At 40.5% G+C, this 114,122-nt stretch overlaps 6 protein-coding genes across 10 annotated transcripts; 4 read left to right on the top strand and 2 right to left on the bottom strand.

The window, feature by feature from the left end:
- Nucleotides 1-2,098: 2,098 nt before the first annotated feature.
- On the top strand, nucleotides 2,099-9,265 carry radx (RPA1 related single stranded DNA binding protein). Its single transcript, XM_008293995.1, has 15 exons — nucleotides 2,099-2,962; nucleotides 4,338-4,480; nucleotides 4,596-4,788; nucleotides 5,134-5,242; nucleotides 5,430-5,530; nucleotides 5,641-5,760; nucleotides 5,924-6,019; nucleotides 6,116-6,283; nucleotides 6,636-6,787; nucleotides 6,869-6,993; nucleotides 7,074-7,121; nucleotides 7,200-7,306; nucleotides 7,382-7,618; nucleotides 8,346-8,528; nucleotides 8,617-9,265. The coding sequence occupies exons 1-15, from the start codon at nucleotides 2,365-2,367 to the stop codon at nucleotides 8,751-8,753; spliced, it is 2,517 nt and encodes an 838-aa protein (XP_008292217.1). The 5' UTR covers nucleotides 2,099-2,364; the 3' UTR covers nucleotides 8,754-9,265.
- Nucleotides 9,266-10,898: 1,633 nt separating this feature from the next.
- npas2 (neuronal PAS domain protein 2) lies at nucleotides 10,899-64,871 on the bottom strand. Of its 2 annotated transcripts, none has more exons than XM_008293993.1 (22): nucleotides 64,584-64,871; nucleotides 34,945-35,143; nucleotides 32,570-32,617; nucleotides 30,862-31,016; nucleotides 30,669-30,760; nucleotides 30,298-30,387; nucleotides 28,883-29,003; nucleotides 27,464-27,577; nucleotides 26,281-26,399; nucleotides 23,921-24,003; nucleotides 23,729-23,835; nucleotides 23,458-23,605; nucleotides 23,267-23,351; nucleotides 23,045-23,171; nucleotides 19,973-20,070; nucleotides 19,761-19,847; nucleotides 19,140-19,355; nucleotides 17,433-17,642; nucleotides 16,803-16,987; nucleotides 16,347-16,433; nucleotides 16,034-16,244; nucleotides 10,899-14,326 (listed from the first exon to the last, which is right to left on the bottom strand). In XM_008293993.1, exons 2-22 carry the CDS (start codon nucleotides 34,998-35,000, stop codon nucleotides 14,099-14,101), a joined length of 2,667 nt encoding a protein of 888 aa, XP_008292215.1. In that variant the 5' UTR covers nucleotides 35,001-35,143; nucleotides 64,584-64,871; the 3' UTR covers nucleotides 10,899-14,098. The 2 variants fall into 2 exon arrangements, with proteins under 2 accessions (XP_008292215.1, XP_008292216.1); XM_008293994.1 differs by having other exon boundaries at nucleotides 19,140-19,310; nucleotides 19,973-20,067.
- Nucleotides 64,872-71,911: 7,040 nt separating this feature from the next.
- Nucleotides 71,912-88,877, top strand: brwd3 (bromodomain and WD repeat domain containing 3). Its single transcript, XM_008293990.1, has 40 exons — nucleotides 71,912-72,129; nucleotides 72,309-72,367; nucleotides 72,467-72,496; nucleotides 72,683-72,742; nucleotides 74,527-74,677; nucleotides 74,844-74,942; nucleotides 75,064-75,224; nucleotides 75,661-75,882; nucleotides 76,774-76,874; nucleotides 76,969-77,039; nucleotides 77,475-77,575; nucleotides 77,689-77,729; nucleotides 77,821-77,925; nucleotides 78,018-78,168; nucleotides 78,261-78,395; nucleotides 78,487-78,615; nucleotides 78,855-79,080; nucleotides 79,181-79,321; nucleotides 79,916-80,096; nucleotides 80,211-80,304; nucleotides 80,409-80,579; nucleotides 80,730-80,803; nucleotides 80,885-81,077; nucleotides 81,237-81,347; nucleotides 81,434-81,541; nucleotides 81,956-82,080; nucleotides 82,174-82,256; nucleotides 82,344-82,455; nucleotides 82,631-82,692; nucleotides 83,563-83,718; nucleotides 83,812-83,932; nucleotides 84,041-84,166; nucleotides 84,289-84,364; nucleotides 84,483-84,533; nucleotides 84,623-84,766; nucleotides 84,923-85,075; nucleotides 85,211-85,380; nucleotides 85,575-85,663; nucleotides 87,337-87,471; nucleotides 87,580-88,877. The coding sequence occupies exons 1-40, from the start codon at nucleotides 72,096-72,098 to the stop codon at nucleotides 88,413-88,415; spliced, it is 5,388 nt and encodes a 1,795-aa protein (XP_008292212.1). The 5' UTR covers nucleotides 71,912-72,095; the 3' UTR covers nucleotides 88,416-88,877.
- Nucleotides 88,878-89,693: 816 nt separating this feature from the next.
- Nucleotides 89,694-105,653, top strand: chmp1b (charged multivesicular body protein 1B). 2 transcript variants are annotated; one of them, XM_008293992.1, is made up of 9 exons: nucleotides 89,694-89,705; nucleotides 101,822-101,987; nucleotides 103,544-103,641; nucleotides 103,724-103,870; nucleotides 103,978-104,046; nucleotides 104,151-104,258; nucleotides 104,358-104,401; nucleotides 104,617-104,689; nucleotides 104,901-105,653. In XM_008293992.1, exons 2-9 carry the CDS (start codon nucleotides 101,972-101,974, stop codon nucleotides 104,943-104,945), a joined length of 600 nt encoding a protein of 199 aa, XP_008292214.1. In that variant the 5' UTR covers nucleotides 89,694-89,705; nucleotides 101,822-101,971; the 3' UTR covers nucleotides 104,946-105,653. The 2 variants fall into 2 exon arrangements, with proteins under 2 accessions (XP_008292214.1, XP_008292213.1); XM_008293991.1 differs by lacking the exon at nucleotides 89,694-89,705 and having other exon boundaries at nucleotides 101,800-101,987.
- Nucleotides 95,672-97,987, bottom strand: LOC103366316 (protein FAM46C-like). Its single transcript, XM_008294007.1, has 3 exons — nucleotides 97,426-97,987; nucleotides 96,332-96,370; nucleotides 95,672-96,255 (listed from the first exon to the last, which is right to left on the bottom strand). Exons 1-3 carry the CDS (start codon nucleotides 97,976-97,978, stop codon nucleotides 95,672-95,674), a joined length of 1,176 nt encoding a protein of 391 aa, XP_008292229.1. The 5' UTR covers nucleotides 97,979-97,987.
- A 3,122-nt stretch (nucleotides 105,654-108,775) lies between the features above and the next one.
- rraga (Ras-related GTP binding A) lies at nucleotides 108,776-113,104 on the top strand. 3 transcript variants are annotated; one of them, XM_008293988.1, is made up of 10 exons: nucleotides 108,776-108,903; nucleotides 109,222-109,343; nucleotides 110,309-110,408; nucleotides 110,514-110,580; nucleotides 110,678-110,900; nucleotides 111,432-111,527; nucleotides 111,614-111,736; nucleotides 111,838-111,929; nucleotides 112,355-112,470; nucleotides 112,567-113,104. In XM_008293988.1, the coding sequence occupies exons 2-10, from the start codon at nucleotides 109,317-109,319 to the stop codon at nucleotides 112,668-112,670; spliced, it is 948 nt and encodes a 315-aa protein (XP_008292210.1). In that variant the 5' UTR covers nucleotides 108,776-108,903; nucleotides 109,222-109,316; the 3' UTR covers nucleotides 112,671-113,104. The 3 variants fall into 3 exon arrangements, with proteins under 3 accessions (XP_008292210.1, XP_008292209.1, XP_008292208.1); XM_008293987.1 differs by having other exon boundaries at nucleotides 109,225-109,343; nucleotides 110,309-110,580; XM_008293986.1 differs by having other exon boundaries at nucleotides 110,309-110,580.
- The last annotated feature ends 1,018 nt before the right edge of the window (nucleotides 113,105-114,122 follow it).

Below are 114,122 nucleotides of genomic sequence, written 5' to 3'. Positions count from 1 at the left end.
ACAGTCTATGACCCTCACAGTTTTTCTTTTAGGTACACTAGGAGCAGGGGTGCTGCTGCCTTTGAATTTCAGCTTAGGTAGGAAATGTTTTCTTTTTGTTTCTTTTGCAATTTATGGAGCAATTTGAACAACTATTAGCCCTCTTTTGATTTGATTTCGTTTGTTGATTTAGCAGCACCCACAAGCCCTCTTTTCCTTTGCAGTTATACCTCTTTTATTTGTCAATGATATTACTAAGAATGAAATAACTTCACTGAAAAAAACATGGTTTTTATGTTGCTTCCCTTTACCCTAGCAGAGATGGGATGTAACAGACAGGCTCTGACATTGTAGTTCTCAGTTATACAAATGAACATCCCATTGCCTCAGTGTACATACTGCTGAGCTACGTCTTCATTACTCTAGATTGGGTTGAATAAAACTCATTTTAAAAAGGCCATATCGGCAGCGACTCAGTTTTAGCACAGTACAATACAATGTCAGATATGATCAGTAATAGCCAGGATTTATTCAATTAAATAATCTCAATGTGTGCAGGAAGAAGGAAACAAGGTGTTGACGTCATGGCAGGCCTTATGGGTAGTGGAAGAATGGACAAACTGGGCAAATAAGATGTTGAAAAAGCATACAGAGACACAAATATTAGTCTCTCGAAATCAGACGAAAAGAGCACTGTATGGAAAGAAATCAATTAATAGTTGCAGCAGCACTGGGATGGGCAGATAAGAGGAGGACATTTATATTCCTATCAGAATAGAATTGGTATTATGAGAAGGAGGAGAGGAAGCAGAAAATAGGAGACAATTATAACCAGGATGTAGGACACGGTAATGTGATCAGCACACTTGACAATTTAGGAAAGCATCCAACAAGTTTAGTTGTGGGAAATGTAAAGCAGAGACAGAGGATGTGATTAAAGAAATGGAAAGATTAGTGCAAACAGGAGCAGAAATACAGAGAATACTGCAGACTGAAGCAGAAGAAGCTTCATCAGCTTCCAAAGGAGAACAGGACTAGTGAGATAAATCCGGCACACAGGACATGGTATGAGCAGCACAACGATTTAGATGTAAACTGCGTTTTAAGAAAAAGAAGAGAGAGAAAAGATACACATTTAAAGAGGTAATTAATGTGGTTGAAAAGATTCAAGTTTTCAGTGAAAGAACACAAACAGTAATGTTTACTAGAAAGACAGGTGTTGATGTAGGGATAGTCTGTCAATGCTGCAGAGATAAACAACATTAAACTGGATTGAAGAATTATCATTATTCTATGTTCAGATTTGCATTAATATCAATGCAGTCATTTGATCTCACAGCATGTAGTTAATGAAGTTAAGATTCTATCTATTAATATTTTAATTATGAGGAGGAGGGGATAAGAGATAGAAAAGAGGAGGAGAAGGAGGAGGAAAAAGAATGAGATTAAGGAGGAGAAGGTGGAGAGGAAGAAGAAGGATGAGGAGGGAGAGAAGAAGAGGAAGAACAAAGAAGGATGAGGAGGAGAAGAAGACAGCGGGGAGGAAAACAGATGGACAAAGAATGAGGAGAAGAAGAAGAGGAGAAGAAAAAGAAGAACAAAAAGGAGAATAGCTATATTTAAAAAATAAAGAAATAATTAAAACATCACTGAAGACATAGCCTCTTATACACGTTATACATGTGGCAAACATAACATTTATTTACTGTTTCTCTCCTCTTTTTTTGCCATTTTCTCGTTGTTTTGATCATTCTATTGCATTTCGCTATTCCGATAAGAAAATGTGTATATTTTATCTCTCTTTTTTTTTTATTACACTAATGTTTTGCCACTATTGATATTTTAGAAAGCAGATTCAATGTGAACTGTGAGCAGAAACTCGTCGCCTAGATGACGTCAGCAGGTCTGAGCTCAGTTTAGCGCGGATTTTAAAAACTGAAATTTCCAGACTACATTAGCTGAGTAGTTATGGAGTCAGAATTAATAATAACCTCGCCAACATTAAACATACCGATGTAGTGTGTTAAACTTAGTTTATTTTTCTTTGTGTACGTTTCGGTGTTCGATCATAGACTGTGTAGGAAAGAGGCAAATCGTGACGCAATCAAACGGCGCCGCGGTGTTTGTAACGTCAGCCAGCGGTAACTGTAACTTCTCAGTACGGAAGAGTAGCCAATTCTAAAAATAAATATCTTGTGTAGACAACTGCTTGTACAAAGGCAAGTTCTGTATTAATTCAGACACCTCTGGTTTCTCTGAGTCATTTTGAAAGTGTGTAATTTAGGAAATTATTGCAGATACTTGCAGGACAAAGTTAGCCAACAAGCTAACATTAAAAACACTTTGTAACACCGCGACCGTCCGAGAGGACAGCAGCACAATTAAATGTTAATAATGGAGGATAACTCGTCTTGTTCTTCGGTGGCGACTGGTCTTCCTCAAGCGTCTTTCCTCCAGAGGACGTTGGAGCGGTTATCATCCACACAGTGCCTGAAACTCCGAGCTGAGGAGGCGGCTCCCGTCGCTGTCGTGGCTCTTCAGAGGTACCTGTCTGAGCAGACCGAGGGGCAGCAGCTGGACAGCTACAGCTACGACGTGACGGTTACCGACGGAGTCTGGAGAGCCAAATGCTTCGTTCACCCTGCCTTAAATCACCTGGTGCACAGAAACACCCTGCGGACCGGGACCGACATCAGCATCACGCAGTGCTCTTTTGTTTACAACGAGAGGAGACTGGGCCACGGTTACATCTGCATCGAGAAGCTCACATGTGATGCAGAGAGGTCCGCCGTCCTGCCCCGCGTTCACGATGTCAGCTCACTGCCCATGCTGGTCAAACACGGCATGGAGAGGAGCCTGGTGCTGCACAGTGATGTTCCCCTTCAGGTAAACCGCAAACACTACCTGTCTCTGTGGAACAACGACGACCCGGAGGGAGACATCTGGACCTCAGGGTGCCCTCCATCTGAGACAGTCCTGGACGGTGAGATCCTGAGCTTTCTGTCACACATTTATTATTACATGTCATTTACATCACTCACATGCACTTTACTACTTTGGTTTTATGTAAAGTCAGACATGGAGTAGAGAAGACAGATGTGGTGTGTGGCTGCAGCTAACAATTATTTCAATTATTGCTTTGTTGATAAGTTTTCTATTTTTTCTTCTGGGCAAAAACTTTGCAAAATAGTGAGAAATGCCCATCACAGTTTCTCAGGACCCAGAGTAATGTCTTCCAAATGCTTATGTCTTCAAACCATGAGAAGAAAAACACCAATAGATTTATAGTGATATAAAACAGACCAAGAAAATCCTAAGATTTGCAAAGCTGAAAGTGGAGATTGATTGATTGATTGACTGATTGATTAATTGCCTCTTGATGAGAATTGTCCTCTTTAACTAATGTCAAGAGATATCGTCTCAGAATCAGAAATACTTTATTGATCCCTTAGGGGAAATTGCTTTCAGTTGCAGATGCTACCAATCAAAAGTCTTAAAGAAGTAGACAGTAAAAATATACAGTAAAACATAAAGAATTCATATGAAAATAAAATAAAAATCGAACACAAAATAAATATACATTCTGCTGTTTTAAGTGTATATACAATGTAACAATAATAGTACCACCATTTGGATTATTCACATGACTAGCTTGCATATTTAGATAATAATTCTAACTATCCATCCATTATCTATACACCGCTTAATCCTCACTAGGGTCATGGGGGACTGGAGTCTATCCCAGCTGACTTAGGGTGAAAGTAGGGGACACCCTGGACAGGTCACCAGTCTATCACAGGGCTACACTTAGAGACAGACAACCAAACACACTCACATTCACACCTATGGACAATTTAGAATCACCAATTAACCTCAACATGTTTTTGGAGGAAGCCGGAGAACCCGGAGAGAACCCACACTGCACGGGGAGAACATGCGAACTCCACACAGAAAGATCCCGGGTGTCCTCACCGGGATGCGAACCAGCAACCTTCTAGCTGCAAGGCAACGGTGCTAACCACCGAGCCAGTTTGCTAATTCTAACTAATTCAGGATAATTTATGACATAAAAAGTATCCTCTGAGAGAATATGTCATCTTACATTATAAAACCAAGATGATATTCATGTACTTTATTTCCATATGAATGCTTGAATACTTTACTTAAATGTACATGGTAGGAGCAGCTGTTGACAAAAATATACTCACTGAAATGGAGTCTCTATTCATTCCAGCTAATGCCTCTCAGTCATAAAAAATACATTTATAATAATATTTTTTTGCTCTACTAAATTGCACTGAAAATCCTGGTGATAAGATTAATGCAATGTTGTTTTTTGTTGTTGTTTTTCCCAACAGTGTCCAAGGTTTCTCTTCTGTCTAGTCTGGACTCCTCCTTAAGAAACACATGGAAACCGCTCCCTCTCCTGGTGAAAATAATACACAAATCCAGATTGAGGTATTATGGAAAGTTCGGGCTCAAGATTGACTACCCCTACCAGGTGAGTGAGAACCTAACAGAGATTTTGTGCATTATGATAAATCATGTGCTTTGTTCCTTTTAAATGAATAAATAGACAATAAAGTATAGCTTACATGTTTTTGTCTTCATGTCAGGTATACTTTGAGGTTGCTGACCAGAGCGGCACCATGTCCCTTGTGCTGTGGAACGAACTTTGTCCTGAGTTTTACCAGAGACTGAATGTCGGCACAGTGCTGTACCTCCAAAACTACACCCTGAAGCAGAGTTATTCAAACCGATCACGGCCGCAAATGGACCATCACAGAATGAAGACCTTCACCTCTGTAGGTGTGTACTTAACTACTGATCACAGTCTTGAATTTTAAATTTTAGAATTATCATTTTGTGTGAAACCTGGATGGCATCCTTATCACACACTGCTTCATATTCAAATTAGAAAGAATGTATTCTAGCATTTATTTTTTTATTCTGCAAGATTACACCAACAGGGTATTTAGAGGCTTAAATATAGAACACAAAAGTGAAAATCCTGCTTTGAAAAGTCATTCATAACAGCTTTGTTTACGTTTGTCATCTTTTCCACTGATTTATTTTTGCTATACCCAGAGGGGCTCGTGAACTAACCGCAGAGCTTACACTCTGTCACGCTGTCTGAATATATGTTTTCCCAAGAAATCTGCCTGAACCCTCGTAATCCAGCTTCAGTCATCACTGTGGTCTCACCAAAAAGTGTCTTGCCTCAGTGGGGCCTGCCTGAGGTTTCCTACCAGTTTACCACAAGGTGATAAATCGTTTAAGTCCTCCGCAGTCTTACATTTGTCTGTTTTTTATCTTGTGCCTGAGGCTATGCTATATATTTACTTCACTGTTTTGGTCTATACAAATATGAAATTGTGGTTAATACTTGTGCTTGCTGCTGTCTCATGTATTAGAATAATTTACATTTTGTTGTGCTATGATTCTTCCAGGTCCGAGTTGGAGAAACTGGCCAATAATTCTGCGTGTGATGTAATCTGTTTGGTAACATTTGTCGGCCGTGTTGAAAGAGTCAAGAGTAAAGGAAACAAGGGTAGGATGTGTTCATGTTTATCCCAGAGGAACTTTATTTTTATTTTTAAATGTAAGAAAGGCTACTAAATTTAGATTTTTGTTTGGTGATTGACTATTTTCACCTCTAAGGTCCAGAAAAATACTGGACGTATCGCTGGGTCCACGCAGTGGATGGAACATCTGATCAACCCTTTATTCTGGAGCTTTTTTCCTCTTCTCAAGCAGAAGTCTTCAGTCGTATTTGTCCAAGTAAGTCAGCTGGATCAGCTCGTACCCGATTCTTCTGCTGCCACGCTAGTAAACATGTTAAACATCAATATTCTATTCTATTCTATTCTATTCTATTCTATTCTATTCTATTCTATTCTATGTTACTTTTCTCTATTTTTATTTATGCTCGTCTCTTCCACAGTGACCTACCTGGTTTGCACTCAGATGAGGGTTTGTCAGGTGGAAGGCTCGTTGCCGTACCTTACAAGCAGCTGTGAGACCGAGACGTTTATCACAGGTTAGCGCAGCTGTAACAAGAAGTACCCGATGATACGTGCTGACGGGTTTGGTTACTGCATGTGGAGCTGACTCGCGTATTATGTGTCCACAACAGGATACCACAAAGGTCAACCATATGTGAATGACCCCCGAGTGAAGAGCTTCATCCAGTGGACCAAGACTCTGAAGGACAACGTTGTCCTGCAGAAGACTGCTGTTGGTGGCCATTACTGCTACCCTCGGCCTCCCCAGATATTTACACAGTCGATGGCAGATGCATCAGGTGAAGGGAAAAAACAGAATGATTCAGTATATTTTTACATACTTTGTCTGTCTGGCCCTCTGTGCTACAGTTTCATTTCAGAATGCATTTATTAGATTCAGAAAAAATGTTGAGCTTTGTTTTTTTTGTAATTTAATGGCATGAAATGATCTGCTTCAGTACTGAACTGTAATGAGATGCAGTCGGCTCTGTTGTGGGCAGCAGGAATCAAATAATATCTGTCAGCTGAATTCTGTAGTCATCCCACATGCGTAGAATCAGTGTAGATCATCTGGACTGTACATTGTCTTTGTAATTTTACTTCATTCTCCAGGTAGACCCTCACTTTAAAACCTTTATCGTCTTTTTTCAGCTCAAGTTCCGCTGGTTTCTGCGGCTGACCTGAAGCGGGAGCTGGAGACCCTGCAGTACAGAGAACATAAGAAACTTGCAATTCAAGGACAGATCATAGCCGTTCAGTACATGAAAAACCCAAAGACCACTGAGTCACTAAGGACAGAAGAGGTAAAAGACATTATTTTAAAGAGCCTTTCCAAGAGTGGGCACCATTTAAAACGTAAAATCAAGTCAGGTCGTCCTCTGCAGGTTTCCACTGATGCGTGTGAACAAGCTGTACCTGACCCACACAATCATCCCGTAACGGACAGTTTAACATCGTCCTCTCCTGACAAAAGCTCAGCAAGCAGCAGGAAAAGAAGAATTCAGATGAGGTATGGTTTGTGAGCTGAATATAAAACCAGTAATTGTACTTTGGAGGCAGATAAGTCGATAAAAGTAAGGTGTTTTTCAGGAAAGCCGCACAATCCTCCCTGGATCATGGTGGTGCTCCAACTAAAAGGTAGTTAATATTCATAAGGTAGCGTTCGTTAGTGAAACATTTCAACCTTTCTGAGCTCATTTGTCTCTGCCCCTACAGAAGGGTTCGACATAAAAACACTGAGGAAGAAAAAGAGCAGGAGGAAGATGAGAGCGACTCTGAAGAGGTTCAACATGTGGACCAGGATTTACAGAATCAAAGTCAAGGTGAGTTACTGAAGCTTCACCTGCACTACAGTGTAACACTGTTGTCCTGATACACTCCTGTTTGTCCCCCACCAGACTCTCATGTGTTATCTTGGGAAAGCAGCAGCTGGCCGAAGCAACAAGAAGACGTGTGTGAACATCTGAGTCAAGGTGGTCTGTACCAGGACAGCGTTTCTCAAAGGTTCACGTTTGATGAGAAGAACGTCCTCCTGCGGTGGAGTAACCTGCAGCCAACACGCTGGACACCAGAACAAACCGCTGACACCATCCCTCCTGCACTTTGTCCAGGATACTACCAAGTAACAATATTAGGTAAAGCAGCATTACTCTGAACGGTGATGCACAAGAAAACACTTGACTTAGAAACGTAGTCATTCCAGCCTCCTTTGTTTGTGGACCTTGAGTCAGAATGTCCTATTTTTTCCTGCATAATATCTTATTCAGAGAAATTAGGCCACAACTTTCCATTTCCTATGAGGAGGCGGTTCAGCCAGACAAAAGAATTCTGCCTCATTCATTTAGTCCTGAATAATCGTAGCTAACGGACGTTTGTTTGTGTTACATTACCTTTACGTCATCAATGAGTCATGCTGAGGTGGAGACCTGCTGTCAGAAGACAAAGACACACAGTCAGAAGTCCTAATCCCTGTTAGAAAACACTAGAATTCATATGACGATCATCTGGGTGGATCTGCTCCTTTAAATATTTGTTTTATGACTTCTGTTCCATTTCCAACAAGTCTTGTCATAGACGTCAATACAATTAGACTTCATGTTGCAAACTGTCGCCCCCTGCTGGCCACTAGGAAAAATGCAGGTTGATGTTTGTCTTATTTTTCAGACCTGAGAGTCAGACCTGGTGTCTTTGAACAGCAGCTTTTACCATCACAACACTAGTGATGCCACATGTCTGCCATCAGTTAGGGCTGAAAACCAGCCATTAAAAATAACCTGTTTTTATGCCAGAATGTTGGATATAGAATAGTGATAAGAGCAGTTTTAAAAATTCCCTGCTCTTCATGTTTAACCTCTCTGACAGGCATTAACAAGCAGATGGCCGTTGATGCTGCGTATTTTCCGGTTGTGAGTTCCGATGATCCCCGTGCTGTTGGCCTTCCTCAGGAGGCACACGGCAACACGATGCTGTCCTGCCTCTCCTCGGGTTTCATCTGCCCTCTGAGAAACACAGCCAGTCACAGTGAAGCACCTCTTCCAGAACCAGGTAGCCATTCAGGAAGCAGTCGCTGACGCACGCTGTTCCTGCAGAGTGTCGTATCATTAACACATCACATTTGATGTCTGTGTTGCAGGGGAGATGTTGGTGACTGCCAGTGAGCTGGAGGACACTCATGTTGTGTGCATCTTGGACCTTTGTCATCTGGGAGGAGATGAGGTGGAAATCCTGATCAGCAAGGTGTACAGAGTGACCGAGGTTTCTCTTGACTAGAAGCTCTTAACCAATCACAGTCCATTAAAAACAGGATGCACTGATGATGCTCACTCGAAACACAGACGGGGGAAATGTTTGTGGTGAAACATCTGCCTGTAGCGAGGCGAGCGCTGTCATCAAAATCAATCATATTCCTGAAAAAAAAAAAAAAACAACTAGCAGGGCTGCATCACTGTGAGATCTGAATTCAGAACTTGAACTTTTCAACATGTAGGTTGGCGGAAATTGTTTCCGAACGGAGAGCAAACGGATCTCCACCGAATTTTACAAAAGGTGTATTGGATTAAAATCACATACTCCTCCTTTAATCATATAATTTGTTTATAATTTTTTTTGTTGTTGTTGTTGTTTGTTTGATAGATGGAGCAAAGGAAAGCTAATGCTCCTGTTTTAGAGTAATCCTCATTTGAGACTTGTAAATCCTCTGATCAGCTGTATATATGTACAATAAATATCACATCATTTGTAAAGAGTATATTTTTTATGATTAAAATTCTGAACTACATAAATCTGCCCCCTTTTTATTTATGTCCCACTTCAACTGTATATTTATTAGGAAAATCAGGAGTTGCTCGGGCTACAAATAAAGTCTACGAATTTGTAATTCAGTATTATTTATGTGCTGCTATCAAACCTTTTGTCTCCATGTCCAGTGGCCTGAATTTTTCTCACACAGAAAATGAAAATGTATTTTCTTTTTTGCACTAAAAAAAAAAAAAAGCCAAGAAACATTGCCGTTAATGAATACCTAAGTAAAAAGCTTGCTCAGAATAACCATCCATATGTTTAAAAAGATTTATTTTCAAATATTTCACAATATCCAGGTTGATTTATAAATAATTCAATATATCATAATTAATATCAAGATATTTTAGAATGTAAACTTAATTTGTTAATTTCTTTTAAAACAATGTTAACAATATTTTTAAAGCTTATTTTGATGGTAAATACAGAAAGAAAACAAGCCATACAAGTGACTGTGCAACACCAACTCGAACGCAAAAAAAAAAAAAGCCTCACCTCCTCTAATAAGACACTTCATTATCTGTTACAAAATTACTTTAATTTTAAAATCATGTAACATACATATGTAATCTATTAGACATATAAAATAAACAACTATGTAGCCTAAACTTTTTTTTTTTGTACATTCTATTATACAATATATTCATTGTTTGTTTCTGCACTGAAACTGCAGAAATGGCTGTATACCAGGTTGGTTTTGTTCATGTCCTGGCAAATCTTACACAGAAAGCATTGATCTGACTGCACACGCTCACTCTTAAGGTGTCAGTCATTATTTTACAAATCAGAAGAAAAAAAAAAATACAAGTTAAATGTGATTAAATTCACATACCTTCAAAAAAAACCAAAAAAAACAGTGACACTCAAAATGAAAAAACCCCATGAAGAAGAAAAGCATTCTGAAGGTTGCATAAAAAATAAAATAAAATAATGAAGGTGCGGCAACGACCGTTTGGGAGAACTCAACTACAAAGAAAAAACAGTACCGACTGAGCGGATGGATTATTTACAACAACTGCAGTGAAGCAATACACACCTAAAAAAAAAACTAGAAATCATCTCACATCCGAAGCAAAATAATTTAGGTGGAGCACAGTGGAATTTAATGAGCAGAATTTCCCTCAACTACCTTTGCAAGGCAAACAACATGAGAACAGTTACTGTGTTTACAGACGTGGACACAAATCTTCTCTGAATGATGCGTTTAGACGGAAAATGATCTCAATGAGGAGTTTTACTAGCACTGCCTCTCTTTCACAAATTTCTAAAGGTTTTTGTTTTTATTATTCAGTAGTTGAATATTATGGATTAACGAAAGGAAAACAAATAGAGTTTCTATGGCACCTCTGAGTCACTAGCGGAGATGAACCATTATGGGCAGTCACTTCACTGTCTCTTTGTGGAAGCATAAAGATGAATAAAGGGAGACTGAGACTTGCTTCAGCCGTCTAAAAGAAAATGTTTGGATGATGATGTACAATTGCACTTTTTCTTGTGACTTCTTTCAGTTTTGGCTGAATTACAGTTTAAAGACTCAGCAGCAGTTACGACACAGCTGTTACCGCACCCTGCTCCAAGGATTCTTCATTTACACATCTCTTTTTTTTTTTTTTTTTCTTTAATCACGGTGATCAAATGACCCTTTGCTCCAGAGTTTCCGTGTTTGGTTATCATGTTTCATGTGGCGTTTGGGACACCCTGCACCACGTTCCCATGCAGATAAAATCCTGCGTAATCATAAGTCTTCAGTGGACACATCTTGCACCTTTTTTTTTAAGAAAAAAAAAGAAAAAAGAAAAAAAAAAAGGTACTGCTGATATCAACAGCTGAAGGAATGTTAGGACATTTTCATTAAAAAAATACTTCCATATAATTTACATGGTACAACGGCTTATTATACACCTCTATATACATCGTACATCTGTCCTGAAACATTTAAAACAGTATAAATTAACATTCTTCTCTTCAAATTGACATTGCACATAGAAAAGTGGAAAACGGCACTGAACGTACATGCTGAAAGTGAAACTGACATTTGTGTCTTGTCGTCCAGAATGAACAGCACCAGTCTCAAACTGCCGCATTGAGCACGACGGGCTGCTTTTTTATAAAGTGTAGCAAAAAAGATCCACAGTGACAGTTTCCACAAACGCTGAGCTGTGAGTGTTTTTCGTGGGGAACAAATTTTAAGCCTAAACTGCGACACGGGCAGTTTCTATACAGTGGACTGCTGCCTCATTGTCATCAACAAAAGATGTCCATATGTTCTTTAGGGCGTTTTCTTCCTGCACATTGTTCAACTGCTAAGCTGGCTTCACCAACACACTCCAATCCTCTTTGTGTAACAACCGTCACCACACTATTATCACAGTGTTGCAACACCGTCTTTAAAGACCCCCTCTGAGGGAAATCAAGGTTTGTTTGTTTCCTTTGTTAGCATGTCCATATGGTGCTTTTCTTTTGTGTATGCTAGAAGACACACTGTGAGCGAAATAAGCCGTCAGCACTGTGGCTCATTTCCACCTTGAAACTGTACAGATGACAATCTCATAAACAAGGATTCAGATTTATGCTTTGCAACAAACCAAAGCAACCTGGAAGCCATCCTGCTAACCTCCAACGTGTAATGGCTGGATTGTGTCACAACTTGTGTAGAGTAGTTCACAGTATCTAACCAGAGTTGTGGGTGAGCTGGTGAGCTCAGGCTGCAGCGAGCAGTGGAGGCGATACCAGCTTAGAGTTACATCTAATCCACTGTAAGGCAGGACTTGACTATTTTTATGAAAGAAAACTTTTTTAATCCACAGAGATGAGTCTGAGTACAGTCGAATCAACTGTCTGGTGTTGGAGTGCGGTTGGTGGAGCTGATTAGCAGTTGCACATATGGCAACAAGATTTCCTTGACCAAAGTAACATTAAAATAGTTTCTCCCAAGAACACGATGAACTCCAAAGATTGTCATAGAAAAAAATCAGCACAGCATGAAAACGACTGCAGCATCTTCAAACAGTGACAAGATCCAGATGTGAGAACAATCAATGTCTGATTTTTTTTGCCGCCATCGCTGCAGTTTTATGCAGTAGAGGCTGCTTTATACTCTCAAGGTAAATTAAATATCGACGAGCGACATTTTTGATTTCAGTAAATATATCGGTCACGGATGGAGAAAAACATTTTTTTTTTTGCTTCTCAAATGTTCAAATAAACAGAAAGACTGACCAGACTAAAGAATAATGCTGTTCATGTAGCAGACAGACAGATAATCAAATCACCAAGCGCACACTTCTGCAGCAGTTTTGTTGTATTGTGGTGCAAAACTACAATTAGCCCCATACAGACGAGCGGGCGGCATGCTGAAGACAGTTGAACCGTGATTGGGCAAGACACAAGGACCAGTGTTGACCTTTCAATGTCTAAATGAACACAAACAAATCAATTCTAACTTGTGTGTATAAAACTAGTTTCTTAATCCCACATATTGTTTCAAATATATATGCAATAAATAAAACATGAAATGATTCCATTAGGGTTTAATAGATAAATGAATCTCATGAATCATTACAAAGTCGGGACTTATTTAGTGGAAAGGTTGCAAAAATCATCCAATATATATTTGTAATATATCCAATACAAATCTAGATGTCTTTTATTCAAATCTGATGAGGAATATAATAAATTATGACCTTATGAAAATAGAACTTTGTATTCCAAATGGACCTGAGCTGGATTTTTAAAGCCGTAATCAGACAAAACCATCGAACCGCACCATGGATGAACCGTGGCTGAAGGCACAATTTTTCCCTCCTCTCCCGGTAGCTGTTTGTCACACGAGGACTCACGCTGCAACAGCTGCTCATCTGAAAGCACAACTTCAGAGCTCTGTCGTCGTTCTCCGTGAGAAGCGGTGGGATAGTCGCAGCACCCCTTTCTTCAGGCCCAGATTGAGGCTTTAAAAATCTAGATAGACCTTCCAAGTAACTGGAGATAATCACCCCAAGTTTACCACTGTTCCATCTAAACTCTTACCGAACCTGATTTTTTGATATGATGGTCATCTCACCAGTGCATGTTTCACAATCAAGCCCCTCTCTAGTGACTCGCCGTGAACATACGCGTAAGTAAATCATTGTCGTGGGGATATAAATGGAGTGATCTGATGTCTGCCAACTGAAGCGATGCAGAGTTCTCATGTACACAAATCCCTTTATGAGATGAACCATTTTCACTGGAAATAAAAACCTGACCAGGGGTGATGATGTTGTGTCACTGGGGGAGGGGTGTCGAGCAGTAGATTGGAAAAGTAATCTCAATATTAAACCGTTATTAGTGGACAAAATAGAACATTAATTCATGGGCAAAAAATAAATATTCTACTTTCAGGTAGGGGGTGGTACCAAAGTGCAAAACAGACACTTATAAGGAAACTCTGTTAGACAAAAACTTCCACATGTAAACATGTAAAAGTGTCTTCTTAAGAGCTTGTTGATAATCCACTTGTTCCAGCAGTTTCACTGGTGGACGACTGAGCGCGGCGCGGCCTGCTGATGAAGGCCCAGCAGCTCAGGCTCTCTTCAGATCCCGCAGGTGACGTCAGCTCAGTGCAGCCTCTGCTCGTGGATCCGCTCTTGGCGACCGACAGGCCGGCTCCTTCTGAACTTCACATCAGAAGTAAGGTCACTACAAGCAATTTTTTCACCTGCAAGCATTTCCACTGCCGAACTTATCGTGAAGTTCGACTTTCAAATGCCACAACGTGCTGCCGCCTGCAGGGCCACGCCACAGAGGCAGATCTCGGCGCTCCAACTGAGTCCACAACGCTACCGATTCAGCATGTTTTGGAAGTCTGAAACGCTGCCAGTCTGGTTTTGGGAATGTTGGTATTGCCTTTGTTGCTGTTGCGGCTGCTGCTGCTGCTGCTGCTGTGCTAGCGGCAGTTGTTGCGATTGCGGCTGCTGCTGAATGTATCCCACAGCGCCTTGCTGCGGGACATTAGTGGCGTGTAAGAAAGCTGGAGTAGATCCACCGTGTACGAGTCCTTGAGTCATCTGTGGACACAAACGAGAATATGAATGTACTCTGGCAACCAGACAGAGCTCCCTTCATTAAGCTTTAGGAAGTGTAGTCCTTGACTGAGATGAATAATAAATAGTGTACGTGAGGGCTTCCTCTGAATATTAAGGTAGACTCTGCAGTAAGTAACCAGGGCTGTAAACACATTACTCTGGCATCATTTCAAAATGGGAGTGAAGGCTGGCTGGAACGGCATCAACATACATAAACCATATTTTTATTGTAAACGATGACAGCAGCTCATCATGTTGCTGTGCTTCAAAGGGATCATATCACAGGTTAAGTCTATATAATATTTAACTTTATCCTCGCTCTGTTGTAATGCAGAAAGAAGGTAACTGTGATGACACAATCTACGCTTTCTCAAAACTTTTATGTCGGTCTTACTAGCCACTAGAAAATAAAGCTCTGTTACAAAAGACATGCAAAATTCACATTTTGATGTATGTGTACTCTTTTTTTTCCATATGAGATCTTTAAAAAAAAAGCTATAAAATAGGTTAAATGCCAGCCAAAAAATCACTCCCACCCAAAAAATATTCAAATTATCATGTTGCAGCCAGATTCCTCTGCCAACTAGTCATGTTGCAGTTTCATGTCCGTCCAGATCTAGTCTGTAGCATCCAAAAGTCCAAACCACTATATATAAAAGATGGACGTAGCCTCCACGTCTGAAAAGTGAAGCTGATGTCGAAGTGCCTGAAACCTGCATTCTTTCTAACAGCCAGCAGGAGGCGACTCCTCTGGATGCAAAAAGAAGTCCGACTGTATAGAAGTCTATGAGAAATAACCCACTTCTCACTTGATTTCCTACCTCAGTAAATATTTTCATAATGACTTTATAGTCTCATTTGTTAGACTCCTTCATTTTGAACATTAAGGTCCCATTTAGAATGAAAAAGATAATAAGTTTCCTTTCCTATATCTATAACTTCCCTGTTCATGACGATTCTACAGGGGGGTTTAATCCTTATGTAGCGTACTCATTTTAATTTAATTAAGACGAAAGACAAACTTGAAAAAAATCCCCTCAAGGCGTTCCTGAGATTTCACGTTCATAAGAATGGAACAAACAGACAGATGATGCCTCCTATCACGGCTGTCGACCCCTTTTCTGACCAACAAACATCTAGAATTTTTGTTCCGTCTGATATGACTCTATGACAATAACAATAAAAAAAGTAGGAAAATAAAAAGTAAGAAATAAAAAGATCACTGGACTCCACGGTGAGATGCTCTGATTAAAGCAAAGCAGCGTTCTCTGGATGTTTCCAAGAATGTTTTGGCCTGTAGAGGGATGTAAGTAATCTGCTTATGAACTGTCATTTACCATCAGACCAACGACACTATTTATCTACAGGAAGTGTTTTTTAACGGCTCCTGACTTGATTAACAAAAAGATTCTCGAGAATATAATTGAGTACAAGAGTTCAAATCGGACCAAAATCATTTCAGGTCACGGCTTGAGTATGAAAGCCGAGGTTTTAGACCCTGTGGAAATTGCACGGCAGCTTGTTGCTGTGGTAACAAGGTATTCAGAGGCAGTAGAATATCTACAATGATCATGCATTTAAAAAAAAAAAGAAAAAAAAAAAGCAAGCCTCAGGCAAATACACTGAGCAGCATTATGCAACAAATTACTGACTAATAACGCTGCATCTTAAACGACATGTGTGCAGCACCTGAAAGAACTGCTGGGGCTGCTGGAGCTGCAGGGAGTGCTGAGAGGCCTGAGGCTGAGCTTGGTACGCCGACTGGGACTGATGCGTCATGAAGCTGTTGTGTGGGATCATTATGGGGGACGTGAAGACCGGAGAGGGCACGAGGACGGCGTTGCAGTTGACCTGTTGCATGGAGAACGAGGGGGCGATGATCTGCTGCTCCAAGGTGTATCTGTACGGACGGCACAAAGAAGAGCTGACATAATCAATATGATATAACAGCACACACAGATAGACATACTGGTACGCGTGCACGTGCTGTCTCGGTGCTCACATGGTTTGGGAGAGGCCCATGTTGCACTGGGAAGGCTGCGAGGTGCTCGTGGGAACCAGCGTCTGCATCGGTTGGTTAAGGAGCATTCTGCAGGAGATAAAACGTGTCAGTGGAAGAAGTCGATGCGTGCAGGAAGAAAAAGTCACAGCAGGACGTCGGAGCATGAAGGGTTCACCTTAACTTTTTTTTTCATCAAAGAGATAAAGGACATCTTTGATCTCAGCAGGTCTTTCTTTTTGAACTTAAACTTTACAGAAACTACTGTGTAACTTTTCCATGTGTAATAAAATAAAATTCAGTAAATCAGAGGGGAAAACTTTATGTCAGAGTGCTGAGAGTGCACGCTAAAAGCAAGCAAAAGACATTTTCCCTGCTACCCGATACACTGTTTGTGTTTCATCACGTCATACTGCCACCTGTGTCTTTGAGTACCGAGAGTCTTTTTCAGTGTCTCACCGTAGTTGTCCATCTTGGCTGAACTGGTTGTCTGTGTGTCTTTGGTTTGCATCATGCTGAGGCCTTGTGTTGGTCTGAGAGAACATCATGGGGTTGCTGTAGAAGGGCATCGTCAGACTCGTGTTCGTCTGTACAGGCAAACTCACCGCCGGCGTCTGCCCACTCCGGGCAACTCTCTGCTGGACCTGCAATCAAATCACAGAAAAGCAAAAGAAGAAGCTGATCAGAGACAGTGACAGCTTCTAAAACACAAGAATTTAACAGTCAAGGTAAAATCTAACCTAATTTACAAATTGAAATATACTCTAAGGGGAGCAGCTGTGTGTTTCTGATCATTAAATCCCATCCATCAGCTGAAACATTCATTGTTGTGACTACAAAGCAAACAAGCATAAAGTGAAAGCAGCAAGAACCAGAATACCAAGCTGCCACATGTTGCTATGATGACTCTCGGGTTCAATAACAGATCGATATTAGCAGCTGAATCCATAACTCGTCTTCTGTTGTGCCGTGAGCACAGTAGGTTCAGAGTTTATTCAACAACATCATTATTTCAATGTTAGAGGACAGTTTTCTAAACGGTTCCGTTCGAACTTTAAATCTGGATTTGTCTCTCACGCTGCTCAGCACCTGCGTTGACGGCGAGCTGTTCTCTCTCAGGAGTGAGTGAGGGGATGAGCTGTGCGACCCGCAGACTGGCGGTTTCGGGTGGCCCGAGAGCTGCCTGATGACCCCCGAGCCCTGGCTCTGCTGGGCCGGCCTGCCCGGGCCCTGCTGCTGAGGCTGCTGCTGATGCTGCGCCTGGCCAAACTCATTGTGGATAGGCTGCTGTAACAACATCTGACACACAGAAACAGAAAACATTAACTAAAAAAATATATTAATTTTACAAAAAAAATCCAGATATGGAATCAAAATCGGCTCCATCGGTCAGATATATGACCACAAAGAAATTTAACTCCAGCTTTTTTCTTTGCTCTCAACGTACTTAAACAAAAACAGACATGTATTTAAATAAGGGCAACAAGTGAAAGAAAGAAAAACAAGTGTTTAATTACGATCTACAGATATGTGTAAAGGATAAGTTTAGGTTTAAAAGTGAACTAAAAGAGATACTGATGATACAGGAATATTCTGTGCCCTAGTATTAATAATAAAAACAGGGTTACTGACACTTTGTTTACATGAGGTAGAAGGTAAACACAGAGCAACAGTGCTGTAATTAAAATATTAATATGTATGTAATGTGCAGTACATGCAGTGATTCAGGTTAGATTTTACTGTTCATCAGAGTGGCAACCTGTGGGAAGAAGCTGTTTTTGTGTCCAGCTGTTTTGGTTCTGTCGCGCCTACAGGAAGGGGAGTTTGTAGGGACCGTTCTGGCTGATTTATTATGTCCTGTACAACATTTTTCTGATCAGCATTTCAAGATGCCAGTAGTCTGCCTGCACTGCTTTAGCTTTATTCATATTTTGGTGAGGTAACACTGATAAGCAAAGAGCATCAATTCAAGTTTATTTCTGATTTTGCACTCTTTTGCCTCCATTGAACAGGTTCAGGGAGTTCACAGGGACAATGAGCATGAGCTCCCTGCAGCATTCCACAGAAAACAGATGTTTACATGAATCATTTTGAACATTTGTTTTCACGTCAGACTGAAACTAAACACAGAAATTAGTCACCAAGGACAGGCATCCCTAATGCAGTTAGCACGAAGTCTGAAAACAAACATTCACAAATGATTCATGTAAAAAGAGTCGACTTTCTTTGGAAAGCTGCAGGGAGCTCACGCTAATTACCGTTCACAAGCTGTTTTGTGCGAATCCTCCTTCAGTCGAACAGCCAGAATTCTCCTTAAACTGGTGACATGTGGGAAGACAGTGCGTATTTGTGTTTGTAATCAAAGCTCATCTGGTGTCGCCATCACACCCAGGAGGCAGTGACATGAAACGAAGAGACAACTTGTCTGTCTCACATGAACCCTTCGACACCCCCAGACTCTCCCTGCTTGTTATGTGGGTCATGTAGGAGCGAGTGCTGGCCTCTAGGTGGCGCCCTTCCACCACCACTACTACTGCAGGGATTAGATGATGCAAGTTTAAAACATGATATTGACTTTTCCTAACAGCTGCTATGTACGAGCTGAATAATTAATAAATATCTAACTTGAAGATGGCAGCTACCACTTTTTTTTAAAGAAATCCTGTTTTCTCCTAACAACACTCAGTGTCCTTCGTCTTCACAAACAGAAAGGTCCAAGTGTTATGGATGCGACTTAATTACTTTGGACTGAAGAAACTGAAGCAGTGTCTTTGTCTTTCACTGTGGGAATCCTACCTGTAGATTTGCGAGCTGAAGCTTCTCCTTTATGTCGTGCAGCTCCTGCTGCTGCGTCTTAATGTCAGCTTGCAGGATGCGCGTCCTCTCCTCCAGCTGCTCCTTCAGCTGGTTCATTACACCGAGCTGAGGCTGCTGCAGCTGATACATGGAGGAGGACGACGACTGCTGCTGCTGCTGCTGCTGCTGCTGCTGCTGCTGCTGCGATTGCTGTTGCTGAAAAGAGAGCAGTCGGGAAGAGACATGAGCAAAACCTCTTTCGGTCCTCATTGTGTTCAGAATAGCTCGTAAATGTGGCTACAATCAGGTAGCATGAGTCATGTAATGCCTGCGATGATGAAAGCACAGAAATCTTCCCTCTTTTCAAAAATGATACACGACTGATTTCTTGAATATGTAGACAGCTCAGACAAAAAAAAAAAAAAAGATGTAATCGTGACACTTCATTTCTTTCTTTTAACTGTCTTTCACACTTAGAATGTCATAACCGCGCCGAGAGGCACTGTACACAGGCAGCGGATGAAATAAACACACACGGCGACAACAGTCATAACAGTAAGATATTGTACACAAACAGGAGAGAGGAAGGCAACAGGCAGGAGAGGAAGTCTAAACACTAACCATTGCGGAGTGCTTGCTGCAGGTAGGAGAAAGGGGGAGGCTCATTTGAGGAACAAGGTCAAAGGAATTTTGTCTTTGTGCCAAATTCTACAGGGGATAAAAAAAAAACAGGGAAAGGTTGAACAATTAAGCACAACCAGCGACATGATCATCTTGTTTCTTATTTTATCTCCAGAGACAGAGTGTCGCACATAGACATTGCATAAACTGACCTTTGAACTGCTCGGTTGGAGTCTGACGGACGTCTTCTCGGGCCCAATGGAAGCAGACTGCCATGACGGTGTGCAGGCATCGGTGTAGGAGTTAGCTGCTGCAAAGAGACACAACAACGCTAAACACACTGGAGGAAAACACACTCAGGATATGTTCATTATCACTGGTATTCTCTGTGAACTGATAATGACAACAAAGGTGAATAAATTGTCTTGATGCTCTACTCATCACAGTGGGATTCAGTTTCTTGTCAAATACTGTAACTCTAAGTGTGCCGCTCACTCATTTGCCTACCAGCAATTACCAATCATGGTGTAACAAGGTAATGATGACAATGACGTTATAGGTGTTCTACAAGGTGTCCAAACTTTTGCATTTTATTTCAGTTTATGTGTGTAAGCGAATTTATGTTTCTACAAAAGGCTCATTGCTATTGCATTTGCTGCACATATAAAACATAAACCTGTTTTCCACTGCAGGAACTTTGAGGCCATTTAAGGGCGACTCGAACCTGAGGGCAAGTTCTGAACCCTGAACAACCTCCTGAACTGTGTGTGTGGGTCTAAAAATATACCATTTATTAGAACCAGAAACTGTAAAAACAAAAAGAACCATTGTCCTTAAACTACTCATCTGTAAATTAAGAACTCAAACCACCAGATTGAGGGACAGCTTTTTCCCCACAGCTGTAAACTCTGTAAAACCTCATGGACACTCAGGTTAAAAAGCTTGAGACCACATGGACGTGACACTGCACCTTGCACTGCTGCACTTTAATCAGCATATATGTTCTTACTTTTAATCTATTTTTATTTATTTATTTGTTGTTAATGCACTGTATGTTTTACTGTCCACGTCTTTTAATGTTGACTTTTAAGCCGGTATTACCAACAAACTTTCGATATGTGACTGGTGAGACCTATTTGCATAATGACAATAAAGAGTCTTGACTTGACTTGAGGAGGGAGACTTGACCTCATCTGAACTTAAAATCTTTATATTTCATCAATATTTCACATCCTGTTCAAAAATTTGCCAAAAATAAATCTGTAAAAAACCAAAGATTCTGTGCTCCTCCAACAGAAAAGTCATCAGTGTCTCTGTGATCAACACCACAAAAAGTCAGCGACCTTTGGGCTGAACTGCAGGCTGTTTTTACACAGAACAGGAAGTAGACGAGTATGGACACAAATAAATCATTTAAGTAGTAATATGTCTATAATATGTAGTGACCTTTTTTTTCTGTTGTCAGTAAAACCTGTGGTTTGTGTTGAACACGCTGATTTCTCAATTTGTGTAAAACGAATAATCGAAGAACTTCAGCTTTACCTTTTTTCTTTTTTAAGATTTATGGCACTATAATTTTGACACCCTGCACAAAGGACAATTGTGAGTTCTCTCTGCTTCTAGCTGTGGTTGTGCTGTTTCCATAGAGATGCAGGACTTTAAACTGCAGTGAAATGAAATGAAATGTAAGTGAGTAAAAATGTGACAGGAACAAAAAAAAATACCTCGAAACTGTTTAAGGTTTAGAGGGTTAAAGTCAGAAGTCAGAGGGACAACAAGTGCCATTTTTTCTGTCTTCACTATGCAGTGGGAAGCTGCCTTTTCTTTCTTTCTTTTTTTTTTAAACTTCCTTTCACGTACAAAACATTTTAAAATAACTATCAAAATCACTGCAGCACAACCAGATAATCTCTTTTGTGCTCCTCGTCCCTTTTCCTTGTTAATACTCGGTGCCTACACTACCCACAATGCAACTCAGGGGGGACAATGTGGTCCAACCTCCAGGTGTGTTATGCTTCTCGCTTCCAAATGAAGCCCTGAGACATGGGCCTCCAACCTGAGTCGAGTCGCTGAGATGAGCAACGTGGCACTTTCTAACTCGGCTCCCCTCGATTTTATTTTTCATTTTTGAAAGTTGCAGCCTTCAGACCCAGCTGATGTCACGTAGCATCACTTCATCACAGTCCCACTGGAGCCACAAAAGGCTTTAAACAACTTCCACATAAAAGCAGCACTTCCCAAAACCCGACGTTGATACGCTGAGTTCCACTTGAAATCGGACTCAACATAAACACAAACAGCCTCTGCTCTTTAAAAGGGAGCTTTTTTTTCTCTATTTCTTAACTGCAGCCTTTCTTAGAGAAAACTGAAACAACTTATGAAATGCATTTCTATTTTTTCTTCTTTCTTTTTCGGTTGTATAACAATACTGCTGATTCACAAGCCCTCGATTGCCACCTCATTCTGCCACTGACTTAAACCTACAAACTGTGATGCTTTCAGTGAATGATTTTTTTTTTTTTTTCATTGTTGGCAACATAATAGGAAGAAGCAAAGAAAATCATCCACACTCTATATTTTTTTTCTTGAAGATTATTCTTTATGGCATTGTATTGAGATGGGAGCAGCGATGGCAGGAATTAGGGAGTGACTTGCAAGTAAAAAACTCACTGCTAACGACATTTGCACCCGTTTCGTACACACCCTGAACACTGTACAGGCAGGTCGCCCCTTGACCTAATTTTTTTTGCAGTTTCATTCATATAGTGTACATATGTGTGGGCTACAGGAAGATTGCAGCGCAAGGTTTACTTTTCATAAACGGCAATGAATCTACCACTGCTGCTGTATTCCTTATAAATATGCAGATGGAGGTGAACCGTTTTAGTACACTGGTTGGTGGGTGGAAGACCAGCGAAGTCAGAGAGAACGGGGGCACGCTAAAGTAAGCCTTGGAAACCTTTCATCACGGATGCGTCATCAGCACATATATTAAAGTAGGCGCTGTGATGACGTCTGGTCTGCTCATTTGCAGCAGTTTTCACCAGTGAAATTCTTCTCAGATTACATAACAAAGGATCAACTGTGGGATTTTCTCAGAAATTTAAAAAGGAAAAAAAAAAAAAAGGATGACCTAAGATTTCCATTAAATTTGTGAGTTCACCCTAGCAACAGAGCAATAAGTTAAATAACCGAACCTCCACCCGTAACAGGAGCTCGGATTTCTGTCCATAATGACCTGCTGTCGAGTGAGCTAGCACTTTTGGGAGCAGAGGATGACTCACATGCAGAGTCTGACAGCGCTGTGTGGGAGGACTTCCGGGAGCTGTGGGAGGACACCGAACGTGCACCGCTGTTTCTGTCCCGCGGAGCGTCCAGTGTGGAGCAGATGTCCAAGTACAGCTCCTGAGCCTGGAACACAGAGCCACGTTCAGCACAGAGGGTCAGATTTGAAGATGACCTGCAGTACCGACCTCGTTGCTCGCTGTAGGTCGTGGGGCTCTTACCTTCACAGAGGACGGAGCTATCTCAGGCGGAGAAAGCTCTTCGAGACCTAACGCTCTCCTCCTTTCGGCTCGCACCTCGGCATAACTGAACGACAACAGAGAGTCATGTTAATCCAAAAACAGCGCCTCTTTTTAAGCCAAGACAACCACATGCACATCATTAATCCAGGACGGTGAGGGTGTGCGCTCACCTGACGACAGTGTGTGTACAGACGATGAACTCAGGTTTGGAGTTCCACTGGTGGTAAGTAATGTAGTAGTGAGTCTGCAACCAAATCCACTGCTGGCCTTTGGTCAGGAAGCGATAATAGCAGGATTTACCCTTTCCAAACTGCATTACTGTGGAGGAGGGGAAAAAAGAAACCACATATCAGCGTTGACGTATTTCTGTGCAGTTTTCCCGTTTATCTGAGATAGATTCCTGGATCTGGTAAGAAAGGCAGTAACAGACGAGTGACTTACATTGCTTGTGACACTGGGCGATGAGCTCCAAGTCATCCACATGATAGTAATCATAGCCAGAAGTTCCAAGAACCTCAAAGGGTAAATAGCCAATGATGGGTGAAGCCCTGAAACACAGAAGACAAACATGTAAGAGATACTTTGTTTTCTTGCTCAAGATCTGCTCTGATGATGAGGGCGAAGGTACTTTACCTGTGATCTAAAAACAGGAACTTCCACTCAAGGCTGTGTCTGGAAGTGAATTCATCACAAGGATCGTCCACGTTACACAAATCCTGAACAGAAGCAAAGACACAGAAAGTCTGCGTTAAGATTTTAAAGGCAAAATACAAGCTGAACAGTTGAACTTTAGGGACACATTATTCCTCAGTTACTTGTTTTCAAATCATTAACTTGGTACACAGACAAACTGTCTCACATATACAGTAACAGCAGATCTTACTGCAGAGTCGTTATAATGCTCCCACTGTGAAACAGATCACAAAATGTTCAGTACACTGTTCTTGCACAGTGGTTCTCAAAGTGAGGGTCGGGACACCACGGACGGCCGCGAGACTCCGAGGTGAAGGTTGTTGGATGAATTCCAGAAATCAAATCAAATTGAAAAATGATTAGAAAAACTGTATTTTATGAAGAATGTGTGTGAACCTCTGAACCTCCAGTTTGTTTGTTTTGCTCCTGTCACCGGTTCATTCGCTGCAACATAAAGTCCTGCTCCTCTGAGAAAACCACATAACTGTGGCTGGGAGTACAGGGAACTAAAAAAAAAAAGAAGTCTTTGGGGCAGAATAACTAATTTATAATCCCATATGTCAGAAAAAATAAAAATCAAGAGTTGAATTTCTGAGTTAAAAAAAAAAAAAAACCTATACTCAACATGTACAACTTTTTTCTAAGTGTCCACAGGTGTTACTAGTACTGAGAGGAAGAAAATCTCTACACGTTCTATAGATATTTTACTACACAGGCTTTTGTCTCTGTACTCGTCAGCCTACAGTTCAGCCGAAAAGTCCTTGAATGTTTTTGATGTGATTGTTCGTCGCAGCTGAGTAACTCATGGCTTCTTCACTCCATCAAGAAGTACAGAAATAGTTATTTTTCATAGAATATAGTCGGGAAAAGAGACTCTTTTTGACAATTTTTTAAAATGAGGTATGTAAAATGTAGAGATTTTGATGAGAAGCTTAGATGTGGTTAAGTTTCCCAACTGAGCTGCACATAACAGGTGAGTAGTTCAAGGACTGTTCAAAATCTGACTATTAATTTTGTTTTCACAGTTTCTGCCTTTGACATAAAGTCTAATTACTGTGATTTATTTTTACAGAAAACATGCCTTTCAATCCCAGGGGCAGGTTTTTGGGTTCAGAGGGTTAAACGCTGTTTGTTAAACACACACCAACATCACCTACATACTGTGTGTTTACTCAGTCCCACAGTTTAAACAGCTGTATTCTGCTACGAGACAATATTAAATGACTACAAAGTAATATTATGGCTGCTTTGCTGTCGTGTTCTTTTGTGCTGTCCTCATGTCTGTGTTTGGACAGGCCTATCAGTGTGTCTACATGCTAACATTTGAATGTTTCAACCACTGCAAGTCTCCGGCATTGTTAATGTAGGGATCCAGTGGCTGACACGCCTGGTCTTGAAAAAAAGAAAAAAACATTTGAAAATTGTGCCTGACAATATTGTTCCCACAAATCATATTTGTATTTGCATGTTGTGAATATTTCCTGCAAGCTGAACCTTGAACACTGGAAGTTTGTTGTGAACAAAAGCATGTGTCAACTGAAAATTAGTCTGTGGGAGGAACTGTGAAAATTACGCTTTGAGTAGAGTTCAAGAGAAACGGATAAAAGCAAAGTATTTGAAAAGGATTCTCCTTGAGTCTGAGAATCTGACGGGAAAAAAAACGGCTGCATGTCATTTGGTTCAGAAGTTATTGTTACAGTCATTCCATCTGGCAAATCAGCGTAATCAGTGTCTTTTACATTCTGGAGTAAGCAGTGAGGGAGAGTTGAAGCCCGTCCAATACATCTGGTTCTTCTGAACGAACAGGATTTCGATGGCTCTGGTCCACGCTATACATAACATTATTTGCACTCTCATGCAAAGGGGAGTTAATCCGGCCGGGGCCATTACTTAATGTGAGCCCTTTTATAACCATCCTTTAATGTTTGGGAAGGGCAGAGGTAAGTATTAAATTGTTATTGTGATCTGAGTTGATCTCAGAAAGGTTACAGGAGTATGACTGTGACTTTAATGTACTTCTGCAACTTGACAAATGTCCAGGCTTCAACTCATGGAGCGCCTTTGGGTTCAGATGGGAATGATGTAATCGGTGGAAAGGTACGAAATGTGCCACACTGGACCCGTGTGCCACAAGACATTTTCAGTGACTGCGTAACAAGATGGAGTCGGTATGGACTGCATAGTGTCCTCCCTCTTGTGCTCGGCTTGCTGTTGCCCTGCAGACTGCTTTTCTTTGGGAGGAATGGCGGCAGACATATGCAAAACAAAGGCATTAGTTTAAAGATCCGAGCTGATCTTACCTTTAGAAACTGCGGAGTGACTAATCGTACAGTAGCAATGAGGCAGACCTGCTCCTCCAGCGATGACTGCAGACTTCTCGGTAACGTCAATTCAAGCCCGTTACAAGAAGACGTAGGCACTGCGCGACAAGGAGCAAGATTTATACTTTTTTTTTTCTTGTGCATTTTGACAAATTGAAAGGTCCCATATTGTGTCCTTGTTCAGTCTCACATGACACCACAGTGTGTCTTTCAGCACAAAACATTGCATAGATTCATCTCAACATGACTGTCTGATCGGGTTTTGCTTTGAAGCCAATGAGCTGCTTCTGTTCCGGCCCCCTTTAGCAACACCATCAAAACTTTAACAGCTTGTATTTTACATCCCAAATTTTATAACAACCACAAAACACAACAAAAGGGACTTTCACCATATGGGACCTTTAATGCTAAAACTATGACGTATAATAAACAGTCGTCCTCAAATGTATTCATTCATTCATGTATTTAGTTGAACAACCCTTTGAGCCAATCACTGCAATCAAGAGTTTTCTGTAACTCTCAATCAGACTTCTGCACCTGTTGACAGGTGTTTGGATTTTGGTCCACTGCTCATCAGCAAAGTGCTCTAATTTGTCAGGGACAGTTTTTTTTTATTTTTTTTAATTGTTTTTTTAATTATTCTTTTCAACCACAATTCAAAAGCAACGTCTTTTTTCACTAAATTATAATTCAGTAAACTTTTATTTATCATTACTTTTGTCAGTTTCTAGTTATTTGAGTCTGTGTGGAGTTTGCATGTTCTCCCTGTGCAGCATGGGTTCTCTCCGGGTTCTCCGGCTTCCTCCCACACGGTCCAAAAACATGTTGAGGTTAATTGGTGATTCTAAATTGTCCGTAGGGGTGAATGTGAGTGTGCTTGGTTGTCTGTCTCTAAGTGTGGCCCTGTGATAGACTGGTGACCTGTCCAGGGTGTCCCTGCCTTCACCCTGAGTCAACTGGGATAGACTCCAGCCCCCCGTGACCCTCGTGAGGATTAAGCGGTGTATAGATAATGGATGGATGGATGGATGGATAGTTATTTGAGTGACTATTGTGAATTTTGCCTTTTCTTTAATCGAAGGGTATGAATACATTTGAGGACGACTGTATATGCTTTATATCATTACAGTTTACAAAATGCACAAAAAACATGAAGTCTTACCATTGTTATGAAACTTGAAATCTCCAACAAACTTGACATACTCATACACAGGTGGCTCCTTTGGGTCGATGTTACCTCTGGCTAGATGACAGCAAAATTCAATATGTGCCTCACCTAAAAACAGATTTTGACGGTTAATGCTCAACACGTAACACGGCACACGTGCATCTTTATACCACTCGTTTATGAAGTGCTTCTTGATGATATTTTTTGACGCTAATAAGACGGGAGTTGCAGATGCAGAAAGATCTAAAGTACAGCTTTTATGTGACACAAAGAAAAAACAAGTCATACGCAGCCGTGTTTTTATCAGACTTCAACAGCTGCTGGTGTAGATAATGTTATTAGAATAGTCTGAGAAGGAGGAAAAGGTTCCCGTCAACAAAGGGGTCTGGAATAATGTTTATGCAATATTTTATTACACTCATAAATACATTTCTTACATCCACTGGGAGAGTCAGAGGAGCTGATTTACGGTTTGACAGCGTATCGAGTGCACTTTCAAACTGAAGAGGCTTTCCAAACTGAACTCTGTGAAAGAGAAACTTTTACTAATGCAGCTCTCTGACCTCGACGAGACTTGAAATCTACTGTTTTGCCAACAGTTGGAGGCAGGTGATTATTTATTATTCACCGAAAAGCTCGAAAATCTAAAAGTTTTATGTAGACAGGCCAAGGTAGTCGATGGAGAAGAATAAAAAGAAGAATGAATTAGAAAATCACATCTTATGTAACCAGATTCAGTATAATTTAGCACAGCAAAGGCAGTGGTGCAGTTAAAAAGCCATTTGCACAAGAGGTGTCGATCGCTCCAGACGCGACTTTGTGACAGTTTGCTATTTAGGCTACTAAGAACAGACCAGAACAGTCTCCACACACCCTCTCTGTTCCCCAGAAAAGCCAAATAGTAACACAGGATTAAGGTCAGTGTCTTAAACCTCCTCATACTACATTGCTTTGGATTACAGTGCTAACATAACAGTGATTTAAAGTCTTAACTATGATACTAAGCTAGTTCCTATTATTAGCCAAAAGTCTAATCATAGTTACACACTAATCAGCAATCCAATAAACTACAGACCCCAAAGCAGCAGCCTGCTCTATATACAGAGAGTTCAGTCTGGAGGAGATGTTGTGAAACGACGTGTGAAAACGTTATCCAGAGTCAAGTCTTGTTGCCTTTCAGACACAGACCTTAAACACATTAAAAAAAGAAGGGGAAAAAACCAGAATGTTGAGCTCCGAGTGAAAGAAAATGAGAATCCTGATTGTTCTGAGCCCAGCGTTTCTCCCACAAACTGAACTTCTGATCTCCTGTAATAGGAGACAATCTACAGGCTTTAACCTCTTGTGCTGTGCTTCAGTGTGATGACCCAGACACGGTGTGTGTGCAGAGAGCTCGCTCAGCAGGATACTCACTGTCAAGGAAGTCAGCAGCAATGGGGTCAGTCATCAGCATGTGGGATGATAGCAGCTTATACACCTCCCCGTGTTCCCGCTCCGGGAGGAAATTCAAGATATTTTGGTCCACCATATCTGACTGGTGCAAAAAAAAAAACATACAAAAATGAGAGTCAGGCTTTGGGGGAAGTGTGTCAAACGCAACGTGTGATTCTAAAGTGTGTAATGTTTTCGGTTTAATGACGCCTCTTATTTGCAAGCAACAGATTGTTGTCAAAATAAGAGAAAATAATGTAATGCTGAACAGTTTTTAATGTAGCTCTCTATGACATTAATCCTCTGAACCCCAAAACTCACAGTAGGTTCGAAAGCAATGTTGTCTTTAAAAAGAAATCATCAAAACTACATCATTTATCAGAGCCAGAAGCCACAAAAGGAGAAAGAATCATTGGATATTCAGCTTTCCGTCAGAACTAATTATGTGTTACGCACCAGCCACTGGAAAATGTAACAAAATCTGGTCTTAAGATGGGGCTATTGCTTCCAAATTACTTTATTCCACATGTCTCATTTTAAATAAACTGTTTGCTCAAACTAGATTCTGTTAAAGACAAAACATTTGCTTCTCCACAGCACAACTGATGAGCCAATAGAGATCAGGCTGTGACCAACCGACACGTGACAAAAATTCTTTGACTTCTCGACTGAACTGCAGGTTGTGTTTACACAGAGCAGAGAGGAGACAGATATCAAAACGAAGAATGAAAAATGTAAGTAGTAGAATAGTCGTGAATCAGGTTTAACTTGTACACACTTAGAAAAATGTTGTACATGTTGACTGCGAGTTTTTTCAATTTTTGTAAAACAAACAATAAAAGATATTCAACTTCAGTGTTTATTTTTTTATTTTTATTTTTATGATGTATGCCATTATAACTACGGTATATGTTGGACATTTTTGAGTTCTCTGTAGTTCTAGCTATGATTGTGCTGTTTCCATAGAGATGAGAGACTTTATATTGCTGTGAAAAATGAGCCCACAGTGAGTAGAAATGTGACAGAAGCACAAAAAAAGGCCACAAACTGGAGTTCAGAGGACTAATGAGAATAAAGTTAGCGCTTTTCCAGTTGCTTCCAAATGAAGACCACAGAGCATCACAGTAAAGACGCTAACAGTCTGTTGCAGTTTTAAACCAACACATACAGAAATGAAAGTTATTTAATTTAATTCATTATCACTGGGAAACAAAGAGCTTTGTCAATGCAATGTCGTATGAAACGAAGAGCCTTATCAATGAACAAGTCAAATATTGGCCCACATTTATTGGGAAACCTGCAACACGTCTGTTTCCCATCAAGAGCTGTTTATATTTGAGTGGTGATGTGATGTAGACCAACGAATGTGTTTGGATGGTTCACTGAAGCTCACTTACCGGTAAATGGCCAATAAGTGAAGACACACTGTCAGATACGTATATGATGTTGCCATCTGTAGTTAATGCAACCAGGAAACCATCCAGGGCCTGTACGAAGAGGGACAACGTTGGTACAGTGAGGTTTTAAAGTGTTACAGTGTGTTACATCGTCACGGCATCAGAAAACTTCACTGCTGTCACTTATTCTATTTCTTCACCTTATCTGCCTCAAACAACTTCTCACTTCTCCAGCAATGATTTTATTAAGAAAACATGCGAGCCTGATCAAAATAAAATTCCTCTTTTGTCTCTTTGTGTTTAATCATCAGTGTTAGTCAATGTCAGAGCGGAATCGCCCGCTCTGCAAAACCCAACCTCCTGAGTTTTACCTCCAGCATCAGCTGAGTGAACTCCTCATTACTGAGGAACGAAGGCTTCCAGTCCTGCCTCACATCACAAGTTTCATTCTGCGCAGTGATGTCTGAGAAAGATGAAAGGTTTATTAAAACACCGGCATTAAGTCGACCAAATACAAACGTTTAAATAAGAACGTGTGCTGCGCGCAGACTGACATAAACGCACCTTTCTGTTTCTGCAAGAAGTCGATAGTCCTCTGCAGTATGGTGGACTTATCCATCTTGCGTGGATGGCCTTGACCCTGCAGCATGGTGCACAGCTCCTTGATGAGCACATTGAATTGGTCTCTTCTTTTCTTTTCCGATTTGTTGCGGGATGCCCTAAAGCAGGCAAAGGATGACAGGAATCACAAGTCAGTGGGAATGCAACAGTAACTTCAGTTTAACTTTTCATTTTTTTCCTGTTCACGCTGCAGACGGATGAATAGAAACAGTTCAGGATTTCAAAAGAATTCAAAGAAACAGAGCAGAGTGATAAATAGTTTGAGTTTGTTCTAATGTGTGAGGAAATGTTTTATAATCAAAGAGCCAAATGTGATTTGACCCTAAATGCAGATTAACAGATTGAGCCTCTGCAAAAAAAAAAAAAAAAAATGTAAAAAACAGGGGCTGATGTCTAACAAATAAATAAGGTGATTAAACACAGAAAACAGCACATATGATTAGTTGTTTTAACAGCAGGTTCATCTACAGTTGTATATTTTATTTTATTTTTTACTTTTCATCCTAATGTTGTTTCTTCTTTTACTGTCAACAGTTTTTTTCCACACAAATGAACTCTTAATATGTGTATGTGTGCAATATTAAATTATACTACAGAGCCAAAGAAAAGCTGAAGTAACAGGTGGCAAAAAAGTAATCTTCACTTGTGAATCCCGTTTTTTATTATTAATTTACTGTATTTTTTTTTAAACCTTCTGAATCCCAAGCAAATTTTTAGGGGCCTATTTGTTTTTGCTTCTGACTCATTTTTCACTGCCATTTAAAGTCCTGCACCTCTATGGAAACAGCACAACCACGGCTAGAAGCAGACAGAACTGAAAAATGTCTTTTGTGCTGAAAAATACAGTTTGCCTCCGTGTAATCAGGGCCTGCAGTTCAGCCCAGTTCAGACAAGAATTCCCAGATTTTTTATCACGGGGCTGTTGGTTGTAGCTAAGTCACTAATGATGTACCAGTAGCACCGAGGATGCAGAATTTTTAGTTTTTTGCGGAATCTAGTCAGAGCAAACATTGTAAGTTTGGCAAACTTTTAAATGAGACAAATGTACGATAAAGTAATTTTGATGAAATGTCACAATTTAGATTAGATTTCGTGAAGTTTTCTGATGGAACTGGGAGTCACACGTGGTTAGTTAAAGGACAATCGGAGTGTTGAACATCTGCCTGAATTCCTTTGGTTTTCACAGTTTCTTGTTTCGATAAATGATGTAATTTGCAGATTTTCTTTTAAAGGTAACGTGCCTTTTTCACCCACTGGTGGGTTTTTGGGATTCAGAGGGGTAAAGTCCTGTAAAACTCTGAGGTAGAAGCCTCATTTTTAATGTTACCAAGGTACATACAGTACATCCAGATACGTTTAGAAATCAGATTGCAGTAACAGAAAAATACAGAGCTATGCCAGTTACAGTGTAGACATTAACAAAGATATAACTAAAGAAAGGATCAATTAGAATATTGGTGGTGGATGATATCCAGTTTTTAAGTATAAAGTTATCCTGAGACTGACGTAACGCTGGAGTGTCTTTTAAAAAGATAATCTACAACAGAAGATGAATATTTTCCTTCCCATTACAATAAATTAACTTAGGTAAATAAATGTACACCGTTAATACAATCCAAAGACATAGAAACATAAAGACAGCGTTGCGTACCTTTTTGCCCTGTCCTTCTCATCTTCATCCTCCACGCAGCTGTTGGTGCTGGAAACAGACGGACACAAGTTAAAATGTACTTTCCTTCTGTCGTCAAACACGGCTGACATAGACATTAAGACTGTAGAACGACATGTTTCGATTCATAGTGCACTGTCTTTACGTCAGGCAGCAGAAAAGTCAAAGCAGAGAAGCACAGGCCTTAGTATGAACATGAACATTGGCTCTGCTCTGTTCCAGTGTCCCAGTAAGTCACGACAGTGTGACAGTGAATCATCAGCTGGACCCTGAAGCTGAAGCAGATAAATGTAATGGATTCGCCATCATATATTTTATCACTTATCTCTGTGCTTTTCCTACTGTGACGTGTCCAAATATGTCCTGCGTTAAACGGCATCCTGGGTTTTAGGATCCGTGGAGAAAAAGGCTCAATCGGTGGTTGTCATCAGTCAGATAAACTCGACAGATTATCACAGACAAACTGCACTTCCCACTATTAATGCCATGATTCTGTAACCTGGTAACCCAGATGAAGCTCCTGGTTGTCTCCCGTGAATAACAGGTCACTGTGACATGTAAACGGCCTACTCCATATTCCCAGTTTCGGTTTATTGCATGGTTTGATAGTTAACAGCAGCAGGTTTAACATGCAGAGTCACATTTTATGTCAGTGAGCAGAAGGGTTGCTTAGCTGGAAGTCGATGTTATCTTTTCTTTTCTTTTTTTTTCACTTTACTGCTTGTACATGTTTTACAATCTGAGTCCATAACAGTATGAGTTTTTTATACTACAACAGCCTCATCAATGGCAACAGAGATAATCAGTGTATGTAAACAGCCTCGCCCAAGACTTTAACCCGAATGTGACCAGGAGCAAGCTGCCAGGGCTGGACTCAGGTTTAGTCACTTTCTAATTTATTTTAATGCTTCTCTCTCTGGCTGACTGTGCCAATAGTCTGCATTCATGCAAAAATAGAGACTGTAGCCACACACCTGTGAGCGTAATGTCAATAAAGCAGAAAATAAAACGCTGAAATTCAGCTTCCCCCACTGAGAACTCGGCAAATTTCTCATTTACAGATGGCAATAAGAGCACTTTTACATGGTGCATTGACTGGAGTTGAGCATGTTAATTACTGTGCTCATATGACAGAGCAGATAATGCGATGCTCATACAGTGCATTATAGAAACTACAGGCAATTAAAGAAACAACCTCTGGAGAAGTTTAAGAGGGAAGTTAAGACTTTCTTCTGTGTGACTGCAGCTTTTCACTGGATCAAATTAAATTTAGCCACACAGCGATTCATTAAAATGCTTCATTACCCTTGATGGATGTAAGTGCTTTGATCACATCTGTGTTAAAAAGCTCTTTGCTTTGTGAAGCAGATGGCACTGTGAGTTGTAAGTACATAGCCTCAATACTGTGCACACTGTGTTATGTTCTATGCATCAGACAGATTTCCACAGTCGTTCAAATCAAAAAGCTTCTAAATGCCTTTTCAGAATGCGTTTTACACATTTCTTACTTAATATTTTATCGCCTGCCTTTATATGTGAAATACTATCAACAACTATGCCAAACTTTGCTGAATTTTCAAAGTCGGAAACAAATTCTAACTTCCACCCATACACTCCTCTCCTGTTATCCCTTATTCCAGAGTCAATCCACATTCTTCTGCACATCTATTTAATACTACCTTTGCCATAGTTTGACTGAAAAACATCTTTTCAGATGTTCCAGCCAACATCTCAGCTCAATCATTTTTTTTTTTACCACCTCTTATTTTCACAGAAATATTAATATATCTGCAATACACTGAATCATTGTTGGCAGGCTTCGAGCACAATAAAATGTGTGAACAATTTATTTATTTTTTTACAGTTCTGATTGTGGTCAACCAATGAATAACAAAAGAACGGCAACCATTGAAATATTTGACAGTGATGGAGGAAGAGGAAGCACTGAGGTAATTTGAGTGAATCACAAAAAGCTTTTAAAAAGCCTCTACGTCAGCAGCTAGAAGAAGTCAGCGACTCTCATCCGATTCAATTTAGGAGCAAAGAAATGTGTACAATGGATTTAAATGTTGGTTTCATTTTAAATAATGCCTTATGTAGCGAAATAAAATTGTCCATATGAAGCTTTTATAAAATGACTTAACTACCCACATCATATCTTATTGGGACTCGTGCTAGATATGACGTAACACTTTCATGCACACACAACACATCCTTTCATTTATACTATATGTGTGTGCGAATGCAACATCTTACACATTTGCAGAATATATAGAATGCACATGTCAGGAACTGTGTGTGGAGCATATAACTCAAATAAAGGCCACAAACAGAGGTTCACTTGATCTGATACTCACTCCCAGTCCCTGCGGGTGGACGGACAGGGGCCACCGAAGTCAGAAAGGTTGTCCATAGTCACTCCCTCTCCCAACCAGGCCCTTCCTGAAGTCTTTTAAGTCCCATCCGCGCTGACCTCGTCTGAACACTCTTTTAGAAAGACCTACCAGGGAACAGTCGCCCACCGCCTCCTCGATTCCACCAAAGAAACGCCAAATCCTGTGGAGACAGACAAACCTGATTAGAAGGTCCCGAGAAGCGAGCATGTTGTTGAGGATTAAAACTGCATCCACTCGTGTTAGTGTGAAGCAGCTGTTTTGTTTGGGATTTGTGTTAAAGAAGAAAAAAAAAAGCATCTGCATTTTTTATTTTGAGGACTTAATGTGCTTTGCAAGCGAAGCTTTAATAATGTAATGTAAAGTGAATGAGCCACCTTCACCTGGGCACTTCATCACTAAAGAAGTGTTTTTGCACGGGAGGAGCTTCCCTGACCTAGAAAAATGTCTAAAGCAGACACCTCTTTTGATAACCCAGCGTGAAAAACTGAGTGCAGAACAGCCACCTTCTTCACATCCTTTGTACACGGCGAGCTTAAACAACATGCAGCAGACACCTCTTTCATAAACCCAACTCAGAACTCCCCGAGTGGAGCCTTGGCCAGCTGCAATTAGCAACGCAACGTTGTATGTATTCAATTACAGATATTAATAACATGTCTGCAGACATTCTACACTTCAAAACATGTTTTTTCCTTTATGTGGTCACCAGAACACACTGTGTATCATCTTAGTCAGCCAATTTCAGCTGTCTGAAATACTAACAATAACAAAGAGCAATTATTTTATTCCGAGTCACCATCATTTTCCAGTAGGAAAACAACATATGCTTCCTTTTAACCTTGATTAAAGTAGTCCATGGTTTTGTGGTCTGGAAATAAATTACATTATGTATCAATTATATTCAAGTTATAATTATAGTTAGTGGGTCATCTTAATTCAGGCAGCCGACAGTGTTTGTCTTATTCCACATGTACTGAGAGAAGCCTCGGGCGAAAATACCAGTTATTGCTTCTTCCATCATTTTTAAACTAAACAAGGGCCATGGTCAGAGGAGGAACGCTTTAATGGAAATACATGAGTGATGTGATGTAATTAACTGCTCAAAAGATTAGAAGTCCCTGACTAACCCCCTCAAAAAAAGTCTGCTTCCTGATAAAGTCTTATGCCCTGATTCTAATAGGAAAGCCATAAATTGTAATAATGAATCAAAGGTATTTCATTATAGAAATCATTTTTTTTGGTCTTTGCTTTATGGATTCTTTCTCTGCTCCCACTACATACAAACATAAAGCTGTATGTTGCTTAAAGCGCAACTTTAGCTAAAATTACTTGACCCACAGACCACTTGGGCTCCAACACTATGTGAGCTATAAAAATGTAATTATATGCATTTTTCTTAGCGGTGCAGTATATGAAAAGAGGAAGAAACAAGCCAGCTGATTTTAGAAACTCTTTGGTCAGTTTACTTCCATCAGCACCGTGGGGCGCAGGATTCTCTAAGCGTCTGGCCAACTGATGTTCTGGTGAGCCTGACCCAGATATATGCTGTCATATGAAAACTATTCTTTTGCAGTCCATAGTGCTGGGGTAAATTAGAAAAATGGTGTAATAGCTGCGTAAACTTCACTGTTTACAATGGTGTCTGCAGCACATGTAGCAGAGCACATGTCACAGCTGAGCCGACGGTGGCGCCGAGTCAAACGGTGTCTTTACTAGAAACTGCCAATTAGTTTATGAAAGACATTGCTAGAAAGTTAATAAATAATCACATCATAAGAGTAAGATAAGAGTAAGATAAAACTTTATTGATCCCTTTGAAAGGGTACCTCAGGGAAATTGTGTAATCAATATGACTTTAACACACTCTCTGAGTATGTGCTGAGATTTAAGTATATCTATCGGTTGATTAATTGATTGAATTCTGTACCAGCATCGGCTCCGAAAATCACACATCAGTCTCAGTTAACATTCGCATCATCAGTGAAATTCACTCGCTCTTATGAGATAATATAATGTGACTGAAAATCTGTATTATTGTATTGTATCCAAATAATAAATACTGCATTTTAAGAACGCCTCTTGCAAATTACATCTGCCAGCAGGGACCGCTGCTAAGATAAAAGCATTCCACTACTGCTCTCATCTCAGGCTAATTCAGGTAAAAATCTAAATGCTACTTGCTGCTTTAAAATCAGGCCTTGAGTCCTGTTTTGTTATGCTCATATGTTCCCATTCTTTCTATTCATGCAGCAGCAGCAGCAGCAGCAGCAGCTTCCAGCCCAAAACAGCCCTGAATCTCATTCAAATTCAAACATTTAGCTGTAATTAATTTTTTATGTGCTTCAAGGATATACAGACAGGTGACTAATTAAAGGAAAAACCTGAACCATTGACCCCTACAGTGAGAGCGGATCAGGTGGTTCTGTTATTTTGTGGGGGCATTTTGTTGCCGTTGGTCCACTGGTCCCTTTAGAGGGAAGAGTTACTGCAACGCAATACAAAGCTGTTCTGCGAGATCACCTTTATCCCATGATGAAACTTTTTTATCCTGATGGGAGTGGCGTCTTAAGGACGACAATGACACACATATGATGTAAATCGCATGATTTGATCTTCACAGTCATCAGATCTCAGCCCATCAGGACACCTGTGGGAGACTTGGGTCTGACGCATTAAGTCAGCACTCTTCACCACCATCATCAAAACACCAAATGCGGGAATTTGTTTTGGAAAAATGCCGTTCATCCCTCCAGTAGAGTTCAGAGAATCAATGCCAAGGTTTCATCGAAGCTGTTCTGGCAGCACATGCTGACCCAACACCTTATTAAGCCACTTTATGTTGTTTTATTCTTTAATCTGTCACCGTCTATATATGTACTACTAAGAGCATCAAATGGGTCAGAGACAGCTAATAAGGTAAGAAAAAAATCAAATCAAAGGCACAAAGCACCAAAAGGCTTTTACTGTGAAGCAGCAGGTGTTGATTTTTACCAAAGACATTAACCACTGAGAGAAGACACTCTGCTCCGCCGTGTATTCAGTGAAATATACTCACATACAGCTAATTTGCTGTTTGCTCAGTTGTGACTCACAGTTCCGAGTTGAGTTATATTTTGTGTTTAACTTAAACACATTGGGCCCAGTTTTACATTCCATCTCCTGCTTCAAGTCTGGAATTTCTCATTTAATTGCCCAACATGTTGGTGGAGGGGTGGAGGGGGGGAGTTTAAACATTTTAACAAGCTGGCTCTATATTTTTTTGTTGGCAGATCAACCCAAACTTGTGAGATCAACACGAAGGTGGAGCTCCGTGGCCTCTATAATCTCCCACTCCCTGTATGATACACAAGCTGTCACCCCACCTTCAGGCTTACCCAGAAACTAGGATAACCAGGCAACTCAGTGGAAACGCAGATTGCAATTAAAGTCTTAATTTGTGTAAACAAACCGGTATCTCCTCCCCTGACCACACAAACACATGACAGAAGGAGGAAGCGAAAGCTGTAGAAAGAAACCGGATCCTCACGAGTGCTGGACCGAATTTCTAAACTGTTGGGCGATTATTTAATGATCATTTGAATGCCACTGATATTAACATTCTCTTCATGTTGAGCAAGAAAAAAACATTTGCTACCGCTGACGGAAACATTAATGCTTAATCAGAAACACAACCTCTGCATTTCCTGCAGTGCAATCTGCACATACACTGCCAAACTGCTGCTTTTATTTACAATGTGAGACTGAAAAATATGCTCCAGAGATGTAACAAAATGTGAAACAACACCCAAATTTCCTATGTAGGCAACACAAATCAATGAGCACTGTGAAGTAATTCTGCTGTGTAGATGCCTTTTTGAATAATGTACTAAAAAATACAGTTCCAGGCGCACCAACAATCAGTGTAAGCAGTTTCAACATACGCATCTTCGCTCTGCAAAGCGACGTAAAATGAAACCCTCATTCTTTTAACGTATTGAGGTTAAACCACACCTTGCAAGGTTAACAGCTAAAAAACATCAGAGTCTGGTTACACTGCTGCCTGCAGGTATTTAAAGCCTTTAACTAGAAACCTGAACTCGTGACACAAGTCAGCTCAATGAAGTTCAAGTTGATGACCAACACTGCATGTAAACAGGCTGTAAAAAGGCTTCAGAGTGCAACAATGACAATGCAGGACTTTGTTTTTTGCACATAAAGTTTCCAAACAGGAAGCCTAATGTATTAATTGCTGGTGTCCTAGAAAAGAGTTTCGGTTTAGTTTTACGCTTTAACAGAAGCTGCTCTGAACCTCACTCCTGACACTATAGGAATAGAATATGTGCTTCATTTGTGCCTTTAATTTAAAGCTTATTAACTATTTTGACGCGCTTTTCTGAGGCGCTTTAATATTCAAAGTGTATGTCTGGTGGTAAATTTTGAAAAAAGGTACTACCAGACTGATTTTCATTTCAAACAGCGTCGCTGAAACGCACTGATGGCTTTGATGAGAAAAAAAAACAGCAGTGTGCTGTGTGTGTTTGTGCACAGCCTGCTTACTGCTGAAGATATAAACTAATCTTCCACTGCAATAAATTACATCTAAAAAGCCCTCGCTTCCTCTTCACTTTGGCTTTTATTACCTTTAACAAGATATCGGTGCTGGTCATTGAAAAACGCGGGAGTCACACACAGTTTGTGCTGCAGCAGCGTTCAGCATCAGATGGTTGTTTATGTTGCTGAAATTGGGATATATGAGGTGTGGCTGTTACATAATAAAACTGATGCCTGAATTCAATCTCTTTCATACCGAGAAGATTTAAAGAGGCAGGAGTTAACCATGCGTGTCCATCAATCAGCGTTCATACGTCCTCGCTGTGTGTGACAGTCACGCTGTTGATGTTATCTCATGTGGTAACACTCCATCACATGCTTTACGTGTGTGACACGGCGCACACTGAACTGATTTTAAACATCAGATTACTAATCAAATCGCAATATCCGTCAGAGGAATCCCAGCCGAAAGACATCGTTCAGCTCTAGTTGTTAGAGATGCCGCCGTGTTATCTGCAGCTATCAAACAGGTTCTTTTTGATGCCATCGGTCACTTTAATAACACCTTAAAGAGGGCACAAGCACAGATGAGAAATGTTGACGGGAGAAATTTCCCCGTAGCTGTCCAAGAAAAACCTGTTGAACATCATGATTGGGGCGTGGCCGGCCAGCCTGCCAGTGCCAACCCATAATGATTGCAGCTTCCAAGAATTTCTGTCAATGTAATTTATGGATTTAACCCTTTCCTGTTTTGATGACGTGCGCGTTCTGCTGAAGTGATGTTATCTGGTGCACACCGAGCGCCGTGCTGTCAGAAATCCTGTTTCAAAATCATAAAGAATCTTCACCTCACAATGCTTGGAATTCTTTCAACGCAGATGGTGTTCACGAGGTACTTCAGAACAATGCAGGTCATTCGTAATCTGCGAGCCCACTTTGTAGATTTGTATCAAAGTGCACAGGAACTGCGTCATTTTCATGCCTAGAATTATTCTACAAAATCATAAAGTGGAATTGCACAATTACATCTCAACAGATCCAGACTACACAGATTTCAATTAGAATGTTTACATTTTTAAGCTTCTTCAGGATTTGGATGGAGATGACAAATGGACGCAGTTAGAATATATATACATTTATTCTTCTAAATGAAGTTGCAGGACTGTAATGAAGCTCTTGGTTCAGCCAACTATGTAGTGAACAAATAGTTTTTCTTTCTCATTTTCTAGAAACCTTATGACAACAAATTCCATATAAAATGCATCCACATCATCCGCTCCTGTTTTTTAATTAATTTAACCCTCCTATTATCTTTGGGGTCAATTTGACTCCATTCAGTGTTTAACATCTCTAAATAAGTCATTGGCATAATTTTTTCAGTTTTATTTAAAGGGCTATTTACACATAAAGTTAAATAACGATTATAATTAGGCTATTTTCTGAAGGTTTAAATTGTTGAGTTCAAATTGAACCCAAGGATAAAAGATGTAAGTAAATTTAAAAGGTAATAGGAGGGTTAAATGAAGTGTTGTTGGCACAGGTCATTTAATTACAAAAAACAACCCTGAAATTACACAAGAAAGCTTAAAAATAACAACCGGCATCAGCAGCTCAGACATCGGATGATTAATCAAACCATAGAAAATGTACAAAGCAGCTACAGACCTCAAGCGCACTGTGCAATAAACTGCTTCTATAAAGACACACTCTGGAGAGTGAAGTTGTAAATAACGGCTTCATCAATAAGTTATTTAGCAATGCAATATTGAGCAGTAATGACACAGAAGTACCAAACATGCACATGCTGTGAAAATAAATCGAGTCCTGCAGCAAAACACCATCAAAAACTCTGGCCTCCTGACTGAAAGCTCACAATAAAGCCAGTGTTTATTATCACCATAACACCATCGTTGATCGCATGTTTGCCCTGTCACACGTCAAAGGGCAATAATAAAGGGATTAGCTGTAACCTGTAAATGTAGCGATACGGTGAAATCAATCAGGGAACAGGCTGCCAGTGAGAAAAAGGTCATCGGCAACATTCTTCAAAACTACTATGGTATTCCAGTCAGAGAGCTCATGCTGTGTTTGTTGCTCTTTTGCTGAAAGATGAGTTGGAGATACCTGCTAATCCAGCAGCAGAGCCTGTCTACCGCCATCTGCTTGTCTAAAGGTTTACATTGTCGGACCACCTTTACTCCACATGCACTGGTTTGAGCTGTCAGGTAAACACCAACCGAGGCTGGACGAGCTTAGCTTCCCTCAACCTGGAAATGTTTGTTTTAACCTATCTGGTGGCTTTAGCTTGGATTGTGTATTATCTGAAATCGTTAGTACTAGAAGTCGCCGAGTTTTTTCAAGGCCGATATCAAGACGGATTATAAGAAATCAAGGAGGCCGATTGGTGACATTTGGAGCCAGAATACATTTACGGCAAAAATGAAAATCCTGGTGTCAAAATCTAGGAAAACACAAACTTTAGACCAAACTTTGTTGAAATGTCTTTTAGCAGTTGATTTTTTTGACAACTACTCGTGATGCAAAACCAACCAGACAGCGCTGTAGATGGGACACTACTAGAAACCCAAGAGGAGTGACCACAGGTAGTAAAATCCAGCTGCACCAGAGCAAAACTGTTTCTGAATTAACTTGTTTTATCGGAAATCTGATAAGAAAGAAAACACATAAACAAAAATAATGCTGAATATTGGATGTAATAATCAGGCAAACCTATAATCTGCAAACCATTAATTTGCACTGGGAGTCGACTGATATATTTTTTTCAAGGCCAATATCAATAGAAATTATTAGTAAGCAAGGAGACGGACAACTGATATTTGGAACCGATATATATTTGCGTTAAAAATGAAAATTTGGTGTCAAATTTCAGAATATCACAAACTGTCACACAAATCTTCATTAAACTTGAGCTTTACATATGCTTCAGTAAAAGATTCAACATTTAACCTTAAGTGTCGATAGACTGTCTCTCTCGACTTGGACCCATCAGTGCTGTAGGTGGGACACTGCACTTGAAACCAAAGAGTGATGACTACAGACAGAGGAAAGTGGCTGCATCAGAGCCAAATACGTTTTAAATTAACTTATTCCTGGCAAATTGGAGAAATTGTGAGCATCAGACGCACCAATCAGCCAAACCCTTCACTCATTTGCATCACTACCTCATAATACTTGAATTATAGTTACACATTAAAATGTACTTATTTGGAAACAATATCTGTCCAACACCTATGAAATCACAAATTCATTTGCTGGTCTTTTGGGTTTTACAATGAGTGTGTCAGTCCACATTTTCTTCTTCCTGTTTTGCAGTTGTTAGTGGAGCCACATTGTGTTCTTAAGGTTGGAACAGACACTGTTTTTGTTGATTCCAAGCTGGTTAGCAGTGACTGTTCAGCTTTATCTCTCCGCCTCAGGCAAAAAAGATGGTTGTCTTCTTGTCATCTCGCAAATGATAATTCAATTTTGATCATCTGTTGACTACATATACAGCCTTTAACAAAAAAATGGGGACTCAAACATTTTTTTTGCCCATTTCGTGTGAATTTGGACATTTTTACAGGTCCAACACATCGTATTTTTAATGTATTTACAGCACGTATAAAACCTTGGTCAAATCTTCTACAAGATGCTGTAATTATTTAACCATTTTTTTTAATGACCAGCGTTTAAGACCTGTCGTGTGGACTTTGTAAAGAAAACAGCAGGTGATATCATTATCTCCAAAGCCACACATGCACAGAGCGAACATACAGAAACATAATGAGGGTGTGGTGGGGGGGATCTAATTCAGAATGCATTTAAAATAGAATAAAACACGTTTTAAAGGTTTACTCCGAGGTGTGGGTAGACGTCCTCACGGAAAATGATAAGAAATCAGGAAACACTTTTCTATTGGCTCCACACCAGCAAATGAGAAACCAGTGGGAAGGCCAATTTGCGCACTCACTGACCCTTTAACTTCCCAGTATATGCACAGGGTAAACAAGCAGTTGTGCCACACTTCATTATAGGGTCAAACACTGATAGAAGCGCCTATAAAAAAGGAAAAAAAAAAAAAAACGTCAGCTGCAAAACGACACGCAAGAAAAGTGTGCGTAATTCAGAGAAATGTGAACTCCAGCAGACTTAAAGCTGCCAGGTTGGGTAACATCAGCCTGACCTGAGCCCGCTGAGAAATTATTTAAGCATTCCTTTTTCTTTTTTTTTTTCTCTCTCCCCCTGTGACATTTTAATATCTTAGAGAAGCCAATGAATCCTTTTAGTGTTTTCCTTTTTAATGCCATGAATGTCATCAGCGGCGCAACAACGGAGGGGAAGAAGAGAAAAAAAAAAGAAAAAGAAATAGGTTATTTCACCCTTGTAACCAGGGCGCAGCGCTGAAAACATGTAAGCAGCGTTCAAGAGCGCTGCGGACACATGGAACCGCACAGAATAAATCTTCAAGAAAATGATTAACTACATGTAATCAGGCGACCACTTCGAGGCCCTCTGCTGAACTTTGATATAAACAGAAGCCCGTGTGACATTTTATTTCATTTTTTTTGCGCGTCTCCGTGTGGAGCGAACCGAAAAGCTTTTTTTATAAGTTAAAAAATCTCACGTACCTTCAAAGCGATTCTCCAGCAGAAAGAACACAAATCCACACTTAACTTTAACCATTTTTTTTTCTTTTCACGGCATAGCAGCCGACTAGCAGGCGAGAGCACCGAAAGCGTTAAATTGCATAACAGCGCCTAAGTTAATATTACGCGCGGTTTATTAATCGCCGGTGAGCCCCAGTCTGCGCCTTTGACGCACCGATTTTCACCGCAAATTTCTCACTCGTGCCCTTTCCTACGCTGTGTCCGTCTATTTTCCAGGCACTGTACTCCACATCCTCCGCTGGCAGTGGCTTGTAAACAGGACCGAGAGCAGAGAAAGTAGGTCAGCTGGTAGCTCAATACTCGGCTAACGACGGCAGCAGCAGCGGCAGCATAAGCAGGCGGCTGCAACCGAAAGAAGCCTGCGGTGACCGGCAGGAGGGAGGCAGATTGTAATCTTTAACACGTGCTTAATGCATAATAACACCCCACTAAATGTCATAAGAGCGCAGGAACCGTCTGTATGTGCGATGCAGTTTTGACTCTTGGGCGTGAAATTGTGAATGGTACGGTCTGAAGTGGAGCCGCTTTGGCCACCCGAGCCTTTTTTTTTTTCTTTTTTTCTTTTTTTCTTTTTAATCTATTAAAGCTACATATTTGCAAGAAACCGGCGCAAAAAAAAGCTCTTAGAAAGAGAGCTGACGTGATGACAAACAGCAAACAGGCGCCCTTACAGGTTCTGCTGGTGTATTAAAGGCAAATCACATGTAAAGGGCAAATGGTGACTCCTCCCTGCCTGCAGATTAGCCTGTCTGACCCTGTTTATAAGTTTATAAACCATTTATTTCAGTCTGAAGCAGTCCCTGAGTCCACACAGGAGGATGGTATTTTAACTCAGAAGCAAAAACAAGAAGCTGCAGACTTTTGTTTTTCCCCTTAAGTACTTCCCCATGCACTTCCTCTGTTGTTTTTTTTTTTTTTTTTACAACTTCCTGGTCCCAAATGTGGGTCAGCAGTCTGCATGACTAATTTCAAGGGCTCATAATGGAAGAGCTCCAAATATTTTTTTTTCTCTTGTCAAATGATTGCACAAATGGCAGCAGATTGCACATATCCTCGGCTGACGGAGAGCACATCCGAGAGGATCTGCTTACTTTAAGGAGCGACTTTGAGATAAGACAGACGTGAAACTTTAGACTTTAAAACAACCTTATCTGCACCTGATTGTCATAATTATCAGAGCGTTTAGCCGGTCAGATCTAATTGTGCAGCGTCACCACACTCGGTCAATATGTCCACATCTGTAAGCAAATCCTGAATCTGATGAGCACGGCCGTTGGGCACCATCAGCGCTAGGATCACACTGGTGTGGATGATTATGACCCTCACTGGGCGGAGATGATTGATTTCCAATAGTTCAATGATGAATGTTGACTTTTCTTTTTTTGTCTTAACAACAAACCTCAATGACATCCTGTATTTTAATGAATAAAGAACAAAATGTATAACTGAAGCAACTGTAATCGCCAACAGTGATCTTTTCATAGTTTCATGTCTACTTTTAAGTAATAAGCAGACTTTTACAGCATCGGGCCTTTTTTTAAGCTGTAACATCTTATGGCTCCTAAACAACTGAGAATTAACACATTTTGATTTGTATTCCAGCATGGTAATAGTAAGTATTAAAAAACTATTATAGCATTTTTCATTGGATAATAACCTTTTATTTGTGTCAGCTAGCTATTACATATGTTTCTATTTTTATTACTTTGCGGTTACGAAGCAGTTTACAGTGAATTAAGTCAAAGAGTCTACGGAAATGCAACCATCTCTGTAAAGCCTTAATTAAAGGCACTTGCAGACGTGCACCACAAACACCTATTATACTACTTTCTGTAGGTCTGCATCTGCGTGTTCTGCACATGCAGGAACTGCATGTATGGAACTAAAGTACTGCGAAGCATGCACACTACTGCCCTGTCGTGTAGTGCAACTAAATTTATGGCTGCATGCAGATGTCCACAGACTGGTGGAGATGTTGAAATATATACGCCGCACGGACCCGATCAGATACTCGTGAACATGGAAACTAATACATTGGTCTAAGACTTGACTTAAATCCTTCTTGGTCTCACCACACACAGCTATCTTGTTAATTCCCCTGAGCAGTTATAGGCTAACAAGACCGGAGCCATAACTGCAACTTCAATGGACACAAGGCCATAAAAACTGCATGTATAGAATCACCAGTCGAATCTGATTTTAAAAATGCTTAAAAAGTTTGGTATTGTGCCCCAAAATAAGGCTTAAAAAGCATTTTCCATACAGGTTGTGCTCATCGATTGTGTATAAAGATGGACGAACCCTGAACAACGGTTTTGAAGCTCAGTGTGGTGGTTTGTCGCCATTATGGCTTCTCCATAAATGAGCGAGGAGGTGGAGCATGAATGGAGCTGAGGTGAGCCATGAAAACATCTCTGGGTCATGGACTGTCTTACATCGGTACCGATCCGTCACTGGAAGCAGTGACTTATGCATGATTTAAAACCTTAAAAGAATTTAAGCTGGTGAGTTATGTAAAGATTAATACCAATACAGTCGTCATGAACAGTGAAATTAGTCATTTAGACCAAAACCATTTCTGTGCCAGGCTGTAAACATGTTTATTTCTGCTACAAAGCAAAGCTTTTTAAAATTGAAGTTCATGAGAAATGATTCACTCTGAGAAGCAGCTTCAAGCGGCCATTCACGGAACTGCAGTTTCATTTTCCAGCTCTATAGGTTGCTGCTTGGTTGTACTTCTACACATGCACACAGTTTCACAACACTGGGCTTGTGTCAGTGCAACAACAAGATTGGCCGGCTGTTACAAAACAGACGATTGGCTGCTTGGGGGGGAGGGGCGGGACATGTATCACACAACCTTTGGCATTACAACATTCTCCCATAGATTTCCAGTCAGGTTTCTTGACGTCTCTCCCTTATAATGTCTGCAGAGTTAAACACTAATGTTAACATGGCAGCGTGACAACAGCTTGGTGTCGTTTTTCTCTCCTATGAAGTCATCTGTAAATTATAATCACAGCTGAAGAGTCTTTCCCTCTGGTGTATTGTGTTATGTCTGAGAGACTTCTGACGAGACTTCAGCACAACACAGTCTTATTACTTCATGGTGTATGACGGTTTCACAGCTTCTACATTGATTTAACATCCTCTTTTGCTTTTATTTCAGGATGCTTTGGTTCATATATGTTTTTCCCTAATGGTAGATGGTCTTGTGATGAAGGCCATTTGTCATGTGAGTGAAAAGTCCACAGCGCATGAGGATCACCTGCTTTGACAAGTTGTCACATCAGAAAGCCTTAAGTGCATGTTCCCAATTAGACAAAAGGAGCTTCTCGCACTTGGAACATTTTCAGCAAATGTAGATTGAATGATTCTCTGTCCCCTTTAAGAAAGTTCAATAAAATCTATGGGAAGCAGCACGATGAAATATTAAATAAATGTGTACAGTACAATCTAAGCTGGATGAAAAAATACTCTTCTTGTGTTCAATATTTTTGGGTCCTCCTGTTTAACAGCTTTCCCCAACATTACTTTTACAGAAGGATTTTATCATTAGGATAAACTAACAAAAGAAAAATTAGTTTCAGCCCAGACAGAAAAGAAAAACTCTCAGCAGACACGTAACTTTAAGTCAAAGCCAACCAAACGGCTGCGTCTGGCTGTGCTGGTCCTTATTATTCGACGATCAGAATTTCTCTCCAGATGTCCGTGAACTTGAGACACACAGCTGAGGCCGTTCTGGATTTGCAGACCACTTGTCTCAATGACCCCTCTTAATGTAATGAGTCACATTTTCCCCACAGCTGATTCAGACTGCAGCTGTTGTAATAATCCAGATTTTGATGAGTGATCTGGCTTATGATGTGGTACCAGTATGATGCCATTTTCACCAGCTTTTGAAACATGAAGCCGCAAAGTCACAGCCAGTCTGTCCGGTCTGCCACTGACTTATACCAGCTCCACCAAGTGAGTGATCTTTGTGTCCAACCGACTCTTTGTCAAAGCACCACTTGTACCAAGGTTATAGCGTTTAACTTGTCATTGGTCGGTGCTAACTAACCTGAATAGCGAATTTCCACTGTCTCACTCCTCTCACATGCAGAGTTTGAAACAACTTTTACACACACACAGGCAGTCTATCACACCTAACGTGTGCAGTCCAGTTTGTATATCTGAAAGTGATGGCTGATCAACAAGTGCTGAACTTTTAACTAAACACAGTTTTATCCCTACGTGCTCCCAAAGAGGCGTTTAGCGAGCTCTGAGTGAAAACCACTAGCGCCAAAATGAAAGGAACTGAGAATAAAAGGTAGCAATTTCAATTTTGGAACTAGTCTTCTTAACTGTGGGCACGTTTCCTCAAGCATAATTGACATTTCTGTTTATCATATCATCAAAAATTACAGGAAAGTGGATAGGTTTCTGTCAAAAAAAAAACAAAAAAAAACACAGACTCATTGCCTTTACTGTAAGTGGATTGATCATGCTTTCTGTTGTGCGTAACCACTCTCTCAGAGGTCCATTCGGAGCCAGGAAAAACCCTGCAAACAACCGAAATATGCTTCTTATATGGAAGTAAAAGTTGACGAGGAATTAGGTTGGATTTTATGGACAAAGTAACAGTAAATCAAATGAGAGACAGAATCTTTGTTCCATTGCTCTACATTGGTTCAAACTCTCAAGCTTGTTATAGTTCAGCCAGACCAAACACAGCAAGCCCACAAGGCACCACTGAGGCCCCCCACTGCAGTGGCCACATTCAATTCACATTCATTCACCGCCGGCCCTTTCTGTGACGAGCTCCCACAGTGTGATCACACTGGTTGTTCTAGTTTCTCTCATGTCTGAAACATCTGAAAGTCAGGTAGATGACAACGCTGCGTTTGTAGGCAGGGTTGGGCAAAGCCAAACTGAACTAAAATATTCCTCAGTAACTATAGCAACTTATGGCTGCTGTTGAAATGTAGCCGATCAGGTCGTTGCACATAGAGTGCAGCTCATTGGGCTGCTTGCACTTTGGCACTTTGCAGCCTGCCAAGAGAAAAAAAAAACAACTGAATGACTACTTGCTGGTAGAAAAAAAACAACAATAATAGGAGAAAGTACGACAGGCGTGATATATTGTTCATGTGCCCCGAGGAAGCTATTGTTAAAGAGGCAATTGCAGGCCAAAAAAAACATCAAACAATATAAATTATATGGTTGTGGTGAATAAACTCAGACAAAGACACTGCAGACTGCATTGTTTGCCAGAGTAAACCAGGAAAGAAGACAAAACTATTCACCTGGCATCACCTGGAATGATGTCACCATCCTAGTGAATGCACAAAGGGTGTAAACTTGCCAAAATAAAAATTTAATTTGATTGCCAAACAAATTTTTTCCAGGTGAAATGAATGGCAGCTAACATACAAAAATATATATACAATTAAAATGTTATGTTTCAATTCTAATAGATCCTGACTGCTTTTTGAGGCTTCAGTCACTATCAGAAAATCACTCCAGCACTAAAGTACGTTCCCTTGCAGTTTGATAACCATAAAAAAAGGACACCACAGAAAAACAAACCCATAAAACTCCGCTGAAAAGCTAGAATAACAACAACAAACAGTGTTTTGAACACAGCTTTATCAAATGTAAAGACGAAGAATTCAAACAGCAAGATCTCACTCTGCTTACATCAGGCCTTGAAGAGCAAAAGCAGATATGAAAGCACTTAAACAGCTAGAAATAAAGTAATAAGGCTGTTTTCTTATGCAGCCCATTTGATAGAAAGGGACACGGTAACCTGTGCTTTACAAAAATGAAAAATACAAAGAACATAGATGTCATTAAATAAGTCATGCAGGAGTGCGAACCTTCAATAAGAAAAAAAACTTCTAAAATTAGACCGCATGGCAGCTTCATGACAGGATGAGTGATAAATGTCTAAAAACGCTGACCTTCAGCACACAGAAATCATGTAACCTGACGTCAATAAACTGCACAGAGCACACTCATATTTACCTATCTGTCTAGTCTGAGATTGCTTTACACCAAAGGATACTACAGATACAAGATAGGCAAACTATCTGAAGATATTGACTGCAAATTTTTTCTGAACAGAGTGCTGCATTTTAGGATTGTTTCACTGGGAAGCAGTTCTTGCAAAGTAACATGTTTGCTCCGTCTATTAATAGTTTTGCATTCCTTTTCAGTCTTTTCTTTAAGCTCCAACAGTGCATGCACAATACTTGGAATGCCACGGCGAACACTGAAGTTCCTCAATAGCCTGATGAGTTCTGAAGTTCTCATGAACGTTTTACAAGACTTTGTTCCTTCCCGGACTCCATAAAGTTGTGTCTGTACCTGACAAATCATTTTCTTTGGGCCAGTAGAGCAAATCTGAAGACTGTCATTTAGCAAGAATGGGGCACTCCGTTCTACTGCGGCCACTCGTGGTGTGATCGACCAGAACTGCTCTACATGGTGGGGCAGTTTAAAGATAAAAGTGTTGGACGGTAGACTGTCCACCACTTAGGTTCACATGTGGTCATGATTTCCAGACATGAATGTGAAAGAGCCCATATTATGCTTTCTGAGGTTTTCCTTTTCCATTAGTGTGTTAAAGCTTTATTGTGCATGTAAAAGATGTGCAAACTTTCAAAGCCCAAAGTACACACCAAGGAGAGTTATTCCCTAGCACAGAAAACACCACTCTTTACATAACTGACACGCATCATTAGTAACTACAAGCTTTTCCTTTGTTTATCTACGTCATATTTGCATAACGCCTGCCTAGTGGCTAGTTTGGCACAGCCTCAGACAAAAAAATGAGCTACTTCCACACAGTTCACCATTATTTAATTGCTAGTTCCACCTCTGGCGTCTCTCTGCCTATTCTCATAGATCTGCGGTTATAGTCACTGACTAAATATAAAAGACTGACGCAGCGACCATGACGTCACTCGTTAGTTTATCTACTACCGTTTTAAGCCTCGTGTTTGACATCTGGCCATTAACATCTTGTTCTTTGGAAACATGACGAGCTAGGGGTGGACTCGAGGTCACTATGCACATTCAAACAGTAGAGAATAGTCACACCCTAAAGCATTACCTGCTTTATCGCCTGTTTTACACCAAATGTGACCATAATTTGCAACATTATTATCTGAAGGAGACCTGAAACTAGTGACTGAAACCATAAAGTCATTAGAAAAATGTTTACAAAGGTAACAAATGAAGTGAGAAGTTGGGTCATTTTCCCATAGACTTCTATACAATCTGACTTTGTTTCGCAACCACAAGAGTCGCCCCCTGCTGGCTGCTAGAAAGAATTCAGGTTTAAGTCCCTTGTGAATTGGTTTCACCTTTCAGACCCAGAGTCCATCTTTTATGTACAGGTTACAATGTGTAGCCAATTTTGCCTCGATTTAATCAGGCAAGCTGACCAATCAGAGCAGAGTGTTTCGGGGGGGTGAGGGGGCTTAAAGAGACGGGAGCCAAAACTGAGTGTTTCAGAGTGTGAGAAGAGATGCTACAGCAATGCACATCTGAGAAAAAAAAAAGCTATTTAAACATGTAAGTATGTTCAAAAATAATGCTATAAACCTGTAAATGTGTATAATATGGCCTCTTTAATGGTTTCTTGATCATCTTCTGCTCTGAGTCGATGCTCGATAAATTCTCTGTCTCAGAATATATTGTACGTAGCAGTATGTAGTATCAATGCAGTGTAAAATGAGCTAAAAATGACTTCAATGGAGCATCATCGGGTCAAGTCTGAATATTTCACAAGTGCATCAGCTGTTTAGCGTTAATTAGCGAGTGGTAGCATGCTACCACGCTAAGCTACGATGGTTGCCATGGTGAACATTAACCCTGCTAAACATGTCATTGTGAAGTATTTAGCTCAGAGCACAGCAGAGCCAAAAGCAGCTTCCTTCTCATGGCTGTGGACGCTTACATAAAAATGCTGCACCTTACTGACATTAGGTGACATACGAACGCAGAACAAGCTGGAACAGAATAATTAATAAGTAAACTAATGACAGACTTTCCAATAAATGAAGACTTTCCAAAAAAAATCTGTGTCATCAACTCATCCCTAAAGCAGCTTACATGCACAACACAGTACCAACACAATGATGCGAAAGTAAACAATGCCAGACTGACAATATAGAATTATTCTGGAATAAATTGTTGCTTTGCCAGCAACCAACAAGTGTGAGACATCTAAGATTCATAAAGATCTCCCACATTTTACTGCATTATTCACCATCCGCCTACATAGAGATTAGTTCCGCTCTTTTATGTAGGTCATGCTATTGGATAATGAGATGACATTTCGTGCTCATAAGCAGGCGTCACTACATAATAAATGCTCATTGTTGCGTCCTTTACATCCTGCACCTTCGTCCAGACTGCTCGCACTTGCACCGGTGGGAAAGTGGATTATTTGTATAATCACTCAGACATTAAGCCATATTGCCTCAAGCTGCATCTGTGGTGCTGGTATTGGTGATGTCATCGTGGTCCTCTGCTGAAGCACTAACTGTCATTAATTAGACTGTGGCACTGCTGTTCACTCTGTGTTCCCATGGTAACAATGTGCGGTGTCTACTTTCCCCCAACCAAGGCAGCTATGTCCATCAAGCTGCTGGTTTCCATTTTCTTCAGGTCCGGGAGATTATTCATCTATAGCTCAGAAACCCATTTGTTAGTCTGTTGAATATTAATAAAGTGGCAGGCAACCTTTCTGGCTGTATGCTTTGATTCCTCCTCGTAACAATTTCAGCTCGCTCTCAACACATTGTGATAGCCCAGATACATGATTATGTGATAATGGGTTCCAATATGGGTTAACAGTGATTGACTGTTTACTTATATTGCCACAGATGATGTAAAGATTTTCTAAAATGCCGCTAATTATAGGAAAAATTTTAGATAAATATCACTTTGTGGTAGAAAAACTGATATTAATTTGTGTTGCTATGTCTTCTCCCAGACTAACAACAACGTCACATCATCGATGGATGTTCTTCCTGCAATATCTATTCTTATAACAATAAAAGATCTCTCTCTCTCTCCTACATAACTCCTCTTTAGTCCACTTCAAGTTACACAGTGTTCAGGTCAAGGGCATTTTGCACCGTGTAATTCAGTATAGATAGAACACCACTGGCTTAAACTCCAGACTTTATCCAACAGCAGAGTAAGGAAATTAAGGGTAAAAACAAACACACACACACACACACACATAGAAGGGCCTATCTGGGACATTCTCACTCCCAAATTGGTATTTTTCTTCCACTGACCACCCGATGGCAAAAAAAAGGCAGCGGTCAGTAAAGAAACAAATCATTATGCCCCTTCCTCAGCAGTTCTTTCCCACAAAGCATTGTCCGTCTCAACCGAGCAGCAGCTTCCCACTAATCCTCCCCTAGGCAACAGCTGAACCCTTACACTCTCTGACACTGGACAATCCTGTCACAGTGCAGTTTAGCACATCCTCACCTGCTGTGCACAGGAAAATAACACAAAAACACATGGCCTTTTGACCTGTTTTTCATAACTGCACCTGTTAAAGCACCTGTTGAATAATCAGCTAATCGAAAAACACCCCTGACATAATATTTTCTGGACATGACTAATAAGCATTTCTACATTTTTATCTTAACAAACTGTATTCAGGGGAAGTCACATGCGATAGATTGGCAGTTGCGCTGATCTATAGCCGATAACTGATTAATTATGATCATTTTAGCGTGCAGCGCCGCTCAGTCTAATTGTACACTTTACACAGGTCTCTTTCACTTATTCTATGTTTACTTTTTCTCGACGGTTCACCCGAAAAATGCCTTGTAATTACACATTCACCACACAGCCCAGACTCTCTGTGGGTGGTCGCATCCTCTGAATGAGAAAGCAGACCTATAAAACAAACATCCTTTCACCAGGTAGATCCACTCTCAAATTTCCTCATAATTATATTCTTTCAACAATTCCAAATGAATCACCAAATTATTCCAGGCCTGTTATTGTCTGCTGCTGCTGCTCAGGAAAAAGATGCAATTACCTAAGGCAGTGTGTGAGCAAATATGTGGGTCACAATTCTAGGGCATGGGTGGAAAGGGCAATGCAGCTCTTTCTTTTCACCACTGTCTCAAGCTCAGACCGTAGGTTACATCTTTGATTAAATTTCCGGCTGCGGACGGGCACCGATTCTTCCACGACGCCCCCCGAAAGAGACGATTGGAGCTGATAATATCATCGTTATGAATTCATCCGCGAGTGTTTGGAGAAACCGAGCCTCTCTGCTACAGACTCTGAAGTGAACTTGAATAGCCTTTTGCGAGCAGTCCATGGAAAAAATGACCTTATGTCTCCATTCCTATCTATTGCTGTTTCATTTTCCTTGTTATGAAATCCTGCCTTCCGTCATTTCCAAAAGCTTCCTGAGCCTCCCGAGAGCACTCAAAACCTCTCGCGTTGGATTCAAAAAAAGAAGTCGTCTCCGTGAGGAAACAGGTAAACAAACACTGAATCGGAGTAGTGCATCGCATCGTACGGCCATGAATCCATTTTGTCTCATTTTTAATTCACAGGAACCAAAAGCTAATTGTAGATATTTTTCATTCCCCCAACTGCCATCACTGACAGCTCCACATTAATGTTTCATGTATTTTACGGTAATCAACATTTAAGTTGAACTAATGGGCACCAAAGCAGCTACGGATGGAATCTTTTATTCACCTGAGGGCCTTCTTTTTTACGGAGGAAGAAAAAAAAATGAGTTTAGACGTAATCATAACAGATGCCTGGAAAAGAAAGTGTGTTAATAGCATTTACATTTTTAATGATAAAAGGTTGAATCATTGCTACTCTGAGGAAAAATAATCACACTGAACAGTTTTCTCCTCTTTTTTTTTTGGATTAAAGTACAATATAATACAGCTAGTTTAGACGCTTAAAGTGGCCACAATATCTTTGGGATTGTGTGCACACATTACTGAGGATAAGCGTTCGCATTAAGGGAAGCGCTGCGGTGGAGTGAGTGCAGAAATCATGCTTCTCTGTGATAATACCTCATGATTCATACACTCAGCTGAAGTGTCCTTGAGCAAACCCTAAATCACTTCCAGCTCCAGTGAAAGAGACCCTGTCCTTTGAACTCCCAGCTGATGAAGGGACAGAATTCCCCTGCAGACAGTCTCACATATTAGTTGGTGTTCTAATGAGATGCGTATTGACGAACTGTTGAAAATACTGCGATGGATGCTGAGAATAAATCATAGAAATGGGAAACCTGTGCACGCCTCCAGGTTATAGTATTAAATCACATCTTAAAACTAATTGTATAGGCTTGCTTTCATATGATGTTGTCCATTTCTATTTTTACTTCATTTAAATTATTCTCTTTTACCCTTATTTACATTCATATTATTTACTATTACTACTATTGACATCATTTCTAGCCTATGTGTTTATGGTTCTACCTTCCATTTTCTTTTATTCCACTTGTTCTTTCCTTTACTCGAATGTGGCATTTTATTATTTTATCTGGTGTTGTACTGATTTATTTTAAATGTCTTTGACAACGTTTGGACAGACGAGCCTTCTGTTGTTCAGTGTCCTTCCTGAGTATCCTTTTTTTCTTTTTTTTATCCTGTCTGAAAAGCACTTTTATTTTTTAAAAGGTGCTACATAAAAAAAAATATTATTTTTACTAGTAGTAGTAATAAAAGGTCTCTGCTGCTGTTTTCGGGACCCAACCTGAGGCTAAAACCTAACTATCACAGAGGTGTTTGAACTCTGGTTCAGTGTCGCTGGCCGTGGCGACGTTCTGCCTTCTTGACATCACAGATTGCAGAAGACTTACTGGACGTCAGAGGGAACTGAAATCCGTCTGGGAGTGCTGCTTTCATTTCAGCGTCAGACCTGCCATGATCTTGTTGTGTATTTGACTCCCCAAAAACAAACAACAGAGCCAACACCCTGAACTAAAGATGTGAATCACATCTAGGTCACACACACTCACACACACACACACATATGGGCTGGGCCCACACATATTGTGAAGCCAATTTTTTTTCTTCATCTAAAACACAAAGTGTAGCCACACCCAATTCCTGAAAGTAACCTTCTGTTGAGAAAGAAAGATAAAAGCTGAACCTCGAGTCCTGTGAATCAGCCATATTAAACACACACAGGCCCAACGCGCACGTATTCATAGACAGAAGGGGAAAAAAAGAAATCACAGTGCAGCAGACAGTGTAGTACTTAAATAATGGCGGCTGAATTAATTCACCTGCAACTAAAAGAGCCTCTTTTATGTTGATCTTCACCTCTTTGAATGATGAGAACTACCATAAAAGCCACTCAGAAGATTTCAGGTCAGCAGTGTCCATTCTGCTCAAAAGAGATCCTCATGTATTAGTGCAGTGTCACTGAGAGGGTCTCACACATAAAGCTCAGATGTTTATCTCGGGTAATGTCACTAATTTCACGCCACAAATAAAAAGAGGGCACACAAATTCTCATAATGTGTCTGTATTCCTAGAGACAGAAGAAGGGACTCTTTTTTTTCCTAAATAAATATATTTGGATAAAAAAAGGAAAAGGAAAAAAAAAGATAAATATCTCAATCATGCCCCGATGAATGTGAGCCTGAAGGAACTGAGGACAATCAGCGTGTGCTTCGGAGCAAGAGATCAGCGACAGCAGCGGAGGACGATGACGTCTGTAGAGGCAGTTATATAACTGGAGCTGAACATTTTGTCTGTCATAGTAACAAGGTTAAAGAGGGTGATACGAATACCAGTCATAGTCTCAAGAGTCATGTGCAACATAGTTCCAGTGGCTAAATGAAGCGAAGTTTACCAAGGCAGGCATCGGCATAGCATGTAAGGAATGGAAAAAGAAAATGTCCCTGTTTGATGTTAACAATCAGCTTGTGTGTCTCTTGCTTCTCTTAGGGCTTCTGCAAAAAGCACTTCATGTCCTCGCAGGGGATTGATGAAGTGTTTTAAAACATTCACACTTAAGTATGGATGACAGAAAGTAGAGTAAGCTGTCACTGGACTTCTTTATCACAGCATCGTGTTCGTAAATGTTGACGCCTTCGATCGTACTGATAGATGTGAAAACAATCTATTAAATATCAACAGGAACTTTATCTATGATTGGTTTTAATTCTACACCGTAGCATGTTGGCAAATTAAGTAGAAATAGAAATTCTCATGTAACCTTAGTGTCATAAATCATATGAGGCCTATATACAGCTCTGACCTGTGCAGGTTCATCCCATAGATGCTCAATCAGATTGGGATCTGAGGAATTTGGAGGCCGGGTCAACACTTCGGGCTCTTTGTCGTGTTTTCGCCTGTCAGTGGTTTAACACAAAATCTATTTAAAAAATGAGTTATTAAATAATGAAGGCTTCATTAAGAGGAGCATGTAGGCTTTGGGCCTTGCAGACCATCATTATTCTGTTGTCCATTTTATTGAGTATTTAATTTTCTTTTAAGAGGTTTAAATTTTCTCTCAGGCTGTGAAATTAAATGGAGACTGTTGCTTGCAGCAGAGGAGAATAAGGCCTGTAGCAATAAACAAGGTAAATGTTCACACCAGAGTTTTGGCATCGGTCCAAATATAGCACGCAACAGACTGGGAGAGATTGTTCTCTGAAATATCTTTGTCTGAGAATCAAAACTGTGACTGAATCACGGGGTTGGAAATATGGTGATAACGCATGCAGCGTACAACAGGAGTGAGTACCTTCCTGTGCAACATCACTTAATTGGAAAATGATTCAGATTTGTATCACTTTACAGTAATCTCATTACTTCTAAGTTGGATGTTTGATCTTGAGTAGAATAAAAAACGAATACTTTGTGCGTCTAACTGTACATTTGAAGACAGAATTAATCCTCTTTGGCATGGAGGATACTAAATTTCTAAATACTTGTTCTGCCTTTCTTCTGACACACATTTTTGCAGCAGCTGTTTGCTGGATATGTTATGTTGCTCTAACTTTCTCGTAAATGCAAACCAAAGGTGTTCGCTGTTGGATTCAAGTCAGGCAACATACTTGGCCAGGTAAGAGATTTTTTTTTTTTCCTTTAGAAACTCTGGTGTGATTCTGGCAGTGGCTTTGGATTGCGATCATGATGGAATATTCCTCTTCTGCCAATCAGACTGGGAGTCATCCTGTTAGTTAGTTATTATATCCACAGGTATTTATAACTCAAGCTATAAATGTCATCTCCCCAATACCTTTGCACCCAGGCAGCTCCATGTCATCAGACTCCCATCACTGCGCCTCACTGTCAGGACGATGCGTTTACTGTTCTAGTCTTGGCCAGATTCACGTCAAACATGCCGGACTCCTTCAGAGTCAACAATATATTTATCGTATATATTATATTAACTTTAAAAAATGTGCATTCGTCACATTTTTTTCCATGTACTTTAGCAAAGTTTCATCTTGCAGTTTTGTTCCAAAGAGCAAGCAACTGTGTTTGTCTTGGATGCCGTCCACAGAGGCTGAAATTATGCAATGTCCGTCACACTGTCTGAGCTGTAAGAGAAACTCAGATCTCACTGATAACTCGTATGACAAGTTTGAAGCACCCGTGCTTTTTTTTTTTTTTTTTCTCCAAGAGTTAGATGGTGGACATAGTGGAACACGGCCCTTGTGACTCTGGTTACTGCTGCTGTAGCTTGTTGTATACATTCTGATTACTGGTGTATTCACTGTTGTTGTGTTGAGTTTCTACTTTGGATTTAGTCTTTAGAAATTATTTCTTTTTGATTGTTCATTAATAAAGAAAACACACTTCACAATGTATTTATTCAGAAGTGCTAAAAGTTGGAATCAATTGACTTTTCAGGGATACAGCAGAGTATTAAATTCTGTTGTGTGAAAAACTATATAGTCTATGTGTTGGCCTTAATGTTGAGAATAAGTCATACATTTCTGCTAATTTTGCACTGGGTCATATATTACGCAGCATCCAATCAAGGCTAATTAATATGATAATCAGTTCATCATTTCAGTCATTTTTAACACAAGCATGCTAATCATTTAATAAAAAATTTCAAGGTGTAAATTGAGGGTTAGTTACAGTCCTAAACAACATTAAAGATTTCAGCTTTAACCAGATGTCTTATAATATTTCGGCAATTTTATAACACTCATCCAAATGACAGCCTTCAGTTGACAGACTACATGATACTAAAATGTCAACAGATAATTTAATACCAGCTTTGGTATTGATCTTATTTTAATTGTAGGATTATACTTAATTCTTGCTCCTCACTCGAGGGTCTGAGGATAGAGGATGCTGTATGTTGTAAAGATTTTACAGCTACATACAGCACCGGTAACACCTTTGGACAAGGGTTTCCATTCACTCTGACCATTTTCTATATTGTAGGACAAGACTGAAGACATCAGAAATATCAAACAACACAAAAGGAATTGTGTAGTGAGATAACAAAGCTAAATATTTCCCCAAACCAGCCACTACCTGTCTTGATGGCAGCTTTGCACACGAGCTGCCTGATGCAGCTTCATGAGGTCGTCACCAGGAGTGCTTGGGGCGCCTTGTCAAGTTAATGGGTGGAATTTCTGGCTTTCTCTCTACTGTCTCTTTCAATAAAGGCAAAAATGTGCCTTTGAGACTATTACTTGTGTAAAGTCAAGGTAGTGCCTTATTCAGCAACTCAACAATCTAATTTATGGCATGAACGATTCAACTAAGTAAACAGAAATGACATTCCAACGTTACTGACGTGAAGGTTAGTCAGTCTGGAAACAACTCTGAAAGATTCTCAAACACAATCAAACGCACATGATTAAACTGGTTCTAATGAAACCAGTCGAGGAAATGAAGATCATAAGCTAACTTGGGTGCACAGAAGAAGCCCATTTGAATAAGCAGCCTTAGAAATTATTAACAGTCCCTCAGATTACAGCCCACATCAATGCTTCCCAAAGTTCAAGTAGCAGACGTATCTTAACTGTTGGGAGGAGGCTGCGTGAATGAGGCCTTCACGCTGAAGCAAAACCACCACTGAAAGACCAATCAGAATAAGAAACAAAAGGAATGACCAGTGAAAACCTGAACTTCAGTCTGATAAACTTTTGATTTCTGGATGCAACTGCTGTGTTTGTGCTGGACACAGAGAAGGTAAATGGATGGTATCTATTTTCACCATGAAGCACAGAGGAGGAGCTGCGATGATGTGTTGGGCTTTTCTTGATGATTTATGTGGATTTCAAGCCAGCACTTAACCAACATGGCTACCCAAACATTCTGCAGCAACACGCCATCTCATCTAGTTTGCACTTAGCGGGATTATTGTTTTCTTTTCACTGGGACAAAAAAACACACCTCCAGGGTCTGTAAGGGCTGACTGACCAAAAAGCAGAGAGTGATGGAGCGCTCTGTCAGATGACCCTGCCTCCATAATCATCCGACCCGACATGTTTGGAGATGAGTTGGACCGCAGAGTGAAGGAAAAGCAGCCAACAAGTGTTCAGGATATGCAAAACTGCTGGAAAACAACGTGACCGCCTCCTCAAATCTAAATTTAAAACATATTTTGTTTGAATTAGAAAGTGCTACTTAAAGGATTTGACATCTTCGGTGTTGCTCTAAAATGTAGAAAATAGCTAGAATAGTAGAAAAACTCTTTCATAAAGTTTTGACTGACCTTGTAACCTACATAAAATTGGCTTCCCTTCACTTGACTTTGAACCCTAATTTTTTGGCACGGAGCTGAATACTGAGCAGGAGTGTTACACATGACTATAATCTTTTTTGTCCACATCAGAAACTAAAGGTCTACTGTCATAAAAGCTTACCAATAAAACTTTACACTGAGCAACGATGAAATATAGCGAGAAGTCATTAACTCCACTAACACTGCATCATAAACAACAACATCTTTAGGCTAATGTAACTTTAAGCACTTGGATTTATGCCCAGATGTAGGCTCCAGATCCAGACAAGTGTGATGATGAAATAGTTGCAACACTGGCAAAGAAGATATTGGTTTAAAAAAAAAAAAAAAATACAATGAAGACCACCACAAATTGAAATAGAACTCGAAATATAACTCATTGCCTCCCGCCTTTTTTTCCCGCCATTTTTTGCATAAGCTGCCGGTTTGCGCTAAATAATGTTTATAAAAATGCCACCAAGCGTCTTATCTTAACTTGTACGGGACATTGCAGAGTCTAATTGTGAGGGAAATAACAATTTGTTTAAACATTTCTCTAATGTAAGGAGGCTTCCTGTTTGTCATCACTCTCAGCTTTTTAGATTTTACTACCTACTCTTACTGTTTTGGCTGCTTCTCCGTCTAACTTAGCAGGCCTCTGACGTCGGTATTTACTGGGCTCAGGACGGCTGATCTCTGTGGCGTGAACATGTATAAATAAAAGTTTCACATGGTCTTTTTATAGCTGCAGCTTTATGTGGAGTCATTTATTTTTTTAAATTAAGCTATAGGAAGCATAACTGTGGGATAATAAAACATGCCAGACAATGTGGTTTGTTATTCCCAAGGGAAGCTATTGTTACAGTTAGGTGTGAATAACATCCATATACGCTATAGGGAGCAGGAAGCAAGTACAAAGGCGTCTGTGTAGAAGTAACATGAGAGTTTTAATATAATACTCAACTACTGAATCCAGTTTTACTGAAACAAACTAAGATTCCTTACAGGCAGTATTGCACTTAGCTGTATGCTACTTCAAAGACAGTCTTTAAAATGTGAATATTAACACAATAGAAGCCAACAATGGGCTGCTCGCACACAAAAAGGATGAGGCGGCGGATGTTTAAGGTAAGTAGGGCTTAGTCATGTGACGTTGGCCAACCTGTTGTCAGATTTCACTCCATTTCATGTGTGTTCGAGATGAATCAACATGGGTTGAACATTCAACATTCATTCTATGTGGAGCGCCGCTCTGTTTTCTTAAAGAGACAGAAGGTAGAAATGATCCCATTGCCGTTGCACAGACCTGCACCATTTGTGCATGCCCAGTCACACTAAGCAGCTCTGGCAATATTCAGACTAGCGTTCAGTTTAAGCTTGCAGGACATGGCCCAGTAACCTACTTTCCCCACAACATGCTCTGTAACATCAGAGACGAGGCTGTGTGTCATCAGTTAACTAACCTTCACCACAGCATAGTTTCAGCGAAGAGAAGCACAAATCTAAACGCAGCAGCGGTGCTAAAGGAAAAAATGAGAAGCAATCATCACATTTATGTCTCAGAAAAAGAGCTGTACATAAGGCCTCTCGCTCAGCTTACTCTTAAAGGTAAAACACGCTGCTGTGAACTGATATTTTTTGCACTTAAATCTGCAGTGGAGATCAGAAATAAAGACTTGAAGGAAGTAAATGTCACAAAGAAGAAGGTTGAAAAGGGGAAAAATCTCTGACTGTCAAAGGGATTATGATAGCAGTGAGTATGGGGCAAGCTAATGTTAATCTTAAAAGTGTGGCATCCTTAATGGGGTAATAAGTCCCAAGAATGAGATAATAAATGACACATGAAATAAATCAGATTTGTGGCAAATTTTCACACAGTTATGACATAGAATGCTCCTTGTTTGACCTACAATATTTTTCTAGAACCTTAACACTTTATATCTGCGCTACCTGCCACGACTGCCGAGGGACAACGTGTTGGATTCCCCCACCTTTTCTCTGTGCACATCCCATCCCTTTACAGTTCATGTATCAGGTGAACAGCACTGTAAACGGTTAACCTCCACAACCTGATACCCTCAAACCATTCTCCTGAGTTTCTGGGTTAACACACAGAGTCAAACACCCACAGGAAAAGGGAGAGCGCGGGTTAACATACTGCACAGACAGTGCACCACTGACACAGATGGTGCACGCTCACTCTAAAACTGTTTAGTTCCCAGCTCTGATTTTTTTTTTTTTACCGCTTAAGCATGTGGCAGGAATGGGCTTTTTTCACAGTCAGTAGTGGGCAGTCACAGCACAGAAAAGGATCACGAATAACCCCTAACCTCTGTTTCCGTAGGGGTAGACGTTATACCAAAGAGGGATACACCATTTTATCTCGCCCGTGATGTAAATTCAGATCATCCTGTTTAGTAACAGGAGTAAAAAATAAATAAATAAATACAAAAGAAAATAGCTGAAGGGAGTGGAAGATAGCATGAGTCATGAGGCTGGCCCAAATGTTTAGCAGCATGATGTAAAAAGGGGCATATGGCGCAGCGAACACCCCAGTTCAGTCAGTCATGGAGCAGCCCATCCTGTCCCACTCAGCTGTCAGCACACATCCTCATCACTATTCATGTCTGCTGGGCCAACCCAGGCTCTGACGCAGCAAGCCGGCAAAATGGCTCAAGCCTCGACATGAGTGGAAGGAGACTCAGGACAACAGGGCATTTCTGAGCCCGATATGCAAAAAAGAGCCTTTACAACGACAAACATGGAGCTCCAAGCAAAGTGACACAGTCGCCACTGACTCGGCCTCAGATGATCTTCAAACCTGACCCCGTCTTAACAAACTCGGCCATATAAGGTCCACTCAGAGTGCAAGCAGTCCTGTTGCTTTCACATTTAAGCCACACTTATGCTCTCATAAACTACAATAAAAATGTAACTCCCAGGTGTTACAATGTGTCGCGTGAATGCCTTAAACCAAAAGCAGGTTTCCAGGTAGCGACACATACTTCTTGGGAGCTTCAATAAACTTGTCACACAGCTTCACACGACACAAAGGTTAAAAATCCTCCTGTTCAAATGACACAGAGACTGTAAAGTCAATAATTTAGTAAATGCTGCTTACTAGGTCTACTCATAGCCTTAAAAATAAAATCTGTATGACAATCCAGATGGTGTTTTTAAATATATATGATTGATGTGATCAATCTAGATGCCAAAGCTGCTGAATCACTTCTTAAGTTTTCAGCTTTTCGACTAAAACTGAACTGAAATCAGTCAGTTTACTAAACATCAAAAAAAGTAATGAGCTTCTTCTGGAAGGCTATAAAATTTTAAATCTGTGACTGAAAATATCATGGGAGTACCCTTGCCTTTTTTATATATTTTCCAACATATTAAAGAACACAAACAGTGATTTAAAACGTGACGAAGCACAAATTTATTACCTCTGTGCACTAAACGACCTAATGTGAAACTGAAACTAAATGTCATCCGCATATGAAAACAATATATTTTTTCTGTCTTGGCAATATTTTTTAATTATTGGGAAACAAGTTAAGCCAAGGAAAGTCTTGAAGGAATTGGAAAGTATTTTAAAAAATGAGCTTGTTTTCCTTCATCAGCTCCTACCGAGCGCGTCATGTTCCAGTCGTTCAGGTTTGCTGAGCTTCATCAGTAACAACACGCACTCACCTTATTCTGCAGAATAAGGGTCAGACGGATCCAAACAGGAGCATGTGGTGAGAAAGTGGGCTTTAACAGGAGAGGAGGAGAAAAAAAACTGGAGAAAAAAAAGCGACGTCCTACATTCCAAAAAAAAAAAAAAAAAAAGTTACCCAGAGATGAAGCTGCGCTGCCGCCTGCCTTCAAACGATTATTCCCGGTGAATTTGGGATTGAGCCTGTTGAAAGGAGGAGATCCTGATCCAGCCCACACACCTCACATTTTACATCTTCATTAGCGGGATCAAAGCAGCTCCTGTCCGCGGACGCATGAAGGCTGAATGAAGCGAACTGAGCAGCCAGTGTGCGTCCACACTCTCAGTCCCGCCCACTGGACTACATACTAAATAAAGTTATGTGAGCGTGTGCGTGTGTGTGTGTGTGTGTGTGTGTGTGTAGGGGGGTGGATTTATACAATACCTCTAAATTTAAAACAAAAAAACAATACAATTTAGATGGGGGGAAGAAAACTGATATTTTTGTCTTTTTCGGTGCGCAATAAAAATCTGCTCCATGCAAAAGTTCAACAGGTTATGAAAGCAGCTAAATGTGGATCCACACATGCACTGATTTCCTGCGGTTAGCGTGACTCATCCCGTATTTTGTTCTGAGTCATGCTTTTCAAAAGGCCGCTGTATATCTGATCATTAGATCCCGGTCTAAGCCTGGGCTGATCGGAGCGACGCACCGCTGCTGAGACGCATCTGTCCCCCTCCTCCCCAAATGAGTCCAGGAGATCAGAAGACGCTGCAGCGCCACCCTTAGGTCGGCTGAGGTGTCAGAGGGTGGGGGGGCTCTAAAAGTTGTAGTTAAACAAATAAAAATGGTGCAAAATGTAAAAAAATAACAGTAACTTATCTGCACCTACTTATGTCATTCGTACATTTCTGTGTCTCTTGTATATTCTTGTCCATTTTGTTGATTTTTCTTTCTATATTTTCCATATTTTTGTCTTATTTTACTTTATTTTACCTTCATTTTATATCCTTCCCTAATATTCTGTGTTGTCTTTTTGCTTTTGTTTACCTCCTTTGTTTGATGTAACAACTGAATTTCCCTCTGGGGAGTAATAAAGTCAGGCTGCAAGGTGGGGCGGTGGTTAGCATTGTTGCCTCACCGCAAGAAGGTCGCCGGTTCATGACCCGGTGAGGACACCCGGGATCTTTCTGTGTGGAGTTTGCATTTTCTCCCCGTGCAGTGTGGGTTCTCTTCGGGTTCTCCGGCTTCCTCCCACACGGTTCAAAGACATGTTGAGGTTAATTGGTGATTCTAAATTGTCCGTAGGTGTGAATGTGAGTGTGCTTGGTTGTCTGTCTCTAAGTGTAGCCCTGTGATAGACTGGTGACCTGTCCAGGGTGTCCCCTGCCTTCATCGTAATTGGATAGACTCCAGCCCCCTGTGACCCTAGTGAGGATTAAGCGGTGTATAGATAATGGATGGATGGATAAATAAAGTCAGTCTAAGTCTACTAAGGTGGCTGCTAAAGGTGTAATTTTATATCGCTGGGTTAATAAATAGTATTTCTGGGTCATAGCTGGTTATAGTAGAGTTTTCTGTATATCGAATGTTAATATGAAAGGTAACCAGTGGTGAAAGAATGATCCAGATCATATACTTATCTAAAAGTATAAACACAGCAAAGTAAAAATACCCCATGACAAGTCAAATCCTACTTAAGGAAAAGCACATAAGCAGTAAAATGTAGCTAAAGTATGAAAGTAAAAGTACTGGTTTGGTCTCCCTGACTGATGTATTATTGAATATGACATTATTGTTATCAATAGTGAAGCATCAGTGTGTCAGCAGCAGGTTCCTGTTGTGGAGGTGGAGCCACTTTGAACTACTTCATGTACAGTTTCATACACAGAGACAGCAGATAAATGTGAGAATCTTTTTGAACTTTTTCCTCGATCTTTGATTTTTGGTGAGATATAAACATTTATTGAAATAAGAAATTTAGAGGGGAAAAAAATCACTATTTGGTGAAGCCATTATTAATTCATACACATTGGAAATGTGACCTTGACTGCTCCAAGCTTTTTGTAAGATATCAGAAACCAAAAAAAACACTGGTTTCATCTTTAAAAATGTGTTGTGATTGAAATCCTGTTATGTTGGACATTATATAAAACGTTCATCCTAAAGGCAGCTGACGGATAAATGTAAAGGAATAGAAAGTGCGATGTTTGCGTCTGAAATATGGTAGAGTGGACGTATAAAGTAGCATCAATGGGGAAATACTCAAATAAACTGAAAGTACCAAGAGACTTCTGGTAGATTAATCGTAGCAACTGGACTTGCTTGAGTTCCTTGAAGACGTTTCACCTGAGAGGATAACCATGACCTGGGTGACTGAGAATCTTCACAGACATACCTGGAGACTGTATTTAGGTACAGTGCTTGAATAAACAGTTATTTTCCGCCACTGCCAGTCGCTAAAGCTGTGAAATAATTTAAGTAAAGTGAAGAGACTATTAAAAAAATCCTCTGAAATAGTGTAGCAGAAAAATAAAGCTGCATTTTCTGTCGCATTTTGGACATTGGGAGTTAAACACACAAAACAGTATATTGTCTGTATAGAACCTGCTAGAACCAACTCAGTCTGATCACATGGAAAAGACCAACGAAGCAACAGTTTAAATAAACCGTTCCACGATACACTCCTTTAATTAGCTTCATCCGAGGGTGATGTCTCACTTTGCGTCTTTGATTTCACCACTTGCCATTTGCAAGGATCACATTATATTACTCACTGTACAAACATGAACATATCGTGGTTCTGATTGTCGACATACCACACGCATTTAATGAAAGGTTAAATATGTCGACTAAACAGCAGCACTCGCATGCTATAATTTAGTAAACAAGTAAAGACTTTAGCGGTGAACCGCGTGTGCTTTAAAATGTTTTTGTTGAGAGCCGAGGCTTCAAATAAGCTCCTTTGGTTGTTTCTTATATGATGAGTATTTTTATACTGTACTACAGTGGGGTCCAAAAGCCTGAGACCACATTGCAAAATCTGTCATATTTTCATGGAAACCTGGAAATAATCAGACTTTCTGAGGAATAAAGAAACATTTAAAAGACAAGAAGTAAAGACATGTAAAACGAAAAAGGAAAATGTAGCATTCTGCGCTGTTTCTAGGTCAGCAATCAGACTGAAGCAAATTCGTGTCATTGACCATGTTAATTTCTTTGCACAAAAGGTCAGATCACTTCCACATTTAGACGGCACTCATGTGGATTTGATCTGCTCATCAGAGGCTTGTTCAACTAAATCAACCTGCTGTCATTGTGCATCTGTCATAAACATGGCCGTGCCTCAAGTTGCCGGTTTCTCACTGAGCAGCATTGCGATACTTGGAAACAAGGAATCAGAACTAAGTGAAAGAGTCAGAAGCCAAATTGTTATTCGAGGCAAAGAGAGGTTTTCTCAGCATCAAATCATGGCAAGACTGCGTGTTTCTAAGAGGGTAGAAGATGACACTCTAAAACACTTTGTGGAAACTGGATCAGCTGCATCCAAGGCACGATCAGGCAAATCAAAGTGAGCACACCATCAGAAGATCAATACATTAAGCAGTGAGAGACAGAAGCACAACTTTGATACAGAATTGGCCAAATAAAGAACACAAGACTCCAATCTGCAGACGTTCTGTCAAAAGAAGGCTGGCGTGATCTCAGAGGACGAGTTGTATTCTCTGAACTACTACTCAGGAGGGGAAACAAGGCCAAACGCTTGGGGTGGGCTAAGACACATGACCATTTCACAGTGGACTGACTATGTACTGATGGATCCAAGTTTGGGAATCATGAAAGTAACAGACGGGTGCACATAAGTACACAAAAGGGGGACAGCATGATACCACAGTGTATCAAATTATAGCCTTTAATCAGTTTGTTTTCAAACCAACATGGATCTAAAAAGATGTTTTTTCTTCAGACAAAAAGCCTTTTCTAACAGCCTACTTTATCCCAAATGTGCAAGAAGGCCTGTGAGTCATGCCAGCTGTTACACATATTTTCCTTTGCAAAAACAGAAAGTAACCAATTTCCCAGTCCTTGTCTGTTATCTACTCATGTATAGGATGACAACCAGTGAAGTCTGCTACCTGCAGCGCGTTCACTCACCTGAGAGCTGCCTGGGTTGTGAAGGACGCCGTCCACTTCTGGATAAGTCCCGTGCTCCCATAGCTGCATGGCTGATGGGCAGATACACCACTTTGAGGCCTGAAATGACACCAAACCTTCAGTCACGGTTGTTTTAACTCTATGTGCACACAACAAAAGTCTGAAAATCTTTGAACTTGTCGGTTTTTGAAAAAGCAACCACACATCAAGGGTCTTGTTGTGGAGGTGAATGTGACAACAGGTGAAGGAGGGCAGCTCTAGAAATGACAAAGAGCCTCCTGGCATGTTTGCTGCATTCAGTCAACAAAACATCTGTAATATGAGAGGCCAGAATAATATTTAGTTGGGTAACTACTCCCTGCATCTATTCTACAAGCAACCGCAGACAGTATTAGCTCAGACAGAAGCCACAATTACATATTGAAAATTTATAGTTAAAATTTAAATATATATACATATATTTAGAAGCTGGGATGTAAAATTGCTTATTGTCATTATCTCAGTTTGATTCAGTCATACAAAGAAAGAAAGAAAGAAAGAAAGAAAGAAAGAAAGAAAGAAAGAAAGAAAGAAAGAAAATCCAAACAGCTGGGGTGCCAAAAAAAATTAAAATACACAATTTTCAATCATTAAAATCTTGTAGCCTTCCTTTTATATTACATAATAAAAATATTTTTTGGCTTTTAATTTTTAATCAAGTACATTTACATGTGTAAAAACAAACACACACACACATCTATGAAATGAAAAGCAAATATTTGTCAAATTACAACAAATTTTTGATTGTATTTTAATATCCTTTTTATGTCAAAATGTTTTTTCTTTTAAATTTGCCAGTATTATTTAACATTACACATCTAAACTCACTCCTTTTTTTTTTGCAATTTTATTGATATATTAATTTTTTTTTGTATTTCAAAAACTAAAACATGTAAAAGAAAAAGGAAAACATTCATACCTTTTCAGATTTATTTTTTTTTTCTAAACACTGCAGTTTGAGCATCACATCTCCAGTTCCATATGTCAGACTTGATCACAGAGTCAAAGCGCGCGCGCACACACACACACACACACACACACACACGGTTCATATAATGTCAAAGTGCACATATACTCTGCCTACTCTCTCGAGCACATTTAATGAACAAACCACAGCGCACGCTATTCAAGAGAATTTCCTTTTTATGTCCATTGAAGAGGGTGAGTGAACCTTGCTGAGAGCACACGCATGTGAACGCATGTGCAGCCACAACTCACAGAACCCATAACAATCAATCTGCCTCGCAGCTGCACTACCAGGCCATGGTGGGTGTTATGACAGCCATGCACTTCCTTTGTTGACAACAGTAGTGCACATTTAATACATTTTAAAAGATTACAAGGTCTTTCCCCAGTTCTTTCTGTCAGTGTCAGATAAGTAAGAAAGCAGGAATCAGGGGGAACTTGGTGATTTAGTTCCAGTTTTCCACATAACTAGTGACATCACCCTGGTTGTTAGTTGAGACTCAGACATGTTCTCAAGCTTTCCATGACTGGTTCTACTTAAGCACATGAATGCGGCTTATTCAGTTGTTTTGACTTGTTCTTTTAGGTAAAGATTGTCAAAGAATTGATGGCTTTCGCAGTACACAGGTTTCAGTTTCATTGTAGTGTCACACTGAGAGGCTTTAACACATAATCTGCACCTTTTCTTTGTTACCATGAAGGTCAAGGAGGCCTCTTCCATAATTAAAGCCAGATGTTATCCCTAGAGTGACGGTCTCCAAATACGGCCCTGCTGTCAAACAGGAATGCAGCTTTTCAATACTAGAAAATTAGTCAATACAAGTTTTTGTAAACTGTGTGTCCAAATATGTAAAGATGAGTAAGATTTTCCAAACAATTCCATTTTGATATATGTTCTGTGTATATGACAGCAACATGCTGTAAACATATTACAAACCACAAATGCTTTTTTTCATCCTCAAGATAACAGTCGTGACCTACTGAGTAAATATATTCAAAACCTTTCCTATAAATACAGAAACACTTCTGCCATGTACATCTGATTGTTAAATCCTAAAAAATGACTTTCTCATAGACCTGTGATGTCATTGATGAGGATCTAAATTTCAGCAACTGAGACTAAATCTGACATCTTAAAAACATCTGAGAAACTTTATGTCCAAAAAAGCTCATTCATGCTTTTCTAGAGACTTTATATTTCGACAGGACACCTCTGATGCAGCCCTACTGGCCTCCCCAATGACACTATTAGACATTTGAGATTCATTCATAATGCTGTCACTAGAATACTTGGAAACACTAAGAAGAGAAACACATCACTTTTATTCTTAGACCCCCGCACTGGCTTCCAGTTAAATATAGAATTTATTTTAAGGTTAATTCTTATTGTCTGTATGAATGTTCTGGGCTGAAAACATACAAGAAATATGTTAACTGGAAATACAAACCTGCAAGTGTCTCTCAGATCAGCAGGGACTGGTCAGTTAGTGGTGCCCACAGTTCAGAACATAAAAGGTCATTATGCTGCTGGAACCAGCTCCTCTCTGAGCTTGGTTTGTCCCTAAATGTGGCCATTTTTTTTATAAGAAAGCTAAAGACAGATATTTTGCAAATGCTTTTAATTCATGTTTTATTTGATAAAATCTGGTCTAAAGTGCTCGTACTTTTATTCACATAAATTATTATTATTATTTCTGTCACTGTACACTTTTTTCTTTTTTGTTTCTTATCTCTTCTCTTTTTCTGCTGTTTAAATCAATCAGTTGTAATTATATACACTTTGTATTATATATAATACAAGCAACAAATTAAACTGTATATACATGAATACATTTATATGAAATATTTTTAAATGTAAAAATAAACAAACAAATAAATAAATATGTACACTTTATTCAACTTGTCTGTACGGTTTATTTTAAATTATCTATTTATATAAATTTTAGTCTGCTGTATTTTTTTTATTTTTTTAAAAATGTTTTCGGTTTTTGCATTTATCTATAAAGCGCTTCTAACGAAAGCGTGCACGTTAAAGTGCCATAAATAGCTTGCTTTGTTGCTAATTTTTGTTTGAAATTGTTGGACTGAACGCTATAAATTTGTATATTTAAATCGTTGTTTATTTATTCATATAAAAAAGAAAAAAAAAACTCAGCCCGTCCAGTATTGCATTGTTTCACTGGAGGGCGCTGATACAAAGCACCAGGTGGTCTGGGAACAACTCGAGAAGGAGGAGGCCATTCACTAGCCTGTTTAGCTACACACATCTAGCTACTGTTAGCTAGCCGGCGGCTAACGAGCAGGCTAAAACATCAGTTTGTCTTAATGTCGCCCGTCTTATCAAGTGATGGCAAGAGAACAGTGTTCACAAACCGAAGCTGGTGAGTGTTGAGCGTCCTGTCGATTCGCGACTAAACATTTTTGCACTGACACAGTTTGCAGCTGTGCTTCGGCTAGCGGAGCTAAGTGAGCGACTGCAGCTCAAAGCTAGCTAACGTTAGCTCGGCTCAATAGCGGCACCAGTTAGTGCCAAGCTAATACAACATTTCTTTCTTTTCAGAACTGTATTACCTCATTGCCAGATTTCTCCAGTCTGGACCCTGTAAAAAAGCAGCACAGGTAACAACCGACAATAAGCGAAGTAATAACTCATACCGGTCGTCTAAATTGGTAGCCGTGCTAGCATGTTAGGCTAACTGTGTGTGTGTCTGTTGTTAGATTCTGGTCGAGGAGCTGGAGGAGTATGAGGTACGTTCAGCTGGACCTTTCTCTGTTTATTCTCATGTGTGGTTTCCGTTGTGCTGCCTATCTTGCCGCTATTTCGGGAAACTTTTCAGTATTTTTGGCCGGTGTTAGATAAAGGAGCGCGTTTCCCAGACGGGACGAGCCTAGCACTTTTGTTATCTCTAATAGCTTGTTTTTTTTAAACTTTAGTTGGTCCCGCAACGATGGAGTTGGGACGGGGAGAAATACAAACGCACCTTTCAAGACTGGGTGAGTGTGAATTATCAATATTAACTTTTTAATCAAATGAGTCGTTTTACTTATTTTTTATTCGACAATCGCCTCTTGATTTATGTCTCCGTTTTAATTACACTAAATACTCTAAACAAGGCGGTGGAAATGTGTTTATGTTTTTTAGAATGCATTTAAACATCTATATTAGTACAGGCCTGTTGATAAATAACTATATACAGGCTTTGCTATTGTGTGCTAGTAGGCGGAGCAGGGAGAAAAGCGCGGGTATTGATAGGCTGAAACACATCCAGAGAGCTGCCAGTCTTCTCTTGGAGCCAATCAAATCACGGTTTCGTTGCGAGCGAACCGGAAGAGTCACAAACGTCTCTTTTGATTGGATGTGAGCTTTTATGTCCCTCCCGTTTCTTTATCTCTACCCTCCGTCTCTTTAGATTGTTTTTCAACTATCTGCATAACAAAACCGTTCTGCAAATTACACTGACTAGCAAGTATGAACAGGAAACAAAGTAAAATTGACTAAGTAATGTTTAAAGAAGTTGATTGTTGTGAGTGACTGCTCCGTTGTTTGAATTTTGTCCCATAATTTTAGTTTCTTGTAAATATAGCTGTTAGATATGTGAAGTAAGGCAAAAACGAATATTAAGAACATGTCTCTTGAACCAGTATAGCAGAAAAACAAAGTTGCATAAATTGAAAACATTAAAGTATTATCCTTAAACATACTTAAGTGTAATACACAAGTAAACAAACAAAATTATTTGGAAATATTTTAGTATTTTCTGTTACATTTGGGATATTGTGAGTCAAAAATGCACTGCTCAGTATGTTGTCCCTATATGACCTGTGTGAGAGGAGGAAACAAACAACTAATGTTATGGTTGTCTAGAATTACAACAAGTCAGAATGGTGGTTTTTGCAATGCAGTGTTTAGTTTAAATTGCTTGTTACGCATGTAGTGTTCCAGATCAAATTTGTAGACGCATAAAAATAAGTTTTATAGGCAACCAGCAGCTTGACTGTAGTGCTGAACAATTAACTCATTTCAAACTGAAAATGCAATTTAAGACCATGCAAATTGTAAAGATTGCAATATATAATATATGTAAAGCACATAACAGTTATAGTTTAATCTGCAAAATTTAACTGTCACTTTTTTCAAAAAACTGTTTTTAAAGATTATATCACGAATCAAACTGTAGTATCTGTCAGAAAAATGGCAATTATATATTTCCTCAATATCTCTCCTTTATAGTATGTGAAGATGGGAGTGAAATTTTTGCAGTCACAAAGAACTTTTCTTTACAGTAACATAGAGTATGACAATATTAGCCATTGCATTTGTGCTAGTATGTCTGCCAATAGAGAAATTATAGTGTGAAACGGCCTGTTAAAATATGTTTGTCATTTTTAAACTGTCTCTGTTGTAACGTTTGTCCACCAGAAACCACTGACAATTTTTTCATGTGTAAATCGGTGCACTTACATGTTCCAGTTCTAAAACAAATGTAATAATTAAAGCCGTCTTTACCAAAATGTTTATATTTTGTCTACACGTGACATGATGATTGTCATAAAACTGTCACAACAATCTGGTTTTGGTCAGTTTCGATTGCAATGCTGTTTGTAATTAACACTGGCTGCTTAATCTACTTTACAAAGATGGGGTCCTCTTTATTATTTTTTTTAAGTTTTAAATCTTTATGAATGCAAACAAGATGATAATGTTTGGGTGTTTGTCATTAAATGCTGTTCATATAGTTGTTGTATTACTTTGTAATAGTTATCTGTGGCTTGTCTAGGTGAATTTGAACCAGCACATTCCTGCAGACTATCTGCTCCGTGTTTGTCAGCGGATAGGCCCTCTTATAGAGAAGGAGATCCCACCTAGTGTTCCTGGAGTCCAAACACTCCTGGGTCTAGGAAGACAGTCGTTGCTTCGTACCACTAAAAGTGAGTCTTTTCCTTCCATCCACTGTTGTTTTGTTCTGTCTGTGTTCGTAGACATGTCGTCACACCACTAATATTGTAACTGTTTGATTTATAGTGTTTGCTTGGTAAAAATCATTAATCATTCATTTTTTGTAATCATTTTTAACTCGCTTATTGTGTAACTTAGGTTGTAGCCACAAAGTGTGCAGGGGCTCAGCTGTTGCTGCACTCCACCGAGGACGTCCGCCAGAACCTCCAGTCAGCAATGGAACTCCTGCTAATGTCGGTGGGTGAAACCTTTTCTTTTAGTTAATTTGAGCCTATTGTGACCCAGAGCACCTGGTGGGTAAGTTTTCTGTTGCAGTCTGTTGCCTCTACTAATTATCCTTGTGTGTTTTTATATCAAGTGTCGATCATGGGTGCTCGCCAGGCCACAGGTACGGCTCGTTTTGGCCAGGCTCTGCCGTCTTCCACCTACCAGTACATGAAGATACACAAACGTATCCTCGGCCACCTCTCTTCAGTCTATTGTGTAGCCTTTGACCGCACCGGTCGTCGGATATTTACGGTGAGTGATGATGTCTGGGTCCAGTGATTACTGCAACACAGCTTTATGTAATGTAGCTCAGTTGTTACATTCTCAGGTGTCATGTCAAAGCTAGGAAAAGTATTCTGCAAATTGGGCATCTTTTCATCAGCAGAAATGAAGTTGTCACATGTTGTTCATCTTATGACCAACTGCTGAGGACAGAATTTTGAAATGCCCCTAGAATCACATATGGTACATGTTTTATTTACTATAGACTACTGCTTTTGTTTGTAACAAAAAAATGTATTTTTTTTTTGTTCAGTCATTGTATTTGTGCACACATGACGATGATGATCTTGAACTCAGAAGCCTTTTCGTTAACAGTTTTGTGGAGATCACCGTTGAACACTCTTCCATCGCTGGGAGCTCACCATGAAATTCTCTCATTTCTTTGTATTTGTCTGATGTTGTTTAGGGTTCTGATGACTGCCTGGTGAAAATCTGGGCCACAGATGATGGCCGGCTCCTGGCAACACTCCGCGGCCACTCAGCAGAGATTTGTGACATTGCTGTCAACCACGAGAACAGTCTCATTGCCTCGGCCAGCTGTGACAAAGTCATCAGAGTATGGTGCCTACGCACCTGTGCGCCCATCACTGTTCTGCAGGCTCATGCTGCCTCCATCACATCCATACAGGTGATACACATGAAAAATTTAAACAGGTTCAGAGTTAATCTTTGTTTGGAAGGTTTTTCTAATGCTTTTTAAAAATATCCAAAGTGGCGAGTTAAAATGACACAGATAATAACTTTTTAAAAGCAAAATCATCTCAGTTGAGATCTTGTATTGATTGGACTGTCTTAATTTTCTGCTCTTGTTCTGCATTGTCCCAACTTTAATTAGCTGTTTTCTGCTGTTGTGATACATTAACCCCAAAATGTTTGAAAGGCATATCATCTTTATAAAATTGCCAAAATTACACCATTTATCAGAGCACAAACTGTAAAAACAGAAATAATTGTCAGTTTAAACTCATGATCTTTGTCAAAGTGACTTTATTCTACATGTTTCGTTTAAAAATTCTTTGAAAGCCTCAGTTCTAACCAGATTTTTTTAAAACTAAAAATTCTGCGTTCCTCAGCATAACTATGAAGTGACTGGTGATTCAGTGTAAACAACAGTTGAAAAGACAAAAAATTATGGACTTTTTAGCTGAACTGAAGGTGTTTTTATGTTTGTTTGTTTTGTTTTTCAGTTTTCATAAAACAAATAACGTAATTTAGCTTTATTTTTTTTGTATGTAATGATTTATGAAATGAATGAAATGAAAAATACTTTATTTATCCCAGAAGGGAAATTCAATTTATGACTCCATCAGTGTGTCATACGGCACAGAAGACATTTTTAAGTTCTGTCCACTTCCAGCCATGGTGGTGCTGTTTCCAAAGACTTAATGAGACTCACATTAAATAACTTCACAGTGTCTAAAAACGTGACCGGTGCAAAAAATGCTCAGAAACTGCTTAGGGTTCAGAGTGAAAGACTGGTCAGTCCTTGCTAACCAACACTGACTCTTTCTCCTCACAGTTTTGTCCTGCAGTCAAAGGGACAATGCGATACCTGGCCTCAACTGGTGCAGACGGCATGGTGTGTTTTTGGAAGTGGAACTCACTCAGCATGAAATTTCAGTAAGTATTGAGACATTTGATGTAGCCTTTCAGTTGTACTGTTCTTCTTTTTCATGAAAATAACCATTGGTTTTGTGTTCATCCTTTTCCTCAGTGATCAACCGGTCAAGTTTGTCGAGCGTTCACGGCCTGGAGTACAAGTCTCTACTTCCTCTTTCAGCAGTGGTAAGTGTTTTTCAGGTATCACTTTATCATTTACTAAGCTGATGTGACCAGCAGAACAAACTCAGGTCACCAACTACTTAACCATTTGCGTATGTGCTTTTTTTGTACACCCAGAAACTATGAAAACAGAAAAAGTCACAAGATTTGTAACTTTTCAAAAGCCCTTGAACTACTCATCTGGGACGTGTCATCACACATCATTGGAAAACAACCAAATCAAATCTTAAAATTGTGATATCAAAACCACTGTTTTCTTTTTTAAAAAATCACCAAATACAAACCAGACAATTACTGCAGCTTGATTATTAACATGATGCTAATGTGAATTTTTAAATAATTATTAATACTGCTGCAACACAGCACTGCTAATGTGGATATTATTGTAAAATGAATGTGTTCTTCTCACTTCCTTGTCATTCTGTTCACTATTAATAGGTGGCATGTTCATGGCTACCGGAGGAACGGATCACATGATCAGGGTCTACTACCTTGGCGCTGATACTCCCATGAAGGTCTCTGAGATGGATTCTCACTCGGTAAGAAACAATACGAAGCACCTGCATCATTGTTTGTCCACCCTGTTTTACTGTTTCAGCCTAATTTGAAGTCCCAGTAACTTCAATCTTTTGTATATTTTCTGTTTTTGTAGGATAAAGTTGTCGTCGTCCAGTTTAGCAATAACAGTGACAGGTGAGTATGTTTGCTGAGATCTATGTGGACTTCTGACTGTTTTTTGTGTGGTTCAAGCCTCTGACATTTGCACGTGTCGTGTCGTGTCCAGCCTAAGGTTTGTGAGTGGCAGTCGAGACGGCACAGCCAGGATCTGGCATTACCAGCAACAAGAGTGGAAGAGCATCACTTTGGACATGGCTGCAAGGTTGCCTGGGTAAGAGAGAAAACAGTATAGACAACACGCTGTTTCACAATGCTATTTCTGTTGCTTAGTTTCTCATGTCTGGTGGGATATTTCCCTTTTAGGAGTACTGTTGCCAATGGGGATGATAAAGCCAAGCTGGTGGTGACCATGGTGGCGTGGGATCGTGTGGATAGCACCGTAATCACAGCAGTGTCAAACTACCTGCTCAAAGTGTGGAGCGCAACATCTGGACAGCTGCTGCATGTTTTGTCTGTGAGTGGCTGACATTGGAACTTCTGCTGTGCAGCTTCAGAATTAAAAAAACTGACAATCTGACCACCCTGAATGTTTGTTCTCTCGTCAAGGGTCACGATGACGAGGTGTTTGTGCTGGAAGCTCACCCATTTGACTCCCGCATCATGTTATCCGCCGGCCATGACGGCAACATTTACATGTGGGATCTGATGAAAGGAGCCAAGATCCGCAATTTTTTCAACATGGTAATTGATCAGCAGTGAGCATCACCCACCAGTTGTGTTTGGTTTTTGTTTGACACTATAATTAAGTTCATATTATAATGTCTGTTTCCAGATTGAGGGCCAAGGCCATGGTGCTATTTTTGACTGCAAGTTCTCAGCTGATGGGCAGCATTTCGCCTGCACTGACTCACATGGCCATTTGCTCATCTTTGGCTTTGGCTGCAGCAGACCATATGAGAAGGTAACAGCATGTAACTGTTGGTTGAAATGTATTTACCTTTTTTTGTCCTTTTTTTGAAGGAGCACTCAGAATAAATAGTTTGACAGTAGATTGCATTTCTGATTCTACAGTGAACTTGAATCAATGTTCTGTCTTACTGAGAGCAGGGACAGCTTTTAATAAACCCTGACACAAACACTATATTGTAACATGCTCCTTTAACCTCACTGATTAATGCGACCACTCTTGTTGCCCTCCAGATTCCTGACCAGATGTTCTTCCACACGGACTATCGACCTCTTATTCGTGACTCCAACAACTTCGTCCTGGATGAGCAGACACAGCAGGCCCCTCACCTCATGCCCCCACCATTCCTGGTGGACGTTGATGGAAATCCTCATCCTCCTCACTACCAGCGCCTGGTGCCGGGCAGAGAGAACTGCAAGGAGGAGCAGCTCGTTCCTCAGCTAGGATACATGGCAAACAGTAAAATGCCCGCTTGTTACTCATACCATTCAGAAAGAGTTTCAGCTTAGGAACCATGACTCACAGTGTTTGACCCATGATCTGCCTCTTTGTTGCTTAGGTGATGGAGAGTTGGTTGAGCAGGTACTTGGCCAGCAAACGGCAGAAAACGGAGAAAGCCTATTGGACAATCTCATCAGACAGTTGCAGAATGAGCAAGATGAGCGTCAGAACGCAGAACAGCAGGCTGAAGGGGAAGAGGGTATGTTTGACTCAACATTATGTAAGCACATTTTAAAGAGACCTTTCTCTGTGATAAATAGTATGTCTTTGACGAGTCAAGCCCACCATAACATTTCACATGGACCCAAAATGTGTTTTTCAGTGTTTCAGTTCCAAACACTGCAACGATAGTTCAGTTAACAATGACTGTGTAACCCCTGGTTTTAGGGCTGTTCTGAGAACAAACACGATGTCTGTGTCTGATTGACAGCACACTGCAATTTGAGCTGGACGACTATTGGTTAGTCAGGTGTTACTTAGCACCTGGGTCGAATTCTTACTGGCTCGGAAAACTGAGAGGCTAATTAGTTGTGGAGGAAAAGCAGAAGTAAACATCTTCATATCTTTACAGCTTTTCTTTTACACCACTTTATAACAAGCACAAAACACAATTTAAAAAAAGGGGATTTTCACCATGTGGCCCCTTTTAAATTATTCATGTAGTTCTGAGATGTATTGTCAAAACAGCGAGAGTTTGCATTTTTTATATAATTGTTGTAAGTAAAATTCTGGTCTTCCAAAGATGGCATATTTCCCAATCAACCATGACAAATGAATGTATCCTTATTTTTAGCTGGCGATGCAGCAGAGGCGGTACCTTCCTCTCCAACTGTTGCACCTCGCAGAAGTGGGCAGGTGGATGGGGTGTGGCAGATGCAGCATAACGCCCTTCGTAGTCAAGTGGCCACTGAAAGGGACCTGCTGGCCTGGAGCCGCAGAGTGATGGTCAGTGAAGTGCCACACGGGATATTCAGGTAAACAGATGGAGGAAATGCATTCGTTTTAAGGACCTCACTTGAAATGATTTAGATTTTTAGAGGCATTCATTTAGAAATAGTCTTTATTTTATGATTGATTTATATTTTTAGAGTTTTGGAGGAATGCCGACAAGCCAAAGGCGACATGGAATGTTCTCTGTACAACGCAGAGAGGAGGAAGAAACCAGTAACCTGCACACCCAAGGTGCACTATTTTGCCGTTGTAGTTGTTTTCACAAGTCAGAAATCTTATGTATATACATTCATTCCTGCTGTTCTCATTTTCCACCCACTTTTCACACTTTGCAGAGCGATCCACTGGCTTCACGCCTGCGCTCCCTGCGGCCGACCAAGAAAAAGCAGCAGCGCCACGCCTATCAGACCCGCTCGGCTCAAGTCCGCCGTCCCAGAAACAGGAGTCGAAACTCCAGCAACCGACGTAACTCTGGCAGCCAGATGGACTCAGACAGTGACAGAGAAGTATGTTCCATCTTTCTACTGTACATATCCAAACATGACCTGCAGGATTTCGTTGAGCATGAGCAGCAATGTTACACGTGCTGTAGAATCACTTCTCGGAAATATCAGTTAATTATTTTTTGATAACCAAGATGCTGTTTGTCTTTTCAGGCAACAGAACAGGTGGAGCAAACCGACGCCTCCTCTGATGGCGAAACTCAGTGGCAGAGTGAAAGCAGCTCCAGGTAAATATCTTTGCCTTTGAGCACTGTTTTCAAGATGTAGCTCTTATTACCCAGCTAACAGCATCCCTCTTCGATTCTCAGCGACTCCTCCAGTGAGTATTCTGACTGGACAGCTGATGCTGGGATCAACCTTCAGCCACCGAAACGTCCGACCAGGAGGCCTGCACAGCCCCCAGATTACAGCAGCTCTGAGGAGGAGGAAGGTGGTGACGAGGCCAAGGAGGCAAAGAAGAAGGAAAATGAGAAAAAGAAGAAGCCCAAGGAGACCAAACAGGTGAGTTAACATGACCCACAGCTCCAGTAGTCACAGTAAAAGCATATCTTCATGGAAAACGTTAGTTTAGCAGGTTTTAGTTGCTGTCTTGACGTAGCCTGATTGCACAGTACAGGAGGAAGTCTGAACCTAAACATCTAACAATTCAAATATGTTCAGAAACCCCCATCGTCTCTGGGTGGACTTGATGCAGAGGAGTGGCTGCCAACGTCATGGATAATGGAGACCATTCCTCGCCGTTCTCCTTTCGTTCCCCAAATGGGAGATGAAGTAAGTAAGACTGTCACTCTGACATCGAGCAGAAAGATATATTACATTATACACATTTTAATCTTAATTCTTCCGTCCTGCTGCAGCTTATCTACTTCAAACAAGGCCATCAGGCGTACGTCCGGGCTGTTCGCAGGGCCAAGGCCTACAGCATCAACCCTCAGAAACAGCCGTGGAACAGACTCAACCTCAGGGTAAGGGACAGTTTTATTTCAAAGCTTTCGCTGTGTACTGGCTCTTACATGCTCCATTAGAGCATAAGGTGTTTGGAGAATCTGAAAACTGCAGCCAGTTTTTGCAACTTGCTGAAACTGGTAACCAGATGGCCATGCCCACTTTGCACTGCAGTTGGCCAAGAGAAAAAATTGGCAGACCTCTAAAAACCCTCTTCAAACTCTTTTGTTCACAGTGCGTCATAATCTATTGGTGTTTATTTTGGATGAGACCAACTTGCAGAGCAGACGGGTCAAAGAATGTGGCAAGGATCCTGAATCTAAATTCATCATGCAGTGTGCAGAATGGCCCAAATAAGCACCGCTGACTAACAAACAATTGTAGTGAGCATGCATTGATCTTGTGTCTTGTCTTGTCTGTTCTGCCTCCTTTAGGACCAGGAATCTGTAAAGGTGGTTGGAATTAAGTATGAAGTGGGACCTCCCACCCTCTGCTGCTTAAAACTGGCTTTCTTGGACCCAGTCTCAGGGAAGATGACCAATGACTCTTTCTCCTTAAAGTGAGCATTTATTTTCAACATATATTACCTAATCAATGACTGACACTTCCTGTATAGTGTATTTCATCACTTTTTCATTCCCACACTCCCAAGGTATCATGACATGCCGGATGTCATAGATTTTCTGGTACTGCAACAATTTTACAACGAGGCTAAAGAGCACAACTGGCAGCCAGGTGAGTCGAGTCTTTAGATATAGCGTGTTTACCACTCATAATCATTGCTGTGGTCTGTCCTTAACTTCCATTTGATCCTCCCTTCAGGTTTGAGGTTCCGCAGCATCATTGACGACGCCTGGTGGTTTGGATCTGTGGAGGATCAGGAGCCGCTGCAGCTAGAGTATCCAGATAGCCTGTTTCAGTGCTATGCAGTGAAGTACGTCTGTTTCCTGACAGAATTTGCAGCTGCTGAAGTATTCTGGTCCAACACAATGCATCAACAGTGCTGTCTGTTAATACCATGTCATGTGTCATAGTTCAATCAGATAAGCGTGTATAATCTCATACACAGTGTGATTTAATTACAAATTAACATGTTTTTGTTTCATCAGGTGGGATAATGGTGAACGGGAGAGAATGAGTCCCTGGGACATGGAGCCTATTCCTGAGGAAGGTCAGTCATGTAATATCAGAAATGTACCTGCAGAGCTGTTTTCAATGTAGTGGTTTGTCAGAGTGCAGGCAAAATGTAAAAGAAGGACACAAACAAAAAAGTAAACAATACAACTGAATATAATTACGGAATAATTTCACATTTCTAATGAAACCGGACCAAATATATGTCGTAAGATTTTACTCCAAAAATGGTGTTTTGTAGTGATACATGGCATCCTGTTAGTCCTTTGTAAAGATTCATAACTGGAAAATAGAGCAGTACACATACTCCCAGCAACAGGGGTTGTGAATCAGGATTGAAAACTGCAACCTAAAGGAAAAAGGAACAAAAATATATTATCTACTCTTCACTTTCATTGCATCATTGGAAATCACCATGAAGTAAATGAGAGGTCTACAGAAAAGATGTGCAGATAGTCCAGTTTTCCAAGTAAAGGAAAAAAAATCTCTGTGTTTTTAAGACAGTGCACCTTATTATTTTAGCATTTAGAGACCTTATCCTGGTCATAATAGTTACCATTTTAATGTTCTTGAACACTTAACAGCTGGAAACCTTCTGCTCACAAGACTTTAGACCACACCTGAAGATTTGAACCTTCTCGCTACTCCTTTTCAAGTGACCTTTTTCTGACATACTCATGGGGCAATTTTAAATGCAGTGAGAATGACAGAAACATTTTGTCACTTAAGCATCAATGATTTTGTTTCTATTGCATTCCATGCTTGAGATTGAACTAAGGGACATTTTTCTAGACGTATGACCTTGAACTACCTAGAAAAGTATTGCAGCCGATATTTTCTTTCATATTTTTTTTCTTTGAGTATGTTTTAAACCGGTAACTAACGACTGTTTTTGCGGCTCCATCAGCTGCGTTGCCAGACCAGGTTGGTGATGGGGTGTCAGTGGCAGAAGAGGAGTTGAAGGCTCTGCTCTACACGCCTCAGGAAGGAGAGTGGGGGGCTCACACACGAGACGAAGACTGCGAAAGAGTCATGAATGGCATCGACCAGCTTCTCACACTAGGTAGGCCGCCGAAAGGTCGATCATGTCTGTTCCAAGAAAACTCTGACCTTGTTCACCTTTGCTATGTTTGATGTTATTTGCGTCCGTCCGCAGATGTAGCCAAGGCGTTCTCGTCACCCGTAAACCTGCGGGACTACCCTCTGTACTGCACTGTAGTGGCTTACCCCACCGATCTAAGCACCATCCGCAAACGACTGGAGAATCGCTTTTACAGGTGAAGCAGCACGCGTCACTTGACGCAGGGTCACAGTTTTTCCTTCACTCTGATTTTAAAGTCCTTATGCGTTGACTTCTGAGTGCTGACATCCTCCTCTGCCCGCAGGCGGATCTCTGCATTAATGTGGGAGGTGCGTTACATCGAACACAACGCCCGCACCTTCAACGAACCCCAAAGCCCCATTGTAGCAGCTGCCAAGGTGGTGACAGATGTTCTCCTCCATTACATTGGGTAAGACTCCACAGACTTCATGCTGTACTTCTTGTGTTATAGCCAACTCGTTAATGTTTTATTATTGGAGTAACAGTACTCCTACACATGTGGCTGATTTCTTGGCTCCTTTTCTTCTTCAGGGACCAGAGCTGCACAGACATCTTGGATCTGTATCACAGACTGAAATCTGAGGTCAGCAGCGGAGAAGAAATTGAGGTGAGACTATTGGGTTTTGTTAAATATATAAGTGTTTTTACATTACAGTAACTTCTTTTGCATTAGATTATCGTTTTCATTGAAATCGTCATCTGGATTTGTATGTGCTCCTGTGCAGGTTGACTTAGACGTGGACTCAGACACTCCAGGGACATCTACAGGACATCGGGTAATGAGAGCCAGACGTGGTACAAAATTGAAAATCACAGACAGCAGCTCCATTAGTAGTAGCTGAATTCCATTTTCTCTCTCTTTCAGGGAGCCGACCCAAACTCTAAGAAGCGTGGCGTGGCTTTGGATGCGAAAGCATGGCGGGCTCAGTGTCGGGAGCTGCTGCGCCGGATGATAGTTTCTCCAGATTCAGAACCATTCAGACAGCCTGTGGATCTCTTTGAGTATCCGGTAAGACAATCTAGAACAACCTCCGAATAAAATTGTAAATCCACATAACTTGGAGTAACGTTAGAAATGCTTGTTATAGGTGTAAAAGAAGAAGTCAGATTCCTGTGAATTTCTAAGAACTTTAACATTTCTACTCTCTCCCTTGTTTTTGTTCAGGACTATCGAGACATCATTGACACTCCCATGGATCTGGGTACAGTGTCCGAGACGCTGGTCGCAGGAAACTATGAAAATCCAGTGGAGTTTGCCAAAGACATCCGCCTCATATTCAGCAACTCAAAAGCATACACGCCTAACAAAAAGTCACAGGTAAAGCAGCTTCTCTGAGATTAAAAATAACATTACACTATAAACGTATTTTAATTATAGCTAATAAAAGTCTGAGAAAGTAATAGTTTAGTATTTCTATTCTATTATTGGACTTTCTTTCTTTTCTTTCTTTAGATCTACACCATGACCCTCAGCTTGTCGGCCTTCTTTGAAAAACACATCATCTCCATCATGTCTGACCACAAATCTGCCATTCAAAATGAGCGGCGGACTCGTCAGAGACTCAGCTACAGGGACAGATTGCACAACGGAGGCAGCTCCCCGCCGAACAGTCCATCCAGCAGGTACTGAGCCTCATTCACAAACCTCTACACTTTATCAATAAATTATCTGCTCAACTAAACCGCTTCAGAAATACTGAAAATATGGCTTCTCTTGTTTTCTCCTTGATTTCAAGCCCAAGTGCTGGTCTAAGAAGGTATTACAGTTGTTTAATTATCCTGACGTGTTGCTTTTCTTTTCTGTTTTTCATGTCCAGCTCTAAAGGGAAGCACAAGTCAGGGAAGGTGTCAAAGCCAAAAAAATCCCAGACCTCAACAAAGAGTCGCTCTCATAGATCATATCAGGGTAAGACTGCACTCTTATATGGTCTTACTGTGTTTTATAGACCTTTTTCTTTTACAATTTCCTGCTGTAAACTGTTAGATTTGGAGATATGATTATTAGGGATACACAGTATTGGATTCTTTTTTAGAGAAATTCACGTTATAACAGCTGCTCATATCATGATGCCGACTGGAAGGTGAAGACATAAAATGCAGTGCTTTTGAAATGTACATAGGAAAACAGGAAAGATACTTAAGCTTATTTATTTTAATATTTTAAAACTAAGCTGTAAACAGGCATCACCTGCTCTGGTTGATGGTACTGTGATTAGCTTTGAACAAACGGAAATCTTTTTGGTTGGATGCTGAGATTTCATTTTAACACCTGATACCAGGGATGATGCTGATTTTATAGTGCATCTATCATTTCTCTTCCAGAGCTCAAATGGCCTTAACTTAGTCATTATTCTGTGAGAGTTACTTTCTAACAGTTGTACCAGTCCTTACATGTCACTGGGATCAAAATACGTGCAACAGATGGTAACAGTGCTGCAAACACGTGCAACAAGTCATTTGAAACAGATATGAGTGTATTTACTGCTGCACAGTTTGAAGCTGATTTCAGCCTTTTTCAAACTTTCTTTTCTCCATTGTCTAGAATGAGAAGAGTGTCATCTGCTACCAACTTTAATTAACATTTATAGATTGCTTGCTTAACTTCCCTGCAGCAACCACATCAGTTCAAGATTTCTATTCATTCAAAACTATTCAAAGTTCCACCAGACAACTGGTCTTTGTGTTAAGTTCTAATTTACAAATGTTGGCATCCTATTGCATAGGATAGAAAATATAATTATCATACCGACAAAACATTTGCATGATCGCACCGTTGCTGTGAGCATTTTAACATGCTGGCATTAAGGCCGATTCATGCTTCCTGCATGTCTGTGTCAGCAAGTTTATGTACATTTCAGCGTCTTCCTAAGTCTGTGAGGGTCCACACAGACTCTTCTGCACTTTATGGCCACACAGATGCAGACTGAAAGGAAAACAGTGGAGCTCAAAACAAATGCTTGTTTTGAGGAGCAACTGAGTGAGGATACGCTCCGTTATCCACGCGTTTATAATTCATCATTAAAAGAGTTGTAATTGAAGTTGTCGCTGCCAGATTTTCAAGGTGCTTTGATTTGTACATGCTTTTAATGAACAGTGAGAGGTTCCAGATTCTCCACATCTCTTGTGCTATGTCCGCCCACTGTGCTCCTCTGACACAGTGCCATGATCCGATCTCTATCTAGCTGCTGTAGCCTAAAAAAAAAGTGCAAAGTCACTGCTTTTCAGAAACATCTGCGGGAGTCCTGTGTGTGTTTCTGAGTTCTATCAAGAGGTGATGCAACCGTCAGCATAGCAGACCTTTAGCATGTGTGTTGTTGTATAAGTAGAACTGCATGTGTTTCTGTTGTCTGCATTGGTCAGCACGCAGTGAAACACAGAACTTGAATTGGCCTTTAGGTCCTGCAATTTAAAAGGTAAGCAAGTCCTCTGCAAAAGTAACTGCGAACTCTTACCACTGTTTGGGGACTGACTTATATTTATTTACCTGACTTGCATTGAAATCTTCAATAATCGAGGCCTCCAGCATCTTCCAATGTGATTACAGTTCTGATTGCTAATTACACCGTGTTGTCTCTTCAGCTCAGCAAAGCAGCAGTGTAGCAGAGGAAGACGACATCCAGCCTTCTTCCCCAAGTTCAGGGACAAGCGACGAGAGCAGAAATCAAGGGCCACTCCGGGTGACCCGCAGCCAAGCGACTCCAGTGAAGAAGTCAGGTATCACAAGCGTTGCATCCTACAGGAAATGTGTCAACGTTTTCTCTTTCAGTGTGACATTAAAGTTAAGGTGCAGAAATGAATCATCGTATTCTTGTGTTGCATCAGGGCACCAGCGTAACTTGCATCTAAGTAATGGCTCCAGACAGCGCCACGGGCGAGACTCGCCACAGTCTGACGATGACGAAGAGGCATCTGGATCCAACAGCTCTTCGTCAGAGTCATCCTCCTCGTCTTCATCCTCCTCTTCCTCCTCGTCGTCTGACAGTGAGAACAGCTCTGATTCTGAGATGGAGAAGTACGTGGAGGGGGGAGATCACGACTACAGCAAAGCTCCCTGCCTGTCAGTACGGCTCTCAGCTAAAGGTAAGGTGGCGGCCTCAGGGAAAAGGAAACACAAAGGAGGAGAGGATATGGCACAGAGACCGAAAAGAGCACGAGTGCAGCTGCCTGTACAGGAGGAGGAGGAGGAGGAGGAAGAGGAAGAGGAGGAAGATGAAGAGGAGGCAGAGGAGGAGGATGAAGAAGAAGAAGAAGAAGAAGAGGAGGAGGAAGAGGAGGAGGAGCAGCAGCAGCAGCAGCAGCAACCGCAGGTGGATGTAAAACATGAAGAAGAGGAGGAGGAGGAAGAGGAGGAGCCTGAGGAAGAGGAGGAGCCTGAAGAGGAGGAGGAGGAGGATGAAGAGGATGAGGAGGATGAAGAATCAAATGAGGTGCAGAGAGGAGCTGCAGCAGCTAACAATTCGAGAGGCAACCAGTGCAAGTCTCGGCGGGTCAACACACGTAACCAGGGCCGCAGGACAGTTCTGTACAAAGACGACTCAGAGGATGATGGCCATGGGTCGAAGGACGACCCCCTCAACCTGGGCATGTCCCGCTCAGGAAGGGTACGCCGCATGACAGAGAAAGCCCGTGTCAGCCACCTCATGGGCTGGAGTCACTGACACGATGCCCCTTTTCAAACCTCAATAAAGAAAAACTTTTAAACACGAGTAAACACATCAGGGATTTTTTTTTCTTTCTTTTTGTACAAGTGTATGTATAAAATATATATATATAAATGATTTTTCTTTTTATCTGAGACTGCTTATGACTCAAACTGATAGCTGGTGCTCGTAAAATGTTGCCACGGATTTTTCCTTCCCTGGCCGACAGAGCTACTGTTCAACACGGACCCTCTCCAACTGGACTTACTCACCTCGGCCTTACTGCTCGCTGGAAGAGCCTTTACGACGCCACACTGCTCTTCTTCTTCTTCTTCTTCTCCTCCTCCTCACCCTGTGCGTTCCATGTCCAGTGCTAAAACACTATATCAGCTCCTCTTCGTCCCTCCCACCACCTTTCTTACTCCTGGTCACCAAAGAAGGATGCGGAGATGCCAAAAAATGGTGCTCATATTTCTCTGTCCTGATTTTTTTTTTTTCTCAACTCTCTCGTGCGAGTGGTCACAAGTTCACTGGCAACCACCGGGAGACACGTGCAGTATCACCGAAGGTATCTGATGTCAACTTTTTTGGGTGCTTGCGCTTTCCTCACAACAGCAAGCCTTAGTTTTCAGAGCTCCCACTATTCTGATTTTGTTCTGTGCAGTGTAGTCTGGCGACTAGCAATACCGGGAAGAAGTCAGTAGAGTACCACAGTAATCTCCCTCTTGACGTGAATGTTAAATGTTTCTTCCTTGCTTTCTTTTTTTTGGTGTTGACTGTTTTTTTGGCTCTTCAGTTCTGCTATTTAGGTAGAATTGGGGGATTTTGTTGTTTTATTGTTTTTTAAGGGTGAGATGATTTTTCTTTTTTGGGTAAAAAAGCCACTGCTTCCTGTTGGTGTTGTACTGTTGTACCCTCTGATGGATCAGACCTGCATCCAGGTTGTTTCCTTCTCCACCCAGCACATGCAAAAGCAAAAGGGTCCCCGGCCACCTCTCTTCCACAGAAATATTTATTTGTCCATTGTATTACACGTGGCTTACTTTAACTCTTTCGTACGTTATTAGCGGCGAGGAAAAAGGAAATATTTGCACATTTACCTACTCCATGTGGCAGCTGAGTGATAGAGATATTCGAGAAAGAGAAGTAAGATGAAACCTCATGATTATTGTGTGAGAATGTTTGAACTGTGCCAGCACACTCTCAATTCAGTTTGAATAGGATATGACTAGAAAGTTTCTTTCCGCCTGTGCATGATTAAGCTTAAGGTCCCATTTGATTGGCTTTCTTGATTGTGCTTTGTTTTTGGTTTGAAGCAAAGGTAGCGACCATGGATCAGCCCTTCGCTTTAGTGTGTCGTGCCATTTCCTTCTCCCTTCGTTTCGAACCACCTGTGGACTGAGGGGTTTCTAACTTTGGGTAGATCAACTGCACACATGACGGCTTTTTCCATGACAATATACAATCACTGTGTCTATTTATTTGATAATCTGTGATTCCTGACTAATCTGAATTCTAATTACAAGGCAGCTCTCATGCAGAGCGGATGCCTTTTTTTTTCTTTATTTTTTTTGTTTTATTTTGGCACCAATTTACCTAAATCCTGCGCAGTCGTGCAAACGTCGTGCTGAAAAACATTCGAGGCAGCATCCAGTCAGGAGATATCGGAAAACGATGACTCACATTTCAACACTCTCCGGGTGCTCTAATCCAAACACACCTCCTCATCCCTCTGTGTGTGGTCACTGACATGAGAGAGAGGCCTCGGAGGTTATTTTACAGTTTGGTTAGTGTCAGGTTCTCGCAGAGAAAACACACAAATCAGCAGATACATGTAGGGTGCTCTGAGCGGCAGCATTAACTGGTGTCTTGAAATTATTCTGGTTGAGTGTGATAATACTATGATTCTTATTTTGGGATCTTATTTTCATATAGTAGACGACGCTTAGTCTTGCCTCAAAGCATCAGATTAGTTGATGACCGATACAACAATAACATTCTACTGTAGGTGGAATAAGCTTACGTGACTGTCTTTTATACACAATGTTTTGATTGTATGTGTTTTCTTTTTTTTAATAAAAAAAAAACTGAATCTCTCTTAAAAAGAATTTGTCGTTTTATTTCACAATATGTCTCGGCATTATATCTGTCCACAGTAAGCCAGGACAAGCTCGAAGGGCTATTCGCCAGCACTGGGACTGAGTCATCTGTTGTCTTTATAATGGGGTCGTAAACATCCACTGAAGGCAGAGATTCAAGAGTTTCAGAATACTGGGACTGTCTATTGACTGAGATAGGCAGACATAAACCCGACTGTACCATTCGCAACTGCCTAACTGCATTAATGCACTGAAAGCTGGGGGTGAGTCAGACGAGGAGCAAACAAGGTTGAGCTGTGACGCACCATGCTCCGCCACACCTAGAAACTGCAGAGATGCTGGAGGATCATACGAATTAAAATGGATCCATGCATAAAGAGGTAAAAGTCACTTCTAAGCTGATAAGGGGGCAAAGCCAAAGTGTGCAGTCAAAGTAATAGAAAATAAGAGGAAAAAGAATGAAAGGTGGCAGGAGTTTTTTATCTTCTTTAAAACACCCCGATTGTAAATTTTACTTTTGTGAACGCTGCTTTGTTGGGATCTTCCAATGCTGATGATATCAAGTGACTAAAATGTGATAATTAAAAGGCTGAGTTTTCACAATAGTGACACTTTGCAGCAGATGCTCTGGGTTAGTGCAAGAAGATCGTGTTTGCCAATTCATCAGGAATCAAACCAAGGTCTAGATTAGGATTACATGATCTGTATGGATGCAGTTGGGTATCAGCAGCAAAAGTGTTAATGTGTTACTGGAAAAGTGTCTATATGAAGAATTAAGGCACAATAAACACATACATCAACTCTCAACATTCTGGTAAAAATGCCCCAAAACAAAGGAAAAAGTCAGGATGTACCTGCCATTCTGACATTTTTTTCTCCAGGTTTGCACAGTTTCAAATATCTTTGTACCCAAGAACATGATAAATCAACATAAACCAGTCACAACATCAAAACAACCTGCCTGGAAACGTGATCTCTGGCGGCATCTTTTGGGTCCCATACGCTGCAGGGTGAGGCCTGAATCAGGTTTGTTCTGCTGCCTCCCGTTGAAGCTCCATTAGATTGGGGTCCATGCAGTTTGGGGGTTGTTCCTGAGCGTTTTTTTGTCTTCTTTGTCTGCTGGGAGAGGCCACTGCCATGGATGGGGGTGTGCAGCAATGTTCAGGCAGGTCATCCACATAAATGCAAGGACCTAACATTTTCCAGCAGAACATTACACTGTAATGAATCGATCAGTGTCATTTACTGTTAAGGCTGATATACTGAATCGGTACTGAGGACCAGACTAACCAAGCAAGCAGGCTTTGACGCAAACTATGTTGGAAAAGTACAAATGTTGTTTTTTTACTTCCAGCTAAAACTGTAATGCTTTAAACAATTATTACTATCACTTAAACTAGAACTCTTTTCTGTGCTTTGCCAATATTGTTGCCATGGCACCAAAGAAAAATAATACATTTGATGTGAAGATGCATTTTAGTAAAACCTGCAGTTGCCCAAAGTATCACAGAAGATGTGCTCATGCTTCAGAATTGAATTAAAAAGGAATTCAATGCTAATTATACAAAATGACTGGCCTTGCAGCCGGATGAAAATAAAAACCTGTGAAGGTGTCATTTGGACCACCAAGGGAAGACTCCAGACAGCGGTTGTGTTATATTTATTATCACAATAACACAACAATCTGAGCAACCAGATATCATTACAGGGATATGTGAGTTTCTCTACTGGCATAACAGTTCCTTAACACTACACAACAAACCCAGAGTCTAAAGATAAGATACAACCACTTTAAAGCTACATAGGGCACTACAGTATTTTAGATGTCTTCAATATTTAGTCGGAGAATCACAAGCATTTAAAACACCTTCGTTACTCGACAACATCTAAGTGCATTTACATTGTGCTTCAGTCTCAGACTTGGTGTGAAGAGCTCACATATCCTAACCTGTGCTTAAATTGTCTTTTTTTTTTTCCTTTTTTTTTTTTAATACTGAATACATTTCAATGCAGTGAACAAACACACAGGGACAGAGTGCAATAACTCCTGGCTGCATTGTAGACAGCTTAAATAATTAAAATGAGCAGTAACATTTTTGCACACAATGGCAGGCATCACCCCGACAGAACGTACACTCACTTCGTCCACTACAACAAATAACTGTCACCATGTAACACATACAGAAAGTCTATTCAGCCCGGGATGGCTGATGGGAAAAAAACAGGGGCTCCCACATGCTCTCTGTATTTTCAGCTGTTCACTGTGGATTTGTCAACGGGTTTAATCTCAAATTAAGACAGCCGAAGCTTTGTTCATTATTTCAGTAAGAGGGCAAATCCTTGTGACGCTTCTCTGATAAGGGGTAAGAAGAGAACTTATTTAACAAAATGCAGTGAATTCACTATATATGGGTATGGCTCCAAGTTCAGGATTTAACAATAGTTCAAAAAATATTACAACACAAAAGTACATCTCAACACCTCCTAAGACGATAACATCTGTCACTGGTTGCGATCAAAGGTTTGCTTCAACACTGTGAGGGACTGGTAGAAAATTATTAGGTGAGGAGCGAGGCAAGGAAAGTGGGAGGGTATTCAATTTGTATCTTATGTAGTTAATATATTTTATGATATAAATACTCATATTTCATGTTAAAATAAAACATTAAAGACCCTAAAATCCTATTTTCTCTGTCAGTGTTTTTAGTATAAATGATGAGGTCCGACATATTCGTGTTTTACAACCCTAGGTTTTAAAATGTTGGGTTATTTCTAATGAAATGATCTCTGTAGTTCCATTTTTATCACTGGTTTTTACATTGCTGTAAAGTGGAAGGTGCTCAGCTGGGAAAAGGCGATACCAAATGAATCCAGTTTTAGCAACATCTGAATCAACATCTGTTGTGAGCTGCTGGATCCTTTGCCTATAGTTCTTGTCCACTGAGAATCAGATCTAATCATATCAACTAGAGTCAGACTACATCATAATTATTGTCTGATAAGATGGTCAGTGTGTCATATTCAGGGATTATGGAGGCAGAAATTCTTGCCATGACTTGGCGAAGACACATGACAGACTGTGTGTTAGTCACCAATCAATCATAGCCTGCCATCTTTAAGATCCTGCGTGATGTGAATGGGAAGGAGATTCCAGGGACTGGAAACCAAACTGCAAACAAACAATAGTGTGAATGAAAGCCGGGCTTCACTTCCATCTCCTACATACAGCCACTCTGTAATGACCTTTTGGTGTCACATCTGAACAGACCTGGTACTCTTTAGTGTCATTTTTTCAACATGTCGGGTAGTGCACTATACAGATAAACATTTCTGAACGTTGAAAATAGACATCATGGGTCCATGACAAAATGTTCTCTGCTGGTGTCGTCACTGTGGCTGAACTTAACCAAGACAGTAAGTAAAAATGAGACAACATCAAACAGAGCTAAATGTAAAAATAAGGGTCCACACAAGGGGATGTAACTTCACTCTCCTGGATGAAGTTGTGTGACTCCACCCAGCCAGCTTTCTTTTGAGGATCTTTTAAAGAGATCCCTCTAATGAAAATATTTCCCCCCCTTGGTAATATAGTTATACGGTGTTTTTTATGTGTTGGAAGACACATCATGAGCAAATGAGGCAGCCAACGCTGTGACTTCCAGGTAACAAACATGAGGAACAAATCCTGTCAGCTTTCAGGGTTGGGCTTTCTGTAAAGCAGGATTATTTTCATGTAAAAAAAAAAACTTCTAAAGATGTAACTCTGATACACAGGGATGATTGTTTAGGGGTTTAATCAATGACAGAAGAGAAACTTTAAACTAGAAAAACTCTTTTATGTCTATCAGCACTGAACATGGTTGGTATCAAGGCTTGAGGTCAGGGAGTTGGACACAGCCAGACTTTCTTTGTGTAAGCCGGATAAAAGTGAGCCACCTTCGTGACACTGTGAACTATGGCTTTAGGCCCATTATACTTTGTTACTATTATGTCGTAGCGCAGCCCCCTGGTGTGTTTTGCTGAGATGCCAGTAGTTTTGGCAAAATGGTATTAAATGGTGTTTGACACCCTGGAAATGAAATGAGGTCAGAATGAAACTAGCTGTGTTATTCAAGAAATCCCAAACAAGAAATAAAATCAAATAAAAAAGATGGATCCATCTGTAGGTCACAATAAGAGATCACCATTATTTCCCTCAAAACTTTAGCTCCAATTGATGTCTATTGATTTCTATCCCAGATGTTTATTCCACAAAACTTAAATGATCCTGAAGAAACGCTCTCTCATCTTGCCTGTGCTACTGTGTATGTACAGCAAAATGGCAATAAACCTGATTTGATTTGATTTGATTCGATTTGATGTAGAACAGAAAAGAGGGTTGGATACGTTTTCAGGGGCTTTAATGTGGAAGTTGTTGCTTTTGTTTAAAAAAACTACGAAACCTCCTTCCTCGCTGGCCCAATAATTTTTACACAGTCCCTAATGGCATGAAACCTTTGACCTCTCTGAAATGAGGGTGCTTACATTCACAAATACAGAACTTACAATAGTATGAGAAGTACCACAGGTGATTGTGTCCAAAGTATTCCCTCAGTACATGGTGTCCTATTTCTATACAGTTAATTCACAGGTATAGCCACATGTTGAATTTTACTCTACAGAGACCGATGACCACAAAACAGCTATATGGGGGTTTCAGCCCCTCAGAAAGATTTAACGTGACTCAAACTTGAACCAAACTAAGATTTTCGTTGCCAACAGGTGTTTCACAGACTATGTTTTATATGTTGGATTATCGTCCAGCCATAGAGACATTACAACATTTCTCCTCAACAGGGGACGGTGATCAGTTCAGAGCTCCGCCAAAACTGAGCTGAAAAGTCCCTCATCTTCCATAAAACCCGCTCTACAAGCTTTCTGAAAAGTGGGCTCCGAATGTTTCCTTCCTTTTCAAAAGTGTTCATCTTGAAACGGTGACGTATGCTTTGCCTCCAGACCCCTTTCAGTTCAGACCTTTTGTTATCTTACGTGTCATAAGCAGGAGGGATTTCAAAACATTAAACAACACTGCGCCCGTGGTTGCCTGTTGTCGCTAAAACTTCCATTTGTGCCTCTGCTTGCAGAGCACCATGCTAAAAGCAGCCCGCATGCCTCCCTGTGGGCATGTCACAGTAGCTACACCAGGCCAGTCTGCATGTGCACGTGTAGTGGGTAGGGGTGGTAGACGAGCGGGGGCTGAGCCTGAGTGATGAAGTAGCTGTTGTAAATGGGCTCGGCCATGTACGGAGCCGGCTGGTAGAAGCAGGTAACGTTGGCCGTGTTGGGGATGGCGTTCTGCTCGCCCAGCACCCTCAGAGCCAGGACCGTGATCATATTGAGCGTCTGTCTCCTCTCATGTCCCATCAAACACACCGTGCTCTCGTCGATGACGCGCCGCAGGGTCATCAAATAGTCGTACTTGCTCGTCTCCTCGTTGCCAATGAAGTGGCACTGCAAGTAGGCCTCGATCTTCCGCTGCTGCTCGCTCACGTCAGGGAAGTCGATGAAAAAGCGGGAGCACATGTATCGCTCCAACGACTTGATCTCGGTCTCGCTGGCTGGTCTGAAGTTCCTCACCAGCAGGTCGCTGTATTTAAGCAGACCCCCTCCTCGGATCTCCTCTGGGTTGTGGGTGGCGATGAGGCGGTGGCGGAGGTGATCCATGGCCTGCTCGAAGTCTCCGTACATGCACTCGGCCTCCACGGTGATGGTGGGCTCGCCTGCTGCCCCGACCCACAAGCTCGACCCGTAGTTGTTTGGGACGGCGTCTTTCGGCCCAGCTTTTTGCTCATCTACTTGAGGCTGTGAGGCTACATTTGCTGTACATGTGTGGCTCTGAGTCTCTGAATCAGGAGGCTTCTTCGAATGTTTTGGCTTAACAGTTTGTTCTACGGTTTCACTGGAGCCAGTCCCCTCCTGAAGCGTACTGGCTGGACTGCGCGTGGGCTCTGCGAGGGCATCTGTACCCTCGACGTTCTCTGATTTGGCGTCCGGTACATTTGAGCCATGAGCGCTTTCCAGCAAAGGAGGTTTTGGCTGAAGTGGTTTTGGTATTTCTATGGGAGGAAACAGCTGTGTTGTAAGGTCTGACAAATCAGTCAGTAAAGACCATTTTTCAGGCTTGCTGATCAACTTCCTTGACATTTTTCTTTGTAATTTCGGAGAAGGGCAGTAGTCTGGCACAACGTCCTGCGATGTGCTGCAAGTCTTTTTCGCTGGAGGAGGAAAAGAGAACTCATGATGTGAATCTTGTTGGCTTACGGCATTTTCAGTCTTGCAGATTACTGAGTCTACTTTGAACTGAGTGATTTCTTTACAATGGGATATTTCTTGGGGAGCTGAATTTTCAGTGTGCGTTACAGGCACCGGCTGGGAAGCTTGTGACTCACACAAATCTTCATTTTTCTGTAGTTTTAAACATGCGTGTGTCATGATTGGATCTCTGACATCTGGAAATAAACTATTAGGGGATGTAACTACAGGGTAATCGTTGTGATTATGTCCTTCATCTCCTCTGTTTTCTTCACATAGCTCAATTACAATGTCCTCCTCTGAATGAACATCCTCAATGCCATCCTCTTCCTCTCCATGTAATTCAGTTCCCACAGGTTCTGACACCTGCTGCACCTTATGATCTCCATTTACATGCTCAGCGGCTGCATGTGGAAGCTCGTCCTCAAGCACAGAAACCGCTTCATCCTGACACGGACTTTCTGCACTGGTTGCCATCGTTGCATCTTTTTCAACATCCTCCTCAACATCCCGAGGAATGCTCGATTGCTCTTGCGCTTTGTTTTCCTCCTCATTGTCTCTTTTAGACAAATTCCCAGCATTCAGTGCCAACTTTCCTCCTTGTTTCCTTTCTGTCTCCCAGTAGGACTCCAGCATACGATCTAATATTATCTGGAAGGAGTCCACGCTGAACTCAAACTGCCTTCGGAGGGAGCTTACAAATCGGAGCCCTACGGTTTTAGCCCTGTTGTTAGAGAGTGAGATCAGGCTCCATCGGTCGTGCTCGTTGAAAACTTTCACCATCTTTTGCACATAGGCTTCCTTCATTGTCAGGCAGGTGATCTTCCGTCTGTTAACGCCACAAGGGAGGAGGTCTCGCAGGCTGCCCAGCACCACCTCCTTAATCACCTGGAAGTCCTCCTGCCTGGGCAGCTCCACTCCGAAAATGATGTCCAAGTCTCTGTAGCCCAGGCCGTTATCTCTCACCAGGACGTGGCTGGCAGTCGCTCCATTCAAGCGTATATCTTTAACCTGGATGTCTCTTTCAACCAGTCGATCTTTCACCACACGAATGATGTCTTTCGCTCTCACCTGCAGTGTGGGAAAGTTTCCTCGTCCGTGGATGGGGATTACCTCCGTCAAGACTTTGTCGAGAGCCTGAAGCTGCTCCAGGGTCAAGTTGTGGAACCTCTTCTCTGTTTGAAGCTCCATCGTCCGTCCTCACCTGTGAAAAAAGAGGTCTGACATTTGCATCACATTGTGGCTAACATCTCATAACGGATAATGAAAGGGCGAAGCAGTGAGACAGATAAGAGAACATACTGTAATGTAGAAACTGTGCTTTTTCTTAGAGTAATACAAACAAAAAAACCTTGCCTGCTTGTCCTCTCTGCAGCCTTTTACAAATGTGCACAGAAAAGGTTTTTCTTTTCTTCTATCAATATCAGTATCATGAGGATGTAGTATCCTGTCGACATCCTTTTCCTTGAGCAGATTTTTTACTCATTTGTTTACTTGAAAGTCTAGACCTTTGTAGGCTTGGCATTTGCCCTTTTGTTTTCCTCTCCTTCGGAAAGTCTCAAATGCACAAACGCAACCAAACAAATAAAAATAACTGAGCTAAAGGCTTCTGCAACAGATGCTTTCACCCTCAACTCTCTCCAACTGCAATATGTGCCAATTGTTCATTAGCTATATTTGAAATTCAGCAGTTCAACATTAAGCATAATGAGCAGCTCTGAGGACTGAGGATGTGTTGGTCATTAGCTTGTCTGATGTGCTGCCACTAGATGGCAACAGAATTGCAACATATGGCAAAGTCAACTGAATGGCTTAGTAAGAGCTTAAGCATAAGCCACTGGTGGCGCACTGCAACTAATTTACCTTCAACTCAACAAGTTTATCTGCCAATAAAACTGTGTTTTCACATTTAGCTCTTACAATGATGGTGACTGAATATACAACAGATCAGCGGCACCATGGTTGCCACTAATCAGCAGTTGCTTGGTCTCCTTTGTGTTGCAGAGAGTCTATTCCCCAGACATCCAAGTTAGGGCAAACAAAAAACAAAAAAAAGCCAATTCCTGCACAAATATAATCACTTCTGTGCTAATTTATTAAAAAGTCAACGTTTGGTCACAAAACATCCATGAGAAAGGTGCTCAAGACATCTGTGACCTTCTTGAAGATAGATCCTTGTGACCAAAACGTCGACTTTTTGATAAATCAGAGTGATCGTGTGTGTGGGAACTGACTTTTTTCAGATAGATATTTGCTTTAACTAATCACATGCAGAGGACATATTTTTAACGTGTCTAGTTGAGCTGTAAAATAAGATGACCCCACCCACAATGCATTGTGAGTTTGGAAAGGGACTTTTTTTTTTACATTCCAGTTACATGATCAACATCATCAACTGTTTCTTGCGTCATTTCACTTGCTGGTTACGGATGGATAAACATTCAAGAGTTGTCAAGTAGAATGTTTTTTCCATCATCACGTGTTCATCTGTTAGCTACAGGTGACTCACCTGTCTGTCATTCGCCAGCTGACGGTGACAGAGACAGGCTGGTTCTCAGATCCATAAGAGACAAGCAGGACCTGTCTGTTTGTACTGCACCTGTATGTAGAAGCCTCTGAAGGAGTGCTGAATCTAAGCTCGTCATACCAAACAGGGCAATGCTCTTGTTATAATACAATAGATTGCATAATGTTGACACCTAATAAATAGCATGATGTTGCTGGACAAGATGCTTTTTTCCTGGTTTTCCAATGTCACAACAATGTATTTGTGAGAGTTTTTGAAAAAGTCTTACGAATAAAAAGGGGAAAAAAAGAAAATAAGTAAGAGAGAAAAAAGGTACGTCATCATTATCGTACGCTGACTCACTCAGTACAGAGGCAAATGTCAGATTTTTAGCCTGTTACCGAAAACACTACAGTGAAGATCCACATTTAAATGTGTACGCACAATATATTTCTGGTGAAATTTACCTTATGACAGCATTGGTTGCGCTGCTACCCTGTTCTGCTTTTTTCTCTCCTTGCTGCTACAATTATACTACTAGAAAAAAGAAATTCTTGAAAATGTAATCAAAATCAAACCAGTTGTGTATGAAAACTAAGGTTTCAGTCATTTCCCAAAGCCTGAAAATCAGTGAATCATCACTTAGAAAGAAATGTCATTACGTAATCAGAAATAGATATCAAGTCTGGACCAAGAATGAGAAATAATCACCAAAATATTTATCAGATTTTGTCCAAATGACATTTTCTTTTACAATTATTATGTTTCAGTTGAACATTTTTAGATATAAGTTGGATAAAGGTGGCAGAAAACATATTGCTGCACTTTAATAAATTGGAACAAATTCAGCCATATTCCTAAATCTTCATGGAAATACTTTGACATACATGCCAGTTTTTGGTTGTTTTTCTTTTCTTAAAAGCAAACTGATTTCATTTGTACGCTTTTCTGGCTGGCCTGGTCAGTGATGTACTGTAAACAGCACTTGATCATCTGTTGAGTGCACAGCATGTGAGCAGCCTCCTGCACCATCAGTCTGTGTTAGTATTTGGCGGTCATCAGTGCAAAATGTGGCAGCAGCAGCAGCATCATCTCTGGGGGGTAACAGGGAGGGAAGCAGGGCCCACAGCAGCCCCTAGTGAATCTCTGGGGTTACATCAGCTCGGTCCTGCAGCAGGACTGCTCTTCTGCCACTTGGCTTCTTTATAGATAAGACTATATGAGTCATACAGCCACTGAATGAAGCATCAGTCGTTGGCTCTCCTGGATTCTTTCCCTGTGCGCAAAATAGGAAAAAAAAAAAAAAAACGACACAAAATGCACCACTTGAGGTGGCATCAGGGCTGTGGAGCTCATCAAATATTTACCCAGTAAAGCTGGTAAAGGGATTGTAGCAGTATTAGTGAGCATATATGGTCGTGATGGGGATGCATGCATGCTGCTGGGCATCTTTTTTTAAAGCACTGCTTCCATCTACAACATTTTGCAGAGGCCAGTTTTCTTCTTTAATGTTCCACTACAGTCGTTAACATGTTGTTTACTGAACTCAAAATGGTTTTATTTCTTCACCATTTAGTTCAACATGTGATCAGCATCTGGATTTTCTGGTGCATTTAGTTGCAGCTTATAAGTTGACATGCAGTCTTAAGTAAACGAAAAGGGCACATTTTTGAAACTGAATATAAGAAAACAGAAGGCAGCATGAGGCAAAGCATAAAAGAAGACGCACATTTAAAAAAAATAAAAATAAATTAAATAAAAAAACTCACCTGCTTTGGGGTGAAAGTGGAAAGTAAAGCCAGAGGAGAAGACACAAGAAAGAAGAAAAACACTGATATCCAACAGGTTTGCTTTTTTTTATATATATGTTTGTTTTTTTTTAAATCCGACCCTCGTTGGAAAAGGTTGACGCCGAAGTTAACGCGGACACTTTCCCCTCAGCGCAGTTTCCATGGCAATCAGGCGTCACGAAATTTACGGTAAATCACGACGCTCTCTCGGCTATCTCTCCAACTGCCCGAGTGACAGCAAGTTTCAAACAAACCCCCGGATCAGAGAGGCTTCCACACGCATGGTAGCAGTTTGATAAAGTTTGACTGCTGCTGCTGTCGGTGGAGCACCACCACCCGATATGCGAGGCTCAACTACCGGCGTGCCACCGCACTGCCGAGCTGTTGCGGGGTGAACATCACATCAGACGGAGTGAGTCATCCTCTCTCCCCGCCGTGATCCACACCGTAAATCTAATCATCAATCAACCGCTTTCACCGCCCACCGCTCCGCCGGCAACAGCGACGCGGACACTTTCAGCCGACTGTTTTTACTCTTTAACTCCACCCGGCCGGCGTTTCCCCCATTTAAAAAACGCTCAAAATGTCGCGTTTGAACGTTATTTATTTTTTATTTTTTTGCTCTTTTCATTCACATTTGGCCAGGAGGAGGAGGAGGAGGAGGGGGGCAGCTCCCTCGTGACGTTTGAATGGAATACCGCCACCACGTGACGGTGACGTCGTTCATATTTTGGTGAGAGACCCGGAAGTGCGGAAGAAGGCGAACACCGAAACCAGAAAGGCTCAACTTTCACCGACTACTTTGGTTTTATTTCACTTATTTTTCGGCGGACTTTCCGTGAGAATTTCGTCGTGTGTATTCCGTAAATCCCAGAGAACAGCGTCAAGATGCCAGCCATGGAAAGTATCCTTTACAAAAACAGCGAAGAGAAGCGGACTGTGGTGAAGCGTCAATACGAGAGCTAAAGGAGCGAACACAACACGGTAGTTGACGACGGGACTGGTGAGATTTATGTGCGACAGGCCGCTGAAACGTCGGTAAATAGGCCAGATATTGACCAAAAGTCAATGTAGCGCCCTACTGAATAAATACAGCGTTTCCTGATCGGTTCAGGTGTCGTAACTCGAAACAGAACCGAGCTGAAGGCCGCAAATGCTTCTATTGCTAATGGCTGGAAATCCAGAAAGTGACACCGAGTAATTTAGTTGAAGCAAGTCATAGTGTAGCTTGATACTCCGAATAAAAAAGTAAGGAACTAATAAGATCAGGCTGTGTTTAATGTTAATCGTATTCTTAACTATTTGTTGTTAATCACAGCTACAAGATTTTTTTTCAGTAACTACATAAACAAAAGAGAGAATTAAAAGGACACTCCAAAAATACCTGTTACGTAACCTGTACTTTTCCCAGTGTGGCTACTAGGACAGTACAACAGTTGAGGTAAAGTGGTTAGTTTTCAATAGCAGAACAAATCCCACATATTTAAAATGGTAAATATTTATGCACTGATTAAGGCATTTAGGGTCCAATACGGAAATTGCTGTTTCCTGAGTTAAAGTCCACAAATTATGTGTTGTCTCATAGCAGGTTGTCGTGACATAAATAACAATCTTAATACTGATTAACATGATTAGATTTATTTATTTTTAAGAAATGTAGGCAAGATACGTAGTAAACAGGATATTCAACAGTTAGAAAATCACCTTGTCAGTGCTCTCTTGTGGACAAACTGTGTAATCGTGACACTGTTTCTATTTCTGTCTTATCATTTTATATTACTTAAGGGCCGCCAGGCACTGATGCTGACAAGTTTATTGCAAGTAAATGTATTGGCCTGATCGATCAGTCGAGATCTGCTGAACTTGTTGGATTATAATTGACAGAGAAACACCTCATTCGCTTGATTTGGTCGGCTGTATCTGATTGGGGAATCTTTACAGATCTGCCTGCCAGTACTGTGTTCATCACTGTGGATGGTATTAAGGTAATTTAATAGAAACAAACAACCTTTAAGCAAGTTAGAACGAGTTTTCTTGCCTCAGAATAGGCCTGTTTTACTTTATTTTTTAGGAGTCTATGTATTTTGTTGTTGTTTCTGAGCATTAGAAAAAACAAAATGTCTATTATACTTGACTAAATGAAACCCAGTAAACAAAGATGGTTCCTCATTTTTATTATTCTCAATTTTCATTGTTTTGGGACAAGTTAATTTTCTTTGTCCCTGGCTAAAACCTCTCTGTGGGGAGTGGCAAAAATTCCTCAACGAAAGAAGGCATTGAGTAAAAAAAATTAAGTGACAAGTGAGATGCAGGGATTTACAGGCTTCCTACATAAATGTCAAGACTTCCTCCTGAAGTTTCCTCCTGCAATCCTGACTTCAAGCGCAGAGGGTTTTGAAGTTATCTACAATAGCAAAAGGGGTAAATTTTCCTTGTTTTGTCCTTAACTGCATATCCCAGAACATCTCTTTAATTTAAAGTTTGCTGCCAAAGATCTCCAAAGAAATTCCAAAAAATGCGACAAAGAGGAAAAAATAGAGAAGGCTAAAGTCAAGAAGGTAAGCATCCCCTCTGAAACCAACCATCGAGCCAGCACTTTATGAAAGCCTGCTGACTCCGCTTTATTTTTGTCATTTCTAGGCCATCCAGAAGGGGAATACGGAAGTGGCAAGGATCCATGCAGAGAACGCCATCAGACAGAAGAACCAGTCTGTGAACTTCCTGAGGATGAGCGCTCGCGTAGACGCAGTGGCAGCGAGGGTCCAGACTGCCGTCACAATGAACCAGGTGCACAACAGACTGCTGTCGCCCCAGTTAGAGGCTGAAGACTGGAACTTCACATACGTGAATGCTTGTTTGTTGGCATTTTAGTGATGTGGTATTTTGTTTCTCAGGTCACAAAGTCTATGGCTGGAGTGGTGAAGGGCATGGATGCCACTCTGAAGACTATGAATCTGGAAAAGGTAGTGTCTTATATGTAGAACTATATCTTTTTTTAGTATTTAACATGTAATGACCGGATTACTCTTAAATTATTAAACATTGTGTCGTTTTTCTTTTTCTTCAGATTTCATCCCTCATGGACAAATTTGAGCACCAGTTTGAAACTCTGGATGTTCAGACAGCCCAGATGGAGGACACCATGAGCAGCTCAACAACTCTCACAACACCACAGGTATCACTTTCTCTGCTTTGCTGTTATATGTTTTCTGACTGTCCGACAGCGCCTGTTGAAGAGTTTTAGTAAAAACCTAATGTGTCATGTGTGTTTCAGAACCAAGTGGATTCATTGCTGCATGAAATGGCTGATGAAGCAGGGTAACGTTTTCATTTTTGGCCTTAACACTCTTTGTAAATTAAAAAAAAATGCATATTAAGTATAGTTTTACAGGCACAGACTGCAACAACTGTGGCTATTGGTATCATAGATATTTGAGAGACAGTCAAAATAATGTTTTCCATGGTGTATTGAAAGCAGAGATATTTTGTGTTAAAATCCAAGTGCAGGTTTTAAATGTGTGCTTCATGCTTAGGTTGGACCTGAACATGGAGCTCCCTCAAGGACAGACAGGATCAGTGGGTACCAGCGTGGCCTCTGCAGAACAGGTACGCTTGCTGTCGACAACATCTTTGTGACTATTTGGACCTGTGTCCATAGACTCAGTAAAAATCGTGGTATAAATGTAATGACTGAAACAAAATTTCAACTGCTTTCGACTGTGGATTTAGTGGCTTTTCCACATATCCTTGGTTCCTCTTTCATCGTCGTCTTCCTCACTAATGCCGATGTCTCTCTCTCTCTTTCTTTTGTCTAAAGGATGAACTGTCTCAAAGGCTTGCCAAACTCCGAGATCTCGTGTAAAGAATACTGCGGTGGACTGGCACTGTGATGCAGAGCTATAAGACACCTGTACACTACCTGAATATTACTCCCAAACATCTTTTATTTACATCTTGTCTTCTCTCCGACTTACGTCTCATGCATCTCTGTTAAGGAGCTACTGTATCATTGTTATGTTTTTCCACATGTAAAGGCCCTTGTTGGTTCTGTGTTCATAACATCACAACAATTGTAATTATTCCTTGGCCATCTTTTGATTTACTAAAAGATTTGCTCTTTAGGGAAAATGTATGTATTTCTTAAAATTATATATATTTACCAATAGTGAATCCAACATTATTGCTAAATAAGTATACTTCAGAACTCCATAAATACAAACACGCGACAGTTAGAACCCCGTTTCATATACTGGTGGTAAATAAGCTTAAGATTTTGGATGGAAAAAAATATTATTATTATTTTTTTGTTCATACTGGCATGATTGCAGATGTCATTTATGCATTTTTCTCTTCATGATATGGGAGTGTAAAAGCCTTTCCTCCTGACTGGTGAATTGACTTCTTCAGTTGATTTATTGTATTTTATTTGTGATTCATATCCTAAGAAGATCCTGGACAAGTAGCCTGTGTGTTTGTCTGGTGATCTTCAGTGTTTTCACTGATCACTTGGGGAGGGCTGCAGTTTGGAAATTAAACAGTAAGTGAAAAATAAAATTTTATAATAATTGTACATGTTTTCCTTTTCACTGAAGTATTTAATCCATTATTTCATCTGTAGGGAAATGGTAATTTTGAACATGAAGTAAACAACAACAACATGCCACACTGTACGTCTTTGGCTGTGTTGCAGATGGAAAGCTTATAGACATTATAAAGATTCTACTATTCTTGACAAAATATATTTAAGATGTAACTACTACAAATCCTCAGAAAGACAGCAATAACAACTAAAACTAAATATCCAGTATTCAGCATTCATTAGAAATGTTAGAATTTGGTGTATGTAAACAATACACAGAACCATAATATGAATATGCAGTGTAATCATAAAATTGATTAATGCATGCAGATAAAATATGAAGTAATCCAGCTGTGTGGGCTCAAAAACGCTTCATGAGGTGGACAAAACGATGATATGTTTAATTTCTGAGCTTTTATGCTGTTGTGTTTTCCCTTGACACGAATGAATTTGAAACCATTCACTGCCCTCTAGTGGCCGCCAGATGGAGCTGCAGCATCATGTCAGCTAGCATTAATTTAAGCATATTTATTAATGCTGATTCTAGAAATGGTATTAGTATGAATATGCTAATCATTATAACAACTATATTTGATAATTATCAGCAGGCAGCTGATATAATGTCAGGCCTGATTATGCTATAAACTACAAACTTTTTTTTTCTTTTTTGGTCAACTATTCAGTTACAAAAAATGGCAAAGTTTCACATAGACACACTTAAGTTATGACCACAGACATAAGATAATGTGCATCTGTTTGCTACTGATCCAAATAAAAGCAGTCACAGACGTTTCCAATACAGCTTTAACATGAAGCACACTATCATTTTTTTGCAGATGATCACTATTTGGCATGACACCAGCGTCAGCACTCTGAAGTTTCGGAGTCGCTTTCAATAACAGCAAGATGGCACAAGTACACAGAGGACTCAAAGCCACGTTGAAAATAAAAGGAGCACTGTTAGTGCTTTTCATTTCAGTTCGACAGAGGAATGTTTTCTGGTGCTGCATTGATCTGAGGGAATTCAGTTGAGTAAAGTGAAACTGCAGAGCAGATACAACTGAGAATTCTGACTGCAGGCGTGAACCATACACACCATGTACACAGTACACACGGTACACATCATGCACACAACAAACAAAACAAAATAAACACAGCAAAATAACAGTAGCTATATTACAACTGAGTCAAAACAAAGCAAAATTAGGAAATTTTAAAAAACTAAAATAAATATATGTGGCATTATAGATTGGTGTATTATGGGGAAAAAAACAATTCCCTGAAATAAATCCTCTGAAATAAAAAAAAACCTATAAATTCATTTATTACATTTATTTACATGGCGTGTGATGTCAAGATTTATACTCTAGCCATAATTCTTCATTGGAATATTTATTGATTTATGTACTTATTTACTCAAACTTTAAAAAGGGACTTAATGTAGTGAAGGGGAAACGTCCTGCAGTACCACTTTTAGCCACACAATGGAGGCAATAGGCTTGTGGCGCTGTTTTCCTCACAGATAAATGTTAACATAAACAATCTTAACACTGTTCCCTTTAATTAGATGCTTTTTTAAAAGACTTGTGGCCAAGATGCATAGTAAGCAGCAACAGCAAGCAATCCTGTAATGGTGACACTTTTTTTTTCTTTCTAAATTACATCAACTCTAGTTCTCACTATCTGTCTCCACATGTTTTTTACTTAAAGGTCAACAGTGATGCCAGTATGTCTATAACAAGCAAATATATTGGCTCGACTGGTTTATTAGTCTACTTCTACTTCACACATGTAGGAACATACACTCAAGGATCAATGTGTGGCATTCATCTGATAGCAAATTTACTGTGACCCAAGTTTTCATCTCCTAGTACTGATTAAAATAGCTCAATTCAAGGCATATGCAGTACATGTGATGTAAGTTATAGCAGAAAAACTGAATTTTACAGCAATGTTAACCGCAGAATCTCACATCTGATATGTAACCCACTTAATATGTCTAAAAGGTGTTACTGCTGGCTTTACTTCATCAACAAAAGCATTTACAAAAAGACACAAGATGGAAATTGCGTTGATATCACCTATTATGTTAATTTCAATTTGTTATGTAGTAGTGATTTACCAAAACTCATCTATAAATTGTACTGCAGCTACTAAATCTGATTCCTGTTGGTTTCAGGATTCTTGCTCTCCTTTAGGGAGAGCTGAGAACTATCACAGCACAAGCACCTACACAATACCACAGAGGGCAGTAACAGTTACTTTTCCATTCCTATGTAATGTAATACAGTAAAGTAGACATTTTTTTTCTACAGCTGAGACCATCGAACAAGGTATTGTCATATAACTATATGGAGCTCATCTAATAAAAGCACTTATTCCACATTATGATGTCTTAGAATTAAATAGAGCAAGATAAAGCTGAATATAATAAACTTTATTGTCCAGCTGAGGCAGTGACATCGTCTCTGGTGTCTCCCATGAAATCATAAACCTTTTCATAAGATCATAAAAAAAAAACATCACAAATAAAAACACCACCTTTTATTGTACAGCAGTCAGTGCTTTTATACCCACAGTGTGTCCAATCTACAGTTGATATTTATGTCTACTGTAGTTTGTGTACAATATTCACTGTAGATTTATTTTACAATATCTCTCCTGTCCAGCTATGATCTGGATTATTGTTGACAGCTAATGAATTAAACTCATTGTGAACACCTGCCTTAAATAAATAGCTAATTAATATAGCGTAAATAAATATCCTACAGTCCCCAGCTTCCACTGCAGTATGCTTGCAGTATACCTAATACTATTCTATATTTAAAGGTACTACCATCTACTATTTTTGACACAAGGATTTGGGTTTTTTCTCCCTATGCTATGCCTGCGAGGTAGTACTATTGCGACATTCCCAGCCCAAGATCTCGGTCCTTATTCTTATACACTGCCCCAACTTCTAACTTCAGTTTAATCAATATAATGTAAACGTTTGATAAATCATTTAAACTGTCAGTGTTAAGGGTGTAAACAACCCGGTAGCCGAGCAAACGCTGCCTGTCAGACGTGACTCAGAGCCCACAGCGCAGTCACTCATCATGTGACTTTTGGCGTAAACAGGAAGCAGCTGATCTCCACTGCCTGCTTCCACCAAGTAATGTACTCCACTGTATTCTTCGAAACAAATAAAAACTCCAGGATAGAATTGCTCGAACATAAGTAACTGTTCTACCCTTTCGGGGTGAGTAAACGACACGTTAGTGAACTGTAACCCGTGTAGCTGTCCGTTCAGTGGGGCTAAGCTAAAGTACCTGACATTTATCTAGACTCGTGCTAGCTAAGTTAGCATTAGCTTTGGTGTTTATACGGAACAGAAAAAAAGAGTTGAAACAACCTTTACCATGTGTTTATATAATTTGTGAGTCTAATTAAACAATATATAGTTGGTTAACGTTTGCCCAGTTCGTATTGTAAGCGTTCTAACATGTCTTTTGTGGCGGTGTCGGGCTGCTGCTTCAGTAGAGCTAAGTAACAGCTAGGTGATATGTTTGCTCCGCAGCAGAAGGAGGAAGAGGAGAGCTGCTGCAGACACAGACTGAAGTCATCTGACCTGCAGCTCAGACAAAACACTCATCATCGTGTCTGCTGAGGGGGATGTCAAGCACAGCAATGAAGAAAAAGGTAAAGTAGAGGCCTACTATTTAGTGTCTGTGCCATCAAATCATCGGGGAGTTACAGTTTTGTGGATGACATTGACATGTGTGTACTTAGAATTGGAGCTTTGGCTGCTTTCCAATGAATGATGCTAGAAACTATATGTGTCCTTATTAAGACTGGACAATAAAAATGAAAAAAAAAATCCCAATAAAATGTTTAATTTCAGTCCATATTGAAGATAATTTATCATTTGAATGAGTTATTTAAAGGAAGGCCTGCAGAAAGAAGGCATAATTAAATTTAACAAAGACTACTGAGGCCTGTTTTTCAAGTTACACAGGTGTTAACGTTATTATTAGCACATTAGTAGTGAGACAAACACAAATAAATTCACACACATAACATTAAACAAGGATGAAGGAATCATCTCAACTTGATATAAATAAAAATCAAGTAAGGATTCAAGAAAGAAAGCAAGTAAAACCTGGAGGTTTATGGAAGACCACCAGAGGTGCTGACCAGGATCGAATTTCACCAGTCTCTGTGTTTTCCCCCAACATCAAGTCCGTCAGCGCTCGGAGCAAGACGCAAGGAGTGCATAGCTGAAGTGAAGGTTTTAGGGGACGCAGGGTTGAGGGTGCCTTTGCTTCCACAAAGCCTGTCTTGCAAGGACAACCACTGATCCCTGCTGGCTGCAGCCTTCACCAGAGGAGCTCTGCAGCCACAGATGGAGGTCATGAGAGACCCAGGCTGCTGCTGACAAACATTCTATCGAACAGTTTTCTTATTGAAATTGTTGAAGTGTCTGTCACACGGTACAGCCTGCTGTTGTTTTATTGTCCAGTCCTTATCCTAAAAATTTCAAATGTGCATTTTGAATATTTTTGCACCCATTGGTAACAAGAGGATAGGTGAGGTTGCTATTTTTTCCTGCTTTGTTTTGTTTGTTTTTACTTCAGGGATGAGATCTACTGCATTTGTGCTTTCAGGTGCTACTGATGGGGAAAAGTGGGTCGGGGAAGACCAGTATGAGGTCAATCATCTTTGCCAATTACATAGCTCGAGACACACGCCGCCTTGGAGCTACAAGTAAGAGCATTTTAAGGAAAGGTTCTGCATGTAGATGTATTTTTAATGCTGGGTGTGTCTTAAACCTCATTTATAAAAAATCTTCTCATTATTTATTGAACTTAGTTGACGTGGAACACTCCCATGTACGGTTTCTTGGCAATCTGGTTCTGAACCTGTGGGACTGTGGAGGGTAACACACATTTATTCGTTATTTTTTGGACCAGCTTTGGCAGTTTAACGTCATTCCGCCCTGTTTAAACGCTACTCTGTACTTTTTAATTCTTCAGACAGGACACGTTCATGGAGAACTACTTCACCAGCCAGAGGGACAACATTTTCAGAAACGTAGAGGTTCTTATTTATGTATTCGACGTCGAGAGCCGGGAGCTGGAGAAAGACATGCACTACTATCAGTCATGTCTGGAAGCCATCCTGCAAAACTCCCCCGATGCCAAAGTGTTCTGCCTCGTGCACAAGATGGACCTGGTGCAGGAGGACCAGAGAGATTTGGTGAGCTGTACCGGACATTTTCTACTTCTGCTGTGTCCCTCTCACAATTCTGCTCTTTCTTGATAAAAGTCAAACACTAATTTGTTTCAGCATTTCCAGTTATTTCTAGAATCATTGCTGAAACACATTGAGGCTGTTCTGGTAACACATGGTGGCCCAACACCTTATTAAGTCTCTTTAAGTTGTTTTTTCTTATTGATTTTCCACCTGTCTGTTGGGGATGTGGTACCAGAAATGTTGGTGAACAGTCAGTGTAAAGAAATCATAACCCCACCTCAAAAAAGTAAAAATAATACAAAGTACATTCTGTGAAAAACGGTTATTCTTTACTTTACAGAAAACGATGGATTAAATATTCATCTTATTGCCTTTAATGTTAATCACAGCCAGAAAGTTTATTTATTTAAAAGAGAAATTATTTCCTTCATATTGTTTTTGTGTTGTTTGTTAATGGGACTGCAGGAAAATTCAAAAAGTAAACCACTTCACTACCTAAATTCTTTTGACTGACTCTCTTTTCTGTTTTAACAGATCTTTAAGGAGCGTGAAGAAGATCTGAAGAGACTGTCCAGGCCTTTGGCTTGCACATGCTTCAGGACGTCCATCTGGGATGAAACCCTGTATAAGGTAGTGAATCTGACTTGCTTTGTTTTTACATGATAACTTTGATCAAATTTGACGCTGTTAGAGACGTTTTTAAATCTCTTCTGCAGGCCTGGTCCAGCATAGTGTACCAACTCATCCCAAACGTCCAGCAGCTGGAGACAAACCTGAGAAATTTTGCACAGATCATAGAAGCAGATGAAGTTCTCCTGTTTGAGAGAGCCACCTTCCTGGTGAGAGCGACCGCTTCCTCTGCCACAAACAGACTCTTTGCAGAAAAACTGGATCTAGAAATCAATGGTTTTTTTTGGTTTGTTTTTTGTTATTTTTGTAGGTGATCTCTCACTATCAGTGCAAAGAGCAGCGTGACGCTCACAGGTTTGAGAAGATCAGTAACATCATCAAACAGTTCAAACTCAGCTGTAGGTAAGTTCACCGTCTCTTCACACCGTATTTCACTTTGCTGCTACATCAACACATTCAAACCTGGGCATTGGGAATATTTTGTACATTTAGAAGACTCTTTTTTTTCTACATATAGAAGAATCTGTGCAATATCAGTGGTGTTCTACATAGAGAATAACCTTGTGCGATATTGCTAGTTACCACTTTCAGACCAGTCTAGGCAGTACTTAGATGTTCTACATGCAGACAAATTTGTACAGTGTTACCACTACTTAATATTTCTTTGTTATATTTTTTAGGGATGTTCTCTATGTTCTTGCACTATCCCCTTTGCTGCCGTAACACTGCCAATTTGTAATCAGTAAAGGATTATCTTATCGTATCATATCTGCTGAACGTTTATGATGTTTCAGATTTATTGATATCTGTATCTGTTTTTATTCCAGTAAACTTGCAGCCTCTTTCCAGAGCATGGAAGTGAGGAACTCCAACTTTGCGGCCTTTATCGACGTCTTCACCTCCAACACATACGTCATGGTCATCATGTCGGACCCCTCCATTCGTAAGTACTGAGGATGGCATTTCTCTGTAGTAAATGCACAGTTAAGAAGACAAATCAGCATCATAATAATCTAATAATGTCTTTTTTTCCCCCCAGCATCTGCAGCCACTCTCATCAATATCCGTAATGCTAGGAAACACTTTGAGAAGTTGGAGCGGGTGGACGGACCCAAGCACAGCCTGCACATGCGAATGCGTTAAGCCCACGCGTTTGTCCCAGTGGATACTCTCAGCCAATCAGTCCACAGATCGCTGCGGCCTCCCAGCTCCAATACACACGAGCAGCCCTGCACCGTTTCCTCTATATCTTCAATTTCAATCACAGTTATCACGGGAGAAATCATATTTTCTTTTGGTCTAATTTCTACAGTGATCTTAAATATGTTGAAGAGTGATACATTCTGTTGAAATATTTGTCCTAACTTGACACATTAAAGAAAAAATGAATAGTTGTTTGCTACAGAGCGGGCTACCTTTGCTGTCATGCTGTCATATACAGTAGATTCATTGGCTTCATGCAGTGAATCCTAGTGATTTGGGGACTTTGTCTCCAAGTGTTAAGCAGCAGATACTGTTTGATTTTCAAATGCAGTTTGTAAGCTGTTACAAACAATATAGTTATGTTCAGAAACAGATGTGAAGTGTGTGTGTTTTTTTTCCTGCCTTTTTCATTTGGAAAATGTGCACCACATAGCATCACAAAAATGCCAGAAGTTATGAACATGTGTACATAGTTTCTGTAAAAACCCTCCTGCTCAGAGGAGGTTCCTGTTAATCCTTTTATTGTCTGTAGTGTCCATGCACATGAGGCCCAGTTGACACACTGCAGCAGTTGTCCTCTACATGTGACGTGTGGTGCACCTGTTAAGCGAGCTGACAGCAGTGTTCGGACAGATGGAGCAGCATGTTACAGCCTGATGGGTTCATTTCTTTGGATTGAACATGAAAAACAGCTGCATGTAATGTATAGTGAGCATTCGTTTTCTGTGTAAATTTAATTGGCACGTACAAACTGAAAAGTTGCCTTCAAAGGTATTGCACTATAACACTACAGACTGATGACACCATAAGCATCAGTCAAGGTTCTAGGACTTTAACAGTGGAGTATATGAATCTAATATGTAATACTTGCTCACAGTCAGCTAGAAATCAGTTCTGTGTGTATGCTGTGAAATAATCTGCACAGTCCTGTCTCTAAATGGGAGGCAAAGCCACTCGGACTGTTCCCTGTAACTCTATCGCAGCATGTCCTGTCCACGTTGGAGCTCGTGTATGTTTATGGACAGAGGGAAAATAGTAGGAACGGGGGTGTGAAGGAAGCGCAGAAGACGGTATATCTGCACATCCTAACTATCTAAATAGGGTAACTAGCTAAATAGCAGCAATCTTTCTCCAGAACTGTGGACCCTATCTTTACCTCAGAATCTATGTGGGTGGGGTGCAATCAAATTAAATGGAAACTGACCAAACAACCCACAGACTGTCATTAGATTGTGACTCAAACGTTGCTCAACTATGATTGGTGCACAGAAGTATTTGCAAAGCTGACTGACAAAATCTGTTTTCAGGACCTTTAGTTGTTTAGTAGTTAAAACACCTAAAAACTCATCTCTGTGGATCAAAGTTCCATATTTAGGGTCCGAGCACCCAAAA

Source organism: Stegastes partitus, unplaced genomic scaffold, assembly GCF_000690725.1.
Source record: "Stegastes partitus isolate 25-593 unplaced genomic scaffold, Stegastes_partitus-1.0.2 Scaffold928, whole genome shotgun sequence".
Taxonomy (NCBI): Eukaryota; Metazoa; Chordata; class Actinopteri; family Pomacentridae; genus Stegastes; species Stegastes partitus.
Note: the sequence above shows the minus strand (reverse complement) of the source record. Positions and strands in the feature narration are given on the sequence as shown.

Bases quoted from the DNA above. Each gene is read 5' to 3' on its own strand.
- radx (XM_008293995.1), top strand. From the start codon at position 2,365: ATGTTAATAATGGAGGATAACTCGTCTTGTTCTTCGGTGGCGACTGGT. The intron at 4,481-4,595 runs GTGAGTGAGAAC...TCTTCATGTCAG, and splicing joins AGATTGACTACCCCTACCAG to GTATACTTTGAGGTTGCTGA. The intron at 5,243-5,429 runs GTGATAAATCGT...TGATTCTTCCAG, and splicing joins TCCTACCAGTTTACCACAAG to GTCCGAGTTGGAGAAACTGG.
- npas2 (XM_008293993.1), bottom strand. From the start codon at position 35,000: ATGGACAACCTTTCTGACTTCGGTGGCCCCTGTCCGTCCACCCGCAGG. The intron at 19,848-19,972 runs GTCAGTTTATGC...TATCCCCTGTAG, and splicing joins TCCAACCGAGCAGTTCAAAG to AATTTGGCACAAAGACAAAA. The intron at 17,643-19,139 runs GTAGGATTCCCA...TCTGTGTGTCAG, and splicing joins TTCAGCTCGCAAATCTACAG to ATGTTGTTACAGCAGCCTAT.
- brwd3 (XM_008293990.1), top strand. From the start codon at position 72,096: ATGGCAAGAGAACAGTGTTCACAAACCGAAGCTG. The intron at 74,943-75,063 runs GTGGGTGAAACC...TTTTATATCAAG, and splicing joins TGGAACTCCTGCTAATGTCG to TGTCGATCATGGGTGCTCGC. The intron at 77,926-78,017 runs GTAAGAGAGAAA...TTTCCCTTTTAG, and splicing joins ATGGCTGCAAGGTTGCCTGG to GAGTACTGTTGCCAATGGGG.
- LOC103366316 (XM_008294007.1), bottom strand. From the start codon at position 97,978: ATGGAGCTTCAAACAGAGAAGAGGTTCCACAACTTGACCCTGGAGCAG. The intron at 96,371-97,425 runs GTATGCTGGAGT...TCAGAGACTCAG, and splicing joins CTTCCAGATAATATTAGATC to AGCCACACATGTACAGCAAA. The intron at 96,256-96,331 runs GTAGATGAGCAA...TCGGGGCAGCAG, and splicing joins ATGTAGCCTCACAGCCTCAA to GCGAGCCCACCATCACCGTG.
- chmp1b (XM_008293992.1), top strand. The intron at 103,871-103,977 runs GTGCACAACAGA...TTTGTTTCTCAG, and splicing joins CTGCCGTCACAATGAACCAG to GTCACAAAGTCTATGGCTGG. The intron at 104,690-104,900 runs GTACGCTTGCTG...TTTTGTCTAAAG, and splicing joins GCGTGGCCTCTGCAGAACAG to GATGAACTGTCTCAAAGGCT.
- rraga (XM_008293987.1), top strand. From the start codon at position 109,317: ATGTCAAGCACAGCAATGAAGAAAAAG. The intron at 109,344-110,308 runs GTAAAGTAGAGG...TTGTGCTTTCAG, and splicing joins GCACAGCAATGAAGAAAAAG to GTGCTACTGATGGGGAAAAG. The intron at 112,471-112,566 runs GTAAGTACTGAG...TTTTCCCCCCAG, and splicing joins CATGTCGGACCCCTCCATTC to CATCTGCAGCCACTCTCATC.